The 144,179-nt window shown below is 36.7% G+C and overlaps 8 protein-coding genes and 2 pseudogenes across 19 annotated transcripts in view; 7 read left to right on the top strand and 3 right to left on the bottom strand.

The window, feature by feature from the left end:
- Window positions 1–3,271, top strand: part of LOC121240408 (trans-cinnamate 4-monooxygenase) — a 4,073-nt gene extending 802 nt beyond the window's left edge. Inside the window, exons 1-3 of the mRNA XM_041137860.1 lie at window positions 1–139; window positions 840–973; window positions 2,469–3,271. The exon at window positions 1–139 is cut by the window's left edge and continues 802 nt beyond it. Coding sequence (XP_040993794.1) covers window positions 1–139; window positions 840–973; window positions 2,469–3,067 — 872 coding nt within the window. The 3' untranslated portion in view covers window positions 3,068–3,271. The remainder of the gene's footprint in view (window positions 140–839; window positions 974–2,468) is intronic.
- Window positions 3,272–13,152: 9,881 nt separating this feature from the next.
- Window positions 13,153–46,653, bottom strand: LOC121240390 (putative disease resistance protein RGA4). 6 transcript variants are annotated; one of them, XR_005935530.1, is made up of 5 exons: window positions 43,864–46,653; window positions 43,208–43,830; window positions 43,006–43,099; window positions 42,685–42,928; window positions 13,153–13,604 (listed from the first exon to the last, which is right to left on the bottom strand). XR_005935530.1 is itself a non-coding variant. In XM_041137822.1 (4 exons), the coding sequence occupies exons 2-4, from the start codon at window positions 46,217–46,219 to the stop codon at window positions 42,507–42,509; spliced, it is 3,048 nt and encodes a 1,015-aa protein (XP_040993756.1). In that variant the 5' UTR covers window positions 46,220–46,236; window positions 46,322–46,470; the 3' UTR covers window positions 42,360–42,506. The 6 variants fall into 6 exon arrangements, 3 of the variants coding, with proteins under 3 accessions (XP_040993756.1, XP_040993753.1, XP_040993755.1); XR_005935531.1 differs by lacking the exon at window positions 13,153–13,604 and adding an exon at window positions 42,360–42,566; XM_041137822.1 differs by lacking the exons at window positions 13,153–13,604; window positions 42,685–42,928; window positions 43,006–43,099 and adding an exon at window positions 42,360–42,575 and having other exon boundaries at window positions 43,864–46,236; window positions 46,322–46,470.
- Window positions 46,654–53,618: 6,965 nt separating this feature from the next.
- Window positions 53,619–62,306, top strand: LOC121240392 (B3 domain-containing transcription repressor VAL1-like). Of its 3 annotated transcripts, none has more exons than XM_041137832.1 (13): window positions 53,619–53,998; window positions 54,181–54,347; window positions 55,574–55,655; window positions 55,742–55,843; window positions 56,340–56,947; window positions 57,091–57,187; window positions 57,378–57,552; window positions 58,558–58,634; window positions 58,753–59,178; window positions 59,331–59,380; window positions 60,675–60,788; window positions 60,890–60,957; window positions 61,325–62,306. In XM_041137832.1, exons 2-13 carry the CDS (start codon window positions 54,235–54,237, stop codon window positions 62,113–62,115), a joined length of 2,703 nt encoding a protein of 900 aa, XP_040993766.1. In that variant the 5' UTR covers window positions 53,619–53,998; window positions 54,181–54,234; the 3' UTR covers window positions 62,116–62,306. The 3 variants fall into 3 exon arrangements, with proteins under 3 accessions (XP_040993766.1, XP_040993765.1, XP_040993767.1); XM_041137831.1 differs by having other exon boundaries at window positions 53,620–53,998; window positions 54,172–54,347; XM_041137833.1 differs by having other exon boundaries at window positions 53,621–53,998; window positions 54,172–54,347; window positions 61,376–62,306.
- Window positions 62,307–67,039: 4,733 nt separating this feature from the next.
- LOC121240413 lies at window positions 67,040–69,586 on the bottom strand (annotated as a pseudogene).
- Window positions 69,587–74,096: 4,510 nt separating this feature from the next.
- Window positions 74,097–77,834, top strand: LOC121240425 (transcription factor RF2b-like). The gene is given in 5 exon segments (XM_041137871.1): window positions 74,097–74,671; window positions 74,674–74,752; window positions 76,090–76,222; window positions 76,909–76,993; window positions 77,131–77,834. Coding segments are annotated over 5 exon segments (1,164 nt in total). The 5' UTR covers window positions 74,097–74,169; the 3' UTR covers window positions 77,496–77,834.
- A 2,378-nt stretch (window positions 77,835–80,212) lies between these two features.
- Window positions 80,213–89,913, bottom strand: LOC121240398. Of its 2 annotated transcripts, none has more exons than XM_041137842.1 (6): window positions 89,177–89,913; window positions 88,427–89,140; window positions 87,502–87,956; window positions 80,694–80,881; window positions 80,497–80,563; window positions 80,213–80,409 (listed from the first exon to the last, which is right to left on the bottom strand). In XM_041137842.1, exons 1-6 carry the CDS (start codon window positions 89,769–89,771, stop codon window positions 80,368–80,370), a joined length of 2,061 nt encoding a protein of 686 aa, XP_040993776.1. In that variant the 5' UTR covers window positions 89,772–89,913; the 3' UTR covers window positions 80,213–80,367. The 2 variants fall into 2 exon arrangements, with proteins under 2 accessions (XP_040993776.1, XP_040993775.1); XM_041137841.1 differs by having other exon boundaries at window positions 88,427–89,143; window positions 89,180–89,912.
- Window positions 89,914–96,027: 6,114 nt separating this feature from the next.
- LOC121240445 (expansin-A4-like) lies at window positions 96,028–97,053 on the top strand. Its single transcript, XM_041137903.1, has 3 exons — window positions 96,028–96,252; window positions 96,330–96,642; window positions 96,750–97,053. The coding sequence occupies exons 1-3, from the start codon at window positions 96,111–96,113 to the stop codon at window positions 97,051–97,053; spliced, it is 759 nt and encodes a 252-aa protein (XP_040993837.1). The 5' UTR covers window positions 96,028–96,110.
- Window positions 97,054–109,750: 12,697 nt separating this feature from the next.
- On the top strand, window positions 109,751–114,642 carry LOC121240432 (UDP-xylose transporter 3). Of its 4 annotated transcripts, none has more exons than XM_041137880.1 (9): window positions 109,751–109,906; window positions 110,049–110,089; window positions 110,223–110,391; window positions 110,786–110,970; window positions 111,466–111,533; window positions 112,927–113,059; window positions 113,355–113,516; window positions 113,630–113,902; window positions 114,195–114,642. In XM_041137880.1, the coding sequence occupies exons 3-9, from the start codon at window positions 110,271–110,273 to the stop codon at window positions 114,309–114,311; spliced, it is 1,059 nt and encodes a 352-aa protein (XP_040993814.1). In that variant the 5' UTR covers window positions 109,751–109,906; window positions 110,049–110,089; window positions 110,223–110,270; the 3' UTR covers window positions 114,312–114,642. The 4 variants fall into 4 exon arrangements, with proteins under 4 accessions (XP_040993814.1, XP_040993817.1, XP_040993815.1 ...); XM_041137883.1 differs by having other exon boundaries at window positions 110,229–110,391; XM_041137881.1 differs by having other exon boundaries at window positions 109,760–109,954.
- Window positions 114,643–120,026: 5,384 nt separating this feature from the next.
- On the top strand, window positions 120,027–132,692 carry LOC121240451 (annotated as a pseudogene).
- Window positions 132,693–138,602: 5,910 nt separating this feature from the next.
- LOC121240393 lies at window positions 138,603–143,938 on the top strand. Its single transcript, XM_041137834.1, has 9 exons — window positions 138,603–139,185; window positions 140,050–140,235; window positions 140,490–140,582; window positions 140,957–141,139; window positions 141,229–141,331; window positions 141,434–141,619; window positions 141,720–142,855; window positions 142,980–143,410; window positions 143,507–143,938. The coding sequence occupies exons 1-9, from the start codon at window positions 138,958–138,960 to the stop codon at window positions 143,583–143,585; spliced, it is 2,625 nt and encodes an 874-aa protein (XP_040993768.1). The 5' UTR covers window positions 138,603–138,957; the 3' UTR covers window positions 143,586–143,938.
- Window positions 143,939–144,179: the final 241 nt, after the last annotated feature.

The raw sequence follows: 144,179 nt of genomic DNA on the forward strand, positions 1-144,179 counted from the left end.
TGGCCCAGAGCTTTGAATACAACTATGGCGACTTCATTCCCATTTTGAGACCTTTCTTGAGAGGCTACCTCAAGATCTGCAAGGAAGTCAAGGAGAGGAGGTTGCAGCTTTTCAAGGATTATTTCATCGAGGAGAGGAAGTAAGTTCACTCATTAATTACTCTAATATTCATTTTCTTTTCATTTTTTTTTCCTTTTACGTCTGGTTAGTCTTATTTTTTCCAGGAAAATATATGGATTTCAATAAAAGAAAAATCGATTAATTTTCATAAATTACGAAGCTTTTTAATAAACTAATGAGTTAACGATTACTTGTCTAAAAAGAATTAACATAGCTTGTATCAACGAAGTTTAGTTCGATCGTTGGTTGGTTATCATGAGTAAATAAACAAGCTTTGTTCATGATTTACGGCCGGAAGCTAAAAGAGAGTGGTCTCCACGTTAAAAGATAGAACTTGTGTATTTAAAACTTATAATTAGCATTAATCATCAGTTATATATACTTGTCGTATTATCAAGTGACGTGGATTTCTTTGTAATCACCGAAGTCAATATCTGTACCACATATGATGTTCTCATTCGTGCCTATGTCGATACTATATATGTTAAGTGATCAATAAAATAAAAAATACGTCAACCTGTAGTCAAGATATTTATTTGGCTAGTTTAATAAGATTCTGAAGAATTCTTCTCATTACGACTAGCCATAGATAAAAATGATTAAATCTACGGCATGATGCGTTGATGTTTTCGATGTACCAAGTGGATTTGTAAATAGATATTTTTAAAATATAAGGATTAATATAAAGAAATTAATATGGTAATTGAACTGTGTGGCAGGAAACTGTCGAGCACAAAGGCAACGGACAACGAAGGATTGAAATGTGCAATGGACCATATTCTGGATGCTGAGAAGAAAGGGGAAATCAATGAAGACAACGTGCTTTACATTGTTGAGAACATTAACGTTGCTGGTAAGTTCTGTTCTTTTATCTGTCATTTTAACCCATATTAGAATGCCTAATTACCAATTTACCATCTCTTTCTCTATATAATTGCATGTTCTCGCAAGTCTCATATATGCTATTAATGCTGAAGCCAGCTGGAAAAATAAATTAACTTAAAAAATTTGGATTCAAGAAAGTATGAGCTCCTACTTTTGGTATTCACAGTTTTAAAATCTGCAAGTCTCGTATATTTTATTTTAAAAAGTAGTTAAATCTGAGATATAGATAAAAAAAAATTTTAATGACAAATCTGTTTTTTTTTAAAAGAAATATGCGATACTTATGAAACTTAAGACCGTCATATTTTCGTCTGCTTCCAATTTTCTCAGTATTAGAAAATGAAAAAAAAATTCACATTTTATTCTCCTTGATTACTGCTTATTTGTATTATGATTATTAAATTATTAAAATCATTCATATAATAATCAATCATAAAGAGTGACAATTTGATACTTAATTAACTATTCAAAGTAAATGGAAATACGAATTGTTAAAATAATAATAATAATAATTTGAGATATAAAGTGATGATCTTTTGAATTAAAAAGACTTGCTTTAACAGTTGAACTTTCGACTATATTTATATTATCTTAAAAAAGTGAGAGCCTCAAGTTTTTTCCTTAAAGAATTATCTATTCTGTACGATCTTTTCCAAACTGAACATGACGAGGGCTGAATTAATTGAATTGTCGTTGTCCCTTGAATCTAAAGATTTTTTTACGTTTTAGATAATTAAATACTTTAAAATGTCCTATGATAAAAAAAGAAATATATCCTATGTCAAAGTTCTGGCCGACTTTATGGACACCTCAGCCCACCAAATCACGCCTGCCACTGCTTACTATTCTCTTGTGTTTGATAATTTTCACTCCTCTCTCTTAACTCTTCAATTATAAAATAAGTTTAGGTCCAAAAATACATTATGTATCGAGGATTAGGTCCTCAATCTGTGGACTAAAGTGAATTAGGAGGTACTTTAGTAGTCAGTAGTCAGTTATCAACAAGTCTTGGGAGTAGGTATGGATTGGGACGGCCCAAGTAATTGGTTGAACCCCACCAATCATCACTCACCAGCTTGAGGTTGGTGGCACCTCATGACACCTTACCATGGAGGTTAGGTAATTTGGGTGAACAAATCTTGAGCTTGAATCCTTGATCATGAATTTCACACCCTAATTTTGAGAAAAAAAGTTATTCTAGAGGATGCTGGAGAATATTTAAGCATTAAGATAGGCGAGTGAAAATAATAAATTATATATTGATCAAATGGGAGTGTATGTTATAAGACTTCTATTGATTGACGTAGTTTATCTTGGAGATTTTTCTCTTAGATATTTTCCCTTTTTCCTACATTTTAAGTTTTGAACACTTTCATTTCCTCAGATTTTCATTTTGCATGGATTACTTGTATCAGATACACAATTTTATTAACAATGAAAAAATCTTTATTGTCGTGGAACAGCTATTGAAACAACACTATGGTCTATTGAGTGGGGGCTTGCAGAACTTGTGAACCATCCTAGAGTCCAAAAGAAGCTCCAGCAAGAGCTTGATAAGGTGCTTGGACCTGGTGTGCAAGTCACGGAGCCTGACATCCAGAATCTCCCTTACCTTCAGGCTGTGGTCAAAGAGGTTCTCAGGCTCAGGATGGCAATCCCTCTTCTTGTACCTCACATGAACCTCAATGAGGCAAAACTCGGTGGTTATGATATCCCTGCAGAAAGCAAAATCTTGGTGAATGCATGGTGGCTCGCCAACAACCCAGCCCACTGGAAAAAACCAGAAGAGTTTCGCCCAGAGAGGTTCTTGGAAGAGGAGTCCCAGGTTGAGGCCAATGGAAATGACTTCCGGTTCCTTCCCTTTGGTGTTGGAAGGAGGAGTTGCCCAGGAATTATTCTTGCATTGCCAATTCTTGGAATCACTTTGGGGCGTATGGTACAGAATTTTGAGCTCTTACCTCCTCCAGGACAGTCCAAGCTTGATACCACAGAGAAGGGTGGGCAGTTCAGTTTGCACATTTTGAAACACTCCACCGTAGTTGCAAAGCCAAGATCATCTTAACTCTAGGCCTCTCTCCTTGTGTTTTCTTGGTTTAATTTTCAATGTGATCAGATTGTTAAAGATGGCCAAGGTTCTGAATGTCGGGATTGAACTGAAAAATGTCTGAATACGCTGTGTGGTGGGGCATGGAAATGTGTAAATCTGTGAACTTTTGAAGTTGTTTTTAAGCATATATCTGCAAAATAAGTTGGTATTGTCAGATAACTGAAATGTGTCCTTAACAAAAAAACTTACATTCCCAAAAGAGGATGGGCAAGGAAATTTTATCTTGGGTGACGTAAAGAGAGCTCTAATTTGTTAGAATCTAGAAATGAATCACATTTTCCACCAATTTATTTATTCTTAAATCATCAATTTCTTATACAAGAATTATATCTTACAAACTAAACTTTTGATATAATATTAAAGAGAAATACCAGATTTACAAAAAAATATCAATTTATAAATTTACTTTTATAAAATCTCTTATATCCTCGAATACAATATCCTCAAATACAATCTCCTGATTTGATAATCCTGTTTATAGATGAAAAAGCTCTTATTAATGCTTTCCTGCAGTGAATGTTTTAGGGCTCGTTTGGTTTCTTGACTGCACTCAGCTCAACTGAGTTCAGTTCAGATTTAGATATTTTCTAATATCTAAATATCAAACTCTCAAATCATTAAACTCATCTCAATTTAAAATTTCTTTACACGTGAGACTCGCAACCTTCTTTAACTCAATATCTCTTTATACGTAGAACCCATAACTTTTTTCAACTTCTCATAAACACATCTAAAATTATCTTAACATCCAAATATATCTAAATTCATCTTAAATGAATCTTACATAACTCATTCTACCATCTCAATTCATTATTATTTATAAAAAATTCAACTAAATTAAACTCAACTCAACGTCGAACAGCACGTTTACAAATTTCAGATGCGCACGATCTCAAGTCCGTCATATCCTGTCTGGACTCTGCACCATCCAGTTGCTGGTATTGTCTTGAGGACAACCATCCATGTTGCTTTTTCTTTATAGGTATAAGGAAGTGGACCAGTTTTATCCTTCATTAAATGCCTCATCCAAGCAACTTAGAGGTGTGACTCATAACTCCCAACTTGGCAACTTGCAGGAATTGCCAACTGATTTTTTTGGCCAATAATTTCCATCAACCCACCCAAAAGACAGACAAAAAGGACTAAAAGATGAGTTTATGATATCTGTCAAACACCATTTAATTACATCACAAGAAGAGTAGTTGGTAAAAGCTGCTTTAAGAACAGAAAGCTAGCTTTCTAATTTGATTTTGAAGCAATACCAATAAAATAAAAGAAAATACTTCTTTTAAGATAAAAATTACTTTGAAAATAGTGTGCCACCAAAGGGATGTCACCCATCAACTGGCAATACAATTCTCATCATTAAAATTATTTCATAATAAGTGTAAAGTCTCGGTGATTAAAATTTGGGTACTTATATTCCAGAAAATATGACATTTCTGTCGGTTCAAATGTATTAATTTTCAGAAAAGAATATTTGTTTAGTGACATACGTACGTGTGCATCACCACCTCATCCACTCATGTTGTTACAGCTCGACTTAAAAAAATTATGAATTACGACTCGTATATATTAAACTTTAGACATAGTGCTGAATTATGACGTAATATTAGATATAATTTAAGGTGTGTAAATCTATATACTCAATTTGAAAAGTATGAAATATTCTATTAAAATATTAATCTTTTTATATAAGTCTCATATTTAACTACTTTTTAAAAAAAAATTCATGTGCCTTGCACATTTAAGATTGTAAATATAATTTCTCTAGAGTTTTGTAAAAATTATCCATTGTAATAGATGTATAAAAATCCTTGCAAATAAAGCAAATAAACTGCTAGAAGCTACATCACCATCCTACCATTATTCTGTCCTGTCGACGCGACAATGTTTAATAACTCTTAGATCAATCATATAAAAAAAAAAAAAAACTCATTAGTTCTTAAATGACACCATGTCATCAATATAGAGTAATGGTAGAAAATTGAAGAAATTAAGCCAAATTCTACCAACCCTTTGAAACAAATTAATGTTTAGAAGGAAATACTCTTAGAAGTTAAAAATTGCTTGAAGGGAAGCGAAGGGAAGCGAAGTTTTCTTCTGCTTCAGTAAAAATAATAAAGGTTGGATACAGTACCAAGACAACTTTCTTTCTCAGGAAATAATGCAGCTACTATTCTAGGAGTTTGGGGGTATCATGTCCCATGAGTAAAATGCCATTTGACAAGTGTCCCTAGAAGGTAGTCTGTCTACCTCAATATCGAGTTGAATCCTGATGCTATTCTTTTCTAGCTGTATGATATGAAAACGGATCTTGAGTTTCAATAATACCATGAATTGCAGGAAGTAAATGGAACAACCTTTCAAAGAAAATTAAATTCTGCAGAATCCTAGATTCAGTTCAGTTATTATGTCAACTCTCCAAATAGTATAACCTCCTTTAATTTAAGAACCAATAAAACAACATTAATGACAGAATACACTTGAATTCAGGATTACATACCCTTGTGGCTTTTATGTGTTGCGTTCTATTATCCTAGACACTAAATTTGAGCAGAAAGTAAAGAATCATTATTCATCTAAGACACTAAATTTGGGTAGGCAATAGTTGCTACTCCCATTAGAAGAGAATAAGCACTACAAAACGTTTTGTATCTCAATCACTTCTTTTTTGACGAAAAATCTTTGAAGCAAACCAAACAAGCTTTCTTGCTAGCTTCCTAGTTCACTTCATTTTCTGTACAACAGCCTATTGCAAGATCATTGGTGGCAGATGAATCTCACGTTGGTGGATATCAACTCCGTATATGCTCCACCGTGTGCTTTAAATGACTAAATCTTTCCTGCAAGTTTGGACATACGAGGTAGTATTAAGAGAAGTTGCATTTTCATAGAAGCAGTAATCTGCAAAGAACCATAAGTTGACAGTATAAGTAGTATACCACTCACATTCTTAATCCATGAAATTAAATGCTTCTAACTAACATAATTCTCTCCCATGTATGAGAATTAATTAGATTTGCAATATTTCAACATGAACCTATGCTTCAGTAGCAGTAAAAATTCTCAAAACTATGGGTTTTTATCCAAATATTGAGCCATACCCCCTTTTAGGAAGAGGTCACAACCCGATCATTTTCTTGATATAGCCCTCACTTGTAGCGGAGGACTACCATACGAGAAAACATCTTGTTTTCCTTTGATCTTTTTTATATTAAAAAAAAATACAAATCTGTCTCCAAACAGTGCTAGCTAAGATGTTACATGCCTATCTCTTCAGCTAAACCAAACCATGGAACAACTTCCACATTACTCTAGAAGGGGTGAAAGACGAAAAAAAAAAATGCAATGTTATACCAAGAAGTAAATGCCAATGGGAGAAGCACAAACTGCAAATCTCAGATTCTATAAATAGAATTGGATTGACTGGCAAAAATCAATTTTATTACGTGGGCTTAGAAAATCAAACTGATGTTTAAACAAAATAGCTGTCTCCACCCAATAACAGTCTCCACTTGTTCCCTTACATAAGAAAATAAGAGTATTGCTAGTACAAATCCCAAATAGACAAGTCCGCGCATGCCTTTTGTAAAAATGTGTGTCCTACTATAAAAGAAAAGTTTCTTTTACACTTTTTCATGGTAGGGTTCACTTTTTATCAAGGGACTACGCGGAACTTGTCTATTTGAGCTTGTACAAATAATTTCTCTTTAGATAAATATAAAAAAATGGACAAAATTGCCATTTAAAAGAAACTGAATATGTACCACAAGTTACTAGAAGAAAATTTTTTTAATCAATTTCTCAACTCAGAAACATGGTGTGTTATACCACTAATCAAGGTCACAAGTTACCAGGAGTGAGCCAACAGAAGCCCTGCACCTTTCCACCCAAGTTGTTGCTCCCACTTCCAACTCTGCAGGAAAGAAATGAGAACATGTGACAAAATGGAATGTATCACATGCTATTAGCAACCAAACAAGACCAAAATTGATAAAGAATAGAGCAATTACGTTCCCATTCTCAGTGGATTTAGGAACCTAGCAGGAATCAAGTGTAAGATTTGACAACGACAATCCTCGTAATAGCAATTGTGCAGAGATTAAACATCAAACACCATCTTCCAATGCAAATGCAACAATGCAATTTCATAAAAAAAAAAGTCAAAAGAAAAACTTACTATGGCATCCCTTTACTTACATTCAATTGTCTTCAAACAGTGGTGGACTGCCTTTTGGACAAATGGGCACCCTTTGTCCCAGCATCTTGTGGAAATCATTCTCGATGTCCTTTCTCATCAACGATGCCTTCATTTAACCCTCTCCTTCTGCTCCTCAACCTCAGTGAGCACAAATTGATGTTCTCACTCCTCAGCAACGAGTATTCATCTTTTCCCTTCTTCAATTTATGCTCCCCTTTGATTTTAGCTTTCTTAGCGTTCTATTCTCCTCTATATCTGACTCTATTATTGGTCACGTTCTATCCTCTACTTCTGCCCGAGCTCTTTGGTTCTTTTGGCTTTAATGTATGCCTCCCACTCCCAAGCAAAAGAGTTTCAACTGCGTTTTCAATTCACTAATCTTTCTAGAGATGACCAACCGATTTCTGAATATTTTGGGTAGGTCCGTCTTCTTGCTGACTCTCTCGCTGCCACTGGAACTCATCTTCCAGACAAAGAGATTGTTACATACTTGCTAAATGGCCTTGGACAATCTTATAAATCTTTTATCACTTCGGTAACAACCAGAGCAGAGCCTCTCCTGTCACATGAGCTGTACCAACTCTTGCTCATATATGAGGCGCGAACATCCCATCTAACTAGGGGTGCAAATGGTCCGGACCGGTTCGGTGATGGACATCATTTTTCCGGACCGGACCGGACCGGACCGAATATCTATAGGGACTGGACTGGATCGATAGGGTCCGGTCAGTCTATTCGGTCTGGCCTATTTTTATTTTTATTTTTCTAAATAATTAATAAAAAAAATTTATTTAAAATATTAAATTAAATTAAATGACTTATTAATATGGATTATGTAACAAACTCAATAAAAAATATTTTATATGATTAATGATAATAGATTAGAAGAAAATTATATTATTAATTTATATAATTACTATATAATTAACTAATTGATATTATATATTAGTTAATTCATAGAATATTAACAAGTGTTAATAACATATTTAAAACTTTATATTGTTAATAGTGATAGGTTATATGAAGATATATATAAAATATTGTTAATTTATAGAATATTAACAAGTATTAATAACATATTTAAAATTTTATATTCTTAATTGTACAATTATTATATAAATAATATATATAAAATATCTTTTATTTTTATTTTTCATTCGGTCCGGTCCGGTCTGGAAAAATCTTGGACCGGACCAAAACTTTTCGGTCCTCTAAAATATGGACCGAGACCGACCGGTCTTAGTCTCGGTCCAGTTCGGTCCGAATCGAAACGATCGGTTTGGTCGGTCTGTTTGGTCTAACCAGACCGTTTATCACCCTTACATCTAACAAGGAATACTATATCTTTTATTGAACCCACTGTCAACTTCAGTGCCTCAAGCGGGCGTGACCAACGTGGCCGAGGCTTCTCTCGCAGTGGACACCAAGGTCGAGGGAGAGGTCGATTCAATTCCAACTTTCGTGGTGGAAGAACCAACTCCTTCAATAATTCTGCAAATCCTGCACCTCAATATATTGCCCAGCGCCCTACATGTCAGGTTTGCAATAAATCTGGCCACATTGCTCTTCAATGCCGATACAGGTTTGATCACTCCTATCAACTTGATGCTCCAAGATCCTTTTCTGCTAACTACACTACCCCTGCATCATTTTTTGATTCATCCTGGTATCCCCACTCAGCAGCTACGCATAATATAACTAATGACTTGAATAACTTGAATATTTCTTCTGAACGGTATAGTGGTGGTGATACAATACGAGTTGGAGATGGTAGTGGTCTTCCCATCTAACATTTTGGTGACTCTTCTTTCAAACCCATGTCTCCTTCTTCTTTGTTTTCACTTCGTAATATGTTACATGTTCCCTCCATCACTAAGAATTTAGTCTCTGTTCTTCAATTTTGTATCGATAATTCTTGCTATTTTGAGTTTCACTCCTTTCACTTTTCTGTGAAGGACAAACACACAGGGACTCTCCTCCTCACTGGGTCAACGCATAATGGTCTCTATGTCTTTCCTTCGACTGCCTCCTCATCTCCATCCACTCATCTTGGCGAAAGAACCACTTTGGAGCAATGGCATCGCAGGCTAGGGCATCCCTCTCTAGCACTGGTTTCACGTGTTCTGCACACAAGATGCTTGCCTTTTTCTTCCAGCACTACAAATTTTAAATGCCTTGAATGTTCTCTTGCTAAAAGTCATCAGTTGCCCTTTTGTAATAGTCAGGCCAAATATTCCAAGCCCTTAGAGCTCATTTGTGCTGACTATAGGGCCTGGCCCCTTATGTTTTAAGACTTGGTTTTAAATACTATTTTTCTTTTGTTGATCATTATACATGGTATATATGGTTCTTTCCACTCAAATTAAAATCAGATGTTACACAAATTTTCAATACTTTTTTGCCTTATCTTAAATGATTATTTAACTCCAAACTTCTAATTTTACAAACAGATGGTGGAGGTGAATTTAAACCATTAACTCCAATTTGTCAAAAATTAGGCATCACTCATCGTCTCTCATGCCCTCACACACACCAACAAAATGATTTCATTGAAAGAAAACATCGGCATATAGTTGAAACTAGACTCGCTTTATTGGCCCATTCCTTTCTACTCCTCTCTTATTGGGCCGATGCTTTTGAAACTGCGGTTTACTTGATTAATCTTCTCCCCTCACCCACTTTAAAAGATAAATCACCACATTCTCTAGTTTATAATTCTGAACCAAATTATAAATTTTTGAAAGTGTTTGGTTGTGAACGTTGGCCCAATCTTAGACCCTATCTTTCAAATAAATTAAATTTTCGTTCCGTTTCATGTCTTTTTTTGGGTTACAGTGCTTCGCATAAAGGCTATAAATGTCTTGACTTAGTCACAAACCGTTTATACATCTCTCGGGATGTTAGTTTTAATGAGGCTTCATTTCCACTTTCAAAATCTCGGCCCATTCATCCATCTCCTCCAGCCCAGTCAATAACTGTGCCTTTGCCCATCTTCTCTCCGTCTATCCTTGGGCCCGATCCAAGCCCAAACCCACACAATTCTGTTTCTTCATCATCTACCTTAATTCCTTCCACATCCTTTGTTGTGCCGACACCGAATTCTTCACTCTCATGCTCTGCTCCTATCCTTCATTCTCCTCCAGTCATTTTACAACCACCTCGGTCTCCTATCATTACACGTGCCCATTCAAATTCATCTAGACCCAGGCAGTTCACGGATGGAACCATTCCCTACTCCACCCGATTTTGTCTCACCATGGCTTTGACTGTCCTAGACGAACCTTCTAGTTATTCAGCTGCTTCAAAAATTTCGGAATAGAGAGAGGCTATGGCCAAGGAATATGTTGCACTTTAACAAAACTGCACCTGGTCCCTTGTACCTCCCACACCCGTAGCTAACATTCTCGGATGCAGGTGGGTGTTTCGCACCAAAACAAACGCTGATGGCTCTTTTCAATGAAGGAAAGCCCGTCTTGTGGCTAAAGGGTATCATCAATAGCATGGCTTAGACTACAATGAGACTTTTTCCTCAGTGGTGAAGGCTTCCACAATACGGCTTATTTTATCCATTGTTGTCACACGATCATGGCCCTTGCGCCAACTTGATATTGAAAATGCATTTTTGCATGGTTCATAGGCTGATGAGGTGTTCATGCAGCAACCTCAGGGATTTGTAGATCCACTACATGCCACATATGTGTGCAAATTGCACAAGGCTTTATACAGTTTAAAACAAGCACCCCTTGCTTGGCTTTTCCAACTTAGCTCATGGTTTTACAGCTTCAAAGGCAGATCCTTCTTTGTTTATCTTGCAGCATTCTGATGTTACTCTCTGTCTTTTAGTGTACGTGGATGACTTAGTTGTCACAGGCTCAAACTCCTCAGCCATTGATCTCCTCCTTTGTGACTGAGGCTCTGCATTTCCAGTCAAAGACTTGGGCCAGCTTTCTTTTTTTCTTGGACTGGAAGTCGACTAAACAGTCGCATGCCTTTTGCTCACTCAACGAAAACACATCAAGAGCTTGCTTCATTGAAGTCAAATGATCAATGCAAAACCAGTCTCCTCTCCAATGGCAGCATCTCTCAAGTTATCAAAATTTGACTCTCCAGATTTTGATGACCCAACTTTATACAGAAGCATAGTTGGTGGTTTGCAATATCTCTCTCTCACTAGGCCAGACATCTCCTTTGCAGTGAATAAAATTTGCCAATTCATACACTCTCCAAAAATTTCTCATCGGAGTGCTGTTAAACGAGTCCTCAGGTACCTCAAAGCCACAATCAACTATGGCTTACTCTTTAAAAGGCAGTCCACTTTCACACTTCAGTCATACTCGGACTCTGATTGGGGAGGATGTCCAGTCGATCGACGATCAACTGGAGGATTTTGCATCTACATTGGAAATCATCTCATCTCTTGGAGCTCGAAGAAACAATGAACTGTTGCACGATCAACAATAGAAGCTGAGTACAAATCACTCGCATCATCAACTGCTGAGACCATATAGCTTCAAATAGTTCTTAGAACTTGGTATTTCTCTTTCTAAGGCTCCAATCTTGTGGTGTGACAACATTGGAGCCATATATCTATCTGTCAACCTGATCTATCACTCTCAAACAAAACATATAGATGTCGATTATCACTTTGTAAGGGATATAGTTGCTGCCCGTGCACTACAAGTTCAATTTTGCAGCTCCAATGAACAAATTGCAGATATCCTAACTAAGCCATTAGTTGTAGAGAAATTTACATTTTTTAGAGCGAGTCTCAACGTGGTAGATATCCCATTGAACTCGAGGGGGCGTATTGAAATAAATGATTCTATGCCACCTTTTCACAAACAGAATGAGAGCACTCAACATGACACTACAGCAAGCAATGGAGGACAACTACATAGCCATCATAATTTACAACAGCAGAGCACCACACAGCAGAGCATTGCACAACCGAATACAAGTTCTAGAAACTAACAGTAGAGGAATTTGTTACTGGTCCCCACGGTGCTTTTGTAACCAACTCAATTATTTTTTATTCTTTTACCTCATGTATAAATACCGTCTGCTATAGACAAAATTTATTAAAAAAAAATAGAGTTTCCAGTAACATATTTCTTCTTTCTAACAACATCATCCAAGACAAGTATGTATTTCTTACCATCAATTTCTTTTTGAAGAAAACTGAAAACCTTTTTCAATTATCTCGTGATTGAATGTGAGCTGAGCTAATGTTGTCTTTCCCAATCCTCCGATTCCAACAATAGGAAGAATTGAAACGTTCTCTTCATCGTTGGAGTCCATCAAAAGTTTAACAACTGCCTTTTGATCACCATCTCTACCGATAACTTCTTCGGCATGCACCAAAAAAATGAGTATCATCCCTCCAACTATTCCGTACTGGTATATCCGTATGGCGTTCCTTTAAGTGAAGTTTCTTAACGTCCACAAGCGCATCTAACTTCTCTATAATTGTCTTAATCTTAGGACCCGTTTTAAGGAGATATGCAATCTGATTCGATTTGGAAAAGAAGATGCTTACCTTTTTTGCCTTCTTATCACGAGTCATGATTTCTTGTTGTAGAACTTCAGCAGAGAAATCATCCAACAAAGTCATCCGCTTCATAAAAAACATCTGTTAGCTTTTCAAGCCACTTTGTTGACATGGAAGAAATTGTCAAAACTGTCAATATAATCTATCTTGCGTATTATATATTGGTATTCATCTTAAATGAAAAAACTATGTGCATGTGATTTATTATTATAAGCTTCCAGAGGGAGGTAAAGGAACCATGAATTTGAAGGATTACAGAAATTTGCAGACATGAAGAAATATCATTCGAGAAAACTTGTGCCCAGTGGAATTCAAATAATCAAACAATTCAAAGTGAAGATAATACTTGAAGGTATCTATGAATTCAACACACCACAAACTAAAAGAAAAATTTCGAATTGCAAATTCATGTTCTGATGAATTTGAAGTTTCTTAAACTTGGGTAGGCAAATGTTGGTACTTCCACTAGCAGAAATCAGCACTCGATACCATTTTGTATCTCCATCATTCTTTTTGTCACAAGCATTTATATGAATCTTTGAAGCAAACCAAGAAGATTTTCCTCCATTTTTTAGTCGGAAATCCTTTCTTTTCTATACAACATCCAACTGTAAAATCATTGATGCCAAACGATGTTCATGCAAAGCAGTAATACAGAAGTCCCAAGCACTTGGTTGCATCATCATGTTGTAGTCATCATCTTCATATATGCTCCACCAGGTGAACCAAATTAATCTTTCCTGCAAAAGCTTGGACATATGAGGTACTTACACTCAGAGAGAAATTGAATGTTTTATAGAATTAGTAATCTGGAGAGAATTACCACAAGCATGGTCAGACTACCTTAAAATTTGTCATGCTAACAGAAATGCAAGCACTTAAGAAATTGTTGAAGTGGCTGATTCACAATTCTAACAAAAGATATCGGTGGCATGTCCTAGGAAAGTGAGTCACCCTGCATCAGTTAGGGTAAAAGTACTCCATTAGAAATATTATGGAAGAACATCAATACCAGAAGAAGCTGGATTGTATATATTTTGAAAGTATTGAAGATAAGAAAAGTCGCCAATTAGTTTTACAAGCAAAACAACTACGATGAGATAAAATGGGCAATTAATTAGATATGCAACATTTCAATGTGAATCCATGCTTCAGAATGAACCAAAAATCTCAATAGGAGAGATGTTTAGAGGCCAGAAAGATTGTCTCTAAAGAATTCTAGAATAAGGAAGGGCATTCAATGAAAAGGTGATAGGTGGATTCTTTTGCTGAATAACAAATAGGACACTGAGATTGGTCTTCAGAAAGAGAGAGACAGTTATTCAAGAGGGCTCTTATTGGTAGAATATTATTGAAAATTTTCCAGAGTAAGAGCTTTAGTCTATCTTGTAGTTTCATGGACCACATTTTTTTCCAAGTACTCTGATCATTTTCCACCACTTCAATATTATTCTGGGAAATGATAGCCGCATATGTAGATTTAACCGAGAATTTTCCTGAAGAATGATGTACCCATTTCAGGTTGTCCCTGATATTAAAAAAATTGAACTGGGCAAGAGGGATCTTTTCAATCTCATTGGTTGTTTCTTGAGAAAAAAGTGTTTGAATAAGAATGATATTACATCTCCTTGATTCCTCAAGAATCAGCTCAGAGACACTCATAAATGGGTCTTGTGGCAAGGGGATGGCAGAATGTGTTGGAATTTGGGGAGATAGAGTAAGGATCCAGGGGTCCTTCCAGACTCGTGTATTGAATCCATTATTAATTTGCATACAGAGACTGGAGGATAGAAATTCTCTCTGATTAAGCAAGCTTTTCCAGAATTTAGAGTCAGAGGATTTAATTTGTACCGACCACCATGAGGAATGCTCCAGATATTTTGCTAGTGACGAGATCCTTCTATATGCTGGTGGAATTTGAAGCCAGGTGCCAACCCAATTTGCAGAGCAAAGCTTTATTGAAATGGGCAGTTAATCTCATACCTAATCCTCCTATGGACTTTGGTTTACAAATAGATTTCCAAGATTTTGGGATAAAATTGTGCGATTTTTTGGGTCAAAACCCCACCAGAATCTCATGAGGGATTTATCAATTCTTTTTGAGATTATCTTGGGTAAGAGAGTGTTGGACATTATGTACGTAAGGATGGAACTTGCTACCGATTTAATGAGAGTAGTTCTGCCAGCTTGTGATAGAAGTTTCATCTTCCAACCAGAAAGTTTAGTCTATACCTTATCTAGAAGATCATTATAGATATTACTAGTGGGTCTGTCAAAGCTTAAAGGTAGTCCAAGGTACTTGATTCTAGCTGATGGAGTTTTGAAGTCCAAAATTTCTTTTATGGAACTGATATCAGAGATGGAGGTATTCTTGCGAAATTGAATAGAAGATTTAGCACTGTTAATCTTCTGTCCTGACCATGAAGCATAGGTATCCAGACACTCGGATAGGGAATTTGCATTGTGAATTGATGCTTGACCAAAAAGAATCAAGTTGTCAGCAAAAAGGGGATGAGAAATTGAGGGACCATTTCTGCTAATTTTAATACCTTGAATGTGACCCAGATTCTCCTCTCTATTGATGAGCCTAGAGAGAGCTTCACTACCTATGATGAACAAAAAAAAGGGAAAATGGGTCTCCCTGTCTTAGGCCTTTAGAAGGGTTGAAAAAACCTATTGGCTCCCGTTAATAACAACAGAAAAGGAAACCTTAGAGATGCACTCACAAATCCAGCTAATCCATTTAGGATGAAATCCTAAGAAATTCATCACTTTCATAATAAAATTCCATTCCATATAATCGAAGGCTTTTTCCATGTTAATCTTGACAGCCATTAGCCCTTTCCTTCCCCTCTTCTTTTTAATATGATGAAAAACTTCCCGTGCCACGATGGTATTCTCTTGAATTATTTTTCCTAGTATGAAAGCAGATTGATTTGGAGAAATGAATTTGTGTAGAACCCTTTTGAGTCGATTTGCAAGAATTTTGGCAATCACCTTATAGCACACATTAGACAGACTGATTGGTCTAAAGTAGTGGACCGTACTGGGGGAGTCATTTTTTGGAATAAGAACTATGTTCGTGTGACTTAGTTCATTTAAGTCGTTTCCATTAGTGAAGAACTTTTGGATGGCTCTTATGAAGTCAACCTTGATGATATCCCAGTAGTATTTATAAAAGAGACCCATGAATCTATCAGGACCTGGTGCTTTAGAGGCAGGTGTTTGCTTGATAGTTAGGAGGATTTCCTCCTCATTTGGGATTTTGCAAAGATCCTCATTATCCAGATGAGAGATTTGGGCTAGGAACAAGTTTTCTAGATCCTTCAAAAAGTTAGGAGCAGTAGAGTTATAAATATTCCGGAAGTGGTCTAAAAACAAATTCTGGATTTTGGAGTTATCTTGGGTCCACTGGTTGTTTTGATACTTTATACAATGTATACTATTTCTTCTTCTCCTTATGGTTGAGTTCATATGAAAGGATCAAGTATTAAGGTCGGTAGTTGTGAGACACTGCAATCTAGATTTTTGTTTCCACAGGATCTCTTCCCTTTTCAGATTCTCATCGAGACAATGGATGATATTCTCCTCAATAGAAAGGGCATTGTCAAATGGAGCCTGATTTTGAACTGCAATAAGATGCTGGTTAAGCTCTCTAATCCTGGTTTGAATATGACCAAATTGGTTTCTATTCCAAATTTTTAGAACTTTTATTACAGCATTGAGTTTTTGGAAAAAAATAGTGAAAGGTGAGCCATTAAAAAAGATGTCCCAGGCTTTAGCAACTATTTCCACACTATTCGGATCTCTAAACCAAATCTCTTCAAATTTGAATGGTTTTTTGGAATTCTTTAAGCCAATGGTATCCAGGAGGAGAGGGCATGATCGGAGGCATGAATTGGGAGATGATGAATTTTTGCATCAGGGAAAAGGGTAGTCCACCTATGATTGGCTATGCCTCTATCAATCATTTCCCTGATGTGGGAAAAACCATGTCTTTTATTACTCCAAGTGAATTTTGGACTAGAGAATCCTAGATGAACCAGGCGTTGTTTATTCATGAAAAGTTGAAGTCCATTAGGACAGGACGACGAAGCAAAGGGTTTTCCTCCTATTTTTTTGGATTGATTGATAATAGAATTAAAGTCACCTAATCCTAGGATGGGATCCAAGAAATTTGAAGCAATAGAATTCAGCGAGTCCCAGAAAGCAAATTTTTTACTATGATTAGCGGGGCAGTAAGCAAGGATAAGTAACCAAGGTACATGCACAAGATCCGAGTACACCATAAAAGCCATAATATTAACAGAACTATAAACAGGTTCCAAGTCCATTCCCGGATGCCACTTACACAAAAGACCTCGCCATTTTTTCAGAGGGGGAACATGCAAGAAATTAGAAAAATCTAGTCTACTGACTACACCATTTGTATTTACATCAGACAAAAGTGTTTTCTCAAGGAAAATTATATCAGGTTGACAAGACCTGATTTGGGCCCTTAAAGAACGAAGTGCAGAGGATTGAGCAAGTCCTCTACAGTTCCAACATATTGCTCTCATTTCTGATTGGGTGACAGGTTAGGCTCTGTCACCTTAACCAATTCATCAAAAGAAATTGTAGAGTTTTTAAGCTGAGTGGAGTTACCATCTTTTTGATCTTCTAGTGGGCTAGACAGTTGAGATGAAGATAACTCCCAGGGCTTCCTCTTCATTGATGATTTCTTTTTCTTTCCTTTTATTATTACAGGTTTAATTTTCAGGACTCCTTCCTCCATGCCAACATGCTGAATTTCAGAGTAGTAAGTAGCTCTCTTGTTAGGGGGGACATCCACCTCCTCATGAGGCAACTCTCTCTTTCGTGTGATTTGGGTATATGGTTGGAATTTTGAAGGGAGATTTTCTATTTTTGGAGAGGCAATTAGTGTCGGGGGTAGTTCCTTAAGCTGTGTTTGCAAGGGCTAGGAAGGTTCAGATTCAGAAATTGGAACTCCATGGCCTGACTTTTGAATCCTCAACGATAGAGGTGATGAATGGGCATGTTGATGCTCAGGAATTTTAAGGAGAGTTGGCGAGTTGGACTTGGCTTGAAGATGTGATCTTGGGCTTTGATGGGCTCATTGAATTGAGGTGGAGGGAATGGGCCAATGTTACTTGGTTTGGCAGGCCTTGGTTTGCAAATGTGATCATGTGGAATAGGGCCAACAGATTCTGTAGAGATAAACGAGGTCGGGCCCATGTAAGTATGATCTTTACCAAGTGGGCCTAAGAATATATCAGGTGGGATTTGTTCAAAATTTCCAGAAAGACTCATTTCCTTGTTTGAATTAGAGACTATTGACTGATACATTTAAGGGCATGTAATGATGGAATTAAGGGCAAAGGTTTCATTTGCATTAAAGCTTAAGGGAACATATCTTGGATTTGTCTGACCAAATGTAAACGTGGGGATTCCTGATCTACCCAAGGGGCTGGAATTGATAGATGATAAGACAATTGGGAAATGGAAGGGCTTCTGAAGAGGGATATTTTGGCCTGCAGGAGTAATTGGTGTTAGTTGAATTAAATGGGTCTACCAACCTCTTAAAGGCCCAATGTTCATCATCATCAACATTCTCCTCTGCACCTGCTGTGTGAAATTCTTCTCTTCAATGAGGATTCCTTTTCCTTTTCCTTGGACCAAAGCCATGAGGCTTGTTGCTTAGTGTTCGGCATTTTTGTAAGGAATTTTTTCCTCAACCAGTAAACCTTTTTCCTTTTGAAAAATGTGTTCCCTCCAAAGATTGCTTCACAATCAGTGGAACTGAGTTGAGATTTTTGAATTGGACAAGGGGTAATACAATTCTCTGATGGGACTGATTTTCTTGCTTCTTTACGAAGGTGGTGTTTTCCACCCTCATCCATGGCCCATATTGTGAAATATCTAGAATTATAGAGAACAAAGGACATGCTTGAGCTAAATGTCCCAAACATCCACAAGCGTAGCAGAAATCTGAAAGCCTCTCATACTTGATTTGAATTCTTTTCGGTTCTTGATTAGGCCTTGGTAGATCAAAACCTTCAGGAAGTGGTTTATCAATGTTTATTTCTACCTTCAACCGAAGATACCTTCTGAGAGCAACTCCAAAGACATAAGCTTTATCCACCTCAATGAGGATTCCTAACACTTGACCAATCCTCTCAGCATTTCTAATTGTAAGCATTTCCATGGGCAGCCCATGAATTTCCACCCATAAAACAAGGAAAATCAGTGACACTTCTTAATTGCTGAGCCCCTGTGGCCATTGTTTTAAAACAAGATGGTAACCTTTGAAGTTCTAGGGTCGGTTTGCTAAAAGCCTGTTCTTATCCTCTTGATTTGTGAAGGTAAACAAAAAGGTATTTGTGTCTATATCTCCAATGGTATATCCTTGAAGAAAACTCCAAACTACCTTGAAGATGGCGTGAAAAGTATGTTTGTTTAAGGGTTTGGAGGATACCAATTTTCCAACTACAATGAAATTGGAAAAATGGTTTATAGGGCCTATCTCAGGAATGAGTTGCAGGTCACTCCAAGAGAGGGTTGCTGCTTGTCTAATGAGGTTGTCCATATCTGTTTGTTGTGAGGGTGACATATTTAGTGCGGACAAAAAGGTAAGTAGCAAAAGGGAATTGTTTAGGGTGTTTGATGAGGGAGCGATGGTGCTGGGTTTAAGGTGTGATGATGAGGGATGGAATGAGGAGAGCGATGGTGTTGGGTGGGATGGTAAGGGAAGGAGTGAGGAGTAATGGTGATGGGTTTAAGGTGGGATGGTAAGGGATTCAGAGAGGGAGACTACAAAGATGGGAGTATACCCATGAGAGAGGTAAAGAGAACTCATCCTAGAGAGAGAGCCGATTAGCTTCGCATGTGGTCCCTTTCTGAAGTTCTTTGTTGTTCTTTCTTGGTATTTCTCCTCTCATAAATTCCTTTACATCAAGTATTCAACTCAAAAAATAGAAAACTTTACAATAAAGTTTTGAATTCCATTTCGTTCTGCTGGAACAATTGAAATTTACCGTGCCAAAATAGTAATCGGCACAGTGTAGATGGGTGTTCCGTTTCGGGTAGAACTCCGAGTGTTTTGACCCATTCCAGCTAATTCTAGTATTCCGGCCGGAATGGGCATTCCGGTCCGAAAGGCAATGAAATCCAGCACAATGCAACTCGAGACGGAGAGCTCTGAAAGGCAATGAAATGAAGGGAGTAAACAATTTTACATTTTTGGTTCAATTGTTCAATTTCGTTCTGCCGGAACAATTGAAATTTGCCGTGCCTAAATAGTAATCGGCACAGTGTAGATGGGTGTTCCGTTTCGGGTAGAACTCCGAGTGTTTCGACCCATTCCGGCCTAATTCTAGTATTCCAGCCGGAATGGGCATTCCGGTCCGAAAGGCAATGAAATCCAGCACAATGCAACTCGAGACGGAGAGCTCTGAAAGGCAATGAAATGAAGGGAGTAAACAATTTTACATTTTTGGTTAATTTTCTTTTATGGTAATGTTTATTTTAGTAACGATTTTGTTTCGAATTCTTAGGTTAGATTTTAGCTATCGTTATCTTATTTCATATTCTATTGTTTGGCCATCTCGTTTCTCGCCCAAATCTAAGGTTCTCATCCAAATCCTAGGAATACTCTTCATTGAGCCTAGATCCTCTGCATCACACATAAAACAACAGCAGTTTATAAATTTACTTTTATGTATGAACTTTGCTACTCATTATCTCTACATATCACATTTGTTTTTATTTTTAAATTTTTTTTCATTTTTTTCTTTCTAAACTAATTGATTTCTTCTACTCATTATCTATATATCATATATTTAGTAAGAGAAAAAACAATTAAGTGAAATGTGTAGTATAAAAATTATAATTAGAATATAAAATGCATAAAAACATAAAAGCCCGACTTGCTAAAAAATAAATATAAAAATAAAAGCCCGACAGTCAAACTAGTAGAAGTGCATGGGTGTACTACTACTTATTTACTATTACTACTTATTTACTAAAAATAAAAATAAAAGCCCGAACCGCCACCCTTGCTGGCTGGTGAGCCCATCTTTTCTTTTTTTTTTTCTTTTAATAAAAATAATGAGAATTTAAAGCCTTATCAAAAAGCAAGGATCATATCTGGCAGGGGTGAAAATCGACGTTGTCGACGTGGTTTTTGGGTAAAATCGATGCCGACCGACGACTGAAAAACTAGGGGAGCAACCGACCGTAACCAGTCGATGGGGAGGAGGAAACCGATGGAGGCGGTTCTCGGTCGGCGTCGGTTCCCCTAGCGACGTGATTCTACTGAGAGAGAGAGAGAGAGAGAGAGAGAGAGAGCTGCAGAGAGAGAGATGCAAATGAAATCGAGAAATGGAAGAAGGTTGGGGAAGAAGAAGACCCCATACCGAAACGACACCGTTCCACATAAGTTTAAGTGGAACGACGTCGTTTCAGATATAATTTTTTTTTTCTTACGTCTTTAATAAAACGACGCCGTTTGCTTTAATACCAAACGGCGTCGTTTTTATTATCTATTGTATACTTATAGATATGGAACGACGCCGTTCCATTTAAACTTAAGTGAAACGGCGCCGTTTTGATTAATATATATTAAAAAAAATTAAGTTTTATTATATCGGTCAGTTCAGCGGTCCGACCCAGCCTCAAACTGGGACCGAACCGCTGAACGTTGGTTCTTGTATTATTCTACCGCACGCCGGCCGGTTCTCCATCGGTTTCGGCCAGTCCCTGACACAACCGGCTAGTTTGCGTCGGCGACAGTCGGTTGTGTCGGTTTCTGTACAGCCTAATATCTGGTGCGCTCTTGACTCTCCGTTGGGCCCCAGCCTACTCTCACCCCACACACGTTCTCTTCCCATATAAATACATAATTAATGCATGCCACCGCTACGTACTGATATTTCACAGTTCCAACAACTACAGTCCAACCGATTTAAAAAAGAGTAACATTATTTGATTCTTTTATTTTACTCCTTTATTTTAATCATTCATATATTTAATTTATTTTTTTAATTTTACTTAATATTAAAAAAGTAATTATTAATATATTGATTTTTTTATAATTTTTAAAAATATTTAAAAGTATTAAAAAGTATGAATAAAAAATATAGAAAAAAATAAAAAATTAAGTTTTACCTAGATAGTACGCCCGATGGTCATTACTAGACGGCAACCTAATATCACTCTTTAAAAAAAATAGTCAGATATTTAGAATAATTTTTTAATATAATTTTTATTTTAGATTTATAAATTTTAATTATTTTATATATATATTGTGAAAGTTTAGAAAATCATAATAATTATGTAATGATTAGAAAAAAAAATTTAAAAATTGTATTTAAATAATATTTAGATGTTGAGATAAGATAAAATGATCTTACCATTCAAAAGGAGCCTAAAATATAGCCAATAAATAAAAAAAAGCACACTAGATTTTTGTCTTTTTTCCAATAAGCAAATTTATCAAAAGGTGTTTCAAAACATAATTACCCAATATTCAAGGGCAACTAAGTTTTTAGCATAATAAAAAATATCAATAATGACGGTTAATTTTTAAGTATGACCACCCGTATTGATCTCCCACTCTTAAAAAAGTAAAAGAGGAATCCTCTTTCTCATATACAAAAAGTACAATCGCGTGAAGAAGGTACCTCAAACACCATTTTTTAGAAGTTCTTTGTTTCTATTTCCTGGTATTTCTCCTCTCACAAATTCCTTTACATCAAGTATTCAACTCAAAAAATAGAAAACTTTACAAAGTTTTTAATTCCGTTCCATTATGGCCGAAACGACCGGAATTTGCCATGTCGAAATAGTAATTGGTAGTGTAGATGGGTGTTCTGTTTCGGGTAGAATTCTGAGTGTTTCGGTGTGTTTAGACCCATTCCAGCCTGATTCCAGAATCCAGAATCCAGCCAGAATGGGCGGAAATGGCACTCCTGCCAGAAAATTTAAGGCATGTCATTTTTGTAAATAGCTTCAAATGCATGACATTTTTCGTATATCCCCCTCCATTTCTACTTCTTCGGTTTCTCCATTGCCTTGTGAACTCAAATTCTCAAATCCTTAGATCTAAGTTCATTTTTTGCTCTCTGTAACTTTATCTCCACTCTCTAGAATCCACACTCCAACGATCGGCGTCGCACCTCCTCCACTCCGTCGAAGTACAATCAGCTCATGTTACATTTGGATCTGGTTTGATATTTGCATCTTTTACTCTTTCGAAAAACTCTGCTAACATATATGCAGATTTCAAAAATATAAAAGTCGTTATTTGTAAGACTTTGAAACTGTATGGTGAAAGCATGACTTTCAACTTTAGAGCTGGGTCAAGCTTTCCGACCAAAGCTAGCAAGACTCTAACTTACAGCCAAATGGTGTTGTCTTACTAGAACTTGTATTTTGTATGTAACTTGCTGTCTAAGTTAATGTTTTTCCACTCATTCCTTTATCATATAGAGCAAGTCTTCTTTGGTATGTACCTGATCTCAACCAACCTTTATATTGACAGCCACCTTAATTCTAGGAGCTCCACAAAACAAGCCAGAAAACAAGCCACTTTAATTCTATGAGTTTGTCTAATTAGCCCACTTACTTTTTGTCAATGTCTTCACACTTAGTTTTACGTCTATATATATTTGAATGTATGATACACAAATGATGTTAAAGTTTTGCATACAAATTACTTTCTCTTAGTTTTTTTAACATGGTATCAAACTAAACCGATCCCAACCCCAGCCACAAATGGCTAAACCCTTCGACCCACTTTAGTCACAAAGCTAAATCCTCCAACCCACTCGTCTCTTCCCCTATCTCCTTCACCCATTAGATTCACCTAGCCTAATTCTTGTCACTGGTCTCCTCACTGGAGACAATTTTTCAAATGGAAGAAAGCGATGACTCGAGCTTTGAATGCCAAAAACAAGTTGAGTTTTGTCGATGGTACACTCACCCCCTGATCTTGACTCACCAAACTACCTATAATGGAACCAAACCAAAGACATGGTCCTTACCTGGTAGGGGTGTACAGGAAGCGGCCGGATTGGTCGTCACTATGCAAACCGGCCGCCATATGAAGGAACGGGCCGAAACCGGTGGAGAATCGGTTGGAGTGCATTTGTAGATCCTTGAACCCGTCATTAGCAAGTTCGGTTCCACGCTGAGCCAATGGAAAACCATTGAACCGGCCGATAGGGGTTAAAGATGTTTTTTCCTTATATATGAAACGACGTCGTTTCAATCATTAAGTGAAATGACTTTGTTTGTTTACCTGCCGTTTGCTTTAAAACACTAAATGACGTTGTTTCACTTTAGGATTTAATACACTCACGTACCCCCTCCCTTTCCTTCTTCTTCACTCTTCAGTTCTCACTTCTCACTTTGCCGTTTATGGATCTCAGCTCTCTCTCTCCCCTCTCTGATGCACAGTGGTGGCCACCCACGTCCCACACTGCGGATCTCTCACGTCCCGCAGCCATCTCGCCCTTTCCTTGCTATCCATGGAAAGTTCTGGAACTCCGTGACTCATCTCGCCATGACGCCACCCATAGAAAGATCTGGAACTCTGTGACTTTAGGACTCAGGTAATGGTTTTTAACTTTTGTTAGCCTGTTTGGTAGTTAGAATGAGATCAAAATTTTGTTTGTGGATTGTGTTTGGAGAATGGTGAATTTGGTGATGGGAAATCGTTTAGTTGGAAAAATCAATCCCCTAATTGATGAACCGATACGGCGCCGACCGTTAAACTCCAGCTAGTGCTCTTTCTCCTCGTCGACCGTCTTCAGTCGAGAAAACCCTGAATTTCTAGGTGTCGGTGCAGTTTCGGTTTTAGGCCAAAATCGCATTGATAACTTCTATTTTCAGCCCTATCACCTGGATTCTCAACTCCATCAGCCCATCCATTTCCAATTCTCTCGAATATCATACCGATCCACATTCTGTTTGGGTCGATCTTTCTTCTCGATTCTACCATGGCAACAATGCCCACATATACCACCTAAAACGAACTCTTTCTTCCTTGCAACAAACCACAAGCAACATCCATGACTACTACAACCAGATCAAACAAATTTGGGATGAACTTGGACACTTAAAAAGCACCCTGATCTGAAAAACCCTCTACAATAGATTGAAGATGAACGGGTCTTCCAATTCCTTCTTGGTCTCAATGATTCATTCGGCTCCCTTCGAACCCAAATTTTGGCCATGGATCCTCTTCCATCCATCAATAAAGTTTTTTCCATTCTCTTCCAAGAAGAACAAAAACGTCTTCTTCATCTGACAAATCCTTCCTCAGACACCCTTGCACTTGGTGCCAAATTCCTTAGCTGCGAAAGAGCCATCCTCAAGTGCACGGCTTATGGCTGAGAAGGCCACCTTCGAGAGAGGTGCTGGACCCTCATCGGGTACCCACCTGGCCGTGAGCCCCGTAACAAGCCACAAGCTTCGATCCTTGCCCACCCTCCATCAGTGGCGAACCAGAATCGACTAGGTGGTGGACAAATCCACCTCAACCAGCCCCATACCGCCACTATCATCTAAACTGTACCAGAAGCTTCTCCCCATGCTCACACCTCCGTCCTCCACCACTTCCATGCCTCCTTCCACCCACTTCGTCGGTAATTCCCTAACCCATTCTCCCTCTATTTTTTCCTTCGATCGGCACAATCACTGGGTGGTGGACGGTGGTGTAAGCCACCATATGTGTTACCGGTGTGATGCCTTCACTGATCTACGACGCCTCTCTTCCCCGTGTTTGGTGTAGCTCCTGAATGGCAAAGCCATCCCCATCAAAGGCCATGGCACCTGCATCCTCTCATCCTCTCTTATTTTGTCTAATGTTTATTTTGTTCCTCAATTTTCATTTAACCTTTTATCTGTTTCCCAAATTACCCTTCATAGTGCCTGCGTCATTTTTTTCTCCTCTCACACTTGTTTATTTCAGGACCCTTGATTGATGAGGTCGATTGGAGCTGGTGATCTCTACAATGGGTTCTACGTGTACCGACCTGAACCTTCTCTTTGCTTTATCTACCTAGTCTACTATCAATAAGACCTTATAGCATCAATGTCTAGGCCATCCTTCCAGTTTCATTATTCCCAGTCTTTTTAATTCTCCATGCATTCTCTCTGATTGTGATGTTTGTGCTTGATCTAAGTACACTAGATTACCTTTTTTTTTATTAATGAAAATAATTTTTTTTCCTTTTAATCACCTTTTTTGTGATATTTCGTTTGGTTACCATACTTCTTCTCTGAGTGGGGCCATTTTTCCACCATTGTTGTTGATTTTTCATGCACTACTTGAATCTACCTAATGCGTTTTAAATCTGAAACTTTTACTCATTTAATGCATTTTTTTGCCTTTGTCGAAAATCAATTTAATACTACTATTAAAATTATTCGCAAAGATAACGGACAAGAATTCTTTCTCACCAATTTCAAACTTATCTTCAAAATCATGGCATTATCCATGAACGTACCTGTGTTGAAACTCTACAACAAAATAGAGTTGCAGTGCGTAAACATAGGTACCTTCTAAATGTTGCTTGTAGTCTTTATTTCCAAGTACATCTACCTTTAAAATTTTGGGACGATTGTGCCATCATCGCTGCACATCTCATTAATCGTACTCCAAGTCACATACTCTAGAATAAGTCATCTTTAGAAATTCTTTTTAATAAAACACCTAGCTATGATCATCTTCGCGTCTTCGGGTGTCTTTGTTATACACAAACCCTTAGTGCTCATCGTGACAAATTTTGCCCCAATGCTACTAAATGCATTTTTCTTGGCTATCCCAACACTCATAAAACTTACAAACTCTACAATCTTGACACTCATTCCATTTCTTATTCTTGTGATATCACTTTCTATGAACACCACTTTTCTTTCCAACATATTCCTGCTCTCTCTCCTTCTCATCCTGTCATTCCACTGCCTGCTTCTGAAACTCCTATACCATCTCCTCCATCTCTAGAAACTTCTTCTCCAAACTCATCCGAGCCCTTTCTCTCCTCACCTCCATTCCTTCCATCCAAGCCTCTTCTCTCTTCACCTCCCATTTCTCGTCCTCGCAGCACCATCACTTGACCCGCCTATCTTCATGACTACGTTTCTCCTACACTCCACACAGAGCCCACGACACCTTCACCTACTACACAGGCCTCGGTGTTAGGGACTCCAGTCTTGTCCCTAACAGTAAGGACCAAGAGCTTGCCTTGGTGAAGATGATGACCGAGTGATATTACCAACTTGCTTGACCTTCAATAAAGGAATGGTGTTTGAGTAATGGAATGATGAAGATGATACACTTGGGTAGGCTAAGTGTTTAGGCTAAGGCAAATCAATGTGGGCAGCTAGACTTGTTCTTGAATGAGGTGCCAAAATGATGGAGGCTAGGGTTGAATGGATGAGATGAGGTTAGGATTAAGGGTTGGAGGCAACTAGGGTTGTCGTGGACTACGGTAGGATTAGGGTAGGCGTGGCCTTGGAAGATTGGCTTAGAATTATGGGTGTTTGATGTAAAGGGGATGGCTTAAGGGTTGCCCTTGTTGTTAGGATCACTTGGATGATAATTAGGGTATGTATGGTGAAGTGTAGCTAGGGTTTTGTGAGGTGGCTAGGGTAGATTTTGAGATTTGGAAGAGTTGGCTTAGGGTTGGAGTTTAGGATGAAATTAGGTTTGGGAATGAGATGGAAGAGAGAGGCTAGGGTTTGGTGGCTAAGGTGGGCGGATTGGAATTGACTTGGTCTTAAGAAGATTGGCTAGATTTGGTTGGTTTAGGAGTGGATATGAGAAGTTTGTAAGATGAAAGGAATCTTTGAGAGAAGAGGGGAATTTGAATTTGAATCAAGATGACAAGTCAATAGTTGACTTAGAGAGATTGTAAGAAGAGTGATTTAAGGAATTGAAGAGGATTTTCAATTTCTTAAATTAAGGGTTTTGAATTGGGATTTGAATTTGAATTTGAATTTGTATCTGAATTTTGAATTTGAATTTGGTAAGAGGATGGAGAGATTTTAAGGATGTGATTGGGATGAGTCAACTTTCCTAAAATTAAGGAAGTTGCCAAAGAGGGACTCTTGATGGATGGCTAGGTCAATGGATGATAGAGGCAAGACTCCTTAAAGGAAAGAATCGCCTTATGGAGTCTTGAGGTGGACGGCTAGGGCTTATGTGGTTGATGGGCTAATTATGGTAATGTGAACTATTATGGAAAGTAGGACAACACTAGGGTTGGTCGAGTATAGTAAGTGGGGAATATGGCTAGGGTTTGATGAGAGATGGTGGCCAGGTATTTCGGCTAGGGCAATTGGGATGGTGGGAAGGCTTTATGTAAAGTGTGTCAATTTATGGAAATGATGACAAACAAGATGGTGGTCAAGTATGTGGTATGGAATGGATCAAATGAGCAATGGAATGGATGAACACCAAGAACAAATGAAGAACACGATGAACAAGTGATAAATAATCAAGAACAAAGTGAACAAAAGATAGCCAATTCAATTATGATTTACGAATTGTACATAGGTGAATTAAACTTCTTTATTGATGAATTTGGAAATAACAAAGAGAGCAACAACTTTGATTCACGAATTGCACCAAGTTGCAAGAACAAGATATATTGAACCACACATATTCACGAATTGTAAGGTATGATCCTCTCTTAAGGGATTCACGTATTGCACCTCAAAGAGCTCAAGTGCCTTGGCACCAAATAGTGATCTCAAGAATAAAATAGTCTACCCAATAGGAAATTTGCCAAAAGATGTAAATGCAAAGTCTAAGGGTCCTATTTATAAGAATTACAACTTGGAAACCCCCAATAGGTTCTTTGGAAAATAAACAATTAAATAAAAATAAATAATAAAAAATAATATAGTTGGCATGGACCAAATTGACCCATGGCATGCATGAGCCCATGGGTGGGCTAGGCTGGCCCATGGGCATGGCTGACATGGTTGGTATGGTTGTAGGTATGTGGCTGACAGGGCCCGGGCATGGTCTGGGCACTGGCATGGCTGGCATGGCCCAGGCAAGGGCTTGGGCGCTGAGGCTGATGTTGAGGCTGCTGCCTGGGCGCGCTGGGCGTGCGCGCGGGCACTGGGGGGCTTGCGCGCGGGACTGCTGCACGCTGAGCGCGCACGCTGGACATGCGTGCTGTGCTGCTGCGCGCTGGTCAGGCTGGGAGTGCTGCACGAGCTGGCCTGGTCACCAGCCTCACTGGGTATCCTGGGCATGTCTTGGCAGGTCCCGTGGCGTGCTCATGGGGCTGCTGTGGGGCTGTCCAGCCTTGTCATGACATGGCTAGTGGCTTGGCCATGGGCCACAAAACGTAGGGTCCTACCATTCAAGTACTGCTCACCCTCTGCCTGTTTTTCTTTCATATTTTCATTTCTCTTCATCTCATTTCACTTTTTTAACTGCTCTAACCACTTGTGTTGATCCTTCATGTTATTCTGATGCTATCTGCCACTCTCATTGGCATGAAGCCATGTCTGTTGAAATTTAGGCTTTGGAGGATAACTCCACTTGGACTTTTGAGATGCTACCCCCAATAAAAAACCTATTGGTTGTAAATGAGTTTTCAAAACTAAACTCAAGGCTGATGGCTCCATTGAAAGGTACGAAGCTCGGTTGGTTGCCAAGGGTTACACTTAGGTTGAAGGCCTTGACTATCATGAGACATTTGCTCCAGTTGCCAAAATGACCATTGTTCGTTACTTACTGGCTGTCGCTGCCGCCAAACATTGGGTCATTCATGAACTAGACGTCAACAATGTCTTCTTACATGGCAACATTGATGAAGAAGTCTACATGACACCACCTCCTGGATATTGCAGAAAGGGGAGACCCATTTCTATCGGCTAAGAAAATCTCTTTGTCCTCAAACAAGCCTCCCACAACTGATTTTTTAAAGTGGCATCTGTGCTTCTAGATACAGGTTTCCATTAGTCTCCGGCCGATCATTCTTTATTTACTTTTGTCACCTCCACCAATATTACCCTTGTCCTTGTTTACGATGATGATATATTAGTTGCTGGTAACGATATCTCTCAGATCGAGTTTTTCAAAGGACTCCTCTCCACCCATTTCAAAACCAAAGATCTTTGTTCTTTGAAATATTTTTAAACTTGAAGTTGTTCGCTCTCACAATGAAATCTTCCTCAGTCAGCTCAAATATGCCATTGATATTCTTTCTGATAGTGGACAACTCGGTGGCCGCACTGCATCTTTTCCTATGGAACAGCACTTGAAACTCAGCACTGAAGATGGCGATCTATTCCTTGATTCCTGCACTTACAGATGCTTAGTTGGCCGACTCATCTATTTGACCATCACCTGACCTGTATCGTCTATGCAGTCAACATTCTCAGTGAGTTCATGCATGCTCCTCAGGTTCCTCACATGACTGTCGCTACTCATGTTCTTCGCTACTTCACAGGCAACCCAGGCCAAGGCATCTTCTTCTCTTCCTCTAGCAGTATGAATGTCATAGCATACACTGATTCTGATTGGGCCAGGTGTCCCACCACCCGCCACTCCACCACCGGATGCTTCATTCAGTTAGGGGCCAATCCAATCTCATGGCGTACAAAGAAACAGATTACAGTAGCAAGGTCTTCTGTTGAAGTACAATATCGAGCCATGACCGCCACCACCTGTGAACTCACCTGGTTGAAACAATTTCTCATTGATCTTGGCATTCCTCACCCCGAGTCCTTCACCTTACATTGTGACAACCAATCCGCTCTCTACATTGCGCACAATCCCATGTTCCATGAACGTACCAAACAGATCGAGGTTGACTGTCACATTGTTCGTTATAAAATTTGCTCCAACCTTTTTACAACCGTTCACACTTCCTCCACTGAACAAGTTGCAGATATCTTCACAAATCTTAGGACGAGAACTTTTTCATCATTTTGCACAAAAGTTGGGCATTATGGATCTACATGTGCCAACTTGAGGGGGAGTATTAACAGCCACCTTAATTTTTGGAGCTCCACAGAACAAGCCACAAAACAAGCCACCTTAATTCTAGGAGTTTGTCTAAATTAGTCCACTTACTTTTTGTCCATGTCTTCATACTTAGTTGTACGTCTATATATATTTGAATGTATGATACACAAATGATGTTAAGGTCTTGCATACAAATTACTCTCTCTTAGTTTTTTTAACACTTTATATTATATATTACATTTTATATATATTTTTTATAAGTATATATTTTATATATGAATGTATTGAAGTAATCTTGGCTCTGCTTCCTCGAAGGTAAAGAAAGATCTAAAGGGGCCAAATGTTATTATAGTTTGGTGCTTGGGTGAATTTCTAAGCTCACTTTTTGCTCTCGCATTTTTTACAATGAAATATTAACACTTTTGCATTTATACCCATAATTGATAGATAGATTATACATCGCGATATCAAGTCATAAATGTGACAAAAGTGAATTGGTAGATACTTAGTTTTTAAGACTCGTATGGAGAAGTATTGACTTTCTCATGCATGTATGTGTTTTAAGATTTGTCTTGATTTTATTTTGTAATGTAGTTTTTTTATATATGAAAATGCAATGGTTCTACCCCAACACAACACCTAGAGGGGGTGAATATGTGTAATTCAATTTTGAATATCTATTAAAAAATATTGTTAAACAAACAATCAATGAAACAAATCACACAAATAATCAACACATCAATTTGGTCACGAAGTGGAAACTTATTTCAAGAACGTCTTCAAAATCTAAAACCACTTCGGGTATAAGTCACCACCTCAAATCCACTATAGAAACTTTAATTTGTTACAACCATTTTAGAAGCACTCACAAAATTTTTGTAGTGGCTAAAACTGGCTTGTAACGCCACGAGTGACCCACTTGATTTCTGCACGCATGTAGTACCGAAACTTCGACTTTTCTATAGCTTCCCACAAGAACCTCTTGATCTTTATATCAACGGCAGTTCTGAAAACCTTCCGGTGAATGAACACTTCCACATCAGAGGACTCAATTGTGTTTAATCTTTAAGTGTGATATAACGAAGACGTATTTTCCAAGAGAGAATCAACTTTGAATGTGGAAGAGAGTTTCTCTCAAGTGCTATTGGAAGAGGCTCAATTTTAGCTCAGTTTCTCCACACATTAGGACAGAGCATAAGTTTCCTTTCATACCATCAAAGGAATACGACGCTGAAAACCCTAGTTTAAGTGAAAATTTTGAACATTTGCTAGAGCTATGTGTCTAGCGCACGATATACTTCAGAAGCCACTCGAGCTCCATGTCGAGTTAAGGTTGAGCAAACTCTCGCTCTGGGTTACTGCTCGTGCTCCATGTCAAGCAATGGGTGAGCAAACTCTCTGTATGAATTCCGTTCGAGCTCCATGTCGAGCATGTTGAGTGAACCCTTTGTATGAGTTCTGCTTGAGCGCGAAGTCAAGCACCTATCAAGCGAACTCTCTGTATGAGTTCTGCTCGAGCCATTTTGAGCTGACTTCAACCCTTTTTCACTTTAACACATTTCAACACTTGTTACAACATAATTTTACAAAAGTTTTCATAAGAATATGCCAACACACTCATTTTTACATTAACAATATGTATAATTATTTATATATATAATTTATCCATATAAGGACTATTCTGAAATGGTATATCGAAACGTACCAGTATGAAAATATTCCGTTTCAGTACCTCAACTGGAACGAAATTCAAAACTTTCATTTCAGCGCTTGAAAATTGTACAAATTATGTCAAAAATCAACCAATTCAGTTAGAAATTTAAGCAAACCCAAATCAAAAGTAAAGCTCAATTCATCCAAATCGTTCAAAGAACATATTGCATAAACTATCTGTAAAGGAAATAAAAGTAAGTATAAATTTAGGTTTAACTTTATGATTCTTTAGGAATAAGCTTGGGCTTTTTCAATTGGAGGCGTTTTGGAATTGTGGGAACGATATAATTCAATATTATATATATATATATATGAATGCCTGGATAGAGTAGAATATCCAGATTTTTCAATCCCGATTGTAATGCAATCTCCTTGCTGATAAGTCACAGATGCCCTTGGAATGGAGTAATTGGGGATGAAAACCCTAATCCAGAAATTTTGGGTTGCTTGAAATTTGTCCAGTATTGAGGGCCTGATCTTGGATCATTGACACCCATCACCATGGCCTTGGATCATGACCTTTGAGCTGTACATTGTGGGTCAGATTAGTTGAGAAAGTGAGTTACCGAATGTGGGGAGAAGCAGATTGTAATTGGTCATCAAGAGAGTGAGAGTGAGATGAAGATAATTTTAGGCTAGAGCTAGCAGATCACCATTTACAAGTATTTGGGAAAATATTTCTGAAGGAGCAGCTTGCCTTCAATGTGATTTGCATCTTGATCTTAATATTCTCAATATTGCATTTCCTACAAAGAGTGCGGTTGCATAATATAAGTTGTCACCAGACAATTTCCTCACAAGTGAATACATATCTTATCATAAAAGGTTATTATTTGCAAACTTTTTTTAATGATGTGACTCATGACAAATAAAATGGCCAAAATAAAACATTTTCAGCTAACTTTTTCTTGGTGATGTGAAATTGGTAGTGAAAAATAATTATTTGCCACCAAATAAAATTCGCCATAAAAAATTTTGTACCAAAAGCCTCACCGGATCAAAAGTTCTTATTCTTATTTTGTACCATGAGATTACTTCACTTAGACTTCTGTCAACCCCATTCTAGTCACATGTTCTCTGAATTTTTTTAGAGACAATCATTTAGTCATTGGATCTACTACCATCGAGGTCGAGGAAATAAAATTAACATCGACCTCACCTCTCTCCACTATATCTAAAATATAGTGATAATGCATATCAATGTGTTTTTTCTTGAAACTCTGTGTTCCACTTTTTATAAATGAGAAGATAGACTGATTATCACAAAATACATTGATTAGTTCTATAGATGTATCCAAATTTAAGCTTTCAATAAAGCGTTTCATTCACACCGCATCATTCACTGCAGTACTACAAGCAATATATTCTTCTTTCATCTTAGACTTAGCAACACAATCATGTTTCTTACTTAACCAAGAAACTATCGTTCCACCAAATAGAAATATATATCTACTTATAGATTTTCTATCATCTAAATCACATCCAAATCAATATCACTATATCCGATTAATTCTATATCATTGATCCCAAAGTACAATTTTATATTTTTGGTACAATGTAAATATCTTAATATATGTTTCATTGCTTGTCAATCTTCCTTACCTGGATTGGATTGATATCTGCTTACCAATCCTACTGAATGACAAATGTCTGGTCTCTTACAAGTCATTGCATACATAAGACTTTCCACTGCTTGAGCATAAAGAACTTTAAGCATTTTGTTTATTTCCTCCTCATCTTTTGGCACATAGTTTTATTTAAAGTATGACCTTTGTAAATAGGTGTACCTTAGGATTTATAATTTTTTATACCAAATCTTTTAAGTACTTTTTCAAGATATTTTTTTTGATCTAAATCTAATATCTTTGAATTTCTATTTCTATAAATTCTTATACCAAGAACATAGATGGATCCACCTATATCTTTCATTTCAAATTTAGATTTCAAGAATTATTTTGTTTCATTCATCATATCTAGACAATTACTTACAAGTAATATATTATAACATATAATGATAATAATGTTAATTTATTATCATGTTTCCATATATATACACAGTGATCTAGTGGACTCATTTCATATCGCATTTCCAAAATGGCTTGGTGAACTTCAATTACCACTATCTTGAAGATTGCTTAAGTCCATATATTGACTTCTTCAACCAGTAGACTTTTTCTTCATGTCTTTTAATTTGGAATCCTTCTGGTTGAATAATAAAGATATCATTTTTAATTCAACATTAAGAAAATCTGTCTTTATATCTAACATATGTAATGTCAAATTCATCCTGGCAACAATAGACATGATAATTCTTACGTATGTGAACTTCGCCACAAGCGAATACGTATCCATAAAGTCTACATCTAATTGTTGAGTATATCCATTGGCCACTAACTTTACTTTATACATTTCCCAACTACTATCAATTTTAAATTTTCTTTTGAGAACTCATTTGCAACCAATAGGTTTTCTATCTTTTAAAAGATCTGTTAACTCCCAAACATTATTTTTATTTATCGATTCTATTTCATCTTTCATGGCCTTAAGGCATTTATCTGTATCGATACTATTGACTGCCTCAGAAAAATTTTCTGGATCATTTTCTAAATTTTCCAAATTGATATGTAGAGCATAACGATCTTAAAATAATATTGATGATCGTTTGGTTCTTTTACTCCCACTATCTACAACATGAATACCTGAAGATTGATTTTCATTTGAGCTTTTTTTATTTTTATTATTTTGTATCTGAATAATATCATAATTTTCATTGTCAGACCTTGTGTAGATCTGTTGACTCTTTAAATCATTTAATAAATCTATCTGATCAACTAGAGTAATAAGGTTTGTATTTTTTAAGAAAATGACATCTCTATTTTCTACCAATCATTTATTATAATGATAAAATCTGTAACCACTTCCTTTTTCTACACATCCAATAAACCTGCATTCCCAGGTTTTAGTTTTCAATTTATTCCTTAGTGGCCTTGGGATAAGCACTTGTGCCCTACAACTCCACACTTTGAGTTTAGTTAAATCTGATTTATGTTCCGTACATGTCTCGTATGGTGTAAGAGGTTTTGCTTTGGTTTCAACTCTATTTAATATATATGCCAATCGATAATGCTTCACCCAAAAAATGTATTGGTAGGTCAGCATATACCACCATCGATCTCGTCACATCCAATAGAGTTATATTTCTTCTTTTTGCAATGTCATTTTATTGAGGCTTATATGCCATAATATAAATGTCTTATACTATTCAATTTGTAGAAATCATCTAAAACTTCAAATTCACTTCTTCTATCATTATTCAAATCTTTAATGGGCATACCCAACTGGGTTTCTACTTCTACTTTATGTTTTTTAAAATTCTCAATTGCTTCATATTTATGTTTGAATAAGTAGATATGTCCATATCTTGAATAGTCATAAGTGAAAGTAAGAAAGTACTTCATTCCTTTATGGATTTTAGTTTTAAGAGGTCTACAAGCATTAGAATGTATAATTTCAAATAAATATGTGGATTTCTAACTTTTGAAAAAAAATTTACTACTCATTTTTCCTTTAATACATGGTTCACATATATCAATATTATTTGAGTTTATTTATAGTATTAATCTACTTTTATACATTCTGATCATCTTATTTTTATTCATATGATCTAATTTTAAATGTCATAAATATGTACATTTAGTAGACACATTCAAATAATCATAAACAGATACTTTATTAATATCAACATTCAATACATACATATCGTGATATTTCACGCCTTTCATTGATACAATATCTTTACTTATTACAGCAGTTTCAGACTTAAACTCAACTGTGTTGCCTTTCTGATCTTGTACAGGCACTGATACTTAATTCCCTACGAATACTAGGTACATATAATACATCCCTAAGTAAAATAATGGAACCATTTACTTTAAATGTACATGTACCTTGCCCCAAGACGTCGTAGTATGTTTTGTCGCCCATATACATTTTGTACTCTCCTGTTTGTTTCTTTTCAAATTTGACAAACAGATCTTTGTTCCTGCATATATGTCTTGTTTTTATAGAGTCAACCCACCATGAATTTGACGCTGGTTCCATGAGCATTACTTCTGAGACGGTCATCACAATTTTCTTTTTTTTCTTGTGCTTTTTTCATATTAGGACATTGTGATTTGTAATATCTATTTTCCCACACTTAAAAACAGTTTCTAGAAAATAGTTTACTTTGTCTTTTTTTTTCAACCATTTCTTTTTCTTAAACTGTTTTGGTTTCATCTTATTCCATGTAGAATGATTGCCCTGAGCCATCAATAAATTGGATGATTGACGATCTCTATCCCTCCTCTTCATCATTTCTCCTTAAGTACTAAAAGTATTGAAAGTGAAGTCAATGTTATTTCATTTCAACCATGTGTTAAAGAAGTAACAATATGATTACAAGATAAAGGAAGACTATTCACTATGATTGTAACTTACATTTTATCAGTGAGAGAATGGCCAGCATCATATAATTCTTTTGCAATCAACTCCATTTGAAGCACGTGATCTCCAATGTCATTATTCTCTTTCATACAAGTTCGGATATACTATCCAATAATAATTATATATACGTATCCGACCGTAGATTATAATTTGCCTAAACTGCATCAATAATTTCTTTAGCAGTTTCCTAGTCTTCAAATTGAGAAATGATGTGATCATTCATACAATGCAAAATTAAAGATTTTGCTCATGCATTATGTTATTCCCATTTATCCTTGTTTGGTTTGCTGCTTCCACTTCCATTTAGCCCATTTTTTACACTTTTTGATGGTTTTAGTATTGTTAATGTGTATAAGGTCTTTTCATGGGTTAGGAAAAAAGTTATATGCATTTTCCAACTCCGAAAATTTATTCCATTCAGTTTTTTTATTCTCAAGGGATCAATACTTTTCTTCAGTGTCATAAATAATAAATCTTAAAAAAAAAATTAATAACCAAAAGAGTGTAGAAATAATAAATGTGTTCTATTGTAAATAAATTAAATACAATAGTTCAATTTTGAGAAATTAAAGTTATTACAAACTCAATTTTAATAATAATCATTGGATTTAATCCAAGGTGGCAACCTCAAAATTCTCCTATTATATTTTAAATAATGAGAATAATAGAGGTGACGCCTAGATCGAGTATTCCCACAAACTGTCCTTGATGTTTCTCACTTTTCAAAGAATTTCTAGCAATAGTCTCGGCCAACATGTGCTTTATAATTATTTGGCACAAAATTTGTAGCACGACAATTTTTGAATGAACCAAATCGAGCTTGAAATGACCAAGAACGGCTCAAATACCAAATCTAGCCCGTACCGGTTTAGAAAACCAAGTCAACTTTAACAGATTCAAACCGAGTCCAGAAGAATAAAACCGGTCGTTAGTGGCTCGGTCAACGGCTTGTTTCTTCTCTCCCTTCGTGGCTTGGCTTAGGACACGGCTTGTTGCTTGGCATGTGGCTACAAATGATGGGTCAGCTCGCGGGCTGGTCAATTGGGCTTGGGCTTGGGTCTAGGTCCAATTCTCTATGATCCCATGGGCTTCTACAAAATGGGCTGGAGGCCTGGCCCAAATTCTAGCCATTTGGAGTAAGTCCGTTCCAAATGAAACAATGTCGTTCGGTTTGGCTGAAACAAAATCGTGTTGCATCTTACGAATGGCTTCCAATGTTCTCAGAATGGCGTCGTTTGGTTCCGAGTATACTCGAAACAACGTTGTTCATTGTAAGTTTTGAATCCTCAGACACGGCCAAAACGACGTTAGTGTCGTTTTGGTTGTTTTGTTCCTCACTTGGTTGAACGCCAATTTCGTTTAGCCAAGAATAATTTGAATTCTCTTGACCGTTAGTCGTAACGAGACCATTTTGACCAGAGACGTTGTCTTCTTCTTTCTCGTGCACAGATGTTGCAGAATCAAAAAATGTTTTGTCCTGGCTTTCATCTGATGAACTGGTCGCCGGCGACCAAGGTTCTGACGTGTCCTCAACACTCTCAAATCCCGACAATTGTAATATGTAAGTGTAGTTGCCAAATTAAGCACTTGCCTATTGATCATCTTCTCAATGAGTGAAATTAAACCATTTCTCATAATCAGGCTCTTGATATCATTGTAGAAAAATGAAGAACAAAAATGGACTAAAATCGAATGAAAATTCAAAAATATGGTGACAATCTTGTGAGGGTATTTGTCCCACAAGTTGGTGATGGACAAAGAGGAATTGAGTGCCTTCATTGTGCACCAAAGGCCCCTATATATAGGCCGTGAGGCACTGGTTGAAGGGGCATAACCATTGGTAAGACAATGGTTGGTAAATGGCACAACTATTAACAAGTGAAACAACCTTTTAACTAAATCAAAAGGTTGTCTCTTGAAACTTCTTTAATCATCCCTCATGGAAACCATCACTATGGAAAGGGTGTCATTTCAAGGGATATATTGTTAGGTGATCACATCTTTTAGAATTACAAGCCTACAAGCAATGTTAGTCAGCTAAACATTAGGCAAATTACAAAAAAAGTCAATGTATTGCAAAAATAGAATAAAGACATGGTATTACATTATGATATGCCGTGTTGCTATCATCTACATGTCTCGAATTGATAGGCAATAGTTGAATATAATTATCTAACTTATATTCTAAAACTCCCTCTAGACTTTCCTTATAAGTGGATTCAACACATAAAATATTTAATTAAATGAGATCAAATATAAAGTCAAATTTAAGGTCTCTATTTTGACATTGTGGTAATTTAATTTAATATCAAAATATAAGTTTTAAGTTCGAATCCTAGGTGGTAGGTCACTTTGACCTAACCCACCCACCCAAACTACTCGGCCCATTAGATAATAGGAGAGCAACCTATTCAGTACCATGAATTGGGCGAACAAGCTAATATATTTTAGAAAAACTCTGTATGCAACTGGCCAGGGGAACCGTGGGGATACCGTGTCCCACATGGCAAATCGAAACGGCATTTTTTCTATCTTTTCTAAAATTCCCTCCATTTTTCCTCCGTCTTCTTTTTTCCACTGAAATCCCCATTTGCCCTTCGTCTTCCAAATCTCCCACGAAATCCCTCTTTCCCCTTCATCTTCCAGAGCTCTCATGAAATCCCCCTTTCCTGCTTCGTCTTCGTCTTTGTCTTCCACCTTCCCACTCAACGGTTACCCTTTCCTCATTTGTCTTCCACCTTCCCCACTTGAATCTTCTACACGAAACTGACAATGAAACCCTTCGATAGTACTGTGTAGGTGATTGTGACAATGATGATTATACCTAAGTCGATAAGATGAAGATCAAGATCCAAGGTTCCTCTTAGCGCAATTAGTGAGTTGACTCAACCTTCATAATAAAACTAACAAGCTGATCTTTTGCTGCTGACATGATCGCTCCGATCCAAGCTCCTCTCAACTTTGCTTTAATGAAATATCTTGCTATTTTTTTTTTTTCAGACTTTGCTTTTGAAACCCCGTCCATTGTGACCATAAAATTCATTAAAAAATAGGAGTAATCAATAGAAACCTAGGTAACCAGCAATGACCCAGATAAGACGACTAAAAAGGAGGGAGACAAATGGAAAATGATTTTTGTTTATGCTAGATCAGAGAAGTGATAGAAGACCCAATGTTTCCCAGATCATTCCAACCATCAATATTGGTTGCATTCCAGTAAAGGGAAGGATCCGACATGCTGATTTGCTCCATTTGGTTCTAGCAAGAACCATTCCAATTTAGCCTGCGTTGGCCGTTTTATACTTTCACTTCTTTCATGGCAATCTGATGAGCTTCGCTATTACCCACTATTTGCAAACCTTCAAATGATGCTGAGCTTTGGAAATGATTGGGTGCGAGGATGTCTTTGATATGATCATTAACGAAATTTTGTTGCTGAAAGCTAGGGGCAAGTAGGGAAGCGATGGTTGGAGTAGTGGTAGTAGTAGAAGCTGAGGAGCCGAAGATGGAATAACTTGAGAGGAGCCAGTTTGATGTAACCACATCTTGGATTTTCCAAGCACAATTAAACCCATTTCGGTAATCATGATTCTCACCAGCAATAGCATTAGACATAATTCCAGAGACAACCACACGAGATGCAGCGTCGCAGACCCAACAATGCCCAGTTCTGGTTTCATTTGAAATGAGAAATCTGAAATTTTCTCTTCGTTTCATTTCGTCTATTTTTTTTTTTAAAATTTATCAACGTCAGTCGATTCCTTACAGTTACCCTCAACGGTTACCTGTAATAGTATTATATATTTTAAGCAAGAGAGGTCGGAGACCAGATGTTTTATTGAATTAAATATTATATAATTTACTTCTCTTGATCGATTTGAATTTTTGGCATCACTTGATTAATGATTTAGCACGTCTTGGGTACCAATTGGTAAGTGACAGGCGTTGCGCATGTAATGATTGCAGTTCTTTCTAGGGACTATGCTTGTAGGGAACTTTTTAATGCATTTTGAAATACATTCATGCGATTTTATTACGTGACTTAACAAGTTGATGCAAGTGAAATTAATAAAAGAAGAGGTTGAAGACAAACACTTCACATTCAGCTTAAAAATACATTCAACCGTCAAAAGTGAAAGTTTCATGTCCTCATCAAGGAAGTAATTAATCATGTCTACCAAACAAGCATACAATTCACAGTTCTGACAATCACCTTAGGGACTAAGATGTTCTCTTTGAACATCAAGCAATACATATAAATCCGTCTGATAAACAGTATAGAGTCCACTTTGCTCGATGCATGCCATTTTCTTTGTTAGGTGAGAACTCTTCTGATATTAGAAAAGGAGTTTGATCTTGAGCACATGATCCTTCACCCTCATCCTACTCTACCTTAGTGACACAGAGAGAGAGAAAGAGAAAAAAAAGGTTATATTATTCCTATGAGATATTATAGATCATCAAGTAGAGTATGATCAGCAAGCTGCATTCCTACAAATGGCAATTGGGAAGCAAGAAATAAATCCAAATCAGTTTAAGATGATATGTACCTTCAGAATTTAAACATTATATATGAACCAAGCTTTATAAATTTAAGGACTGGGTGTGCACTTGGGTCTGGGTCCGGGTATCCAACTACCTGCTTGGATTAATTCGAGCCGGTGTCCGGATAAATCTAAGTTTTTGAAGTCTGAAAATTCAAATATTCAGCCCATATCTTGATTTGCAATTTTTAAAAAAGTTTATATTTTAATTAAAAACAGGAAAATATATTCCTATATGTGATAATACTACTACTCCATCATCAGAGATGAATTCCATGAAAAAAATAGGGGGGTGAGGGGTTAAGAAGATTTGTTCTGGGCCGGGAATAACAAGGGAGAGGAAAGCACAACAATGCTGGTACTGTACGCCTATCAGTGACTCAAATGATTGTGTTTCATAGGAGAAGTACGAGATACAAGATACTGTTTCATATGCAAACTATCAAACGGAGAAACCAGCATTCTAGAGGGAGGTAATTAAAGGAACTATGAATTTGAAGGATTACAGAAATTTGCAGACATGAAGAAATATATATCATTCAAGAAAACTTGTGCCCTGCGGAATTTGAATACAGCATTTGCATAAACAAATATATATGGATAGATTCCCGTTCATGATTTACATCAAACAATTCAAAGTGAAGATAATTCTTGAAGGTATCTATGAATACAATACGCCAGAAAATCATGTTCTGATGAATTTGAAGTTTCTTAAACTTGGATAGGTAAATGTTATTACTCCCATCAGCAGAAATCAGCACTCGATTTATATGAATCTTCAAAGCAAGCCAAGAAGATTTTCCTCCATTTTTTAGTCGGAAATCCTTTCTTTTCTGTACAACATCCAACTTCAAAATCACTGATGGCAAACGATGTTCATGGAAAGCAGTAGTAATACAGAAGTCTCAAGCACTTGGTTGCATCATCATGTTGTATGCTCCCCATGTGAACCAAATAAATCTTTCCTGCAAAAGCTTGGACATATGAGGTACTTACACTTGGAGAGAAATTGTATGTTTTATAGAATTAGTAATCTGGAAAGAACCACAAGCATGGAAAGAACCACAAGCATAATCCAACTACCTTAAAATTTGTCATGCTAACAGAAATGCAAGCACTTATGAAATTGTTGAAGTGGCCGATTCACAGTTCTAACAAAAGATGTTGGTGGCATATCCTCCTCTGACTTCTCAACCTTATTGACCTCACATGAGGTTCTAGTAGTCCTCAAATTCCACAACCTTTGTTGCCTCTGCCCAGAGTCCATTCCTCCGGCCTCTTATCCTAAATTTCCTCATTTTCTTCTTTCACCTTCTTATTGTTTTTCCTGATATGTGAATTATGATGATCTAAGTAATGAAACTTCTATGAATAGGAAGAAGACAGGATTAAGAAGATAATTACCGCTAAATTGTTGACTTCTTGCAAATTAAAACTGCTAAGACATATAATTATAATAAACATTAAACTTTTTTCCAACGTTCTCCATCACTTCCTCCTGCAATGAAAATTTAGTAACGAAGAAAATATTGTGAGATAACTAGGAAAAAAAGAAGAAGAGAGAAGATAAGGTGAAGAATATGGATACGTTCAAAGACTTAAATACCTTGGGCATGGAGGACCGATCCAAGTACAATTCAGGAATGTGAGCAATCTTTGGCCAATCCTCTCCTGTGTGTGCCTCGCATCTTGGCAACAATAAGGGACAGTGCTGTCTAATTGCCAACATTTTCAAAGTCTTCAACAGACGCATTCCCTCGGGAAGCAAAGTTAAATTAGGGCAATTCGAAATTTCAAATTCTTGCAGTGATGTCCAGTTCCGGATCCATTCTGGTATGGCTGTCAACAAGGAACAGCCCGAAATCTGTAACATTTTCAGAGTGGTAACATGTTCAAGACCTGATGGCAGAGACTCCAATTTGGGAAGTCCAATGAAATCCAGAGAGTGGAGGCTCTCAAGGCCTTTCCATCCCATCTCAACCTCATCATTGCCACCTATATAGAGATTATGGCAATGCTTAAGCCTCAGTTCTTGAAGTGCAGTGAGATATTGAATACCTTGAGACAAAGACTTTAATCTATGGCAGTTGACTATATGCAAAGACTTGAGAGAATTCAGGTTTTGCAGTCCCTTCTCTGGGAGAATATGTAGATCTTCTATCCTATGTAGTCGTAGATGCTTCAATTTTGAGAGAGGTGCAAATGAAGAAGAGACAGATGTAGAGGAGCCTATTGCTGGTAATGTTGAGCAAATCGGTGCACCCATATTCATCATCATTGTCATTTGCATTGGCTTCCATCTGACATTTGACAGGACCAACTCTTCTTCAAGACATGGAAACGTCGGCATGGAATCCAGCTCGGTGCAACCCGAGATGGATAGTTCTGAAAGACAAGGAAATGAAGGGAGTAAACGAGGCTCTTCCCTCCTCCACCCCTTGAGATTAGGGCAATAATAGAGTTGAAGTTCCTCTAAGGATGGGAAGAATGTCCCAGTATACTCATCATCACTATCTGACATGTACTCAATACCCTCCAAGTATTTAAGAAACAGACGCTTAAGAGAGGGCAGTTCACTCAATGGTGGCAAACATTTCAGTTTTTCACACTTGGATAATTGAAATTCAACAAGATTTGTGAGCGACGAAAGCCAACTCGGAAACTCCGCACCTTTGTAACCGCTTAATTGAAGCCTTTTAAGATTGCGGTGAGGTTCTAAGGCTTTCAATTTTTTTCCAGCGAGGGTATCATCCCTCAACCCAAATGAATCCTCCCAATATAATTTTAGAGAACGAATCTTTTCTTTCTCATTCAGATTTGCAGCCCTGTAATCTTTAACATCATGTTTCCCACATCCCAAATTTCTAATCTGTAAATCACCTCTTAGGCAATTTAGTCCATTTAATTCATTTAGTCCACCGCTATGCATGTTGAGAGAATCCAGGGGGGATACCAGGAAGTCTGATAATGACCGAAGTTTAGTCAATTGGCCTAATCCACGTGGCATATAAGTCAGTTTCCAACATCCATTGATGTCAAGATGCCTGAGGTTGACTAATCTTGAAAAGTCTCTCGGCCATTCTTCAAACCAACTACAATTGCACAGTTTTAACGTCTGCAAATTCTGCAAGCTGGTTATAGAATCTGGTAACTTCTTCATCATGTACATTCCAGAAAGATCAAGATATCTTAAACCATTCAACTTACAAATCGAGCTTGACGGTAAACCATCTAGGTTTCTACTACCCAATTGCAATGCGCGCAACGTTTTGAAGCTTGAAAAAATTGCATCACATTCTGTCATGCCCTTAGGTTCACTGTCACTTGGTGAAAGAAATGTTCGCAGTCTACATTTTGCTTTAGAAATTAAACGTGCGAGATATAAGTAATATTCTATATCGTAACCAACCCATAGATGACGAGTGCTCTTGTTAACGTCCTCTTCATATGTAAAAGAGTTTAATGTGGTTACTGACGGTCCTGCAATCAACATAGCAAGATCATGCATGAGGTCATTCATTTTGCAGCTAGTGACTTCACCCGACCAATCTGTTGTGACTTTTTCAAAGAAAAATCTCGAAATTAAATCCATAAAGTATTCATGACCAGCATCTTCAAGGCATTCATCTTCTTCATTTGACGACTTTATAAATCCTTGTGCTATCCAAAGATTAATCAATGTTGATTTATCAATCTCGTAATTCTTTGGAAATAAACAACTATAAGCAAAACATTGTTTCAAATGCTGCGGAAGTTGATCGTAAATCAGCAACTTAAGAGTTGCTAAGATGTCAGCTTCTTCATTTAGATGTATTCTTGAAAGTTCATTATTCATAAAAGACAACCACTCTGTTTCTGAATTTTTGAAATACAATAACCTTCCAATTGTTATTATGATGAGAGGGACTCCTTCACATTTTCTCACAATCTCCTTTCCCACATTCACAATTCCGTCCTCATCGTCTGGCTCTTGGCCATTTTTAAACGCCACCCGTTTAAATAAATACCATGAGTCATCTTCATCTAAACCTCTCAAGTAATAGGGTTTAACTGTGCACATAGTATCGGCAACCTCTTCACTACGTGTAGTTACTAAAATTTTGCTGCCTCTTGCACCATATTGCTCTATCAGACCTCGTTTCAAGCGTAACCATTTTTCACGATCATTGATGCGCACATTATCCAAGACAAGTAGGTACTTCTTACCATAAATTTCTTTTTCAAAAATCATAAAAGGATTCATAAAAGGATTTAATGTTACTTTCTCATTTCTGGCAGATTCTAGGATTTTTCTAACGATTGTTTTTTCCATACCAACGTCATCACGAGAGACACATGACATGACATTCACCCACATTTTTAGCTGAAAATATTCTTGGATTCTCTCGTGATTGAATGCGAACTGAGCTAGTGTTGTCTTTCCCATTCCTCCGGTTCCAACAATCGGAAGTATTGAAACGTTCTCCTTAACATTGGAGTCCATTAAAAAGTCAACAACTGCCTTTTTCTCCGTATCTCTACCAATAAGTACTTCTGGACAAAAAGCATTATGATCCCTCTCCCTATTCTCTTCTACTGGTATCTTTCCATGGCGTTCCTCAAAATGAAACTTCCTCATGTCGTTTGCAATGTGATCTAAATTGTTTAGAATAGTCTTAATCTTAGGACCCATTCTACGGTTAAATGCAAGTTGATTCGATTTGGAAAAGAAGATGCACACCTGTTTTGCCTTCTTTTTTCGGGTCACGAGTTCTTTCCGAAGAGCTTTGGTGGATAAATCATCCAGCAACTCCTCCACTTCATATAAGATATCTGTTAGCTTCTCGAGCCAGGCTTTGATTTCATCGTTCGCGGCTTGTTGCTCCTCGGCATCCAGAAGCACAGGTTGTAATTCTAAAACAATGTCCTTCAGCTTTTCAAAATCTTTGACACACGACGATAATAATCCGAGCTTTTTCACCGTCTGCGCGTCCAAATGCTCAATGATTCCAGGAACAATAATGGAGGGAAAACCTTCTGCCATTTCTTAGAAGATAAGCGAATAGGCAAATTAATGTGAATAGAATCGACGAGTCGTGGCCTATATATATATGGACAATGCGGTGACCCAATCCCGTGCCCATAAGCGTATCGGTAAGGGTATTTTTTTTTCAAGTATTTTATTATGTGATTTTGTATTTTTTCAAGTATCACATAATAAAATAATTTGGAGGGTCCTTTTTACTTTAAAGCCTACTTTTTTTTTTTTTTCCTTAGAGGACTATGGGGATTGGGCCATTGGCTACTTCAAAAGTTTTATGAGTAGTGCCAGGCTGCCCAGTATTTAAATATATTTAAATATTTTTATAGTTTTTTAATATATTTAAATATTTTTTTAAAAAAAATATACTAATACATTAAGAGTACTTTCTTAATCATTAAATATAAAAAAATAAAATACATGAAAGCCAAGTGAGGAAGCAAATTTAGGGGACATATTAACATTTCTCAAGTTTTATTACACCTCTTCTAAAAATAGAAAACTTTTATCTAGAGAAATGATTTTTGCCGTTTTTAAATGTGCAAGTCTTATTTACTCATTTTAAAAAAATAATAAATTTAGCATATTCTTGAAATAATAATTTTTTTAATAAAGAATATCATTTTTTTTAAAGAGAGTATGTGGAGCTTGCATACCTTAAGACGACGGATAGACTTGAATGCTGAACTGAATTGAGTTGAGTTGAGATGAGATAATAAAATATTGTTAGAATATTATTTTTTAATATTATTATATTTTGTGTTAGAATTTGAAAAAATTATAACGATGAGTTCAGATTAGTTGTGAGAAGTTGATGATCCAAGCGTATAATACTCTTTTATTTATAAGTCAGTATACATAACATGTAGTAAAAGTATTTATATGATATTATTTAAATTGAAAAAAAAAATTAATTTGAATTTTACAAATCAAATCTTTTCATTCAAGTAATTTGTATGGTATACTCTACACACCGATTTAAGAATAGAATAACTCCTTAAAAAAATGTTACATTTGAATCATTTGGGTGCTTCTTTGCCAAAAAGACATGAGAACCCTAGATTGAGAGTCTGAGACTGTGTTTTGATGTCGAGATGATTTCAGATGATCTGAGTTGATATGTGAATAGTAGTGTTTTGTGATTTCTATTAAAATGTATTTGAATGTATGAAATATATTAAAATATGTGTTTAAATGTATGAAATATGTTAAGATGAATTTAATCTTTTATGAAAAGTTAAAAAAATAAATTTCATAAATAATTAATTTGAAATGAGTTAAGATAGATGTGAGTGACACAAGAGACTTTTAGTACTCGTGGCTTCTTAATTACCAGACTCAATGCTCCAGGTTTCGTATCTTTTTTTTTTTTTTTTTTTTTGGTCGTAGAATTGAACTTGAAGTTATTCTAAAGGTAAGAGAGCATGTTACAAACAGGGGCAGAAATAGAATCTGCACTTTATACACCCTTCAGTTTCCATAGCTTTTCTTTATTCCTTGTGATTTTGGTGGTACCTAATTGAACTTTGAAGTTATTCTAAAGATAGATTATTTAGTCATAAATAAATAAATACTATAAAAATAAACTCATAAATTAACATAATTTGATGTGATATATAAGATTGTAAAACTATTTTTATTATAAAATAGATCTAACATATCATATGAAATCATATCAATTTGTGAGTTTACTTTTTTTATAATATATTTGTGGCCGTAACATTTCTCTATTCCAAAAGGTTTACCACCAATATGATCATGTTGAAACTCTGAATTGATTTAGAGATTTCAAAGTTGAAACCCTAAATTAGTTTAGGGGTTTCAATTCTAATTTAATTTAACAATCTGTTTTGAGGGTTTCAATGTTAAAATTCTCAAAATTAATTTAAGGGTTTCAATATTAAAATCCCAATATTGAAGGGTTATTTTTTATTGAGATGTATTTGAATGTATGAAGTAGATTAAAATATGTATTCGAATATATGAAATATGTTGAGATGGATTTAACTTTTTATAAAAAAATTAAAAGAATAATAAATTCCATTAATAATTAATTTGATATGGATTTGACAGCCAAACATAACGAGACTTTGAGTACTTAGCAGCCAAAGCTGGCTTGGCTTCTTAATTACCCGATTCAATGCTCCAGGTTTTGTATCTTTTTTTTTTTTTTTTGTTCTCTCTTGCTTTTTTGGTCATAGACTACGGTGATTTAACCTAATATCAAGATTGTCGAAACCCTTTAGACCAAATGCCATAAAACTTGATCTTCAGATAAGAGAATCAGGTTTAAACTCCTCTTACTTAAAAAATAAATAAAACCCTAATATCATGATTCTAATTTCTAAATTTGAAACTCCAAGAGGTTGGCTCAAGTGGTAGAGGCATTGGTTATGGAATATTACTCCCTTCAAGATCTATGGTTCAACATTTCATAGATGTAAACAATTATTCAGGACCACACTCTTAATAAAAAGTTAACAATTTAACCAATTTCGTATAGAAAAATTTTTAAAGATGCGATACACAAGATTGAAATTTATTTTACAGGAATGTGTCTGAAAGACCCTACCTTAAAGAGGTTTCTAACCAAAAAAAAAAAAAATCTAAGTTTGATTTCTAATTCTAGTACTAGGTACGGAGCAGGTCGGTCCCTCTGACCTACCCCACCCATGACCTACCCAAACTACTCGGCCCATTGGATATAGGAGAACAACCTGTCCAGTACCACGAATTAAACCAATAAGCTAATTTATTAAAATTGTTCAAGAAAAAAAATTCCTATATTTGATGGGGCCTGCTAGAGTCACCGAGCACCGACAAGGTAAATTTTCTTTTTATTTATTTATTTATATATATATTTTAAATCTCTTAAAAAAATGAAACAAATGTATATAAAAAAAAAAATTGTAAATTCTGTATGGCAAAAAGAGATTGTAAAGTTTTTTTTTAAGAAAAAAAAAAAACTAAACCGGATTTCAGATTTAAACTCATAACCTGGATACTGTATCTTACCCGTATCCGAGTATAACTGAGGCAGATAAATCCGGTTAAAACTCGGTTTGATAACTGCCCGGGTGAACTCGGTTACCTGAGTTTCGGGCTGGACGGAAAATAATTCCGACTTTGAGCATAGAGATGGTATAATGGAGAACATGGTCGTGTAGAAACCAAGTTACGTACGGAGCATCTTGGTACATGCGCAAATAGACACAAACGTGAATTTAACTCAGTTAATTATTCATTGAATCTAATGATTACTGAGTAGAGGGAAAAGGGGGAGATAACTACAGATTATCATTTGAAACAAAGATGACTTGTGTTAACATTGGCAATTGACATAGCCATAGGTGGCTGGTATTTCTTTACGCGTGGGTTTATCCATTAACGTCAACCAGCCTTGATCACCATGCTAATATAAACAACAAATGTAAGGCAATAAGAAAGAGAAATTAACACTCTTTGCTCAAATCACAACTAACCTTTTTAGTTCAAAGGAAAAAATTAATGTATCGTTTGGATTCGAAGGTGAGTTGAGATGAGTTGAGATGAGTTGTGAATAGTAGTGAGATAAGTTATAAATAGTAGTGAGATTTGTGAGTTAAAGTTGATGAATAATAATGAATAGTAATGAGATGAGTTGAGATAAGTTGAAATGAGTTGAGATGACTTGCGAATACAAATTGATCCATAATTCTCTGATGACAGCTTTCATCGCTAGGATTTTTCGTTCTATATAAAGAATTGCGTAAACCCACAAATTAATTTGATTTTATATGATACGTTATATCTACTTCACAATAAAAATAACTATACAATCTGACGTACCACATCAAATTACGTTAGTATATAAATTTAGTTAAAATATTTTTCTTCTCTAAAACCGTGATTATAGACAACCACAACTTAATTCTGCATTGTCGACATGTCCAGCACATCAAGATAGAAGCAAAGATCCCTTAGTAATCCAAGGTTTCTCTTCTTGCTCGATGTTAGGATATAATATGAATGATTTTCCGGCACATCAAAAGAACAACAGCCATCCAATGCTTGAAACATCCCAGTCTCAAACAATACCCAGCAAATAAAAGAGGATCATTTGATTGATCAACAATATGCTAACCAAGAATGAATGGTGGAGTTGTAATGGGTTTAATAGTTTTGGATGATAGCGTGCTAAGAGATCGGCCTGTGTGGCTTGGTTAGTTGGGCTGGCCTTTTATTTATTCATAGGCCCATCAATTCAGTCCAGCTGTTGGAATCAGTTAAGCCCATTAAAGTGTATAAATAGTACCGAAGCCCTGCAAGAAATGGATTCTGAAGATTGTTATGACAGAAATTATGCATATATATCATGATATGAGAAAACGAGAACCGAACTAATGCACACTTAAAAATCCCGATTTTGTAATAGGAATTAAATGCTATAATTTGCTAATTTCACTTTTATATTTTTCTAGGATATATAGAAGAGAATTAAAATCTAGGGAAAGTAGGTCTGGTATATATACATGTAACACTACTCATCGCATAAAAAAATATTAAATATATTTAAGAAAAATTTATTTCTCTATATGCTAATTATGAATATATTAAAAATTACGAAATTAAAAATTTAAAAATTAAAAATTAAAATAAACTAATAAAATTATTAGTACATGTAATATTACTTTATGGCATACGTAGCATTAATTACGTACTCCGTAGATTTTGGGTTTAAATCTTTATATAACAGATTGAAAAATACAAAACAAAACAAAACACAGCCATATGCGGCTGAAGCTGTGGGCGGTAGGTAGATTTGCATGGAAAGGAGATTATATATGGTTTTGTTCGGAACAAGATTCCCTTCAATTCATGCATGAACTTGAAGAACTCAGGAGAGAGAGATAGAATATTTTATTATTATTTATATAAATATTGCAAAAACAATTAAATTAATAATAAATATTATAAAACTTATTTTATTTAGTATTTCTTTTGGATTTGGGGCCCTCAAGTTCTTGCATGCCACCTTTGAGGATATATATTTTTTTATTTTCAAGAGCACGTCGTCTTCTTTTGCGAATTCAAATACGATGCGTGATGGGAGAGAGTCCTATATACACGTGATCAAGCTAATGAACTTTTCTATTTTTATTTTTATTTTTTATAATGGATCCTACTGAACAACGTGGTTGATCTAAATGGGAGAATAAACTATTAAGCTGAAAAATTGGGGCCAATTTAAAAAATAAAAATTTTATGTACAATCACTTTTGAGTATTCTTTACGCACTTCACTAATATAATTGATTTCGTCACTTATTTTTAATATAAAATGACTTTTTAACCAATCACATCAGTAAAGTGTATAAAAAATATGTAAAAATAATTATATATAACAGAATTCCTTCCGATATGTCATTTTAAAAGCAAATATTTTTTGAAATAGTATTATAAAAATAAATAAATAAATGAACCATTAGGACTAATTAGGAGGGAGGGATGAATAAAATATATTTAGTATAATTAAGACCCCAAACTACGTACGAGTTTCCCTAGCTATTTTACAAAAGTCAACATTATATGCCAAACAATGATAATGAATACTACAAAAGTCAAGGCTCTATATGATGTCTCCCAATCTAAAAGTTAAAAGTAATTAAGAGTTTTATCTCTAGGATACAAATGATTGAAAACAAGTATATATATATATATATATATATATATATATATATCCTAAATGTAAGGAAAATCGACAAAGTAATCTTGAATAAATAGTAATAATAATAACACGATCGATTATTAAAATCTTTAGATCGATCGAGCATAGGAAGGTAGTGAATGATTCAGTCCGATATTGGCGGAAAAATAGTTATTACAACTTATAGTTATTTTAAATGACTAGCTTACTGTAATATCGATAAACTCTTTTAAAGTTAAGACTTAAATATAATTTGAAATTTTATCAATGTTACAATTTGTTTGAAAGTCAATTGATTACCATAATTACAAGACTTAAGTCTCAAATGGCCGTTAGATCGAATTTACATCGATCTAAAATAATAAAATATGAGTTGTGCCAACTATAATGGAATGACTTGATTGTATTGTTAGAGATTGTAATACCTCATATTGATACACGATGAAAGTGATTCGTGAAGGAGATGTTGCATTACTAGAAAAGATAAAAAAATACTAGAGTTAGTATTGAATATAAAGAACTATATTTGTAAAAATAATTAGTTTATAAACCCATGAATGATATAACCCTTTTATTGAGTCATTCATTATATATATATATATTATGAATTATTAAATACTGCCTCCCCAAAGTCACATTTAATTTCTTGCTTGGTGTTAGCTAGAAAAGCCAAGAAACGTATGTATTGGGAATGATTTACAACCAATTTTATGAAAAAAGTAAATTAAGAATGTTTTTATGATTAGGTCTTGTTCATAAGATAATGAATATGTTAGGGATATTAAAGGACCCACCTTGCTATTTAATTCATTGCTTGCTGTATATAATATACAGATCTTCATCCCATTTTAAAGGAAGACCTCTAAACTTCTTATGACAATTAACTTAAAAGACCATTTTCAACATTAATTATTTCTATTTTAAGATTTGAAGTAGAAGAATGTTAAATACATAAAAAATATATATTCTATGACATTTATATTCAAAATATAATATTTTTATCATCGTCAAATTATCTTTTATTATTTTTTATCATTTAATTCATCGATAAAAATAAATAAAGATATGATATGTAAAAAATTTGTAAAATAAATGATATTGTTTATCTTTAATTTTATCGAATCACATTTGTGATTAAAAATAAAAAGATTAGAAGGAGAATTAACATAATTAGTATTATGTTGCAAATTAAGAGACGTGTCCCAAAGTCAATCTTGAAACAACCTTTTAACGAATTCAGAGAGGGTCTTTTAAATCCTCATCGTATCACTGTCCGAAAGAAAGAAAAAGAAAGTGCGAGAAAATAGGGAACTGGCAGTAAAAAGTGTAGAGAGAGAGAGAGGGGACGACTTGTTATGCGGCGTGTCTTCAAGTGTCGTGCATGCATTTTTATGCAATCTGTTGCTTTGCATGCATTCTCTCTCCTCTGTCTGAACTCTATCAAATACACGTTTTCTTTGGGGTTAAAAGCCCCACCACCGCCGTAACGCTCTGCGGGAAGCATCGTCATCGATCTCCACCTAGTTGACCCTGTAGTTCTTCATCTTCACTTTTAGCAGAGCTATATTTATTGCTACTGGTTGAAAAATTATAGTCTTATGAGGATGAACAAGAAATGGGTTTGTTTCTGTGTTCGTTGTTATTGTGAATGCGAACACTTCTAGATTTGGGGTCTTCGAGGATTGGGACGAGGTTGGTGTTGGTGTTTTTTTATTATTTTTGTTTGTGGTTTTTAGTGTTTCTTTAATCACTATCGAATCTCAGAACCGTTGCGCGTAGATGTATGTGAGGGAGAGAGTTGTGTACATGTGCTTGCTGTGGCTAATGATCATTTATTTCACTAAATTTTTAATTTTTTTGTGAAGTGCTGTTAGGGTTTTGATTTGGATTTGCGTCTTGCTCTGCTCGAAGATTTCGATTTTGGGTTAATGGGGCCAAAGATTTGCATGAATGCTTCATGCGGAGCAACCTCCACGCTTGAATGGAAGACAGGCTGGCCTCTGCGATCCGGTGGATTCGCCGATCTCTGTCACAACTGCGGGTAATTTTCGTTTTCTCCGTCTTCTTCTGCTCTTGTAATTCAATGTAATTTCTTATGGGGATGATTTGATTTTCCAAAGGCAAGTTTTGGGTTTATCCAGGTGTTGAATTGGTGTGTTATTGGGTTTTTTTTCATATAGACGGTCTCGGTGCGTTGCTTTTGAAGTTTTTCTATTTCTGGCAGAAAAGTTAAAATGCTCGAGTTTTTTTGAATTTTCTGTATGAAGAAAATCGTGCCGTTGTAGTTAACCAACCTATTATTAGATAATCCAACTGATCCTTGCTACGATAAGTAAACTAGCTACGGCTTGCTCAAAATTTTAATTTTATCCCCGCAATTTATGTAAATTAATAAATGGGAAGGATGGAAAATAAAGAAAATCTGCAATTGCGGCTTATAGAATGTAACCACAGCTCATTATTTAACTGTAATTAATCACTGGCTATTCCCATGACTTGCCGAATTCATGTGTTCAAGACTTCAGTACTAGCTCTATACTGGACTTAGTGATTTAGATTAGCTAGGTCTTAAGGGCCAAAAACTCCTGTGGGCTAGTCTAATGAAAATCTGTCAAGGATACTATTTTATCAGGATGATTATATTATTAGACACGATCTGCTCTTGGTAAATATATATGGGTTTGACAAATCGTATATTAAGAATAATTGAGATTTATTCCATTTTTATTAGTTCCATAGTTATCAAGTGACTTGAATCTTGCGATTTTTCTCACGTTAATATCATTTTGCTCCTTTTTGTAATTTTGTTGGATTTGGTGAGTATGGAGGCACATTTAGATTTTTAATATGCTTGCTCAGGAAAAGAAATCAACATGTGTTTGTTCATGCACATTGTCTAGTAACTGATTATTTGCTTGTGCATGGGGAGAATCATGAAATTATTTTTCATGTTATCCTATTTGATGTTTGTAATGCATTAGCTACCTTGCTTCCACTTGTGTAAGTTTAATCTATTGATTCGTCTGCCTTTGTTCATGCTATATACTCAGTGTAAATACCCTTTTTCAACATTCTACTACTAATTTTCAATATAACAAAAGTTAAATGGTCTCTACAAACAAATATAAATTATTATATTTCTGTTAGTTTGTCATAAAAATTTTAGTAGAACATGGCATGACATTCTATTTATTTATCTGTTTCCCTCATTTTGGTTTCAATATTTCGTACTTCACTCATTCTTGATGTGCTGCTCTCTCCACTTAGATCTGCCTATGAGGATCTGGTTTTCTGTGATATGTTCCACTCAGAGGAAACTGGTTGGAGGGAATGCAGTTTATGCAACAAGGTAAGTTTAAAGTGGTCTCTTTCCTTTTTAGGTTAAATATTCTTTTGTGTGGAGCTTTTTAAATGTAATTCAATTTGTCATGGCAGCGTGTACACTGTGGTTGCATAATATCTAAGCCTTCGTATGAGTGCCTGGACTTTGGGGGCGTTGGGTGTATTAGCTGTGCAAAGGGCCCTGGACTTTATCCGGTAAGTCTACCAATATATCATATTATATCATTGTCTCAAGGTGTTACATTCACTGCATTACTTCATTCAACTATGTTTATATGGGTTAAAGCATTTACTTCTATACCAATCGTGGATGGTCATGCCCTGGGCATGTGTATGTGTCTATATGCATATAGTTGCAGGTATGATGATTGTTGTAACTCTAGTGCTGGTGATTACTGCTTTCTTTGTAGATCTCATTTAAACAAACACAGTTCAAATATCTGAGTGGACAGCCATGTAGGTTAAAATGGTAATGGGAAGGGCCTTTTGAACTTATTTCTAAATTGATGTTAAGCTAATTTTCCTGACTTGCTTATATGCTGCTGATAATGTCACTTGTTGAGGATGCTTGTCATTTGGCTCATTTTGGATGAATAGTGTCATGAGCAATACTTTTAGAATGCCAATAGAATGGGTGGTTATATGGCTGTCAGATTATATCCTTTACAGACTTTATTGTCTTGTTATGCAGATCTGGAGGGGTGAATTTCCTAATGGATTTGGTTCATTGACTGTAAAAAATGCTGGTGATTCACTCTCCCCTCCTGTTGAGAAAAGATTGGTCACTGGCGATGAGGGAAAACTTATGCAATTGTGCAGAATAGTTGAAGAAGCTAATGAACCAAACCTCTTGCCTAAATCTCAGAGAGGTGAAGCAAATGGATCTCAAGTTGGCACGGGCTTTTCAAGTGTGATTCAACCATCTGTTGGATTAGTAACATTTGCCAAACCAGACAATAGTAGACAAATATTAGAGGGTAAAGATGTGCAAGAATCACTAGCTCAGCCTCCTTTGAATATGAGCTTGGGAACTCCAAATTTTGTGCTTCCCTTTTCTAGTGGGGTTGTAGATGGGAGGGAGCAGAGCAAAACATCTTCTCCCTGCCAACAAGGGCAAAGATCTCGCCCTATACTGCCAAAACCAATGAAAACGGGCCTCACTGCAAGTTCAGAGACAAATAAAAGTGTGGTTCAGATGCGAATTGCTAGGCCTCCTACTGAAGGACGGGGGAAAAATCAGTTACTTCCCCGATACTGGCCAAGGATTACTGACCAAGAGCTGGAGCAATTATCCGGAGAGTATCCATGATTTTGACATCCTTTTTCTCCTCCATGATTAAGTTTGACTTTGTTGAAGTACTATCTGCTGCTGTCGCCATATGTATTTTAGTGTTCATCTGTTGATTTAAGTTGGTGTTTCCCTTAACTTTGTTATTTCAAAGTTTGAATTCTACTATTGTGCCATTGTTTGAGAAAGTGCTTAGTGCCAGTGATGCTGGTCGGATTGGTCGTTTGGTTCTCCCAAAGGCATGTGCTGAAGTAAGTTTAGAAGTTCATTTCTTTAGGTTCTTGTTCTTGCTTCTCTCTCTCTCTCTCTCTCACACACACACACACACACTCTCTTTAGGGTGAGGGAGGGAGAGGGGTTTTACAAAAAAAAAATTTCTATTCCCTTTACTTTTTTATTTCTTTTTTCCTGGCTGTGGGCATAAACTGAAAGTCAATGCAGGCTTATTTTCCTCCCATTTCTCAATCAGAAGGCCTGCCTTTAAGGATTCAAGATGTGAAGGGGAATGACTGGACATTTCAGTTCAGATTTTGGCCCAATAACAACAGCAGGATGTATGTTTTAGAGGGTGTTACCCCTTGCATACAGTCTATGCAATTACAAGCGGGTGACACTGGTAAGCTTCATTATATTCTGGCATAGAGGGCTATATTTAGTCCATGGGGTTTGTTTACATATCCTGTGATTATTGTATTTTTTTTTTTAAGTTTTATTCTTATTTATTATACTTGAATCTACAGACTGATTTTTGAAAAACTTATAGATCACTTTGGAACTTTGTTTGGCATGATAAGGAAAGTTTTTGAGCAACACCAATCTAAAGTAGTATTTTCAATCATTCTCGTTGAATTAACTTTTTATGCTTTCGATCTGCCTGCAATCCCATCAATTAACTTTCTTGATACAATGTCCATTGGGATATTGCTTGTTATGCCATTTTCCTTTTGAGATTTCTATGGTTGGTGCCGGGTGTATGTCACTGTTTCCAGTGAGTTCCAACATACATTAAACAAGTGCTTTTGCATAGAGGCTTGAATGAAAACACCCATGGAACAGATGAGCCATAGTGATACATAAGAGCCATGGCCTAGCTTAACCTAGATTTGTCCTCGGTAAATACTGGTTTGTGGAGTGATGTATTGTATAGATTTTTTCTTAGTTGTATACTTTTAATTTCCTTTTTAATGGAACTCGACTGCATCTATGGCTTGCTTTAATTGGTACATGGTGCTTTGCAATAGGATTTGGCTTATAAAATACACAATTTTCTAGGCACAAGTATGTCTTGACAAGCAGGCTTACATTTCCGTCTCGATGATCAAGAGATCTTGGTGCAATGATGGAAGTTCTTGTTCTAGTTTTATAACATTTCTACCACCTTTTTATAAACTGGAAATTAAAATGTACTCCTCCCTTCCACAATAGATGACATGCTTTCCTTTTTTAAATATGAACTCACATTTGTCTTAATTTAAACCCATCTTTCCTGGCCTATCTTGAGGAGTTTTGAGTTATGTGTTCATTTTATTAAAATATGTGCCATTTGCAAATTTTAATCTATTGTAGGATGGGAGCATTAGGTTATGTTTTATTCCATTATTTTTCAATGTCTCTGGTACAGTAACATTTAGTCGGATAGATCCTGGAGGCAAACTTGTCATGGGGTTTCGAAAGGCATCAAACACTGAAGATACACAGGTCTAGCTTCATAGCAATATTTAACTTCATCTCTTGCATCCTCTTACTTTCAGATCACATTTAATTATTATGCGTCTTGGAAACTGATATTATTTATACATAATTGTTAAATTGATAGGATGCTCAGACATCTGCCCTTCTCAGTGACACACTTTCTAGGGAAACATCCTTTTCTGGTGTTATTGAGAACCTGCCTTCAGGAAGTGTTTTCTCTGGGCTTTTCCAAACAATGAAAGGAAGCAAGGAGCATCATCAAAATGCTTCCTGTGAAAATTTGAATTTAGTGGATGAGGATATCGCATTGCATAATAGTGATAACTATAGGGGCAGGATGAATGAAGATTCACCACGGCAGCCAAGGCAAATTCCAGAGAAAAAGAGGATGCGGAATATTGGATCTAAAAGTAAGAGGCTACTAATGTATAGTGAAGAGGCTCTGGAGCTGAGATTTACATGGGAAGAAGCCCAAGACTTGCTTCGTCCACCCCCAAGTTTGAAGCCTAGCATTGTTACTATTGAGGGCCATGATTTCGAAGAATATGACGTAAGTGTATCATGATCAGTCCTGTAGTTTGTATATTATTATGAAGTAAGATAAGTAATAAATAGTTCATAGGTTTTAAGTATTGAATCTCAGGTACCAGCATATTTTCGTGGTAATTGATGTGATCATTGAATCATTGTAATGTATTTCAGGAACCACCGGTTTTTGGAAAGAGGACTGTTTACACTATCCTGCCATCCAGGTAAGGATGCATGTTAAATGTGGTATTAGGTAATAATATTATATAGGTAATGAAAAGGAAATAATAAAGCTTTGAAGGGATGATAGCATTTTTTTTTTCAGTCTTATATTTTTCCTCTTACTAGCCAGTAGAGCTTTAGTCAGTTTGTTAGAAATATTATTTGAACCTGTTTTTGTTCCCCCCTGCATCTCACATTGTATGTCAACTGTTCCATGTTGGAATGTCCCAAAATATTGTTTACTTTAGGAAGTCAATGGACATTATTTGATTACTTTTTTAAATATGCCAATTTGCTTTATTTAAAGAATCAGTACAATCTGCCACCAAGGGTGGTGGCTCAATGGTCCTTGGATTACTCCCATGTGGTTTTTTGGCATGTACTGTGTCCGGAGTTCAAATCTTCAAATCTGAATATGGATTTACCTTAGGCTATTAGCATCAGTCGCTTAAGGGTTTATTGAATTCCCTAGTTGGCTGGGGTCTAGGCTACAGCTTAAACTTGACTTGAGGGAGTGCCTTCGGCATCCTGCTGCCTAGGTCCCTCCTGTCCAGTTCCTATCAGGTAGGGTGCTACTATGGTCACACCCTGGTAAGGAGGCCGCCTCCGGTTACCCCTCCTACTCTTTATGCTTATTAACAAAAAGAGTCAATGCCACCTTCTATTTGCTTATTCAGGTTTAAATCAAGAAGGAAAGTTTCATGGCCCCTTAAAGGGTTGGATAGCGAAGGTCTTCTATGCACTAGATATTTTCTATGCCGGTGACCATGCCCTTGTCCAGGGACATATTTACAACAGGGAGTGAGGAGCCCATCCCTCCCTTCTCTGACCCCCATCTCATCCCTTCAATGTTTGCATTAGGCATTTGGAAAAAAATAATTTCCGACATGGCCTCCCAAGCTTTTGAAAAAATATTCATTTACCTTAGTCTTTTAGCGTGGCCTTCTCTGTTAACAGTAAATAATAATCGAATTGATGGTAGAATGTAGGCATGGTCATGTACACAGGGTGTATACAAGAACAACTCCTACAGTTGTTAGACTAGAGGACACTTGTATGCATACTTATATAGTGTTTGATGTTTTTCAATTTCTTATTCTCCATTTCTAGATGATCTGGGCTCATGAGCACTTGAAGAATGATATGGATCCTATAGTGGACAAGATACTCTAGACACAAATGACCCAACCCCTAATTCATTTCTGATCACTGTGTGCATGTTGAAGAGTGTGTTCATTTAGTCTAGTATTGAATAATTTTATCTTGCACTGAAATATACTTGATACTTTCATCCAGGGGACGGGAACAGTGGGCTCAGTGTGATGATTGCTCCAAATGGCGAAGGTTACCTGTGGATGTTCTTCTACCTCCAAAGTGGGTGTGTTCAGAAAATGTTTGGGATTCAAGCAGGTTTAACATTATCCCGCAATTCCGCTTTCCCCTTTTGAATACCTTGGATGAAAGTTGGTTCCCGTATAATTATACCCTTAAGGTTTGCAATGTGCTCACAGGTGCTCCTGCTCTGATCCAGAGGAGATCAGTCTAAAGCAATTGGAGAATTTTCTGAAAGCAAGCAAAGGTATGACCTTGGCCTCTATGTATCTTCTTCATAATATAATTTCTGTGGTCCATTATGTTTTGGCAAGAAGTTTGAAAAAAATGGTGAATTCTTGTACAGTGACTGGATGTTTTCATCAAATGTATTGGCTGTATATGGATGCATGAAAAGGACCAGAGCTTTGTTGATATGTTATTTAGTTATTGCTTGCACCTGATTATCTGTTTGTGCTCATATTGCCATGACGGACGATATTCCTGTATCCCAATGCTCTGGAAATATAAGCTTGTTGCAAGGGATGAAATCAGTCCTATGATGAATCCACGAATTGGTCAATTTGCCACTTGAAATACTATCATTCAAAGTTTACATTCTTTACTCTCAATAGGTTCCAAAATACTTCCTGATTTCTTTCAACCGTCTGTAAAATCTTCTTCAGATTTCAAGAAGCGGAGAAGTGCAGAAAGCCATAAGTCAGTCCAGGAATGTGAGCCTTCTGGCTTGGATGCTTTGGCCAGTGCTGCAGTTCTGGGAGAGAACGTGGGTGATACAGGTGAACCGTCAGTTGGAGCCACTACCAAGCATCCCCGACACCGCCCTGGCTGCACTTGTATTGTTTGCATCCAGCCCCCAAGTGGGAAGGGCAAGCACAAGTCCACATGCACTTGTAATGTTTGCATGACCGTAAAGCGCAGGTTTAAAACCCTAATGCTGCGCAAGAAGAAAAGTCAATCAGAGGGAGCAGAGACTGCCCAGAAGGATGATGACTACAATAGAGATGAATCAGAAATGAATGGTCCATCAAGAGATGGACATTTGCCTATGATTTATCTGGGGAATGAAGCAAGCCACAGCGGAAATCAAGCTGAGGAGGCTGAGAGCAGTAATGGGAAATTAGACCTCAATTGCCATCCCAACCGTGATGACATGCAACTGGATCTGGAAGTACCAGGAATGAGTCTGCTGAGCCTTGTTCAAGCAGCTAGCCTTCCATTAGAGGATTTTATGAAGCAACGAAGAGTCCCAAGCTTGACATGTGAGCAACAGGGTAGTCCGGGTATATACACACTAGTTACCGAAGAAAACGAGAGACCTCTGTTGAATGAAGGGGGCCTTGCATCTGACGTTTGGGAGCGTGAAAGTAGTAGAGATCATGGTGGTTATCACGAGTCCCATTAAGCTAGACTGAAACGATCTTCTCCATGCATGGAGAAAAGCTTTCTTTTATTTTTTTATTTGTTTATTGGCAAGGCTTATCATGAGTCCAAGTTAGACTGAAACCATGCATCTTCCATCATGAAGAAGATCAAGAGCTTCTGTTTTTTGTTTGCTCTTTGAAAGAATAGGTTTGTTAGCTTTATATTTTCAAACGAAGCAGTGTTCCTTGCCTCTCTCATGCGTTCCCATGTTTGTACGTTACACTCCCTACTCCCTAGCTAGCTTACTTGTTTTAGCAAACGTTTTTAAAACAAAACAAATTAGCTAGCCTCGTTAGTCAGGCATTTTATACGTACGTACAGATCGAGGCAATTAAGGGGTTGATGCCACGTGTCAAGATGCATGCCCGGCTTTACACAATTGTTAGTACGCGTTAATACGAGAGAGAGAGAGAGAGAGAGAGAGAGAGAGCTTTGTTTTACTAGCCATACATACAACTCATGCCACCAAGCAAGACATGATGCACGCTTTCATGACCACCAGTCTCGGAAAGTGATCCATTGATTATTATAGTATTATTTAAAATGTCCGGCTCAATATGCTTTTTTCTTCCTGGCCAATGGCCCAATGGAATTATCCTCCTTTAGAATATCTATGGCCATGGGCATGCGGCTAGGGCTAATTTCTGTCGTAAACAAGTCTTATAAAAATAAATTTATAAATTAATATATTTTGATATGGTATGTTAGAATATAAAATTATTTTATTATAAAATAAATTTAATATATTAATATATAAAATTATATCAATTTGTAAATTTATTTTTATAAAATTTTTGATGATTCTAAACTTTTAAACTTCATTTAATTAGTTAATTTTATTTTATTAGCCATAAGAATATCCCGATCAGGCAGACACCCACAAATTATCTGTTCCAGTACCTCATGCATGCACGTGCACCTTTGTACATGTCCAATGAATCTGTTTCCAGTACCATATTCTTTTTTTGTTCGATTAAGGTATGTGCCTAGCTAGCTACTTCAAGTTCCTATTCGGTACTCATGAATGAGGTAGAACATGGAAAGTCACGTGGGGGCCATGTCTCAAATTAATCAGGGGTACTACTGCCATGCAAATATGATTTTTTCGAAAGGTGTTCGTTTTGATCTTTGATTTCACAGAGAAATGCTCAGCGAGCCCTCGTGAACAAGCCATCAGCTTCGGATATTTCAGAACATGTGTTGGCTTCCCGAAATACAGATCCATTTTAATTAATTTAGATATGACTTCAAAAAAAAATAAATAATTAATTTAGATATTTTCGGGAATTTTTCTGATGATACTCTGTGCAGTACTACTGTTTCTTTTTTTCCACGCGTCCAAATTCCATGCATGTACTGATCTGCAGACTGCAGATCCATATATACGAGTATATAACTTACAGATTGATGAATATGTTGTGAATTGAGAGAGATTTAAAGAGAGATTAAATTTTATAGTGAAGAAATTCGAAATAGTTTATTTGATGAAATAATATAAAAGTTAAACTAATACCTTTAAGTAGAGATTTGAATCGATTTATATCTTTATCTGTAAGAAAATAAATGAAACTTAAAATTTACAACGATTTATAATATTGAAACATTGTTTTTAAAAGAATTATCGCTCAATAGCATAACACTTCAAGTTTAATAGATAAAATGTTTACTTTTATGAGTAGAATGTCATATTATAATCATATGACTTTACTTAAAATATAAAATAATATAAATGTTAAATTAGTACTTTTGGTGAAGTATTGAATCGGTTTATATTTTTATATATAAGAAATGAAATGAAATTTAAAAGTTACAATAGTTCATAATGAAATATTAATTTTAATTAAAAGATTTATCGTTTTATAAACATAATATTTTAAATTTAATAAATAAAATATTTATTTTTATAGATAGAATGTCATATCAAAATTATATGAGTCCGCATTTATATATAATAAAAGATGTTGGTAATTCGAATATTGTACCCATGATTAGTAATATCGATCGTTTTTCTAACGTTGAGTGGTGAGACGAATTAGATTGTCGGAATCAGGTTGTCACGATTTAATGCTGTCTCTTAATTGGTTATTCTCGAAAATCGAAATGTTCTGACGCGTTCTTTGTTGTCATGTATATGGTAGAAAAGAATCTTGTACAATGTCCAAGACCGGCTTCATGCATGGCTTGGCCTTATCATCACCGGCCGTCTCCATTCCCAGTCCAACTTGATAAAACCCCCTGCTGCCTTCTTTCAACAATTCACCAAAACTCTCTCTCTCTCTCTCTCGGTGATCAGGATCAGTACATTAACCTAGAAATGGGGGATTCTGCAACATTGGAAAAGGCGAGAACAGAGCTTGAGGAACTGTATCTGGGAATCCCAGATGATTCTGTCAACCTTTCTTTTCACGACCTTGCAGATGTGACCCGAAACACGAAACCTTCCGAAAAGAGGAAACCCACCACATTAATGGAACCCATTCACGAAGCCAAACCCACAAAAGGAGCCACCCTTTGAACAAATTACCCAGTCTTGATTTCACCAAAGGCCTGCAAGCATGCAGGCAACATAATTTTGAACATGTCAAGAGAGACAGCAGTACTACCGGTGACATGTACGGACGGCATGCTTTTCACAACTACCTTGGCGAAGAAAGCCATGCAACGCCGGGCCATCGTCATCATGCGAGCACAAATGGTCACTCGGGATTCGGGCACGTCGCAGATGTGGATGGACGTAGCATGAATGCCCACGATGACGTGAGTAGTCTTGGCATGACTTCCATGTACCAGGAGAGAGGTCGAGGACGAAGGCGCCTTGGCATTCCTCACTCCAATATCTGCACTAACTGCAGTACCTATATTTATATATTCCTGCATCGATGCCTGGTACGTATCAGAGATAAAAGCTTAATTCGGACTATTTACACTCCAAATCTGTCCGTCCAATTGTCCAAGTCCAACGTTTTGAGACTTCAAAATGTTTTCCCCCATAATCTTCAAAATTCAGATGCTCTATTTTTTTTTTTTTTTTTTCTGGCGAAGGTTTACATGATTTTAATTTCAGTACCTCTGCGTATTAACTTATTTACATGTTAGTCTTTGCATTAGCATTCTGAGAAAGGAATGTAAAAATCATCGATGATAATGAGAACATTTGAATATGCAGGTTTGTGGAAGAGTGTATTGCAGGCAATGTGTGGGCATGGGCATGGGAGAGATGACTGAAGGAAGAAAGTGCATCGAGTGTTTAGGGAGAAGATTCAGCCAAAGGTAACATATATATATATATATATATATATATGTAACATATATATGATTGTTACTAAGATTGTGATTTATATATGATTTGTACAAGTTTTAAAAAAGTGAATCCCGGAAAATTATATATATATATATATATAAATAATTCTTTTTAGTGGAATTTAATATTTTTACAAAGATCTGCGCAAGATTTGTACACTTTAGACTTATACGTAACATTAATCTATATATAATGACCAACAGATTCTTTACATCATTCCCAAGATCACCAAACAAAATTTATGAAATAATTAGATGGTTTTCAAGATTGATCACAAGAGTTCATTAGAGTTAAGGCTGATGGTATCCTAAACAATCTTGTAGGCCGGCAATCAATTATGAAACCCAGCAATATTGTGGGTGTTGGGCCGACTTTGCCGTCCTTGCTCCTTTAGCAGTTGGCAACTAGCATATTGACAAAAAACCAAAGACAAAGGACCCCAACACATCTATATTTGTTTCGACACCATAGTTGTTATTATAAAATTATATTTGCAAGCTAGTACAGAGGACACATATTCTACACAACTGTTCCACAAAACTAATATGGGCCTGTGGGTAATTGCCTGGGTCAGCTTTTGAATGTGGTTTGGGCTTGGTATTGTTGTAGGTATATAGAAAGAGCAGGAAATACAGGGTGTTGTTTTGGGTACCCAAGTTTGGTAAAGCAGGCTGAGCTCAAGTGGGCTGAGAAAGGGCCGAGAAGAAGTGGGGAAAGAGCGTACGGACATGGTCAAGGTCGGAGTGTCATGATGCCGTCCAGACCAATGACTCCAAGGGCCCATGCTGACAGTAGCCCACCTTCCTTCGTTATGAGCACATCCTTTTCCCCTTATACTCCTACTCATTACCATCTCCCTCTCTAATTCATCCTTTGTGATGGGAATTTTTCATCATTGGATTATTGTTTTTGGTCTAATTGCTTCTCATTTCAGAACATTTGTTTTGTTTGATTTAATTATCAGCTGGAAAAAAAATTATATTTATTTATTTATTAGTTAATTAAATGGTGTTTGTTTCTCATTTTCTTGATTTCTTACACTAGAGAGAAGAAAAGAGAAGATATAATTCTTCACGGATAAAAGTATAATTTGCATCATTGAAAATTGGGATTTTTATATTTTGGATCCTAAATTATAAAAAATATATAGCACATTGCGTTCTTTAAATACTAAAAGTCAAAAGCCTGTGACCTGATTGACATAAACTCTTAGCCTCCAAAGTAGAGGTATTGGGTTCGAAAACCCCCCTCCCCAAATGTATAAAAAAAAAAAATACTAAAAAACCATGATTTAAAGATCATGTGCTTCTTTGTGGGTAAAATGCAACAATCAAAGTCCAATATTTCTTGGCAGCATGTGCTTGTTTATCTTCATATAATAATATTTCTAAGAAATTAAACATTAAGAAAAGGTGTATTATAAACAGCAAAAAAGTTCCAATTATTAAATTTTTTTATCGCTATAAATTATAATATATATATATATATATATCTTGTATTCCTTGTTTTTGTAATAAACCAACTTGGATGTACAAGCTTGATCATATATAATAAAGCAAGGTCCTTAATTGGTCGACAAACATCATGCATGGCTTGCACAAGCAATTCACACAAAGAACGCCAACACTGTTATTATAGCGTGTATACCCATGATCACCACATGTAAAAGAAAGGCCCCCCACCACCTCGAGATCTTTTGTTTTACCCATGAGGAGATCTTCAAGTACACAAGTAAGCTGTAATGCATGATCAGGCAAGACATGAAAAGACTTGAGCTAATTAGAAACTTCATGTAGTACTCTTGGTTTGATCTTAATCGGAAGACCCATGGATGGATATGGCATTGGTTCACGGGTGATCACTTCCTCTGGGTTTACTTGTGACCATTCGTACGTTGTCACCAGATTATGAACGATAGTCAGTGTCTCGACCCTCGCAAACTCGTTTCCTAGTCCTCCTCCAAAAGCAACATAAGCACAAGGAGGTATTGGCTTAGCTGGGTTCTCAAACCTAGATGGATCGAACTCTGTTGGATTGTCAAATATGTCTTTGTTCATATGAGTTCCAGAAGCCACCCACAACACCTAGAGAAAGCATACTTCATGTTAGCTCTTTACCATGATATTAAAAAGTAGCAAATAACAAGAAAAGACAGATCGAGGTCAGTATTCTTAAAAGCAGTGTTAATTACTTTCCATCTTAAATGTTTTCATATGTCAACTGCTTAAATGAAAATCACTTAACATGCCTCAAATAACAAGATAACATATATGATTAGAAATAATAAGATTGAAGAAGAAAATATTTCCCGTCACATTATACCTGCCATCCTTTGGGGATCGATGTCGTAGCCACCAAAGCTAGTATCTTTCAGTGCTCTCCTAAAGTTACCAAACACAGGAGGGATCATCGTCATCAATTCTTGTGCAACTCGCCAGGTGTATTTCATCTCTCGTGTCTCTGCCCATGTTAGGTGTTTTTGTTCTTTTCCTTCCCTCTTCTTTACAATGTCCATTTGTTCTAAAAATTAAGCAGAAAAACTGTCACAGAGAAATCATTCAAACCACAAAACGACTAATATTTATAAGTGATCTATACCTTCTAAAACTTTCTTGTAGATCTCTGGATCTCTAGCCAGATTCCATATCATCAAGCTTAGAAGAATTGCAGAGGTATCATGGCTGGCAATCATTAGGGTAACAAAATTGTCTATAATCATATCATCTGCAATAGGTTGTTTATTTTCATCTCTCAGTTCTAACATGCAAGACAATACGTCGCTTGAAGGGCTCCGAATCCCTTTAGAGAGCTACTCCTTTCTCCTTTCCATTATTGGCAAAATCTTATTCACAATTCTTGATCGAGCTCTCCGACCTCTCCAATGAACAGTGCCAGGGAAATTCACGGGAAGTGACCAAATTGCTTTGAATGCCAAAGAGAAATCATCAAACAGTTCTTCCCTTGTGTAATCATCCTTGATGCCAAAAAGGATGTTGCTTGCTATGCTGAATGTAAGTTCCTTCATGAACACCACAGCCTGAATTGTGTCTCTCCCTTTGGTTTCTGTTAGTAATAAGGTCTTGACCAACTCATCCATCTCTTTGATGTACTTTTGAAGGCTTTCTGGCTTTAGAAATGTCATCATAGCTCCCTTTACTAGTCTGTACCTGTATGATAAATGAGAACGGATGATCAAATGGAACTAAAAAATAATGCATCTTTTTTAAGATATTATGCAGAAGCTGATCCTAATAAATTAGTCAAAACGTCAAAATAGCTAGATATTAATTCTACAAGAAAAAAGATGAACATTTATGACGGATTATTTGCGACGATAATTATTATTTACAACAAAAAGTAGATTCATTTTGACAGAAAATAATTATTTTCGTTGAAAATAACTGATCATAAATAAGCAGTTTTTTTATAGTATATAGTGAGTCGGAATACGATTTCCTCAAGTTGTTGTCCTTACCTGAAAGTCTCGAGTGAAAAAAATAAACACATTAAGTAGGTCCTACAATATTTATTCCGCATTTAATTCACACAAACAACAATATAATATAGTTAGGGAAATACTTTAGCCACAAAAGGATTATACGAAAGCAATCTCACAAATTGATGTGACTTGATGTGGTTCATCATATTGTAAAGTTACTTTTATTATAAAGTAGATCTAACAGATCAAATAGAGTCACCTCAATTTGTGGGATTATTTTATGTAATTCTTTTATTATATCATGTATATAGAGACACACATTCCTAAAGGGGTCTTAGTGTACCTGTAACCCGTGAGTTCAAATATATTTTGCTTCCCACCGATGGTTTGTAGTGTGAGAGGTTGCTTGGCAGCAAGAACATCATCATCAGCACCAAGTACAAACTCGTTACCAGCTTGGCCAATAATAACCACAGTCCGGGAACCTAGGATGGAGGTTTTGAACACTGACCCATGTTTGGATATCCTTTCTTCTAACCATTCGGGGCCTCGATCTTCTCTTTGAGCTCGAAGAAAGCTCAATGTCTCTCCAATCAGAGGATACCCTAGGGATCCTCCAGGAAGAGTACTTCTAGTTCGAGGCCTAGAGAGATATTTTGAAAGGAGAAAGGCTGAGATCAGAGTGAATGCTACTAAGAATAGGAAAGACATGATGCTGACACTAACCTTCGGTTTTGTGTTTTGAACCGAGACAACTAGGAGACTATATATATATATATATATATATATATATACACACACACACACACACACACACAAAGCACATTTGTTTGGTATTTTTGAGCCTTTGACGAAAAAGACAAAAGCTAGAGATCAAGCGAAAGAAAGATTAGGACACAAGTGAATCAAATATTCCGCCATGGCCGGCGAATAAAAAGAGAAATGATTAGGAAGAACTTCGTTAAGAAACAAGGGTGAAGAAATCGATAGCCATTGAAACATATTCAATATATAATAATATACAGCTTTGAACCAAGAGAAAACGCCTAAAGCTCATAATTTTGATCTCATGTATCACTGAATCAACATCCATCTTAAATGAATCTTCCAAGAAAACAAGTAGAAAGCTTTGTTTTATTCATTTAAATTTTCATGAATCTTTCAAGTTTATATCATTGTCTTATCGATAAGTCGTTATCATGGAAAGTTACACAATATATATATATATATATATATATATATATATATATATATTTACGTTCAACTCAGGCATATGAAGTATCGCAAGTGAGTTTAAAAAAAAAAAAAGGTTCCATTTTGAATTTGATCATGTACGTCCAAAGTAGTGAAGGGTTCTTCTTGATGTTATTTCCGTCCAAATTAACTTGAGCACTTGGATTTATTAATTAATGTAAATTCAGTAAAAAACTCTCCCCGAGTTCTTTATCCACGTCTAGTTTTTGGTAAATATTTATGGAGGTGACTATTCACAAAAGAATTTCATAAAAATAAATTTATAAATTAATGTATCTTAATATAATACACAAGATAATAAAATTTTGCTATTAATATTTCTATATATGTATATATAACTTTATTTATTGAGTTACTTGATTTATTTCTAGGCAATTATAAACTTAATTATTTAAATTTAAAAATAACTTTGAAGATAACTTTAAGAAATTTTATATGATTTTAAAGATTTAAATTACGTGGCTCCTCTATACCTAATATATAATTATACTTAATAATAATAAAAATAAAGGTCTATATCCTCGAAAACTTATAAACATAAATGATATTTGAAGTCATAAAGTGCGCAAATGCTGCACTTTTTTTTTTTAAATGAGTAAATAATATGGAACCTGTTAATGTCGTGTTTCGAACACTTGGACTAAGCTCCAGCAACCTGGGTCAGGATCTTTCTACCTGCAAACATTGAGACAAAGGTGAGATCGAGAGTGTCCGAAGAGCCTCCGATGCCAAAGTCAATACTTCTTCTTCTTGGAGAATAATAGGAGAATTAGAGAATTCAGAGAGATTTACTCATACCTGAATCATGACTTTTACACGAGATTCGGGAGGACATTCCGTGCTCTGTTTAAGGTATCTACGCCATGCCCATAGTTGCCCAAGTCATGGCCTTTAATGCAGCATGACATCTAAGGTGGCTCCCCGGGAGGCGTCTCGATCGTAGTTGGTCAGAGTAGTCACTTATCGCTTCTAGAATAGGGGGTTTTCTATGCTCTCCGTTCACTTGTCGATGTAGATCCTTTAATGCTAGGTATCACATAAGAGTGTCAAGGTTAGTGCGTCCCGTCTGTCCCCAGACTTGTTTCCTGCGTGACGCATCCCCTTACTGCTAATACAGTTTTTGAGCTGGCTCATTTGGTGATTTTCGGGTAATCGGAGGGAGGATCTAGATCGAGATAGACTTCAATGTCTTGCCTAGGCCCAACACAGTGGGCCAAGAAAGAGGGGAATATCTAATCCAGGACTCAGGAGAAAAAAATTAATTTATTAATAATAAATCTCATTATTTTTTAAAATAAATATGCAACAACATAATTCATAATTATATTTACTATTATTATCCACAAAATAAATAATTTCTTTAGCATGTCACCCGATATCCGTGGCCCATATATCCAAAACGTAGTCCGGTCAGAGTTTGTTAGGTGGTTATCAGCTCACTGAAGAGGGTCACGATCCTTAATTATTTCTGTTACTTAGATGGTGGGAGCTGAGACGAAGAATAAATAAGACAAATCCAATAATCCAGAACGGTTGGAATGAGACACATCACATTCAATGATGTCCTTTCCCTTCAACCTAACCAACCAACTGGTTCAATCCCTCACATAATTCCTTACAGTTTTTTAATTTAGATATTTTTTTTAATTTTTTTTTTTTTTAAATTTGAAGAGAGATAAATATAATATGTAGATCATACTATATTAAATGAACGCTACTCGTGAGTTATAAATTTCAATACTTAATGCAGTGGAGTATACATGCATAAAATTATATTTGAGTTAAAAATTTGTAAGAATCTGAATCTCAACTCGTAACTTTCCTACTCTCAAGTGATGTATATGTTGCATAATTAGTTTGAGAGCACAAAAGAAGTTTATAAAAATAAATTTATAAATTGACGTCATTTAATATGATATGATAGATTGTAAGATTTTTTTTTATTATAAAATATATATAACGTATCATATGAAATCATATCAATTTATAAGTTTAGTTTATTTTTGTGAAATGTGTTCGTAGATGTATCCATCACTTCTCTTAAGATTGGTTTGGATTCAGAGATAAGATGAGATAATTTTAGATGAAAAATAAAAGTTTAAAAAAAAAATATTGTTAGAATATTATTTTTTAATATTATTATTATTTTAAAATTTAAAAAAATTAAATTATTTATTATATTTTATACGAAAATTTGAAAAGGAATCCATACGGAGCCTTAGTTTGACTACATGTGACCGGTAGATATTATGTTTAGGAAAACCCTGAAAATGTTATCCCTGGCTAAGGAATTAGTTTAAGAAAAATGTTACATATGGTCATATGTATCTACTTAGGAGTCGAGGTAATCCAAAAAACGATAGTTGGATTTTCTTAACAACTTCTTTCTTGTCACATTCCTCATCGCATTAATGATTTTAATTTTTACTCCACAAATCATTGTATAATTTAATTTATAAGATTTAAATTTTAAAAATTTATTTTTTAAATTAAATTATATATGTCGTCGTAGTAAAAAGACATTCTAATAGAATTATCGTATTTGAAAAACCTTAATTGCGCACAAAAAGTAGCATTATTTAGTGACAGAGTAAAATGCAACATAATCATTTCGAGAATTGGAAAGTTCACTACAGAGTTTGACAACCTTAATCATTTAATTCAAATTTCTTAAACTGCTGAATTAAAATAAATTAAACTTTTTATGAATAATAATGAATTAAAATAATAAAGTGAACTTTATAAAATTCACCTAAAATAAATTTAAGTATATTTATGAGAATTTAAAAAAAATTATGAATCTTGCATATAAAAATGTGTTGAGTTAAAAATAATTATAAATTTTACGTGTAAATAAGTCTTAAATTAAGTGATATTAATGATTTGAAAATTATGTATTAAAATATTAAACTAGATTTAAATTTAAATTCAATTCAAATAAGCTAAGCTGTTACAAACTAGACTAACACACATGATTAAACTGTTGGCCCCCTACAACGGGATTGGTTTCCTAAAAGGTGCATCCATCTCTTTAGAGACAATGAAACCTGGTGCTAGAAGTTCCAGATCAGCTTGCAATTAATGACCCAAAATAGGAAAAAGAAAAACAGAAGAAAATTGGAAATCAGCTTTCCATAATGTCATCACACGTTACATAAAAGAAAAAAGGAAGGAGGATATCTAAAATATTCTAATCAATATTATATAAAATAAAAAATGAAATAAATACTAGTAATTATAACAGCCAACTTTAACAATTCACAAGATAGATTAAGCTGGAACTTTCCTTTTAGGGGCAACCTAATCACTTCTAGACATAGATGAATAATACAGAATTACAAGGAATCATAAAAATAAAAGAGAGATATAAAATTGGGTGTTTACATTTAGTAAAATAATATCCTCTCTCTCATATGTCTATCATTCATTTTATAGATATTTATTTTTTATTCAGCAAAAATATAAATAAATATTTATTTGTTACCGTGTGAAATAGAGAATTGGACACCTTAGATTTTATCAAATAATTTAGTCAAATAAAATAAAACTATCCCTAGGCTTTTAATTTACTTACTCAATTTATTCAGTATTATCATCGATAACTTTCGTCAACTATATTAACGCCGTATTTACCACTTTCGGAAGGAGTTTTCTTCTCTCGCCCTGCCCCGCCATTTTTGGCGGGAGATCTTTTATCTCCATGCACGTTCGTCATCATTTTTCTTTTTGTGTATGGAGTTTTTTTATATATTTTTTTTTATTTATATATTATTATTTTTATAATGAGTCAGTGAATTTAGAAGAAGTCTAACAAAATGTAAAATTCAATGATAATTTTGCTATGTAGTCCTAAAAATAAAAATAGGAAATAATGATTAAGAAATTGTGGACAAAAGGGAAAAATAAAAAACAAAAGAAGAAAATAATGGCTCTGAAGAGTCCGATCTGTTGAGGTCCTTCCATATTTCTTTAATATTATATTCTCTTCATTTTCTTGCAACGACAGAAGAGAAGAGAAGAGAGAACCGAAAGAAAAGGTGATGTCTTCGACACCCTCAAATGGTTTAGACGAAGGCATCACACCAATGTCAATGTCCGTACAAACGCAAGATCCACCCTCAAAACCTATTCCCAGTTCCAATCCCATTCCTACCCACAACAATGCCGCTCCTCCTCCTCCTACTCCTCCTCCCCAGACAGCGTCGGAGACGTTTGGGAACATGACGGCTGGGACCCACCACAGGAGGGCACATTCGGAGGTCAGCTTCAGGCTGCCCGAAGATATGGCGGATCTCTCGCCTTCCGATCCGCTCAACGGCGGCGGAGGAGGCGGAGGTGGAGGTGGGTCGTCCACGGCCAGCCTTGAGGAGATGGGATCGGAGGACGACCTTTTCTCCACCTACATTGACGTCGACAAGCTTGGTACGGATCAGAGTGGCGGTGAGGGCAATGGAGGAGAGAGGAGTGGGAATCGGACGAGGCATAGGCATAGCAGCTCCGTCGATGGGTCCTCCACTACGACTTCGTCCGCCGGTGTTTTTGGGAGATTATGGAGGCCAAGAAGGCCATGCCTCCTGATAAGCTTGCGGAGCTCTGGAGCCTCGATCCTAAGCGTGCCAAAAGGCCTCTCTCTCTCTCTCTCTCTCACGCACAGAAACACACACACATACACAGTTAAAGTTTTCAGTTTTCATAGAAAGTAGGAAAGAAAATATGGGAGTAGGGAGTGGTTTCTCGTTTATTGGTCATTATTTCGATCTTGAATTTTTCTAATCGCTGAAGATTCTTGGAATTTTAAACCATTTTAGTGAGCTAGCCTATTTGGTTGGTACAACTACTTGATTTAGTAGCCATATAGGTTACATCCCACTCCTGTCCTGAATTATGCATTTTGGGCATGGCTATGGCTCAGTTTGATCATTTATGAGCATTCTTTTTTCAAAAAAAAAAAAAAAGGAATTTAGTTATCTACATGCGTCATTGAGCGAAAGAAATTGCTAAATGGGTAGGTTTTAGCATGATCTCCAAGTTTCTGCAGAATGATTGCCTTTGTTAAGTCATCTCTCTTTCTAAGCTACAGTAAATGTCTTTAATTGGGATACAAGAAGTATCAAATTCGTTGCTTTCTCTTCATCCTTATATATAGTTAATGGCAATCGATACACACACACAGACACAAATGAATATGTATATGTTTACGTATACATGTATAGTCTTCCAACATTTTCTGATTTGTGTCACTTTAACTTGACAATGTAAGATCGCATTGATAACCATCTATTTATGCACCAAGAAGGCTGAGAAGGGAGCCTCGTTGCTTATAACTCGTGACTTTGAAGAAACTCAAAACATAATTTGGATATAATTTGAACTTTAAGTTCGTGGATTTTTTCCCGTGATAATTTAAAAGATAATGCTTCTCCTGCTGCTTGGTCAAAGTATTCTTCTGTCTATAAAAGTCCATTTCTTTAGCAAATCTCTCCGTGCTCTATGATATGTTAATTAATAATCATTAAGTTAGCCCAACAGAAAATAATAATAATCATTAAGTTACTTAAAATTTTTTTGATAGGTTATTTAAAGTCATCAAGTTACTTTAAATATAGTGTCTTTCCAAAGATTTGCCCAATTATTTAAATCCAGTTCAGCTTGTATATCACTATATATGGCAGATGGTGATCGATTTAATATATGTTTCAATTAGGAAATGCAAACTTATAGAAATTAACAATTAATCATTAGGAAATTAACTTGCATAGTATCGATTGTTGCTGTATTGTCAGTTACACGTGCACAAAACAACACATGTCTAAGAAAAAGCGCACGCACACGCACACGCACAGACAAACCAATACTAGGTAACATATGTCGCTGTACCTGTCCACTCATTTTCGGTTTTCTGTATTCTTGCCATATTGGCCCTTGGGAGCTTGAGCTGACGTTGTATTCGACGTATGCAGGATATTGGCAAATCGCCAGTCTGCTGCCCGCTCAAAAGAGAGAAAGGCCCGTTATATACTAGAACTTGAGCGCAAGGTTCAGACCCTTCAGACAGAGGCCACCACTCTTTCTGCCCAACTCACACTATTCCAGGTTAGCCTTGGCAGCTCGTGGATCTATATTCTTTTTAAAGTTTTCATTTTTTAATCCTTACCTTTTAACATGCCAAAGAGCTATTTTGGCTGTCATGTGTAGTACAATGGAAATGGATAAGTCTAATTATGTTTCATTGGATGACATGCATATTTTGTTTGTTAAAAAGAAGAAAGCAAAAAAAAGATGTGCCAAATAGAAATTTCTTTCCTTTTTTATCAGTAAAAAAGATTTTTATTGATGAAATGATACTCATAGCCCTTGTATGCGAGAACCAAAGAGAGATTTCTTATTGTGCTTTTGCATGATGATCAATCTATTTCATGTTTGCTTGCTATCTACAAATGTCTGCACTTGAAACATATTTTAAAATAAGACATGCAGATGCTTCCCGAAGCTGGCATTACCCATAAATGATAAAAGGATTATTTGTGATGTATTCTTATTGTATTTGCTTCCTCCCTTGAAAAGGTTCTTCACTTATGCAGAATATTGCAATTCTGTAGCCAAAAAGAAGACGGTAACAATTTCCTTGAATCTTATGCTATTTTTCCACTGCCAATCTTAAATCTTTATTTGTTGCTTTCAGAGTTCTTTGGCTACTTCGCACAAAGCGCACACACATGCATACATGCTGCTGTTTAGGCAAGGATTATGACCTCTTTGCTTCTTTTCTTCTTATATAGAGGGACACAACTGGTTTGAGTACCGAAAACACAGAGCTTAAGCTTCGCTTACAAGCTATGGAGCAACAGGCTCAGTTGCGTGACGGTCAGTGTGATATTTGAAAATAAAAATTGTTTTATATAACTCTCTCAGCGATTTCTTGTATTCAATGCTTTGATTCCAATGCTACTTTTTTCCTGGGCTAAACGTTTTGTATGAAATTTGTCCATGATTTTGTACAGCTCTGAATGAAGCACTTAAGAAGGAAGTTGAGAGGCTCAAGGTTGTCACTGGGGAATTAATGAGCCCTTCAGAGTCATTTAACTTGGGAATGCACCAAATGCCATACACCCCATCAACATTTTTCCCAATTCCACAACAACCAGGAGCTGCTGGCCACCAGAACATGCAATTTCCATTCAATCACCCCCAATCTAGCATGTCAACTCACCAACTGCATCAATCAAATTCTCATCCACTCTCAGAAATGATGCAGAATGACCCCCTTGGCCGATTGCAGGGGCTTGACATTAGTGGCAAAGGACCATCTCTTGTGAAGTCTGAAGGCCCCTCGCTTTCTGCGAGTGGAAGTAACTCCACATTTTGATACAAACTGGCTGCTATGCTGCTGACCTGCTGACCTGTTTATGGCCCGCCTTTCTCTTAGATTGTTTATAGACTTCACATCTAGTTATCTAGAGCTAGAGAAGGTACTCTACTATTCTATTATTTATTCCATTGGTGTTATGGATTGGTTCTTTGTTGTTTATTCTTAGGGTTGTGCCCCAAAAAGGGTTATCTCCCTCAGGTTAGTTGCTATGTTCATGACATTCATTCAGAATGGGATCGAAAGGTCAATCCCATTGGATGCTGGGATGCTGCCATGATGTCATCCTTTTCCTTTATATCTGGTTTAAAGTTGATACCATGCTAACTTTGTCACCAATGCTTCTTCCTCTCTCTCTTGCATTGACTGAAACAAGATGCTCTTGTTCATTTAACCTGGTGGGGTATCGTCCCCTGCGATCATCAGACTAAGTTGGTATGGCTTCTCGATTATCCATTAAGTGCATGGCACATGAGATCCGATGACCTCATAGTCATGTGGCAATAAACAAAATATTGTTATTGAACCTGTGGCCTAAACTCTCACCCCTAATTTATGGGAGTAAACCCATTTGTTCAAATTTTTAAAGATTAGAATTTACAAATTATAAAATACTATTGTTGAACCTATCATCCTTGACCCATAACACTCAAAAGACCCTTGGTTCATTTTCTTCCTTTCTTTTTTCACTTGTATTTTTCTGTGTAAAACTCAATAAACACGTGATTTTGAGACATTTCTATCGAGTAAAAAACAAAATATTAGAGATTTTTTGGAGCTTATTTCTTTTTTCTTGATTTTCCATCAAACAAAGCAGCCTGAGGAACCTCCCGAGATTAGATATTGAAGGGCAAAGATGGTCAAGCTCAAGCTCCTTAGCCAATCAGTTCTTCATTTGAAAATGATTCCCCTCTTCCTCTGTGTCTTATATGCACACTTCTTGAGTGAAGATTTGCATGGCAATGAGACAATCATGTTGGGATGCGCGTGGTTATTATAATACAAAAACTTGTCTTAATTGCTTGTATATAGAATTTCAATAGATTAAACCGCAATCGTATACAACATGACTTGATATCCCTTATAATGGACACAGTCACACAACAAAAGCATTGTGCTCAAAACACACGGATGCTAGCTTCCTTGGAGCTTTATTTTCGTCCTTATTTTGCAAGAAAATGCACTAAGCTAACTGCACCCGATAGACCTAGTCCACCCTGTAAAACAAATATCAAATTCCATAAAATTAGTATGCTATTCGAATGGTAATGCTAGATCAAGAAAGAAAAAGGCAGAGATGATATATTTACTTGGAACAGTCAGTAGTTGGTGTGATTTTGTAGGGATAAGTAGTGCCACATGCCTCGGGCAGTGTGGCAACTAAGTCGTAGTTGATCAATAGGATATGTGAAAGACCATCCATGATGCAACTGCATGTGGCCCTGTCTTCTTCAACGGTGTTGGAACCCGCATCAACTGCCTTGATGTCCTCGCAACAGGCCTCCGCCACCGTCCCTCCCAAAATCGCATAGCTGATACATGGAGTCAGCAACTCTGTCACCTCCTCACATGTTAGCTTTGCATCGACACGAACAGCAGCCACGAGCATCGCGCAGAGAAACACTACTGTATGCTGCCAACCTTGCCCTGGTTCGGAGGGCCTTTCTTTGGTTTATTTTCGAGTCTTGGGACACAAAGTATGGCTATAAGGTTTATATAGAGTGACAAAAATGGCGGCTGTTACAGTTTCTGCTAATGGTTGGTGCGAGGAAACTGAGACTGGGTCGAAGATTTTTCAGTGATACTGATATTGGTGAGAAAATCCAAATTGCCACGGACTTTCACGTGGAAAAAAGGGGTCATGTTGGTTTATTCCCTTTGTTCTTTTCGTTCCAGGCCAGAGAGCTGGGTCTACCATCAGTCATTTCAGTTGTCTAGCACACAAAAAGAGTTTAAATTTGGGCTCACCAAGTCGAAAATAATTTGCAATTGGCCCACTAACAGCCAACCAAACATACCAATTTTGATAAATTTGCTTTGTTTAGCTTTAGCCCGTCATTCTCTGGAGAAAATACTTTGTTCCTTGAAGTTTCTCAAACCTGGGACTCACGATTTTTAAAGAAAATGTTATATGATGTAAATAAAGATAATATGATATTGCATATCAAGTTATCAACCATTGAATTTATTATTTAAAAAAAAAACTAATCTAATGATTATAGACATTGCCACATCAGCACACTGTTGATAAGAGTGATATATGACAAAACATTTATTTCATCATATGTTATATTGCATATCAGCCTGTTCGTGAATATTCAAAATGTGGCACCGGTGGTGGTAACAAGGCAAGACGCAATTGAAGGGATACCAAGCAAATAGGTGGGAAGCCAGCCTCAAATGATTTGTGAGGGTTGTTAATAGAGTATCCAACTAACCGATGCTGGGAATATTCACATTTGAAACAGTGTGCAACAAGCAAACACAACCTAAAGGTTCAGTGGTGGAGCACAACATTGACAAAAATACATTATTTCTAAAAGAGTACTAAAACCCAAAAATCCTTTGACAAATTATCTAATCTTGGATTTTAGGTCATTCCATCAATTTGAATACACCATTACATCAAATTACATACATTTCATTCATATGAACAAGATATACATATCATATACACAATCCAAGCACTAAATACTTCTAAAAGTACGAGCATAGCAGGGCCAGAGAATATATACCTATCTCAAGCAAATTGGAAATAAGTAGCATGATGAAGTGGGTATCCCTGATGTTGTATAACCTGTGTTGGAGTCTACTGCTAAGTTATATACCAACTTTGAGCAAAATACAAAAAAGTTGCAGACTACTTCACATGTCAGGACCGAGTCATGTTCCTCCACTTGTCCTTTAGATCAACCTGAACAGAGTAACTTCCAATTATATACCTGGTACACAAATCTCACAAGGACAACTAAGGCAATGCAACTGACTAACAATAATTTACCTCTGTCCTCTCTTCAAAAATTTCTCGGTAGCAATTCAAGATGAGCTTCCAGTTTCCTTTACCGTACCTTTATAAGGAAGCAAGAAAAATGAGAACTTGAATATCTACATGCTTCTTGAAACTTAATCAATTAGAAGTCCAATAAAATTCTAAATAAATTCTAGTATCGCATTCCGATGATCAGAACAAACACATACTTCTGCACACCAGTTCTTAAAGTGTCTTCCTCCAACAAGCTCCATCTCTTTATTTTTCTCCTTTTAGGAAAGTTTTCATTCTCAAACTTCTGTAAAGGCAAAACATTCTTTCTCCTTGGGCTTGGTAAGTGAAGTCTACCTGTATGATTGGTCATTCCTTCGGGTGAGTCCTCTATTGAATCCTCCCACTGCAAAGAAAGATAATGATCTTAATAAGCAAAGAGATATATATATTTTTTTTATAAGTAATCGATAATATTATAAATAGAGATAGGCAAAAACCCAAGTACACAAGATGGATAGAGGAGATAAAACCTATCTAGGTCAACGAAAGGGAAGCTAAGAAGTCATGTACATTCAGGCCATTAAAATCTATAGCAATGGCCCATAACATTAAAGTACGGAAAAGTAAAGCTCTAAGTTCCCCCAGCGACCGCTCCTTGTTTTCAAAAGTCCGATCATTGCGCTCTTGCCAAATACACCACATGATACAGATCAAGATCATTTTCCACACCTCCTTAATTTGTTGAACGCCTCTCGGGAGTGTCCAACTGGCCAACAGATCAACCACAGTTTCTGGCATCACGAAGGGTAACTCTACTCGATTGAAAACTTCCACCCACAAGGCTCTCGTTATCTCGCAATGTAACAATAGATGATCCACTGTCTCACCTGATCTCTTACACAAGCAACACCAGTCTAGTATAACTAACCATCGCTTCCTCAGGTTGTCAATGGTCAAGAATCTTCCCCCATGCTGCTGTCCATGTAAAGAAAACCGCTTTCGGAGGCGCCTTATTTCTCCAAAGTCTCTTCCATGGGAACTGAATGGTTGTGGTGTGGGAAAGGGACTTATAGAAGGATCTAACAGAGAAGATGCCCTTACCCGTCGGGTTCCACCATAAGATGCCAGCTTGCTGTCTATTCGGCTTCACAGAATATATGAGGCTGAAAAAGGCTTCAAAAATGTCTACTTCCCAATCTTGTGCCGCTTTACTAAATGTCACGTTCCACTGCACATAATCCCCTGATATAATCATGAGGTCCTCAATGGATGCTTCCTGGTTGCAAGCCACACGGAAAACAGCTGGAAATGCCTCCTTTAGGGCCTCACTCCCACACCAAATGTCCTCCCAAAACTTAATACGGGATCCCCTCCCCAACACCATTTTAGAATGAGTAATAAAGTCCCCCCACCCGCGCCTAATGTGTTTCCATATCCCCACTCCACTTGCCCCAATTACCTCTTTTGTGCACTAGCCCCCCATAAGCTTCCATGTTTATAATCAATCACCAGTTTCCATAGAGCTCCGGTTTCCAAATTATACCGCCATAACCACTTCCCAAGCAAAGCCCGATTTAATGTTCTCAAATTCTTTATGCCCAACCCACCTGACGAGATTGGTCTACACACCTTGTCCCAGCTAACTAAATGAAATTTGAATTCATCCCCTATCCCACTCCATAGGAAATCACGATACAGTTTCTCAATCCAAGCCGCTACACTGACAGGCAATTGAAACAAAGATAGAAAGTACGTAGGTAAGTTAGAAAGGGTACTCTTAATGAGAGTAACCCGGCCACCTTTCGACAAATACAATCTCTTCCATCCTGCCAATTTTTTTCCTATCTTTTCAATAACAGAATCCCAAATGGATGAGGCCCTAGCAACAGCCCCCAAAGGTAATCCCAAATAGGTAATGGGAAGAGAAGCTATCTTACACCCAAGAATGCTAGCTAACTGCCTAGTATTGCTCACATTCCCCACTGGTACTAATTCTGACTTGTCAAAATTAATTTTCAGGCCTCACGCTGCTTCAAAGCATAATAACAGAGCCTTCAATGTCCTCAACTGGTTGTGATCAGCCTCACAAAATAAAAGGGTGTCATCTGCAAATAGTAAGTGAGACAAAATAATAGTACCCCTATTGGGGTCACCAATCGGAAAACCAGCCACCAACCCATGCGTGACCACCGCCGATATCATCCTACTCAATGCCTCCATAACGATAACAAAAAGGAGTGGGGACAGAGGATCTCCTTGTCTGAGACCTCGAGAGCTACTAAAGAAGCCAGTCGGACAGCCATTTATCAAGACTGAAAATCTGGCCGTAGAGATACACCACCTGATCCAAGTACACCATCTCACCCTAAAGCCACATCTACCCAGCACATACAAGAGGAAATCCCAGTTTACATGGTCATATGCCTTCTCCATATCTAATTTGCACAGAATCCCTGTAGATCCAGCCTTCAATCTGCTATCTAGTCCTTCATTAGCAATAAGAACTGAATCCAAGATTTGTCGCCCCTTAACAAAAGCATTTTGTGTTTTCGTGATAATCTTCCCCAGAACCACCCTAATCTGTTAGCCAGAACCTTTGAAATAATTTTATACACTCCATTCACCAGGCTGATGGGTCGAAAATCCTTAATCTCCACCGCCCCCATCTTCTTAGGGATCAACGCAATAAAAGTGGCATTTATGCTTTTCTCAAACTTCCCAACCAATGAAACTTCCTGAAACACATTCATTAAATCTACTTTCACCACTTCCCAACAAGAGTGGAAAAAGCCCATCGAGAAACCATCTGGACCGGGAGCTTTATCTTTGACCATACGTCTCACTACCTCATACACTTCCCCTTCTTCAAAGGGCCTCTTTAACCACGCCGCTTCTTGAGGCTCAGTCGTATCAAAACCAAGGCCATCCATCTTTGGCCTCCATCCCTCTCTTTCTGTAAGTAGTTGTTCATAGAAATCCACCACATGTTCACTAATCACAGGGGCCTCCTTACACACCATACCATTTATATTCAACATTTCAATGGTATTATTTCTTCTATGGGAGTTGGCAACTCTATGGAAGAACTTTGTACTCCGATCCCCTTCTTTCAGCCACAATGCTCTCGACTTCTGGCGCCAAGAAATCTCTTCTAATGATAGTACTCTCTCTAATTCTGAAACCAACTCAGTCTTCCTCAATATTTCCTGCGGTACGAGAGCTCTAACTTCAAGTATACACTCGAGCTGTTGTAATTCATCCATCATGCGTTTCTTACGCTCCCCTAAATCTCCAAAGGAGTGTATGTTCCAAAGCTTAAGGTCATTTTTCAAAGCTTTCAGTTTACTGGCTAAAATGAAAGAGGGGTTACCATAAAACTGATAAGAAGACCACCATTGCCTCACCTTATCCACAAAACCTTCACTTTTCAGCCACATGTTTTCAAACTTAAAATAACGGCGCCCACTTCGAATGCCCCCACAATCCAATAAGATAGGAAAATGATCAGAGCAAAGACGAGGCATTCTCTTTTGGCACACCTCCGGATAGTGCACCTCCCATTCCGATGAGATGAGAAATCTGTCTAGCCGGGACCATGTCTGATTATTCGACCAAGTAAAAGCACCTCCCAATAGAGGGATATCCAACAAGTTTAACTCAAAAATACAATCAAAGAACTCTATCATTGCAGGTCGCATCCTACTCTCACCCGACCGTTCACTTGTTGATCTAACGACATTAAAATCCCCTCCTATACACCACGGAAGTTCCCACCAACTGTGTAGCCCAGCAAGTTCCTCCCATAAAAATCTTCTGTCATTGTCCACATTTGGACCATAAACCCCGGCAAAGGCCCACACAAAATTATCAACCACACTCTTAAAAGAGCATGCCACAGTATATTCCCCCACAAACTCCTCCATTTTGTCAACAACTCTTTTATCCCACATTACTAAAATACCTCCTGAAGCCCCGTTTGAAGCAAGATACACCCAATCTGCATAAATACAGCTCCAAACACTTCGAACTAGTCTTCTAGAAATAGTTTTCAATTTAGTTTCTTGTAAACATACTATGTCCGCCCTCCATTCTTGCAGCAGATTTTTTATTTGAAGCCTCTTATTTGCCTCATTTAGCCCTCGGACGTTCCAAGATATGATTTTTGGCTTCATAAAGGAGAAGCAAGCCCCTTCCCTTTTGATCTTTCTCGGCTTGAACTTCCTTCATAATTTAATGACCAAGTAAGACGCTTGAGCTCCCGCTGTTTTTTCGACCCTGATTTCTTAGCTTGTGAGTGGCCCGCTTCAATGGCAGTAAGTAGCGCAAAAAACTGCTCTTCATAACCCACACAGTCCATACCTATCAAGTGTTGCAATTCTTTTCTCTCTCTAAAACTTTTCTCTCCGTACAACTTCCCTACGTAAACTTTCTGCTTCATCTCAATGGAGTTGGTGGGTGTTTGATCGTAGTTTTTCGTTCAAAGGGAAGGATTATGGATCATCGGAGAGTAATAAACATAGAACTAAAGTCTTTTGAGGTGTTAAGGGATGGGTGTAGGATTCTCATTACCGAAAAGGGGTGGAAGCTGGTGAAGAAAATGAGTCTGGAGCTGGTTACAGTGCACTGGTTCACTAAAGCTTTGGAAGATTGTTTAATGGCGGGAAGAAAGGAGTTTTACACAGGGCATAGGGAAGGTGACAGGGGCTTCATAGCACAGAGGTGTTCTAATCTCCAAGGATTTTTCATGGCTTTGGTGGAGTATGGGAGAGGCGGCCGTCGAAACTGCATCTTTATTCCGGAAGATAAGGATGGTAGGGGCTGGAGGAAGATGGTGGAGGTCTTGAAGGAGGCTGGGCGTGGTGGTTACAAAGAGTTGTCTACGACGGGAAGGATGGCAGCTCAGCCTTCGTACTTGGAGGCTTTCAAAAACCCGAGGGTTTTGAACCCATCACGTCAACCTGCTGGGGTGGGTGGTGCAGTGCCGTTGCAAAAGTTTGTATGCGACGTTGTTCCTGTAGGGGAGCAGAGCAGTGAGGGTGGTGGCAGAGATTGTGTCGGGCTAAATAAGGAAGAAATTCTACGGGCTGTGATGGATATGCAGAGACAAGTGGATGTTTTACAGCTTAATATTAATGTTCTAAAACGGTGCATTCAAGAGGATAAAGAGGAGGGGGGGCACGGGTCTGGGTGAGGGGGGCATGGGTCAAGGGGATGATGGGTTTAAAAATAAATTGAAAAAGGCCTCTGGGCTAACGGGCCAAGGGCTGTCGGGGCCCAGTCACACTAAGCAGGCAGATGAGAAAGTATCAGAAGGGCTGGGCCGAGCTGTTGGGCCTCGGGGTCGAACGCAGCCCACGGGCCCTTACGCATGGAGGAGACACACCCCGTATGTCTCGGTGATGCCGTCGGATCCACCCTTGCCAGCAACGAACCAGATGGCCCCGGCGAACACGGTGAACATGGCGACACCATCGGCGGTGGTGACACCATCGGCAGATGGTGCCGGCGAACACGGCGACACTATTGTTGTGTTACAGCCTACGGTGAAACTGGGTCTCTCTCAACCCACGGTGAGAGACGACGGCGTACACGGCGATACCATTGTTTCGCCAGCGTCCCCTCTGCATCAGGCAGAGGTTCCGAACCTGGAGTCCCCTCTTTGTCCTGCGACGGGGGGGTTACCAGGTATCACGCGGGGCGTAAACCAGCCACCGAGCGTAGCTGTTGAAGATCTACACAGCCAGACAGTGCCGAGGAACCTAGGGGGAGGCTCCTCCTCCTTGCCGGAGCTTCAGATCCATTCCGAGGATCACATAGAGCTTATAATGCATGATGACAGTACTGAAGCTAGAGTTCTCGGGGCAGAGGGGATAGGCTTGGAGATGGTGAATGTTGGGCTCCTTGGGAGCTTAGTCCCTGAGACTCAATTTCCATCTAGTGATGCTGTGGTTGAATGGGAGGGTAGAAATTTATTTGGGGAGGAAGAAAAGAGGGAGATACATTCTATACAGTGGGCTTATAGTGTTGGGGAGCCTATCCCATTGAAATGTTTACTTCCAAATGAATCAACTACACCGGGATATATACGTCAACAACAAAATTTAGACTAAAAGAACAGTAATAAATTAAAAGAATTATTAAACACTCTCACACACTAGAATATCAATTCACCTTCTTGGCATGATTTTGACGAGAACGCTTTCCACTACTCAACTTAGATTCAAAAAAGTATAAAAGAAAAAAATAATAATCAAAATAATGATGATGATGATGATAGCAGATGTGGAGTATTCAATCCCCTCTTTCATACATATAGAAAAGTTTTGCATATGACGACACTTTCTAAATAAAAAAGTGAAGGCTACTTCCTAAACTATATCACCTACAAAGGCTAGAAGAGTACAACAGCCAGGCCTCCAAATATAGATTGGCTGCTGACTTACCTTCTTTTTTTTGTAAATAAAAGTGTTGGCTGCTGAATTACTCTCCTAAGGTATAGAATATTGAGATCTTCAAGGTACAAACCCTCCTAGTGCTGTATCCATAAGTAAATATGTTGACAACTAATGTCAGTAAAACAGTGCCGAAGGATTCAGGAGGATTCAGATACCTCATATGGTAATGGGCTAAAAACTCGTTCAGTGATATAGTATAGCATGAGTTTTGTGTTTGATTGGTAAGATATGGTATAGCATGAGATGTCTAACAAGCAAACAAATGCCAAGTCATACACCCAAACATATGCAGACGTATGTTACCAAGACCCGAGGACTTGATGCTTTCCAATTGAAACCGAAAAAACAACTTTAAAAGATGATAATAGGCTTATTATGCTCAATACATAATTAATAGGTGTGAAGGAAAATGCAAACTAATGTGAGACATAATGAGACAAAATATGTTATATACACATAAACATAAACTCTTTGCAGGTAAGATGGTATTATGATCCCATTTACCACACTGTCCACACAATTTGAAAACAACCAGTAGATTGGAGCAGCAAGACACGAGCATGCATACCTCACAGGTATGAGCAGTGCTATTCCGTTCCATTAAGCTTGGTTGAGGAGCATTGCCCTGATGACTGCAGGACTGGTTTTCACAAGTACAGTCATTAATTTCTGCAGGTTCAATGCTCTTTTTAAAAGATGGATTGGGTGGATCTCCGCCTCTCTCACTCTGATTTTCTACAGAAGGTTCATGCTCATTATCTTTTGTCACCTTGTCAGAAATTACAGTTTCAGCGAACCGCAATGCATCAGGAAGAGGGTCCTTCACCACTGCTTGCAATTCTAAAGAACTGGATTTAAGTGCTTCTCGTACTTTATTAACTTCAGGGGTAGTCAAGGAATCATATTTGCTATATGATAAGTTAGTGTCCACTTCCTCAGTATCTGTAATCTTAACTCCTCCTTTTGAGCGTTTATGCCACACAGCAGGCTTGCGCCTAGGCAGCACATACCCCCGCTGTATCCCTAAGCCAAATGATTGGGGGAGAATGCAAAAATCAAAAGTGAGAAAATAATTATTAGCTATTATAAATGTAAAGCTCAAAAATATTATAACCAAGCCCGGGAAATAACTAAGCTGATTGCGGGACAAGCAAGTAGTAGGATGACGATAGATACATTTAGACAATCCTCAATTACAGAAAAGTTGATAACTTTGACAAGTTTGTGAGTGAAAAAGAATTTAACGCACACGAGAGCGCAGAGGTATCTCCCTTTGAACAAAACAATTTTTCATTTACTCCACCAAACTCCTGAATATCCAGTGACAAAGAAAGAAATGAAAAGACTGAATTTATGCTTGCTCATCGACCAAACGGTCAGTAATGTTGTTTTCAAAGCGTAATAATAGGTGATGGCGACTCACATAGCGAAGCCCGTAGACAATGAACATCCATTCGCGCATTCAAAAAAAAAAGAAGTTCGATTGAATTTACCATTCTCTCTCCCATCAGTGGCTCTATCCCTGATAATGGAGCCCCAACTTCCACTCGGCAAAGCTACCGATCTTTTTTCCTCTCCATCGCACGACTCAGGCCTATCATTTTCGCGCAACTCCTGACCCGGATTTGAAAATCTCGCCACCAACTCTTCAAACTGGTTGACCGTCTTTGGCGCCAATTCATCCCCATTTAGTGTATTCATCGCCACCCGATTAGCCGCCTTCACACCTAATTCGCCCACATCCTGGTCCACACTGGGTGTATTCACCACCAGCTCTCCCTCCACCCGATTTTCCGTATGCACAGCCAAGTCATTGGCATTGGGTATATTCCCCGCCACTTCTTCACCCTGGTTCACGGTATTTGCAGTCAATTCACACACATCCGGACTAGCATTAGGCATATTACCTGGCGCCAGCTCTCCTCCAACACCGTTTACCAGCTTCGCGGCTAAATCACCCACATTTGGCGTACCAGCAGCCACCTTTGCAACCTGGTTCACCGGCTTTGCAGCCAAACCCGCATTAGGCGTACCCACCGCCACCTCTTCAACCTGATCCACCATCCTTGTAGCCAATTCATCCAAATTAGTCGTCCTTAGCCCCACTTCCTCAACCCGGTTCATCTTCTTCCCAGTTAATTCAATCGCATGCTGACCAGCATTAGATGCATTCTTTGCCGCCGGCTCTCCTTCAGTCCGGTCCACCGTCTTCATAGCCACCCCACCCGCATTACCACTAGAACTCTGAACAGCCGAGGGCTCGGTCAGCACCGCAGCCAACATGAGAAACGGAGGATCCAGAAGCACCCATGCCTGCTCCAAGTAAACCCTAACCGCTTCCAAAGCCCGGTTCCTCGTATTCACCTTCAACAGCCTCCTCGCTAAATTGGCGTCCCCAATTGCCGCCTCCAATTCGTCCCCCAACCGCCTCAACTCACCTGTAACCAACTCACTCTTCCCCAACCTCTCCAAATCACCGACTCTGTCCCTAAAAACCCTCTTCACCGCCTCGAAGTACTTCCCGAGACCATGGGGGCTCCCCTCCAGGTGTTTCACCGCGCACTCCACCGCGACGGCGCAATATGCCGTTTTCAGCAAGTCCGAGATCTCGATCCCGTCGTCCCGGTCGTACTGCTCCATCATTTCCAGCTTATCGAGGGTCGTCTCGGTCAACGAAGCGTCCGATATATCGGCCTGGATCGTGCGTAGGAGCACCGTCTTCTTGAAGCGCGAGTCGGTCGAGACCGGCAGGACTTGGAGGAGCTTCTTGATCGCATGGTCTTGCACCGTGTTTCGCAGCAAGAATTCCGCAATCCACCGGCAAATATCCGCGTCCATTAACGCAAACGCGATGGAATCGAAACCATAAGACCCAAAAATAAAAAGAAAAATTTGGGGATTTTGAGCGTTTTTAGGATGAAAACGACGGGTTAGAGTTAGAGACTTGAAGAGCAAGGGAGCACCCGTTTTCTAATTTACATTTTTCAATTTTTGTTCTTAATTATTGATTTTTTTTAAAAAAAATCGAAAAAAAAATCATTCTTGTTCCTAAGAAAATTAAAATTTGAAAACGAAATCGTCATCGATGGCTCACGAATATAAGAATATGGTTTGTATAAACTGTATCATAGAAATTTAACATGTTAATCCTTACCAGTATAATAATCATCGATTAGTTATAATCTCTAAAACTCTAAAAAACTTTTTTTGAGGAGTACTATAATTATAAAAGAATTATATAAAAATAATTTTATAAATTAATACCTTTTTATGTGATATATTAAATTTATTTTATAATAAAAATAATTTTAAATCACGTCAGGTTACGAGATTTCATACTTTTCAAACAGGATATAAAGCTTTAGAGTGGTTATGCCCAGCACTGGGTCGGGCTATTGGATGTCAAATTCTAAGATAGAGGAACTGTGTGCTGCAAACATTTTCACAATGCCTGCCTTTCATGTTATTCAGCAGAAAATATATGCTCTCACAAAGAAGGCCGGTTCTTTTGACCTGGTATATATCTTCTTTTGACCGGTTCTCTTTTCAGTCTTCCAATCTCCAGGTACCCTAAGCTGCTCTCACCTCTGGATTTGATAATCAGATGGAGTAAAACGAAGAAACAAAATTTAAATAGAGAACATATTAAGCCTCAAGTTAGCATTCAAAAGTTAGTGGCGATGACTCTTCTTTGGGCATCTGATATCGTATCCTGCAGCTAGACCTGTTATTAGAGCCATTGCAGGGAGTAGTGCATTGTTTGTGTTGTGAAAATGATGACAGAAAAGGTAAAAGTAAATATGAAATCAACAAATAATCAATCACATGACACAAAATTAACGTAGTTCAATAACGTGTCTGCATCCATAAAGTTGCATATGATTTAATTATCTTGAAGAATGATAAAATACACTTTGAGGTGAAATACATTGTTCAATACTGTTCATTCATTACATATATAAAGGGTTGTAAGGCAGAAACCTTATTTTCACAATTTATACGTTATTCAAAACCTACACTCTATGGCCCAAGCCTCAGTAAAACTTCACCTAAAACTGTAACTAATCCTTGTCGGATATGTTCATCAAATCGGGCTGCCACAAAAATAAACCAGGCTCTACAAATCCAACAGTTTGTCGTTCTATGTTAATAGGAGTTGGTTCAATAAGTGCTTCAGATACTGTTTGATTGTCCCATTTTACAGTACACCTGATTAATTGCTCTAAGCTACTGAGTTCAAAACTTGGGTTTAGTATGTCCTGAGAGTTTTCAACCATAAGTGGTCACGCAATACTGCAGAATGTGGAGCCGTATTTAAGAATTGAGCATCACCTTCAAGGAACCTCGAGTGGGGGCCTGTCTGGTTTAGATTTGTGGCCACCTTCTTACTAAATTTTAATAAGGAAACGGGAACCCCAACATCTGGTTGGAAGTTGCATTCTCATGCCAGCAGGACTAATGTACAATACCTTTGTGAAGGGCACATTCCTTGACCCCTAAATCAACAACAAAAACTAGACAAAGCTCTTGCAATCTTCTGAATATAGATTTCGGTTAGACAATGATATGTCTTATCCTCTTGATTACAGGTCCATTTCCTACCCTACATTTCTTCAAAATAAACCATAAAAAAAATAAGAAATTTCTGTTTCTTGTGGCTCACATTGTTCCTACTTCTGATTGCTTCTGCTATGGGGTATGACCAGGCAAATTTAAAGGCACCTATTCCTCCTTTTCCTTTGGTCGAGGGGTAGGGGTTGCTGCACTGTTTCTACCTCAATCATGGTCAATAAATTGCAGTATTGAATACAGCAGGTATAGCTATTGTATTAAAAAATATGAATGGCTTTTAAGACACTGCTCAACTAACTATTTGCCTAGTTTAGATACACTTGTTGCAGTGCAATGACAGATTTTTACCATCCAAGAAAAAGAAAGAAAGCATGTGCTAAATTTACATATCAACTTAGAAAAAAAACAAAGGAAATTTTGAAAGTTTCATGGGTAAATTTCTGGTTTTGTTTTGGAAAAAAAAAAAAAGGATGGTGAATGGTGATGAGCACATGATGATAAACTGGTATTTTTTAGAATTTCTTTCCATGTCTTTATATTTTTCTTTTGAACCACAGACATCCATAATCTAAAATGTTAAAGAAAGAGAGAGATGTTGCATAAGATTTAAGAAATGAGACAATACAAAATTTGTAGTGTTCGACTTTAGACAGACCATTGAGAACATGATCCTCAAGACAATCTTGAAATGATTATTGCAATCTACATTGCAGTTCCTTCACCCCCTCAAAAATCCAAAAAGCTTCTAAAAAAGCCTCAAAACACAACACAGTACCGCTTCAAGATCAGACAAAGAATCATGCTGCAGCCAAAGAGCAATATTCTGTTAATGCCAATAACATTTGGGTAGGAGCAAAAGGAAGATGCTTTCTCAAGTTCTGAAGTATAATTTCTATGTGAGAATGTTGGGTCTTTTTATTTGTCTTGTTTTGATCATTTTTTGTTTCATTTTGTTATCTTTTATCAGAATTACACACATTAAAAAAACATGGTAGATGAATGCCTCCAAAATTGATTACAAATGGTAGATGAATATTAGGAGCCGCAAAGCCAGACCTTGCATGTGCCTTCAACATGGTAGGACCAACATGATGATGTAGCCACCACCCCCAACTGAAGATTATTAACTTAAGGTTATTTTGTTGCCTGCCCCAGAAGAAGTTGGCAAACTTTTACATTTTTAATACGTTGGAAAAACCATATTCTATATCAGTTTGTAAACAATTGCAGCTCAAATGATAAACATTTGTATTAGCGACTTGATCAACCGATTCGACAATGATCTTTTATAGTTTTTTTTATAAATTTTCAATGAGACTTTGGCTGATAGGCCCAAACCAGAGCGATCATAAAAAAATTTTGACCTGTTTTAGCTATTGATCTGACTCGACACACTAATTAAAGTTTATTATATATTGTATTAAATTCTTACACAGCTGCCTGTATCGTTAATTATCATCTGAATAAAATCCTTTACAGCTCCGTAGATGTAGACATGCTGATGGACCATGTAAACCTTATATCGTGTGCAATTGATTCTACATTTTGTTTTACTTTCTCTTATCGTTTCTAACAATATCCTACACATGCTGAAAACAATAGAATCCAACTCTGGCTACTTCATCTGGAAATTAATTAGGGAAGAGAGGATACAATCAAGTCTTTTATGATACTACTCGACATCACTCGTGAGGCTGTTTTTGTAGCGATATTGTGGACACACTTCTGCATACCAGAACTGAACATAGGCCATGATATAACGGAGGAGATTTTGGAAATCTCTTCTGATCTACTAAATTTAGCAAATCACTGATAATATGAGATGGGAATGCCAAAATTTCAGAAGAAATAGGTCATGGTCGCAGTTGGATTCAACTGCCATTATGTCATCCATGAATAAGTCGGTGAAAAGTGATGAAAGTTGGTTTTTATAATCTGGGAATATTTTTGTCGATATGAATCATGAAAGTTGATGATGCTACTACACCTATACATTATGCTCTAAAACCAGCTAAAGAGGATGCTTCACTGTTTTTCTTTTTAGTAATTAATCATGTCTGAACGGCCCTCGTATCGATTGATGAAACGTGGAATGCTGCTTGTTCTTTAGTTATAAACAAAATATTGGCATACATCTTCATCATATCACTATCCACAACCTCTGGCTTTGTCTCTAATTGCTCATAATCAAAAGTCAAGAAATGAGAAATATTTTCATCACAGAGATATTTTATAAAAATAAATTTACAAACTGACGTAATTTGATGTGATATGTTAGATTATGTAAAGTTATTTTAAAGTAAATATAACGTCATATCGTATGAAGTCATGTCAATTTATAAATTTACATTTATAGAATCTCTTTATAAGCAAGTAGGACATTCATAAACGTTAATCAACCTTGCTTTCATTGAAAAAATGTTCAACCAGCCTATATCTACAACTTCATATAAGACATTCATAAAAGTTCATCACTTTTATTAGGAAATATAGTTTAAGTTTAATACATCTGAAAGAGAGTAGTAACTGCAAATGAGACCTTCGAGAGTTGTTATATATAGATGATTTGGTGAGTACCTAAATACTTTAATGAAGTGCCATTATTTTGAGGGGCCTATGATTTCAGAAAAAAGAATGATATGGCACCATAGCCACAACCACTAAGTTAACTCTATGCCTTTACTTGCCCTGTCCGGTTAAACATATTCAAGTCGGCATCCGATCATTTATAAAAAGTCGACAATCCATGTGACCGAACATCCAACAAAAGTTGGACATTTTCTCACACTTGGTGTCTGCCACACCCACGTCAGACTCGAAAATCTATATTTCGGTGGAAAATGAATTTAAAAACAATCAATATAACATATAAAATGCATGTCCATACGTACATAAGGGTCAAATAATGTGGGAGGAGGTAATTAAGGCAGATAGAGTCGTCTTCATTTTGTTATTCTCAGTTGAATAATACTCTATATGTTGAAAGTTTTGAAAGAGAAATATTTTAGTCACAAAAAGATTTTACAAAAATAAATTCATAAACTGATATAGTTTAATGTAAGATATCATAGTGTAAACTTTCTTTTATTATAAAGTAAATCTAATGTATCATATGAAGTCATTTCAATTTATGAGTTTTCTTTTGTAAAATTTTTTTGAGACTATTGTACTTCTCCCTTTAAAAAAAGTGAGATTCATCATAAAAATATAGATTTTTTGGAGCAAGTCTCACTTTTTTTCAAGTGGTCTGCATAAATTATTTTCCTTCTAAGTCATATATGATACATCTTATGTAATTATACATTTTAAATCTTAACATCTCCCCTTACATTTTTGTTGTGATTGACATAAACATGCACGTCTAAACTTGAAAGCCACAGGTGACTTTTGTGGGTGGGTCGCCCTTTCCCACAACGCACAGTTATGTCTTTGACTACAACTAGCTACTCATTCCACAGGCTTAAAAAAGCATAGGGAACCAAAAGTGCTTCTAAACTAAATGCTTATCTATTTTGGTGAACTGGAAAGCATGATATCTCCCAATCCAGCTTAAAGAGCAATAATTTGAGCACCACGGCGGGTATTAAAAACTCAAGAAGAAGAAGAAGAAGTGCACGATCTCGATTAGCATGATTAAGATCTTCTATAGTTATCCGAACTCCAAGACCTAAACTGAAAGAGAGAGACACACCAAAGATTCCCGACAACATTTATAGTGAACTATAGGCAACTATAATATGATATCGTATAAGAGTTCACTTTATATGTTATTTTTCTTTCGCTTTAGGCTTTGTTATGTTTGTACGTTGAGTTGAGATGGTGGAGTGAGTTCTATAAGACCAACCGAATATGAGTTTAAATATGTTTGGATGTTAAGATGAGTTTAGATGTATTTATGAGAAGTTGAAAAAGGTTGTGGATCCTGCGTATAAAGAGATGTTGAGTTGAAAAAGGTTGTAGATTCCATGTGTAAAGAGGTTTTGAGTTAATATGAGTTTAGTGATTTGAGAGTTGAGTGCTTGGATGTTAAAAGAGGTCTAAATCTGAATTGAGTTCGGTCAAGGAATCAAACGCGGCTTTAGAGTTCATATGGGATCAAATCTCAATTAGGAACCCCATGTTTTCGGTACCCAAGATTTCCTCCCATGTGCAAAGATACCTTCAAATGAAAGTGCAAATTCAATGCTCCATGTACCCATATTAAGTGACCAAGTTTTTACTCATGGATAAGAAACATTGAGGTAGAAAATTGAGATGAACTTTCCCAAACCAGAGACAACAAAGAAATCGTACACTTATGTATTAGTAATTTATGCAAAGAAGTAAAAAACAGTTGAGAAATACATGTGCAGAGTCAGAAAGGTCTGGTCCACGGGGCTTGGCGGTTGGTAGCCCCCAACAAGAACCAACCAGTGCATGTGCGCTTCATTTTCTCGAATTGTTTTGTGGCTTTGGCCGGCTGTCAATCCCCACCTAGGCTTACTGTCTGTAACTCTGTTTCATTATAAATAGCAAACCCCCTCGTGCACCATAACACCACAAGTAAACTAAACCTGCCGTGTCCAAGCTTCTCTGCTTTCCAAACATTAAAGAAAAAGCCTTGTAATGGCAGCAGCTCAGGCAATCTCCTCTGCTCTTCTTCTTTTCATTCTTCAGCTACACTTGTATGGAACTACCGCTGATTATGGAGGATGGGAGAGTGCTCACGCCACTTTCTACGGCGGTGGTGATGCTTCAGGCACAATGGGTATGTCCCCAACCTTAGCAAATTCGGTCACACTTTTATCTTTTTGGAGAATTGCGTTTGATGTTTGCGTTTTGCAGGAGGTGCATGTGGGTATGGGAACTTGTACAGTCAGGGGTATGGAACCAACACTGCAGCTCTAAGCACAGCTTTGTTTAACAATGGCTTGACCTGCGGTGCTTGCTATGAAATGCGATGCAACAATGACCCCAGATGGTGCCTGCCTGGCACCATCACCGTCACCGCCACAAACTTCTGCCCACCGAATTTCGCTTTGTCCAACGACAATGGTGGATGGTGCAATCCTCCACTCCAACATTTCGATATGGCAGAGCCTGCTTTCTTGCAAATCGCACAGTACCGCGCCGGAATAGTGCCGGTAGCCTTTAGAAGGTTGGAGAATTATAACTAAACTCAAAACTTTTTTAATCAGAAGCCACAACCCAACATGTCTCTCTGCTGCTTATTTTGCTAATGTCTTCCCACTTGTGTTATGACAGAGTGCCCTGTGTGAAGAAAGGAGGCATAAGATTCACCATTAATGGCCACTCTTACTTCAACCTGGTCCTCATCACCAACGTAGGCGGTGCAGGGGATGTCCATGCCGTCTCGATCAAGGGCTCTAAAACAGGGTGGCGACCAATGTCGAGGAACTGGGGCCAAAACTGGCAGAGCAACTCATATCTCAATGGCCAAAGCTTGTCCTTCCAAGTCACCACCAGCGACGGCAGGACTGTGACAAGCTACAACGTGGTGCCTGCTGGTTGGCAGTTTGGTCAGACCTTCGGAGGGGGTCAATTTTAAACCCTTTTTTTTTTTTCTTTTCCTATTATTTGGGGAGGTAGATTAGTGAGAATTTGTATATGTTTTAGTTGCCTATGCGTTTGAATTCCTTTTTTTTCACATTTTGTAAGAGCCAAGAGTGTGTAGTGGAAGTCCGGGAAAGTGGCTCTCTGATTGCTGAGGTTGCTAAACAAATAGCACCCGCCGGACCTTTCACATATAAGTTTGTTTTTGGAAATTTATCTGTATCATTCAGGGGATATCCCATTTCCTCCATTTTGTAGCACTTTGTGCTATATGATATCAAATAGTAATACATGAACACTGCAGATGATCATGATCTGTCCATTCTGTACCCTTTTTTCTCAAGAAAAGGTAGAATTTTCAGATCCTTCAAACCCTTCTTAAGCAGTTTTGGTATCTCAAAGTATGATTATAATGATTACATCAACTCATGAAGATAAGAAGTTTCAATCTCCGATCTCCTTCCCTTGGTTTGTGCTCTTTTTAAAAGCAGTTTTGGTATCCAAAAGTATGGAAAAAGAATTAAATTGGCTGAGGGATTGGTCTTGACCCTTGGCTACACGGACCTTAGGCCTACTACTAAAGGAGACATTCGGAGCTGGCAACATAAATGCTGTTTGCTTTGATGCTGCTATCCTTATAGCTGATATTGCTATTAAAGTCTTCTAGCACTCTCAGTCACATTTATCCCAACGAGTTCCCTTAGCATTGAAGTATTTGTCGAGGGATAATGATACATTTATACTTTCTATACTAATGCTTTACTATTTAGCTATTTTTTTCCTTTTGCCTTTTAAAAACCTCATAACATAACCTTTTTACATAATTTAGTAGAAAATAAATCCAATCAACTAACGTAATCATATAATTTAATTAAAAATAAATTCAATTTTCTAAAAGTATCTTCTATTTTAATATAAAATTATAAAAAAATTATAAGTTTGATACCAAGTTAAGCTTCAATCATTACCCGCCCACGAGAGGTGTGGTTTCTTTCTGATAGTGTTTTTGAAACTCAGAGCAAAAGAAAAAAAAAATAACTAGGTATTAGAACAGTAATAAATGAAGTGTATCATTACCCATTTATTGAGAGGCCAAATCATAAATGAGTATCATTGAGATAGTGAGCTGTTTTGATAGCAGAGACAAGGTTAGTGGGATGTTTTTGCCTTTGGGAGTGCACAAGAAAATTAAGAAATAAACAAACTAGGGCAAGAGTGAAATATGCAATATAGGACGTGTAAACTAGCATTGGATTATGTATCTTTATATGCATTTACATATTTACATAATATAATCTTAAATTAGGCTGCATTAGATTATGTATATTTAAAAATTTGTATAGTTATAAACAATATTTCTATAAATTTGAAGATGCACTGTTCGCTCTCCAAATCTTATTTTATTATTTTTTTCTCTCTCCTCCACCCTCTCTCTCCACCAAAGGATAGAATTTTAAGAAAAAAATTAGGAAAAAAATAAATAATAATATTTTTTTATTATTTGACTCAAAGATGTATAATCTAATGTGAGGGTTTTTCTTGATATGTAAAATCAATCTCTAAAAAAATGTGATTTTGCAGATGCATATAGAGAAACCAATGTTTGATTCAACCTGTGGAGGTACATATGTGACAAAATAGTTTAAGAAACTTTAAAAACTTTGAAATTATAAAAGTAATTTTAAAGTAAGATAGGGGCTGCGTTTAGATGTTGAATTAAGTTAAGTTGAGTTGAGTTCAAATGATAAAATATTATTAGAATATTATTTTTTAATATTATTATTATTTTGAGATTTGAAAAATTAATTATTTATTATATTTTGTGTTGAAATTTGAAAAAATTGTAATGATGAGTTGAGTTGAGTTTAGCTTCCAAATGAAGCCTATTTTCATAGAGAGCCAAGATGAGAAATCAAAGGAGAGAGAGAATGAAAAATAAAGCCAAAGATAGCTCAGAAAATTGTAATTTAAGAAAAACAAAAATGAAAAAATGGTCCCAATCTGGGTGACACTCTCTTTTTTATTTTAAGTAATGTTACTCATCATTTATTTTTTTATCATCATTTCATGATGTTGCATTAGATGATTAGGGACTATTGATTCTTTTTTACTTGTGAACCTATCATTTAATACTATATCATAAAGTAATGAGACGATGATAAAAAAATAATGAATAGATTTTTTTTCTTTTATTTTTATTATTTTTTAACTCGTAGGTTTCTTTTTTACAATATTTTTGGTATCTAATTTTTTTTTTCTCTATCTTTTTCTTGTCTTTTGGTTTTTGGCTTATATGAATCTTTGACTAATTCTCAGTTTTTAATTTAAAATCCATCTAGTTGTATTATTTTTTTTAGAAATGTGTCAAAATATCTGTTAATCTATTAATAAAATATGGGAAGGAAATATATAATGGATAAAATTATGAAAAAGTAGTGCTGGATACAGTTTTAAGATATGTAAATCTCGTACACTTTCTTTAAAAAAAAATAGAGTCTATTATTAAAAAATAATTTTATATATTATTTTCAAAATGAATACGTATATTAAGACTGTAAATATAATTTTTCTTCTACGAAGTAAGAGTCAGTCAAATTGAGATGGTGGGCATTTACCAGTATTCAGTGAAGTGCGCATTAATGGACCGATCGCTCTTATATTTTCTCGACATGTGATAATATTGTCTGGTCAAGTTGGTTGGTGTACTTTCACTATGATATCAAATTGTCAATCAAAGTGGGAAAACAACTTACCATCGACACATACACATATATACATATACACACTAGGAAGGTAACGTGCAAAACACGTTTGTCTTGTTGGGTGAATTTAATTTTTTTTTTTAATAAAAAGATGCATTACCATTTATATAAACTAAGGGTAAAAAATGTAACTATGCGAAGAAGCAAAACATATATCAGCCAACCACTCCAGGATAACAATGAAAAAAAACACTGATCGATTGACACAAATTAAACAGATAGAGATACAAGAAAAGAAAAGAGCGGTGCTACTCTGCTGTCTGAGTAGTATCGTTCGGTGTTACCGTTAGTTGTAAAATTATTATTTTTTTTATTCACATTTTTTTAATATATTTAAATATTTTTTTTTAAAAAAATTAATATATTTAAAATCACTTTCTTTATCATTCAGTAAAAAAAACATACTAAACAATCAAACCGAGTAATATAGTTTGAACGGCATAGTAGAATTTTCTAAAAGAAAAACACTTAACGGATACATAAGAAAAGGAAAATCATTGCACTATTACACCGACTAACACACTAACACCAAAAAACCATCAACCACTCGACGGTCACAGAAGGAAAAAGAAAAGAGAAAAAACAAATAGACTGACATAAATAAAACCATCACCTTGACTCCCGGACACTCAAACCATCCTCATCCCCAACTCAACCTGACTAATTGACACAGGAATCCCATCAGCTGATCCCTTTTCCCAAGAATCAAACCATCCCCTTCCCCCAAGCATCAACAATAAAAAAAAATTCAAAAAAAAAAAATTCAAAATGATCATAACATCCAATTAAAAAAATAAATAAGAAACTTCTGCTCTTTTCAGAAATCCAACCAAAAAACACCACCATTTATTTGAACCGAGGTTGAAAAATGTAAATACACTAAAATAAAGTGGATATATAAAAACTTTCAACAAAAAGAGAAGAACAAAGCAACTTTTTAAGCTGAATATGAACAAAAAAAAAAAAGGGAAAAATTAATATACAAACAGCAATAATAAAAAAAAACTTTCAAGTCTACCAAAAAAAAAAAAACACTTCCAAATCTAAGAAATAAACTCTTAGATATGTGAGGTGGAAAAAAATATGCTAAAATCGCAAAGGAAAATTCAAATCGAACAAGAGGAAGAGAAAAAAAATGTATATATAAAAAAAACCAAAAATGAGAAAATAAGAAAATTTTCAGATGTGGAGAATAGAAGTTCGGATATGTAAGGATTTAAAAAAAAAAAAACCAAATATCCAATGAAAAAAATGATAACAACAAAAAAAAAAAGGCAGAAATAACAAATCAGATCACATGTTTGAGTTCAGAGAGGAAAATGCCAAGAAATAAAGAAACGGCAACAGAGAGGGGGATAAAACAAATGGAGAATAACAGACCAATATATATCAAACGAAAGAAGAAGAAGAAATTTCCAGATCTAAAAAATATAACCTAAGAGAAATAAAACAAAAAATAAATATTATTTCCAAGTTTGAGATAAAGATAACAGCAAAAAAATAGTCCACATATAAAATGAAAAAAATATATATATAACATTTTCAAATCTGAGAAATAATATCTCACATCAAGTCTGAGAAAATGCATATTGAACCAAAAAAAAGGAAAATATATATATACAAACAAAAAGAAGTAAATATTAACATTTCTAAATCCGAAGAAGAGATCTAGAGATCTGTAAGCATTTGAAAAAAAAAAAAAAATAGCCATGCCCAACCTGTGTGAGTGAGGGAGCCCAACCCCTTGTGGTGAAACGGTGCCGTTTAGGTAAAAGCCCCTAGGGCTTCATCATTTTTTTCCCTCTCCCCTGCTGTGCCGCTCCCTGCTGGCCCATCTTCCTTTTCCTTATTTTCTTTTCTTTTCTTTCTTTTTATTTTCTCTGCCTTCTCCTTCACCGAGCACTGCAACGCCACCCTTCGCCAGCTAGCGTTCGCCTCGCATCTCCCACGGCAAACCCCTCCACCACCGGCCTACACCATTGCCCCTTGTTCCACACTCGATGACCTGCCTCTCTCCTCACCCGATCTCCTTCCTCAAGAAGTCCAACGCCGCCATGCGCCACCTTAAGGCATCACCGACCACCTCACCGGCTTCTCACACCTACGACCAAACCCCATTGTCGAAGCCCCTTGGTAGCTCCTCCCTCAGCCACACGCGAGCAACCCGAAATGGGTTTTCTCCCTCTCGTCATCGTGGTCAGCCACTAGCCCCACCGTCGAACACCACCAAGCCATCAACCTACCCCCTTGCCACCACAACTCCACCAGCACCCCCTTAAGCTCCTCCATGCCTGGCCATAGTCCTGAGTTGGTTTGGTCACCGGTGTGAGGGAACCCCGCTTACATCAAGAAGAACAAATCAACACATATCAAGCGAAAGAACAAAATAAAAATAAAAAATCTCAAATCTGAAAGATGGAGCTTCAGATTCATAGGGTTTCAAAAAAGAAACTTGTGAAAAATTAGAAAATAAAAAGAAAGATAGAGGTGATGATTTTTACAAATCTAGAGATTTGTAAGCATTCGAAAAAAAATGGCCCTATTAGAGTTGGACAATGGCGCGGAGAGGCGACGACCACGCGAGTTGGAAAGGGAATGTGGGGAGGTGTTTTGGGTTTGTGGAGAGAGAGAGAGAGAGAGAGAGAAGAAGAAGAAAAAAATGAGTGAGCTGAAGAATAAAACCATTCCAATTTCCCTTCAGATGACTAAAAGACAAATATATCCCTAAACTACATGGAAATACATCCACTAACTTAATTCATAGAAGGCTAAAATTGGCATGAAAAAAAATAAACGAAAGAATTACACAGATGGACAAAAATCTACTATTCATTACTGTAGCAGCTCGATATCCGCTTATTATAATAGAATAGATATATAAAACATAACTTTTAAAATTTATTATTTTTAAAACTTATAATTTTTCAAAATATTAAAATATTATTAAAACTAGATAAGTCCTTGAATTTGGTTATAGCGTCCAAACGATCATTGTATGCCTAAAAAAATAGAGCAACTTGAAAATTCATTTTATAAATCGATTTATATATATATATATATATAATTACTTTGCTAAAATAATTACATTTGATTGTCATTCAAAGTCTAGGAGTCGGACTCCATAATCTAGCTATACTTTGAACAAGTATATGTATGTACAAGTGTATTCTAAGTCAGAAGCAGCTAGCGCCTAAAATCGTTAAGTCTCCTCTTTGTGTCCGTTACAGAAGCAGAGGTGGAGTGAGGTATTCAGTTAGTTTTCTTTCCAAAAGAAAATAATTGTTTTCTCCGTCGAGGACGGTGATGGTGAGAGGAGGAGTTGATAGATTAAAGGTGCTATGGGAGGATTTTCGGCTGACAGAGGAGGAAAGCTTGACTATAGAGATGAATGGGGTGGAAGACACAATGAAGGATAAAGGGGACTGAAGCCTGGTAGGAAATATTTGCTTGGACAGAGTGATCGGGAAGGAGATCTTGTCTTCTATGATGGCCAAAATTTGGAAGATCAGCAGAGCGACAGTGTTCCAAGAGGTAGGTAACAACATCTTTGTTATTACTTTCTCCACCCATGCCAATTTGGAAAGAGTTTGGAAAGAATGCCCATGGTTATTCGATAACCACCTTCTTGTACTCTGAGCGTTTGATGCTTGTGCTCAACCAGGTTCTATGAAGTTTGAGGAAGAAGCTTTCTGGATCCAGTTACACAATCTGCCTATGGGGTGTATGGATGAGTGGAGGGGATCGTAGATTAGAGGTTCAGTGGGGAAAGTTTAGGCGATTGATGTGTCGGCGGATGGGGTTGGTTGGGGGAGGTTTTTTAGGGTGAAAGTAGAGATTCCTTTGCAAAAACCAATTGCTAGGGGTCGCTTGATCTCTGTCAATGGAAAAAGTATGTGGGTGAGTTCAAATACGAAAAGCTACCGAGAATGTGATTTACGTGCAGATGGATTGTTCATGGAGTAGATGGTTGTGTGGGAGAAGGGTGTTTGGAGGGTGAGGCACCTCAATTTGGGGCAGGGCTTCGAGTAAAGAAGAACCCTAAAGTGGGTGTATGGCAAAGAAACCTAGATGAGAGCCCAGCTTTCCTAAGAACCATGAATCTGTCTCAAAAAAAGAGTAAGGGGAGTAAGGGGAGAGGATGAGGAACTGATGTCGGGATGCTTGAGGGGGAAAGAAGATATAGAAGCAAAAGGGGGGAAGGTTGGGGTGTTGGAGAAGAGTTTGGAGACTGTTGGGAGTGACTTAGTTGATGAAATTTAAAGTTAGGGGACTACTGCTAATCTGGTTGTGTTAAAAGGGGCAGGTTTAGAAGGGGGTTGTTGAGGTGAATAGTGATGAAAAGGGAGATCAGACTACCAGTACTAAGGGTCGATGGAAGCGCAGAGCAAGGGCAAAGTGTTTGTCATAGGCACATGCAGAAATCTGTTCTGAAAAAAGAGTGGATAGGAAAGGGCAAAATGAGTCTGGAAAAAATGAAGTAACAAAGAAAAAAAAATAGGTTGAGGGGAAGGGTGGTTTTTATTAATTGTTTGACGGAGGCTATTCAGCAGCCTCGCCAAGGGCCATGAAAATACTTAGTTGGAACTATCGGGGGCTTGGCAACCCCCGAACAGTTCAATTCCTTTGCCAGGTGGCAAAGGAGAAGAGGCCAAATGTGGCGTTCATAATGGAATCAAGGTTGAAACAGTGTAGAGTGACCAGTATTCAGAGGAGGTTGGGATTTGAGGGTTGTGTTGTAGTGGAACCAATTGGCTTGACTAGAGGTTTGATCCTGTTGTGGAGAAAGGAGGAATCGGTTGAGTTAATCAATTATTCTCAAAGACACATAAATTTATGGGTGGATGAGGGGGGAGGAAGGAAAAGATGGGTTCTGATAGGCTTTTATAGGGACCCTATTGCACACACACAAAAAAAAAAAAATGAGAATGTTGGGATTTGCTGAACTCTCTTGAACCAAGGGAAGGGGTTGGCTGGTGTGTGGTGGGGGACTTCAATGAGATAATGTGCCAGGAATAGAAGCAAGGGAGAGACTAAAAAGTGAAGACCAAATGGATCTATTTCGACAGTCCTTGGAGAAGAGAAATCTATCTAATCTGGGATGGAAAGGTGATACATTTACTTGATGGAATGGGCATGTGGATGACACTTTTGTCAATGAGAGGTTGGATTGTGGGGTTGCTAATTACCATTAGTCGGTTATGAACTCTGATGCAAAGGTGGAGGTTTTGGCTACTGTGTGTTCTAATCATAGTCCTTATTGATCACTTCAAGCAGTGGAGATAAAAGGGGGATGGAATAGTAGGGGGTACAACTTTAACTATGAGGTGGGACTTGGAGGAGGGGTGTAATAGTGTAATTGAGCATGAGTGGCGGAGGAATAGGGGTCCTACAGGCTGTATGCAAGGGGTGCTGCACCAGTTAACAGGTTGTAGAGGGGCCCTAAAGAAGTGGAGTAGAAACTTAACAAAGGAAAGAGACAGAGATATTGAAGAGAAAACTGAGCAGTTAAGGGTGTTAAAGGAGGTTGGGGGCAAGAACAGTTGGAGGAAATTCAAAGGAAAAGAAAAGAAGAAGAAAAATTGCTAGAACAGGAAAATTTAGCATGGAAACAGAGGACAAAAAGGCATTGACTAGAAAAGGGAGATAAGAACATGAAGTTCTTCCATACTTGTGCAAATCAGAGGAAGAAGATGAACTTTATTAGTAAAATAAAAGAAGTACAAGGGGTGGTTGTGATAGAACCAAAAGTTGTTGCAGAAACTCTCAAAAATTACTATGCAAATATCTACTCTTCTTCCTACCCTACAAATGAGAAAATTGGTGATTGTCTAATCTCTGTGGAGGCCAGTGTTTTTGAGGATATAAAGCTGAGAATGGATAGGTTATTTACTGAAGAGGAAGTGGAGAGGGCCTTAAAAGAGATATCATCTTTTAAATCTCTAGGGCCTATGGCTTTGGAGCTAGGTTTTATAAAAACCATTGGGGTGTTATTGGTGCAAAAGTGAAGAAAGTTGTCCTTGAGGTGCTGAATGGTGGACACTTGGACAGGCAGCTTAACTATACATACCTGACCTTAATTCCTACGATAAAAACTCCTATCTCAGTGAAAGACTATAGGCCTATCAACCTTTGTAACGTGCTTTACAAGTTGATCTCAAAGGTGTTAGCAAACAGAATTAAGGGGGTGATGCAATGCATTATTTCTGCCAACCTGAGTGCCTTTATCCCTGGGAGGCTTATTACTAAAAACATAATGATTGCATACGAGCTCTTGCATTCCATGAAAGCAAAACATAAAAGGGAAGATGGATAGCATGACCATTAAGCTAGATATGGCCAAAGCCTATGACAAGGTGGAATGGTCTTTTTTGGAGGCCATGTTGATGATGATCGGGTTTGGGGAGAAGATAATAAGGTTGATTATGGATTGTGTGTGCTTAGTGTCATACTCAGTACTCTTAAATGGGAAGCCAGAGAATGTTATACGAGCCTCAAGATGGTTGAGGCAAGGGGACCCATTGTTCCCTTACTTGTTCATTATTTGTGCAAAAGGTTTGAGTCAGCTTCTGAGAAAGGCAGAATTGAGGGGTGATATAAGGGGTATGGCAGTGACTAAAGGGGGTACAAGGATTAACCATCTTATGTTTGTTGATGATTGTATAATTTTAGTAGAGCAAATGTTGAGGAAAGGAAAAAAATTCAGGCCATCTTGAACTGTTATGAAGAAGCCTCGGGGCAGACCTTGAATAAGCAAAAGACCTCCATCATGTTTAGTTCCAATACCAGTGCATTGGCAAGATAGGGGATCAAAAGAGATGTTGGTGCTGTTTTGTGTGACAACTGTGAGAGATACTTAGGTCTTCCTGTAGTGGTGGGGAGGGCAAAATACAATACTTTTTGAAGTATTAAAGATAGGGTGTGACAAAAAATTTAGAACTGGAAGACTAATTTCTTGTCTACAGCAGGAAAGGAAGTGATGGTGAAGGCTTGTATTGCAGGCCATTCCTACCTACTTTATGAGCGACTTCAAGTTGCCTAAGAAACTGTGCAGTGATTTAGAGGCTATGATTTCCAAATTCTGGTGGAAAAACAATAGGACAGATTCGGGTATTCATTGGAAGAAATGAGAGATATTGGGTGTTTCTAAAGCTGAGGGAGGCCTTAGCTTTAGAAGTATGGAGTGTTTTAATAGAGTCATGTTGGCTAAACGAAGGTGGAGGTTGGTGCAGAGGCAAGACTCATTGGTGGCCATAATTTTTAATGAAAAATATTTGAAAGGAAAGTTTTATACTGAGGCTGAGTTAGGGAGATCACCATCCTGATTTGGAGAAGTTTATGAAAGGTGAGAGATGTTGTTGAGAGGGTTGAGGTGGAAGGTGGGTAATGGAAGGAGCATTCTGATATGGGGCTAGAAATGGCTTCCTTCTCCTACTTCTTATTATGTCTAATCTCCTGTCCAAGTTCTGGTAGCTAATGCAAAGGTGGCCGAATTAATTGATGAAGAGAGGAGGGAATGAAAGGTGGATCTGATTGCCAGGGTCTTTAACAGGGATGAAGCTAACATGATTTGTGCTATTCCTATCTTGGGGCAGCTGATAGGATGTTTTTGGGCTTCTCAAAGAAGGGTAAGTTCATCGTGAGGAATGTTTACCATGCTGATTTGCAATTGAAGATTGAGAGGAGATGGAGTACTTCTAAGGGGAGAAAGGATGCTGATCAGTGGAAGAATGTGTGGTCATCAGAGGTGCCTGGGGGTTATAAGCTTTTTGTTTGGAATGCTTTAAATAATGTCATTCCCATGAGAACTAATTTGTTCAAACGAAAGGTGACTGAGGATTCTTTGTGCCCTTTGTGTAAAAGAGAAGATGAGGATGTTAAGCGTGCCTTGTGGTGTTGTCCTGCGGTTGTTGATGTGTGGGTTGAAACTGAGAGTCCTGTGAGGAAGTGGATGAACCAGGTCCATGATTTCACCAGCTTGTGGATGGATTTGAATAACAGGCTATCTAATAGGTGTTTGAAAAGAGTTGTTGCTATTATGAGGGGTATTTGGAAGAGGAGGAATACTTTTGTTTTTGAAGATAAGTTTGCTAGTCCTGGTCATGTGGTGAGATCTGCTGTGACAGGTTTAGAAGAGTACTAGGAGGAAAATGTCAAAATGGAGGGAAGACAGTCTAGTAGTGAGGTGAGTAAGGAAGGTAGAAGATGGCATAGACTTATGGAGGATAAATGCAAGCTTAATTTTGATGTTGCCGTTGACTTGAAGAATAGGAGGATAGGCATAGACATCATAGTCAAGGACTATAATGGAGATGTTCTGGTTGTTGTTTGCTCCAGGAAAGACCATGTGGCATCCCCTTTTATTGTTGAGTGTCTTGCTCTGAAGAGGTCTATTGAGCTCTGCTTGGAGTTGGGGTCTAATTTGTCATGATGGAAGGGGATGCCAAAGGGGTGATAGAGGCAATGCTATCCGAGGAGATGGATGAATTTGGGAATGGACAGCTGATCGAGGATACAAAGAGGCTGCTTTCACAAGGTCTACATTGGACCTTGAGTTTAATTTATACATAGGGAAGGAAATATAGTTGCACATAGTCTTGCAAAAATGTCTTGACATACAGCAGGTGAATTCTGTTGGATAGAGGAAGGTCCACAGGAAATTATACAACAAATTGTATATGATAAAAGTTGTAAATATTCGATTTTATAAATGAGATGAGCTATTCTTGATTAAAAAAAAAAAAAAAAAAACTACACTTTGAACAATCTACAAAAATCAATATATTAGGATAAGAAAAAAAATCTTAACATTAAATTAGTCTTAATATTCAGGTATAATAGTCTCAATTAAATCTCACAATTTTTAAGACACTATTTTTTAGAAGTGCCACAACTATAAAATATCTCATAAAAATAAATCTATACATGATTGTATGTGATACGTTGGATCTATTCTATAATAAAAATAACTTTACAATCTATTCTATAATATGATTTATTATATCACATTAAATCATATTAGTTTGTGAGTTTAATTTTATAAAATCTCTATTTGGTTAAAGCATTTATATCATTTTTTTTTTGTTCGGTAATAATTAAAGACGAAAATCCATGTGAAAATAGATAGCCAAATTCACAACCTTGGTGTAAATGGTAAAAGGTATATAGGAAAAAATTCAAACTTCAAATCTACCATTGCATGACATATCAACAGTCTAGTTTAGTTTAGGTAAAATGTCACTTGGCTTCTACGTTGATTAGTTGGTACAATTTGCGACAGTGCATAATCAAAAACCAGTTGACACAAAAAAAACACCATTTGACCTTCGGCTACTTTTTTAGCTATATGCACTCACGCGTCATTCACATCACAAACTCCAATATCCCACCACTCATTTTCATCATTTTCTATATAAACCAAAAAAATAATAAAAATTATCCCACCGATATCTCCGTGCAAGTAATCTGTTGACTTATAATTCAATTGGTATGTCATCCAATTATAATATTAAATAAAAATAAAAGGATGAAATCGTGTTGATATTGACGATTTAGGATTGATTTGGTTTCACAAATCAAATTATCTCATTATATATAATTATTTTAATTTTTTTAATTTTTTCATATCAAATAAATATAATAATTAATTAATTTTTTAATATTTTAAAATAAAAATAATATTAAAAATAATATTCTAACAATATTTTATTTAATTTTTAATTTTTATTTCATCTCATCTATATAACTAAACAAGTAATACATATAGTTAGAATGCGTATTACATTAAAAAAATAATACAACTAATCACATTAATAAAATATATAAAAAATATATAAAAGTGATTATAAGTAGAGTTTTTGTTTTATATTATATAAAACAATCTTATAAGAATTTGGGAAATCTAAAACGACGACGGATTCCTTTCATAATATAACCTCTCTGTCTCTCTGTCTCTGCCATTTTCATTTCATTTTCCACAAGACCAAACGCTGGCTGACGATCGATGCCAGAGCTCTCCTATAAATCCCACCTGAATTAATTATTCCCAGTAGCTTTCCGCAGAATCTCTCTTCCCAGATTCTCCAAACGGTGACTGTCTCCCTCCGTCTTTCACACTGCTGCAGATCTAGGGTCTTGGTCTGTCAATTTCTGCAAATCTGTGTCCGAATTCCGGGCTTCATTTATTTTCTGTTTCTAATTTATTGAACTTTTCTGTGTTTGGAATTTACAGCTGCAGCTCCCTTTTTGCGCGATAAAGTATGTCCGGCTGAGGTACGAAGTCATACATTTCTCTAGGAACATGTATACGTATACGTGGACGAGTAACCTGTGTGGTATTGATGAGTGTGTCTAACGTGTAATGTTATATTATTGACTGTGAAGAGCGGGGTTGATATTTTGGTAGATCCAGAAAAACTGGGGCGGGGCTTGGAGAGAGCGGTGAGCTTTGAAGATGAGTGAAAGCCAGAGGTTCCAGCTGGGGACCGTTGGGGCTTTGAGTTTGTCGGTGGTGTCGTCGGTCTCGATCGTGATTTGCAACAAGGCGCTCATTAGCACGCTTGGTTTTACATTTGGTGAGTAGTAATCCATGTGTATTCATCCTAAAGAAAGCAGTGCTGAGATGATGGCTTTTGTGATGCAATTAACATGACATTGAGCGTCGGTTCTTAGATCTGTAATTTTTCAGCCAAAAAAAATAAAAACTATTGGACTGCCTAGGTGTGGTAACTGGAAATAACGCTCTCATTTGTTTAAAAACTAATACTTTGTGGTTTAATGGTTGTTGCGGACCAAAACTACCACGTGGGCTCATTAATTTTTTTTCAGGGAACATTGTTAATAAGTAGTTATTCATTTCTCATTAATGGAGTCTGCATTAAATTGTTAGCGTCGTCCTCGTTATCTTCTTAGCTTCTGGATCTTTGTTATCTAGTGGAGAATACTTACTTACAATATGGGGTACTGCAGCCACAACCTTGACAAGTTGGCATCTTCTTGTCACTTTTTGCTCTCTTCATGTGGCGTTATGGATGAAATTGTTTGAACACAAGCCTTTTGATCCAAGAGCTGTAATGGGTTTTGGCATACTAAATGGAATCTCCATTGGACTATTAAATCTTAGCTTGGGCTTCAATTCTGTTGGGTTTTACCAGGTAACCTACACTTCTGGTCCATAATCCACGACTGTATATCATACATAAATATTTATTTTATCAACTTGAAGATTACATGATTTGGTTTCTCATTCTATTTCTATTCTATTTCTGAAGTATAACATCTCTGCGTTTGTACCTGTAAAAAGATATATATGTGATTGCATGGGATTAGTTTCATGAGCTCTGTGAAATTGAAAAAGAGTTCATTATCTGAAATGTGCATATGTGCTATGTGATTTGTGGAGTCTAAATAACATGGGGTCACTTTTTCTTGTGATAAAAACTCTTGCCCGATCTCGAAGTTTGATCTGTACATATTCATAAATTGTTGGTTTTAACTTGTGTCTTGGTATAGCGTCAATGGTAATATGATGATTTATGGGAGTGATCTGTTTATGACTTGTCGTTGTTCTCCCTTTTCTTATCTAAAATCTTGGCAGTATTGATCTGATATGCTGGTTTCTGAGCATTTCTCTCTTGGTTTTTTGTCAGATGACAAAACTGGCGATTATTCCCTGCACTGTTCTCTTGGAGACTCTCTTCTTTATGAAGAAATTCAGGTAAATTTTATTTAGTCTATTGGTTTGTATGTAGGCTATAAGATAAGATACAGCTGTTGTGCTACTTGATTGGTAAGAAAAACCTAAAGTAAAAACTGGAAGAATCTTGTTTGTATGATAACCCTCTCTTCTACTATTGGTGGACTGTTGAACAGAAAGACCGGCAGGAGAAACCTCTCTAGCGGCTCTTTTCATGCACTTAGCTTCTGCTAGCGGCGTGCAGCAAGGCCATGACCCAAACACTTTTTTCAATTCGGAGAGAGATGGACAGTCTATAGACCTCGCTATATTTAATGTTGAGGTGCTTTATTGCCTTTGTTTGTCTCCAGCACTGCAATTGTAGCAGAAGTTCCAGACCTACCCTCTTACTTCTTCCCGTTCTTTCTAAAATTCTGGAAGCATATAGAGTTTTAAGTTTCTTGTGCAGACTAATATTAAGGTTTTGTTACTACACTTAGACACATAAGCCTGTGAATATGATTGCATGTGCTTCATTTTAACCAACTACCTCGTTACCATTCTCAATGGAAACAAACTCCGGAAAAAATATGCCTTGGGGTCCCCTTTAGTTGTTGTCTGGAGCCAAGAGCGAGCTTTGACTTTGCAAAGCACTTTTATGGGGTACATTGAATATGCTGAGAGGAAACAGGGAATAGGGTTTGGCACAGATGAAAAGTCAACTTTTATAGTTTATTTCACAAAAGAAAAAAGAATATTGTTATATTTTGTGGTAATTCGCTCAATTGCAATCATAACTGCTTTCATCATTGGTTGGGCGCTGGCAAAGGCAGTCTGGATTAGAGAAATTGGTATCGGTGATGACCCTCAGCCTCTTGAAAATGACCTAAGGTGACTGAAACATTTTCCATCATTGGCAATGCTTAGCTTGGGGGAGTTGGCCTTTATGGCACAAGTTGCTAAGAGGCTTGCAGTAGACCAACTGGCTTGAAGGCTTTTGAAGTCAAGAGACCTTAGTATTTGAATGGTTATTTGTCTAGAACTTTCACAAGCCTGGAAAACATTATCTGTACAACTTCTAGAAGGCAGATGTTTCATGGTTTCTTGGTCATGATTGTTTCTTTTTTATCAGTAAGTTTCTTGGTCATGATTTTAATCTATAATGCCTATTCAGTACTAGTCTAAACTACTCTAATTTCTTTGTTTTCTTTCCCCTTTTTTTACATGGTTGAAATCAATAGAGTAGGTAGTTTGTGCATGATGTCTGACCTATGCATGCCGGCACTTATGATCGTGTTCTTCTATGATACTTTATCCATTGGGGAGAGAGTTTCTGCTTTCATAATTCATGGTGGGCGGCCTGTTCTGCCATGGATGCTCTCTATATCTGTTTAAATACCATGTACTGATACTTTTTTCTTTACCCTCTAAACAGTAGGAGTATCCAATTTTCACTCACCATCCTGCTTTTTGGTGTCGGAATTGCTACGGTGACTGATCTTCAGCTCAATACCCTGGGTTCTTTCTTGTCCCTGCTTGCTGTTATCACAACCTGTGTTGCTCAGATTGTATCCTAAGCTGAAATAACGTTTACTGTGTTGAATGTTTCTTATACATTAATTTATCTGACAGAAATAAGAAAGGATAAAGAGGGGAAAAAAAAAAGACGAAGATATATTTCATGTTTGGCCAAAGCAAACAACCTGTCTTTTTAATTTTAACGTTTTCTCTTATTTGACAAGTAATAGGCATATATGCCAATAGGCTTTGGACTAAGTGGCACTTCTCACCGACCTTAATGCCCAATCTTTTTCGTGGTTAGTTAAGTGTTTTGTTGTTAAGAACTTGACCAGTTATTGTCAGATGACCAATGCTATTCAGAAGAAGTTCAAAGTTTCTTCTACCCAACTTCTCTATCAGTCTTGTCCCTATCAGGCAATAACTTTGTTCATTGTAGGCCCGTTTCTGGATGGACTTTTGACTAATCGGAATGTTTTTGCTTTCAAATATACCCCTCAAGTGCTGGTAAGAGTTGCGCCAATCCTCAGAGAGAGAGGAAAAAAAGATTCTGCCTATCTGTTTTCTAATCTGTTTTGCTTCTTAATTTAACTATTATACGTGCTTTGTCTTTATTGCAGTTCTTCATCGTTCTATCCTGCCTGATTGCTGTCTCTGTAAACTTCAGTACCTTTCTGGTTATTGGAAAGACATCTCCAGTCACCTATCAAGTCCTTGGACATCTGAAAACATGCCTAGTTTTGGCGTTTGGCTATGTTTTACTTCATGACCCATTTAGCTGGCGAAATATTTTAGGAATCCTGGTTGCTGTAGTTGGGATGGTACTCTATTCTTACTGTTGCTCTCTTGAGAGCCAGCAGAAGGCTAATGAAGCATCTGCACCTTTGTCCCAGGTAGTTCAACTTCTTTCGTTGCCCAATCTTTATATACTAATGGTTTTCACATCAATTTAGACCATCACTTATCAAAAAAAATTTAGATTATCATTTGGTGAAACAATTAGAAAAAAACCTGATATCTCACCTCCCCAAGGTCTTTGTATCTACTTTCTCTCTCAGTAAACTCCAAATCTTATCGATTATTTTACTTTTCTCATACATATCTTGATTCTCTTTATTTTTAATATCCCGCAGTTTTATTGGCATGTGTAATGTATATGCTAAACATCTTTGTTTCTTGTTGTAGGCAAAGGAAAGTGAATCTGATCCCCTTTTAAGTGTAGAAAATGGAGCTACGATCTTAGGTGATGGCGTTGATCCGAAGGCTCCCACATGGAATTCAAACAAGGATCTGCATGCATAAAGCCTTTGTAATCGTTAATATTATTTTGCGTCGAAATCGGTAGAAAAACCAGTCCAGTGATGAAGATGTTACTGGTAAGGTCACCCAGAGTAAGTTATGTCAGATTACAACTATTCTGTAATGACTTGTTACAATTAAGAGGAAAGGGGAAGAGAGAGGGGAGAGAGATAGTGTCCGAGTCTCCCGATTATAGCGGTTTTGGGCAGTATTTTTGAACCAATCAGGTGCATATCGGAGTTTAATGTCTTGTATACTATTATTTCGAAACACTGAACAATTTTCGTAGATGTTTTCTGTTTATTTGTATGGTATATTCATTATTTTTTGAAAATCTCTGTACTTAGTGAGAACCTTTTGCTGCTGAAGATGTTCAATGAACCTATTTCCTGCACCTTTCTGCACTTTCGCAATCCAAGCGAAGTGAAGATTTGCTGATGACAACTGACACGTCTCCTTTGTATGCAATATGCAATGGCGCGCGCGCGCATATATATATATATATATATATGTAAGGGTGTAACCGGTCTGGTTTGATCTGGTTTTGGATAAAATCTAGAATCGAATTGGTATGTACCGGTTTTGTATTTTTTAAAACCGATTACGCACCGGTTACCCTCCTAAACCGGTACTTTCGGTTTTACTGGTTTTCGGTTCGGTCCGGTTTTCTGATTTTTTTTAAAATGTAAGTTTCACAATTTGTCATTAAAAATTTATTTATAAAAAAAAAAACTGATTTAAAAATATCTATTTTATACTTTTATTAATATATTAGACTATTAGTATAGTTAGAAGTTATATATTAGTATTAGTTATAAATTATATATTTATTATTAGTATTAGTTATAAAGTTTTAGTGATTTAGTATTAACATTTTATGTAATAATTTATAAATTATAATAAGAAATTATTTCATATATGAATATATAATTATATATTATATATAAAAATTTATAATTATACATAATATATAAAACTTATATATTAATATAAATATAATATTTTGTATAAAACTTATATATACAATAATATAAATATTATTTTTTATATATATTTTTTATCAACCAGTCCGGTCTGAAAAATTCTAAAATCGAAACCGGACCGGAACCGGCCGGTTTTCACATTCTAAGAACCGGTCCGGTCCGGACTCGTTTTCCAGTTTTTCGGTTTGAATTTACACCCATACATATATATACACACACACGGCAACGGGAACGGCCCCGGGTGCTGTCGGTGCACCTGATATAATGATTTAAATAAATAAAAAAATGTGAAAAAGTCGGTAACTTATTTGTCTGGAAAAAGAAAATACAAGGTTAAGGAAAGACAAAATCAAATTAAAAAAAAAATCTAAACTTCAGCAAAGTATGAGTATTAGTCTGCATTGATATTGGATTATCTATTTACTTTCTATATAATAATAAAATATTATTAATTTTTTATTTAAAAAAATTGAAACAAAAAGAAAGGAAAATGAGTACACTGTCAAAACAAAAATAACATGAAAAATAGACGTCAATTCATGTGCGTTACGCGGCTATTAAGGACTTTTGGTAAAACATGATCATTCATTAAATTCTACAAGGGAGCTACACGTCAAATGGTCAAGAGTCTTAAGGACCTTTTGATAAAACATTATTATTCTTTAAATTTTACAATGGAGTTACACGTTAAACGATTAAGAATTTTAAGGATTTTTTGGTAAAATATGACTTAATGGACTTAACGAAAAAAAAAAAGAAAAGTTAACGAAAAAATAACAAAAGTTATTATTTACAGTTAGATAATCACTTATTATAATGGGTTTTGTTAGATACAAGCGAGTTCGTGCACCATATTGTGTACCGATAATTTTTTTTATTTAAAAAAAAATAGAAAAAATTTTTTTGAGAGAAAAAAAAAATCTCCTATATCATAAAAATTATTTTCATCTTTAATTCACATCGTTTTGTTAAATATATGTATTAAATATTAATATTGGTGCACGAATTGATGCACAAATTTGTTTATAATAAGATTTTTTTTATTATAATAGAGTGGATATATATATATATATATATCTATCTACTTATATATAAAGTGCAAATGCTTGAGGAACAGTGTTTTCGTCTAATATTTTCTCTTCCCATTTTACCCCTGCTTCTATCCCAAATTTGCGTTCTGCCCAGGTGTACTCCCGAGTCCCGACAGCCCCTCTCCCACCCGAAATAGCTTCCCTCTCTCACGGATTCACCCTCCTCAACCCCGCGCCGCCGTGCGGCACCAGCGTCGTCGCCGACCACCACGGCAGCTCCCCCTCACGCCGGCGAGCACCATCCCACCGAACCCAGCCCCTCTCCCACGCGAGGCCCTTTCTCCTCTCGGGTTCCTCACTTTGCATGGCCGTGGAGCGGCCGTCGTCAGCCTCCAGCTCCACCGAGCACCGCCACGGGTCTCCCCTGACCTCCCCCATCCTCCTCCCTTTGACCCGGAGCCCGTAGCTCCTCCGTAGGCCACGCACGAAACCCACGGGTTTCTTCCCCTAGCGCCGCCGTCAGCCGTTCCCAAGGCCACCGTACCACCACCAGAAGCTCCTCCTTCCACCGCCTCCCCCAGCCATCCCCATGCCCAGCCGAGCCACACAGCTCCTCCACGCTCTCTCACTCTCTCACGGGTGTCCACCTCCCAGCCAGATCCAAAGCGTTTTTTTTTTTTTTTTAATTTGATCTATTAGTTCGTGAAAAATGCTAAACTCACCGAATGCGGGCTTCGAATTTCTGTTCCAATTTATTTAGTTTTTAGTTAGTAATTAAAGAAATATTTTTAATAATGTCGTGAATTTTTTTATTTTTAAAAAAATATTTAAGAATATTAAAAAAAAAAATTTAAAAAAGATTAAAAAATTGTTTTCTACCTTTCTCGGTTGGTTCTCGAGTAACATCTCTTGAAATGTACCACTACTCTTATTTTATTGGATTCATTTTTTAGGTTATCTCATTTTATCGAACGGTAAGTCCAATACCTAGAGTTATTGGAATCATTTTTGTTTTTTATTTTTTATTTTTAAAAAAAAAAAGAAATATCTTTTATATTCTTCAAAAAAGATTAAAAAAAAGAAATGATAGCTTCAAATTTTATATTCTTCACTTTGATTTTAATTCAACCTAAACATGCATACCCACATTAATTATTTCCTGCACTTAATTCATTTCAATGCATATTAGAAACCATTGTGATTTTGTTTTTTTGTTTTTTCTTCAAAAAAATAAAAGAAAAGAAAAGAAAAAAAGAATATAAATATCTTTTAATTGTATTTAATGATTCATAATTTCATACAATAGAAGTGAAAAATCCTACCAGTTAACTTAAATAACATCTTAAGAAGCTGAGGGAAAGTATTTCCAAATGATTTATAAATATATTTTTTTTATTTTTAAATAATAAATTTAACTTATTATATAAATTTATAAATTTATTTTTAAAAAAATTTCTACATGGTTGTCTTACTTCTTAGAAGCTATCATTTCTACGGCATAATCCTATCTACTTTAAGCAATTATGTATTGCAAAAATAAAAAAATCATACCAAATAATACAATAAATACTCTAAAATAAATTTGACATATTAAAATATCTGATTAAAGTCTATAGAAATAATGAAATGTTATTTCTAATTTTTCAGCACGTAAACATTGAAGAGAGAGAGAGGGACAAAAAAATTAATAATAATTCATTTCTTTATTGAATTATCTGATTTTCGAGTGATAGTGATAATTTTTTTTTAGCAGTGAGCACGATAGTGATAATTGATAAATTTATTTGTATAAGTAAATAAAAAATAAAATACGTAGGATTTAGGAGGGATTTGAGCTTTGATATAAAAGAGATAACTCACAGGACGACCCACATTTGAGATTTACGATACACAGTGAGCCACCAATGCATGCAGTCAATCTCAAGGGACGTCGGAGGCCTCCCACAGCCCAGATCGGCAACATCTCATCACCTTGAAGTTCCACTACATGTCCCGTGCAAATTGTAATAAAGTAACTGGATATGACTACAACGAAAAATTTGTGTGCTATAATTGCAAAAATATGAGCATCTCATAGCCACGGTAAATCATTTTATCTCATCATTTTAAATGATCATTCTTTACATGATAAATATAACATAGTAATTGTTAATATTATGCAATTACTAATATTCTCATTAATTTTAACTGACGAGTCTATCTAGAAGTAGAGGAAGATACTGGATGTATATCGATTGTTATCTTTGGACTGATAGTAAAAGAAATATTAAATTGTACAACTATTAATCTTTTCGAACAAACAGGAGAGATAGAATGTTTAATGCATTATGTCTTCATATTTTTTCATTATTACAGGAACACCTACCATATTTAGCAAATATTACAAGTACAGTTTCAGAAAATGAAGAGATTATGTACTTGCACACAGAAATGAATCAACATGGACAACTGTGCTAGAATAAACTCAACGTATTCTTTGCCTATCCTATAAATCAAACTACGTAAAAAACACTCAAAATCTCTTCTTTTTAAACTTCTCACTGTTGTAATTATATATGTAAATAATTAAGGCACTAAATTGTATGTAAAGTCTATACTTCTTTATTCACTTTATATGTTTTGTTCAATTTTTGTTAAATTTTTTTTTTTCACATTCTCATTTACTATCTTGTTTATTTTTTTTAATTTTTTCTTTATATTTATCAAGTGGGCATACGCGCAGCGCCCGTTTCCCTTGCTAATATATATATAATATATATAGGAAGATCATCCGAATTTTAAGCTCGTATGTGAAAATTTTACATAACAAAACTGGACTTGGAATGTAATTTATTGAGTAAATGCAATTATTTCGTCATATTATTTCAAAAATATATTCCAAAATATGAATGTTAGGCCAATAAAAAATATCATTCTACAAATGAAAAAGAAATATTTGATTTACAGATAAATCTTATATATGAGTATTTACATTGATGTATTTTTTTTTTTTTTACTTGTAGGCAAATCTCATTGATGAAATAGAAGCTAATATAAAGTCTGATAATAATTACACAAATAGATAATTATACAAATAAATAGGGAGAGTCCCTTCCACAATGAAAATTCAGGTGACATTGTGAGATTTAAATGAGGGTTATGCTTCCAAATTTGAATTTAAAAGCTGCCCATTCTGCCAAGTTATATGATTTTATATGATCTACTGAATTGTAAATATCTTTTTATTATAAAATAATTTTAATGTATTATATAAAATTACGTCTGTATAAAAATTAAATTTATATATAAACTTTAGGTTTTTATATATAAAACCTAAGAAATGTTAGATACAAACTTCAAATGTAAGTCTTGTACAAGCATTTTGTAAAAATGTGGATCCCATTAAAAAAAATTTAGTTTTTCAGACTTTTCTATGAGATCTACCTTTTTTTTTTTTAACTTGTATATTTAAGACTTGCATATATCATTTTTCTTAAAATTGGTATGTTTGGGCGATCTTAATCTCTCAGATGATTTGTAAATAATAATAAAATATTAAATATTAATAAATAATAATATATAATAAATAATAATAATAAAAATATTAAATAATAGTAAATAGCAATTAACCGCTATAACTTGGAGTTGTGCCACGTTGCCTCTGTTAGATTCTGACTCACACACTGTCACTCGATCGCGACTCCTACAGAGAGAGAAGCTTGTGGATGGCTCTACGAAGACTGAGCAGAAAATCCATAGGACTGGGGTTTGGCATAGCCATGGCCTTGTTCGCGAGTTTTCGACGTTCTCACTGCCGGACCTTCCCTACGACTATTGGGCTTTGGAACCTGTAATCATGACGAAGATTATGAAGCTGCACCACCAGCAACACCATCAGTCCTATGTCACCAACTACAACAACGCCCTCGTCCACCTCGAACACGCCCTCACCATGGCTAATTCTCCCACCATCGTCCGGCTTCAGAGCGCCATCAAATTCAACGGCGGAGGTTTCATCTCTCTCTCTCTCTCCGCATGCATGTAGTGGAATTCACTCATGAGACCTCTAATTCATTTGACTTAAGGACTCAAACAAATTGATCTTCTACTCTTTGTAGTTGACGATCTGTTCCAGCGCCGTTTGGTACTCTCTTCAGGGGTTTTCTGATCCCTGCCTCAGCTGAGAGTATAAAAAATGCTTAAGTATTGAGATAAAAGTTAAGGTTGCTTTTAGACATTGAACTGAGTTCAGCTGAGTTGAGTTCTTTACGAATAGCAGTGGGTTGAGTAGTATATGGAGTTATGTGGGGCCGATCTAAACTAAGTTTAAAGTATTGTTGGATATTAAGATGAATTTAGTACTTTTTATGAAAAATTAAAAAAGGTTGTGAGTCTCACGTATAAAAATATTTTAAGTTGAAAAATGTTATGGGTTTCACATGTAAGAAGGTTTTGAGTTGGGATGAGTTTAGTAATTTGAGAGTTTAGTGTTTAGATGTTAGACTCAGCTTAAAATTAGACTGAATTCAGCTAAGTTTGGGAACCAAAGGTAGCCAAGTCAACAAATTTCGGGCAAGTCTGGGCGCTCAATTGGGATGAGATTTCTCATCCCAATGCTTTAAACTGAGATCAGACATACTTTCCAAACAATCACTTCAAGATTTCTCAGAAATCTCCCCCATTTTGGAAAACATCTCAAAACTGTTCATAGACAAGACCTTTACGCAGAACATGCAGCGTCTGTCCCCCTCCCACATTACTCCCCCCAACATTCGTACAGTGCCATTACCCTTCCTCCATAGCACAGTTCGTCGTCCCCCAAACAAACCCATCCGGATCCATTACCAAAGGCTCAAGGTAGCACACATCCTCCACAGAAAACCCAAAATCATCCGCCATTTGAGAAGCAGCACACTTGAAACACACAGGTCGTTAAACAAAGAACCCCCATTTATCGATCGATGCCTTTTCAAGCCTGATCAAAGCGAGGCCTGACCGATGCAGATTTGACGTTTCTCACGGCATCCGGTGAGAGTACTCACCATTAAGCTCATCTTCATCGTTTGAGGTAAGCAACTTCACAAAACCCTACTTTCCCTCTGCCCCATGCCACCGTGCGAATCTCTGAACACTTTCATGTCAATCAAGCAGGGTATTGTTCACCCTGAAGAAGCCGAATCTCGAACCTACCTATTCTGTGTAGTGAAATTAGATTGACCTGACCTCGCCTGCGCAAAATCAGACCTCACGTGGGCAGCAATTGTGACGCCCCGACTCCCACGTACAAAAAAATAAGGGAATCGTGACGTCAGGATGGTGACAACACGGTCACGCATCCCAACGAAATGTGCTCAAGTGTGTGTGCAACATGCAAAGGTGCACAATAAAAGTCGCAGCGGATAATATAAATAAGTCAACTAAGTACCAGAAATTTAAATACAAATATTCAACACAATTTATCTTTAAAAATATACAGTCATCCCAAATATAATACAAAAGGTAAATACATAAATTGATAAAAACATAACTCACTAAACAGGAGCAATCCCAGATCACTCCTCCAAGGGAGCCAAGCTAAGGCTCGTCATCATCATCTGCATCAAAATCTGCGATACCATAAAATGGTACCACAGGTAAGTATAAACCAAACAACTCTCTGGATAAAAATACATTAATGCAACCAACAATACGACAAAATACATTTAGCCATAAAATACCATTTTTTTTTCCAGAAAAATGATTATTTCCAACACACGTCGAAAATTCCATTTTGGCCCAAAATATCCGTAAAACATTTTCCCATAAAAATGATTCACACAAACAATCCATTTATCGGACACTGTAGGCGGGAATCGCAGGCGTGACTCTACCACCGTCCCTGCTTACCACCATCCCTACCGCGTGCACCGTAGGCGGGAATCACAGGCGGGACACAACCACCATCCCTGCTTACCACCATCCCTATCGCGTGCACCGTAGGCGGGAATCACAGGCGGGACTCTACCACCATCCCTGCTTACCACCATCCCTACAGTTCCTTTACACACAATAAATACTTAACAGAGCACTGTAGGCGGGAATCACAGGCGGGACACGACCACCATCCCTGCTTACCACCATCCCTACAGTCTCTTTTCCTTTTACTCACATGAAAATCCAATTCCAATAAACACATGAACATGTATGCAATCATGCGAAAATCCAGTTTTCTTTACAAACATGATCATGCATGCAATATGCGATGTACATGAACAAGCCATAACCAACAACCAACAACCACAATTCACAATGCAAACAAACACACAACTCCGTCCACAATCCATCCGACCCCCGAAATTCCTCGGACTCAGTCCGGCAAAACAAACCAATTCTCAGATAATATGTGTTAGTGCAAAAATATATTTAAATCACGAAAGTTCTTTAAGGAAAATACTTACAGTGCAATATAACAATTTCCGAAGGATCACGAAATTGCAAGTGGTGATTTCTGAGCAACTCCACAGTGTAAAATACACTGTAGCCGTGGGTCACAGATACCCACTTTTCAACGAGGACAAACGAAGACCCAAAAATGGTAGGGTAGGGCCTAGAGAGGTTGGTGAAGCCAATGGTGGCGGTGGTTTGCCGTGGGTGGCGGCGGAATGGGCGGTAGAAGACCAAAATGCCCAAATCGAAAATGTAGATGGTGGAGCTTCACCGGTGACGGATCGGAGGTGGGGTTGGGTCCAATGGGTTGCCAAGAGGTCGGGGATGAAGTGGTAGGAAGATGGTGGCCAATGGTGGTGCGACGGCGGCGCAACGGCGGAAAGAGTGCCGCGGCTTCGAAGGGCTACTGGTGGTTAACGGCGGCACGGATGGAGGTGAGGTTGGTGGGGTGAGGTCGCCGGCGGCTGGGGAAGCTAGCGGGCTGGGCGGTGAGGGCCACCGCCGGCTCACGGCGGCGCTGGCGTGAAGGTGGCCCGCGGCTTCGTGGGGTGCGTGTGGGCTACCGGCGGCGAGGTAGGGGCTGAGATTTGGGAGGTGAGGTCGCCGGAGGGAGGGGGAGCTGGTCGGCCGGGCGGTGTCGCGCACGGCGGCGCGACGGCGGCGGGCTGGGGGAGAGGAAGAACGGACGGAGAGAGAGGGAGGGAGAGGGAGTTGCGCGCACGGGGGAGGGGAGAAATAAGGAAGAAGAAAAAAAAGAAAAGAAAGAAAAGAAAAGAAAAGGAGAGGAAGAAAAATAGAGGGAAAAGAAATGAGGTACAATCCTCATAACTTGGGTCACAAAAATTATCCAACGGAGATGATTTTAAAACCACAAGTTAAATAAAATAATTTAAACGTAATGGTAAAGTCAAATTGAAATAATTAAATCCTACAGTAATTAATTTAAATATTAAAAGCAATTTAAATGCATAACAATAAATAAATATTTGGAAAGCACATAAAAAATAATTTTCACCAAATTAAAATCATAGAAATAAACTTACTAAAAATACAACCAATTTTAAAATAAGAGGATAAATTTTTGAACAATAAAAAATAATCCTTCAGTAAAAATACACTGAAATACGGGGTGTTACAGCAATAGTTGCGTAGAAAATCCGTTTGGACGTCTCTTACAGAATAGACAACAATGGTGTATAAAAGAGCAGTGGTTGATAGAGAGGAAGACACCCATATGAAGTGAATCAACCCTTGCACCATCATCCACAAATCTGCCTGTCGTTGCCTCCACAATTGCACCACCACGGGTCCAAAGACTCGGTCGTACTAGGTGAGTATCGAGAAGCCCCATTTTTTTTGTTTATTGTTTGTTTAAGGGCTACTTCTTGATTCCTCGGTCTTTCTTGTAGCGTTACTACTTGAGGCGTGCTTCCACTTCATCCTCTCGACATGTATCTTCTCTTCTGCTATATACACAATAACTTATAGCATAAATTTTGGCTGAGACATCTTTAACATCGCTAGCTACATTTCTGTGCGTTTAAGTTTAGGAAATCAGTTTCTTAGAGGTAAACTTTTTTTAAAAAAAAATATTCAAAGTAATTCTATTAATTATCATCTTCAATGTTTTTACATCTGAATTGATGCATGAGCTAGACTGTTTACATTATTTCCATACATGAGCTCGACTGTTGATTGTGTTGGGGGTTTAGGAATATACCAATACTTAGCACAACATGTTCCCATGCATGAGCTAGACTTGTTACATTATTTCCATGTAAAATGTGGTGCATGTGTCGGTTCATTCTACCTTAAAGGAAAACTGTCCATAAACAAAACTGCATGCTGAATGCGGTCCAAGCCATTTCAACAATCTATATTTGGTTTCAATAATTATTGTCCTAGTTTGAACATATATTAGAAGTATATGGACAATGATACCATCGAAACCCCACGTGACCGGGATTTATGGAGTGATGGCTTTGAGGATGTCCTAGTTGACCTCTTGTACCAAGACACCCTCATGGATAGATTGAGAGGAGGGAGGATTACAACCGTTGATAATGTCAGGCTTGCTGAACGACTGTCTGGTATTGGACCAAAAAAATTCAATTGTGATCAAGTGAAAGGGAAAATTTCTTGGCTAAAGAGAAGACAACGCGAATTTACCGATCTTATGAAACAAGCCGATCTGGAGTGAGATCTGAAGAGGAAGGCACCAATTGCTAGTGAGGAACACTAGGCAAATGCTATAAGGGTATGATTTAAATTATTGCTAAACATCTATAATTACCTTTCGGACTGTGATGTTTTCTGATTGTATTTTTTGACAATCTCTCTTGTTAGGTTCGTTCATCATGGAAACATTACAAGACCCATGGATGTCTAAAGTATGAATAACTTTGTGTAATTTTTGGTTGTTCAGTAGCCACTGGGACAATGGGACGGGCGTCGACTGATCCCGCCCCAGATAGTGACGATGAGCGCTTGCTTGAGGAGGATATGGTAACTCGTGGCCAACCAGTGACTGATCAGGAACCCCCCCGCCCCATGGGGGGTTCCCTTGCATTCAGCTACACCATTCTCTGCCTCCTATGCCAGCGGATCTCGCAGACGACAGAGGAAGTCGCTGACATTCCAAAACCCAACCCTTCAACAGCAAATGAGTGAGACCCTTGATGAAATTAAACGTAGTGCCGAAGCGAGACGGCAGGCTGCTGAGGAGGTGATAGAGTCAAGCAGGTCAAGGAAGCGCAGCCCAGGTACTAGCATGGAGTCTGACGGAGCGTTTGATCTCCAGATGCATTGTTTGAGGTTGTTGGAGGAAGTAAAACCTCCCTTACCTCTTGACCAATTTAACAAGGCCTTCGACCGTTTATTGAGCACAAAAGTCCACAGATCCTTCATTTCGATCTCCGATGAGCGCAGGAGTCAGTGGGCTTGGAGTCTGAATTGATGGTGACGCCGGATGTGATTTGCCACTCCTGACTGCTAGGATGGTTTTCCTTGCTAATGACCTTTAGGTTTTAGAAATTATCTTATTAACTCTCTTATCAATTTAATCATGCATTTTTTCATTTCCTGCATTTAAGAACCTGACATTTTATAAACTACTGAGGAGGTAATTTGAGGTTGTTGAACTAATTGGATTCTAGTAATTGTACTTGTTTTGGAATGTTTTTTCGTTGAAGTTTATGGTTGAAGTGTTTGTCATTATACTGCTCAAATACTGCTCAATAACTGATGGTTATTTTATGGTTGAAGTGTTTGTCATTATACTGCTCAAATACTGTTTTGGAGTATTTTTTCGTGGTGGTGAGTCTGTTTTGGAGTTGTAGAAACCTGGTGCAAAGTCTGTTTCTATGTTATTTACTGCTACTTGTTATTGTTAGTCTATTTTGGAGTTATTTTGTGCTGGTGCTCACTCTGTTTTGGAGTTCTTTCTGGTGGTCCTCAATGTGTTTAAACTATTGTTTGGTGCTGGTGTTGAGTAGATGAGACTGCTCCTGGTTATTGTTGAGTCAGTTTTGGAGTTCTTTTGTGCTGGTGTTGAGTCTGTTTTGGCACTGTGATTGTAGTGGTGCTTCGTCAGGTTGTTTGGTGCTACTGCTGGTGCTTATTTCTAAGTACATGTTGGTGCTGGTGTTGAGTCAGTGATGGAGTTGTTTATGGTGGTCGTGAGTCTGTTTAGATGGTTTGTTTGCTGCTGGTGCTGCTGCGTTGTAATGTTTCAGATGTTGCTGTCTGTGTTGAGTTACTGTATTTGATGTTGTTTTCTGGATGTTTAAAATGTACTCGATTCTATCTTATATTACGTACAGCTATATATTGTCATGATTCTTTTCATGTTAGTTTGTTTTTAGGCAAAACCTTTTATGTTAAAGCAGACTTCACACTTTGTCCAGGATTTTGGTGTAGTCGTATCTCAATAGTGTTGGCAGTTGCCTTTCCATCTAGGGTTCCCCTCAGAGCGAAATGATAAATATGCACCAATTGCATTTTTTCCTGTTTTTCTTTTTCTAAAAAAAGATTACATCTTTTTTCCACACAGATTTTGAATAAACCAAGTTTTGTTTGCCTGTGGAATTATCTGAAGTGTTTTCCTTTTTGTACTGAAGCATGTGTTGAGTTGTTTTGAATGCTGTTGAGTTGTTTGCCAACAATAACATGCTGCTGCTACGTTTAACATTAGATGTTGTTGCTGTTAAGTTGTTTGCCGACAATTATTTTATGTAATTGTTTGCCGACAATTACATTATTTTATGGCTGCGTTTAACTGCTGCTGCGGTGTAAACTGTTTGTATTGAAATGTTATGTTTCCGAAGAAATGTTATGTTTGGAACACACATGATTTTTCCCACTCAAACATTAAACTCCAGATGCAACGACTTTGTGTATTGTTTGGATCAACTCGTGGGTTATACCGTACAAACTAATTGGTCTAATTATAATTGGAATGCAGTGGCAATATTTTTTAAAACTAATATTATTTTTTTTTTCCATAATTTGTCTAAACTTGATTCTTTGCATATAACAAGACAAAAGCTCCCCAGTAGTCTCCTGACATACTTTCTTCAATGCTCTATTATTTATTTGAAGATCTATGCTGAAATAGATCTTTGATGATATACTCATGGTCTTAAGGAGATCGACCTATTGAAAAATGTTTTATTGAAAAGTAGTTTTGTTTGCAGGATAGTATTAATGGGGAAAGGAATTTAGAGAGCAACCGACCTTTATTGGCAATTAAATTTTTTTTTTCTTCCAACTTCTAGTAAGATAATTTAGAAGCATAATTTATAAAATGCATTAATTGCTCTTGTATTTTCATATTTTGTAAACTCTCATGGTCCATATTCAGAATGGACCATGAGAGTAGCTCTGCAGAAACCCCATTGATTGGGACTAATTGCGAGATGGATGATTCTTGCTCAAGTATGACTCATAACAGCAAGGCGGACGAGTTTATGTCCACATATCCTTCTAGTGGAGATGAAGCGGCAATGCAGGAGTTTAACCTAATTTATATGATGCACTCAACATCTGAATCATGGGCACGTCGGGTTCCAATGCCCCACCACAATATAGGTCTACGGGGGGATCAGTATATTCAAGCGGTGTTGAATGGAAACCTGGTGAGTTGCAAAGAGATGTTTCGAATGGAAGTGCCTGCATTCCGGTATGTATGCGACCTGCTACGGGGGTCATTAATTATGGACCCGACAGAGAGGGTGTCAGTAGAGGAATCAGTAGGCATGTTTTGCCTTCTCGTTGGCCATGCATAAGGTCAACGCATCGTAGGCGATCGATTTCAACATTCTAGCAAAACTATTAACCGACACATAAAGACAGTAATGCGGTCACTACATGAGCTAGGTCGGACTGTGATTAGGCCGACACACAATCATGGGGTCCATCCTTACATTGCGGGTAACCGTCGCAATTATCAATGGTTTGAGGTAATTAATTGACTGAATTTTTTTAATGCACAAATGCTTATTTGATGGTGATTCACCATATTCAATACTAAGATTTGTTTTCTGATAGATGTAATTGTAGAAATGTCCTGGTGCATTGGACGGCACAATGATTTCAGCTGCTGCACCAGCTCGTCTTTCAAACGCATATAGAAATCGTTATAATCAGATTGCACATAATGTTTTATGCTTATGTGACTTCGATATGAAGTTCACGTTTGTGTATACTAGATGGGAGGGCACAACCCATGATGCACGAGTTTTTCTGGATGCCTTAAGTCGAGTGTGGAATGGATTTCCATAGCCAGAACCAGGTACGTGATATGTAAATTGGCATTGGAAGCTAGTGGCAGAAAAATTATTGAACAATTTTCTGCCATACATTCCAGGGATATTTCTAAGACAAGCTGTAACTCAGTATACTTCCATGTTATGCAGGATATTATTATCTTGTTGATTCCGCATTTCCTTGTATTGAGAAGTTTATGCCGCCATATCCACGAAAGAGGTATCATCGAGCGCAGATTCTCAATGTTATCGATACAAGGAACTTTTAACTTTTGTCATTCATCATTGCACAATGTTATCGAGCACACATTCGCATTGTTGAAAAACCAGTTTCAGATTTTGGAAGCGATGCCTCGATATCGCCCAAACAAGCAAGGGACGATCGTGACCGCATGTTGTACGTTGCACAACCTGATTAAAACGGTCACGCCGAATGATGAGTTCATTCAACATGCATTGGGCCTTCAGTTCAATGGACAAAATATGCCTAGGGGAGAGGACGTGGGCTCGACAGAAGAAGTGGTAGACATGTCCCATGAGTCAGCCAGAGCTATGGATGCACAGAGAGATGGGATTGCAATTCCTATGTGGGAGAATCAGAATGAGGGATGAATGTGTATTGCATATTTTCTAATTCTTGGTAATTGCATATTCAATTTTAAGTGGTTTGTCTTGATTCCACGGCTATGATCGGATTATTTTAAAAAAACTTTAACAATCACGTTCGTCACTTAAGAACCAAATGTAAAAGGGTGCACATGACAAACAAAATATAGAGCATGGGCGGAATTTTTAAAGAAGCATGGAGTTTCCAACAAGTACACTATCAATAGACAACAAAAGAAGTAATTATAAAATTAAATAGAAGCAGTCCGACCCAACGAAGAGTTCACTACCATAGTGGACAACTTTTGACATTAATGTAGCATTAAATGGTTTACATTATCATTAACTTGGAAAAATTTAAAACAAACTAATAAGGCAATAAATAAAACCCAAGACTCAATCAACGGGAAGTTATACTTGTTCTTCTTAGCTTGGAATCTTTGATGTTCTATTCTTGCACGTTCATTTGCGATCCTTTCATTCCTTTGTTCTGCTAACTCTAATGTGCGCTTACAACAATCTGGTTGATTCCATGTAAGATCAAGTCATTCGAAAAATCTACACTGCTTTTGAGCCTTATAATGTTGACAGTTAAAAACCTCTGGCCAAAACTGTTGGGCTTCGCGGACGTCCGCAGTTTGGAGGGAGTGCCACAATAACAAAGTGGTCTTCATCCCTGGATCATTCCATCTTCTGGCCTCATAGAGTCAGTAGTAGATATGCTCACTCGGCTGCTACTATCCATACTTCTTGCAAACAAAGTACAAAGAAGCAGTAAAAAAACACCCCTTACTTTCCACAACAATTTCAACTAACATTGGCAGCACTAGTAACAGACGACATGAGTTCTTTGCAAACAGCTTTGTTGCATTTTCTTATCACAACAAGTACTTCAAGAATCTATCCAACATAAGCTTCCTTCCAGGGATGGAAATGAAAAATTTGTGTCCAAACTGTCCAAACTATCTGGTGGAACAATATTTCCCCTTATGTATGCGACTACTCAAAACAAAATGCATTGAGAATTGAATTGCCAGTAAAGTCATCCGCATCATATATGTATGAAGCCACAGGTTTGGAACAAGTGCTCATTTTCATGGTTATTGGGACAGTTTTTATTACGACACAAGCATCTTCACAATCGACGGAAGATAATTTTTCTGACCAAAATAGAAGCAGCACATGCTAAAGAAAATAAGGGTGGTGCTTCAAAAATCAACACAAAATAATTCTTACCAGCATTGTTATGTGTACATCGAACCGGGGAGGTCATGAAATGGAGATGGAAATCCCCAGAAAATTAGTGGACATAGAGGAGAAAAATCATAAAAACATCAACAACAAACAAGATCCATAAAATTCAAGAAAATGATATTTACCAACCCGGGAACCGCATGAACACATAGATCCGACACCAGAATCCAGAAATCTTTTACGAAATACGTTATTTTTATCGAAGCAATGAATCTTCAAATCGACAGGGTATTGTTCATCAACCAAGCCATTTCAAATGAAATCCATTGTTTGAAGGGAAAAACATTAATATCAGAGGACATAAATGTTTCAAATCGTTGATCAATAGTTGACCTGTTGACCAGAAAATGTTTGTTCGAAGATGGGGAACCCTCCCATGAAGTGATCCAAAGCAGAAATTGAAACCCTAAACTCGCAGAGATAGAACTTACCCACGGTTGAGATGCGCAGGAGCAGTGGTCGTCTGGAAACTCCGCTTCGAAGATTCCTCGGTCCTTCGTGTCGGTCTGGAGGATGAAGCTGCTACTGAGGTTCCTCGATCCGTCGTGTCAGTGCTGCATGATGAAGCTGCTGCTGGATGGGAGGTGTGTTTTACGTCTGGGGTGAAAATGGAACAATACGAAGATGAAAGACCAAGGCAATGAAGAAGACACAGGCCTCGGGAGGATGAAACGGTGGGACCCATGACTATTATCCCATGATAGTTTCAGAATTCTCATCTCATTTTACATCCAAACATATCTAAATGGGACCCACAAATTTTTTCTAAAACCATTTCAAAAATTTCAACTTATTTCATCTTAATACTATTCACCAAAATCTCAAAATTCTCATCCCATCTCACCCCTAAACCTTCAAAGCATTTAACTCTTGTCAATTCTTTGTGGAAAAGGTCATATAAACCACTCAATTTTCTGGAAGAATCTTTCACCCATAAAAGTAAGTCTACTTATCATTATTGTTTTTCTGTTTGTTTTGTTTCTTGTGCGAGCTATTGGTTATTCGGTTTGATGTTGTGGGTCACTGATCACATTTATGAAACGGTTATGACAGGAACTAGGAGGTGAGCCTCCAAAGCCTTCCTTAGGCTCGGCCATTGACACACAGTATGGTTCTCTTGACGCATTGATTCAGAAAGTCAATGCAAAAGGTGCTGCTTTGCAAGGCTCTGGATGGGTTGTAAGTTTTCGAAACTTTTTTGAGCTATTTTCTAAGTTACATCAAATTTTGAATGTATTTGATGGATCTCAGAACTCAATTAATGGGAACTATTTAATTAATTGAATTTTGGACAGTGGCTTGCTCTGGATAAAGAGCGGAAGCAGCTCTCAGTTGAAACCACTGCAGACGAGGTATGGTCATTAGAGCTTTGCTGTTTAAGTCATTAATTGGTTAAAGAATATAGATGTTATGTGCCTGAGTAGTTTGATGCTACTTACATTTGAGATTTTAAGAAAAATTTTGCTATTGTGCGTGTGTTTATGTGAAAATGGTAATTCAATGGGGAATACTGAAACATTTTAGGTGATAGACAATCTGGATGAAAATATGAGAAACATTTGTTAGTAAGCATAGTGTATTCTCAGCTTTTCAATGATTTCAAGGTGCACTAGATATTCTTTTTTTTTTCTTGTGATTTCATGAGTGACTGAACTTATGTTGGTTGAAATAAAAATTTACATGATCCACTTGTAACTAAAGGATCAGCTTTGGTTCCGCTGATTGGAATAGATGTTTGGGAGCATGCATACTACCTGCATGTGAATTTACTGCTTTTGCTATTATTTCAAAGATGTTGATAGTCTGAATTTGGTTGTTTCACATTGCATAACTTCAACGTATCGGATTAGAGTAGAATCTTATGAAACTTTCTTATATGAACCAACTCGCATTGACAAATGTGATTGTGGATGACAAAATTTAAAATGAAGAGTAGCAATGTTTTATTGCTTATGGTTTCAAATGCCATTTTCTTTCTTCCCGCTTTGCAGCAATGATGATAAATGCTTCTGCTCACCTCTCAGTAAAAGGATTGCTTCTTTGAGTATATTGAGCATCTATCTCAGCCTGTTTCGAGGGTAGAACATAGAATGATCTGCAGCTCTCTTGCATGATTTTGTCATTTGGTTGTAACTTGAAAACAGAAATAATCATCCTCATTGTTACTTAGAACTGATTTTTTTTTCCTCATGCAGTACCGTGATGTGAAATCCAATTATCTGAAGAACATATGGAAGGTTATTAACTAGAAATATGTGAGTGAAATTTATGAGAAAGAGTGTCCTTGAGACAACAATAAGCTCTTAGTACTGTGGTTAGGCTTTTTACTGAATGCCAGGTCTTGCCAGGTATATAGGTATATTAATACAAGCATATTTGTACAGTTGGTGATGAAGTTTTGTCTTTTGGTTATCTTTCCTTGTATCAAACATTATGCATGTAATAAGATAAGGTTTCATGTACAGGTTTAGATAGCCCTCCTTATTAATGATTATTTGATCTTACTGCATATAAAAATGTCAAACTTCAATTTCTTTTAGGCATTTCACCTTTTGAATCCTGATATGGCAAGCTTGATTTGGAAGGTAGAGAATTTTGTGCTCTGTTTTGCCACTATTCTTATCACTTTTTCTAAAAATTCCTCCAAACTCTCTCAAATTATGAAGTGCAACAATATGGTGTGAATATGCTAAAAAGTTTGGTATTTTTAAGCAAATTTTAAGTCTAATAATTTGGCAGAAGTTAGTGGCCATATTACTAAGAATACTTGTTAGAGGTTTGGAAAATAAATTGTAGGAACATTATATTTGCAAATTGGTGTTGAGGATATATTCTCAACTCTGTTGAGGAATATTTGATTCAGAGAATTCTTATTTTACAAGTAGGATTCTAACTCTAAGTTGTATATTTTCTAGTAAAAAAAGAGTTCTTTTATATACAATCACTTTTGCGTACTTTTTGCACACTACACTGATGTGATTAGTCAAAATAATTATTTTATATTAAAAAAAATTGATGTAGCCAATTACATTAGTGGAGTGTGCAACAAGTACGCAAAAGTGACAGTATATAAATTTTTTAGTAAAAAAATGTATTTACAAGTATACTTGTTGATATGTTATAGAATAAATGATAGTTGCAGTCATGAGTACGCAAGCATCGTGCAATCACTTTAAAAAAAGTGAATAAGTACGAGACCCACATGAAAAAATAATAATTTTTTTAATAGTGAACTCTATTATTTTTTAAAACAACTGTACATCGTTTATACATTTCACGACTGCATGTAGTGTACACTCGATACACTAATTTATAAGTAGCAGTTTTTGTTTTTTTTTCAACTCAAAATGAAAAAATGGCTTGACATGTTAATCACTTAAAAAAGATGTCATTTGTTTTTGAATTTGTCATTAAATTCATGACTTTTTAATCTCTTGTAATTAAAACATTAAAGAATTTTTTTCATGACTTTTTTCTCTTAACTTTATCTGGAGTCTAGAAAGCGTTACACGTGGAAAGAAAAATAACAGAAAACATACACTAAACGACAATCATAACAAGTAATGTTAAAGTAAACGACAACATTTTAGGGTAGAATGCAGCTCCTTTATTACATAAAACGGTGCATAGCTTTTACTTGAAACGGAGCACCTCAATCCTCCATGAAACGGTGCGTTGCGACTTAGCAACTGAGCCTTGTCTTCGACAGTTCACTCAGTCTGAGTTCCATCCCTTCCCCGAGCCTGTTACCATGGAACCCTAACATCTTCAATCTCCATGGTAATTAGATGTCAAAAGCCTCATGCTTTATGCTTCACCACTGCATTCATCTCTACGCGTCGTCGTTTAATTGCGTGTTTGCGGCAGACTTTCAAGCTCAGGAATGGTGGACGCAACAAGCACGGCCGTGGCCACATCAAGTTCATCCGCTGCTCCAACTGCAAAAACGCTGCCCTAAAAGTATGCTTAACTTCTGTTTGGCTGCTCAGGAAGTATTTGGATTTTAAACTCGTTTGGTTAATAAATTATCTCATATTATGTAATTATTATTTTTTTTAAATTTGTATATAAAATATAAATAATTTAATTTTTTTAAATTTAAATAAAGATTATATTAAAAGATTATATTTTAATAATATTTTATTTTACTTTCAATTATTATCTCACTAAATTTATTTTACGTGCAAATGTGTGGGGTTTATTGATTAGGAAAATTTTATACATTATATTATTATTCTATTTTTATTTTACTAAGTAAGACGTGATATATTTATCACTATTAAATAATTATTTATTATATATTTTTTTATGATCTAATAATGATGAATGTATTACATATTACTTAATGTGATTAAAATAGAACAAGAATGTATTAGATTAATATTTTGATTGGTGAAAAGGACAAATCTATAACGAGGTTTCTAGCGAGGAACATTGTTGAGCAAGCTGAATGCTGTTAGAGCACTCTCATTGGATTAGTAAAAGTTAAATGATATTTTTGATGAATGTAAGAAAAATTTTACTTTTGACTATTCTATTTACATAAATTTCTACATTAGAATAATATAATAATAAAATAATATAAGATGAATTTAGTTTTGGTTATTCACATCAAATCTCCACATTAGATTATACATTTATTCATTATATAGTAATGAATAACTAATAATTTCAAAAATATTTAATTTTTTTAATTATTAATTTATTTTATTTTATCATACTTTACTATTCTACCTATTATATATTAATTAATAATCATATTCTTATTAAATTAATATATCACTAACTTAAATTAATATATCAATTGTGATAAAATATGTGATAAAAAGAAAAAGAGAGAGAAATAATGAATAAAATATGTATTTAATGTATGTACAGTAACCTTTAAATTTGAAAATTTTTTTAAAAGTCACTGTAGCTATTCTAATTTAATTAATCTATTGTAAGTATATTTTATTATTTAATAATTAAATATTTAATAAATTTAACTTTTAATTAATTCAATGAGAATGCTCTTGGAGATATCCAAGAAACTTGCGTTTCGGGAAAGAAATGCTTTTCACTTTTATATTTTGTTAAATTTTGCTTATGTTTATTCTTTGTTGTTATTGAGTCCGGCTAGTTTGGGTATTGAGTATTATCTTATTATTATTTTTTATTATAATTTAATATTTTATAATTATTTTTTTATTATTATTTATAGAATACTTGAAAATATTTAAATATTCAAACATAATCACTTTTTTATTTTTACAACTCTTCTTAACTCATTTAATTTAATTTAATAATTATATATTTTTTTAAAATTTTTATAGAAACTAAAATAAATAATTTAATTTTTTTAAATATTAAAATAAAAATAATGTTAAAAAATATATATTCTTTAATAATATTTTATTTAATATTTAATTTTTATTTTAATTCATTTTATCCCATATCCTCTTTAAAATCAAACGTGACCTCTTTCAAAAAAAAAAAAAAAAAAATCAAACGTGACCGTCTTGACTCTGCTCACTGATGGCCATAAACTTAGGATAATGTTGACTTTTGGGTACTTTCTTCCAAGAGTGGGTGTAGACCCACCGCTGGGCTCCCGCTAGGCCAATTTAAAGGTTTTTTTTATTGGTTTTTTTATCACATTATTTTTTTAATATTTATAAATATTTTTTTTTAAAAAAAATTATAATATTATTAGATAATATTTTTTTAATCCTTAAGTAAAAAAAAAGAAAAGGTAAAAAAAAAAAAAAAAAAGGGGGCGGAAGCTGTGTTTCGTGCGCAATCCATTCTAGAGTGTGCGTTTGGACTGCCAAGATGGTTTCGCCGTACAATGGTTTCATCTCATCTGTATTTTATCTGTGTATCCAAATTGGATTTTATTGATATATTCTTGTTTATTTTCGTGAGCTTATAGTCCCGTTTGTACAGTGAGATAAGATGAGATGAGATAAAATGTGATAGTTTAGATGAAAGTTAAAAATTGAATAAAATATTGTTATAATATTAATTTCTAATATTATTATTATTTTGAGATTTAAAAAAATTGAATTGTTTATTATATTTTGTGTGTAAATTTAAAAAAATTATAATAATAAGATGAGATAAAATCGTTTTTATATCTAAATGTGGTCTAAATAATGCAGTAAACCTCCACAATGGCTTGATTGTGGCCTGTCTTTGTGCCTTTCTCTTGGTGCTTGCCTATTTCTAACTGTATTGCTTTGGTGTTGTTTCAGGAGGATTTGCAAAATTGCAAAGGCCTGGTGCACCTGGTCAAGGACGGCGCACCAGTTTCTGTTCATTCCAGTTGCAAAATGAGCTAAATACTCTGGCGGAGTGCATGTGCATGGCTGTTTTTTTAGTTTTACTATCACAACCTAACAGACAGGTTAGATAAATTGTATTAGTAATCTTCAAGCTTTCCCGTTAACAGCAAGATAATGGTGCTCTCTCTACTCCACCGACAGAAATAGGATAGATAGCATACGGTCCGAACAGATGGATGGCATTTGAGTCTATGAAGCCAAGAAAACAATGGCGGCAGCTACCTTGGGCATATTGTTTGCTTGTTACACCGACTCCTTTAGTTAGATAGAGGGGGTGAGATAATAGTTAAAAATTGAATAGAATATTATTAGAATATAATTTTTATTTTAAAATTTAAAAAAATTGAATTATTTATTATATTTTATGTGAAAATTTAGATGTAATGATTATATAAGATGATGAGATCAGATTTTCATCAATCAAACCAAACCAAACCTAAAGTTTATTTGAAGATGGCTGCTAAGATATGCATACATTTCAAGTTAAAACCAATTCTAAGGTGCAAATTGATAGTGCAACAGTTGAAAGACAGGTTAACTTGAGAAACTTTGATACGTCTCCTACGTCTGCTCTGATACTAATCCCCACATTGGCAAAATACTATTGGAATTATTGGATTGGTTGTCTTTTTCTCAGAAAGTCATGTAAATGTTCGAGGAATCTGACTTTTGTGAATCCATATCCATAGAGAATATAAAAGATAGGGTAATGACTTTTGTGAAGTGTTTGCTTTAAGTAATGGGAAGTGGGAAAATTACCAGAGGAAACAATGGCAAAGTCCTACGCAAATCTCGTCTTTGATTATTTTAGGCGCTCAGTTGCAACTGAAGTGATCCACACGACGTCAAGTTGTATTCTGAAGACAAGTCATAAACCTTGGGCCAACGCAGTCAGTTTTTTCTGTAGAAATGAGGAACCACGCAAAGGTCGAGTGATAATATGTGATATGATATGTGAATTTAATACAAACGTGATATAAAATTAGCAAGTTCGAGTTTGATGTTAAAATGAGTTGAGTTGATAAAATATTATTTATTATTATTATTATTGTTTTAAAATTTGAAAAAGTTGAATTGTTTATTATATTTTGTGTTAGAATTTAAAAAAGTTATAATGATGAGTTGAGATGAGTTGAGAGGAGTTATGGATCCAAACGAAGCCTAACGAGTTCGAATCAAAACGGATTGACCTGTTAAGATACAATTTATAAACGGGTTAATAACGAATCAACTTACTTAATACGAAATCAATCTGTTTTGACCCGTTTAGAATTTATTTCAAAATTAAAATTTTAATATTGTTAAGTTATAATATTGGTATTTCTTAGTATGCTTAAGTTTTTATTGTTGGGATTATAATTTTATACCTATGCTCATATTTTTTATTGTATGGTTTGTAATATTGGTTTTATTATATTTAAAATTTGACAAATATTAATATATATTTTTAAGATATTGTGGTTATTAATAAATATAGATTTTAAATTTAATGTAAAATTATGTTAATCATGTCAAATGAGTTATGCATTTTAATTCAACCCATTTACATGAAACAAACATGTTTAAATAAATCGTGTCGTGTTAATATATTTTTTTATCAATTATTAAACGGGTCAAAACGCGAGGTGACACGACACGACCTGTTATCTAAATGGATTGTGTTAAGGTTTGAAAGTTTGACACGTTTAACTTAACAAATTGTGTTCGGATTGATCTATATAATTAAATGTTCATTACTTGACATGACACAAATATGATCCAAAAATACGATTTGACACTCCCTACGCAAGAGAGAGTGTATTTATTTCTTCGATTTTAATTTGTATTAAAGATAAGTACTTCTAAAATGACAGTGTCTCTTCATTTTGTTCTTGTTTTTGTTTTTTTTGTTTTTTCCATTTTCCTTTTGTGTTTCCCATGCTACTCGTCCCATTTTTCGCTTGCATTGCGTCGCGTCGCGTTTCATTTTGGGCAGACGTGCGGGAAATATAAAAGACAAATAGGGAGGGGTTTGGGAGCCTGGGAGGTTTTCCATTCTGCAAAAAGGTTTTCTTTTGGGAATTTGGTTTCACTCCTTTTTCATATCGTGGAATTTGATTAACAATGATCCCAACTACACTTTTTCCTTTTTAACCAACCCCATGCGCTAACGGCGTGAAATCTCTCTCTCTCTCTCTCTCTGTTTCTTTCTTCTTTTTTGTTTCTTTCTGGGTTTCTCTGAATTCTTGATTGGCGGGGTTGCATTGTACTTTGTAATAGCAGCGTACAACTTTTTCTTCATGAGTGAAGTTCAAGTCTTAGTGGAAGATCGCCTCTCCACCGCTTCACCGCCGTTGCCGGCGTCGAACCCTGATCCGGGGTCCATTGCTGCGGAGTCTTTGGACGCTGCGGAGCGAGTCAGCCGCGAGATAGTATCCAGTATTCACCCCACTTTGGCCGCCGACCACAAGAGGAAGGGGGTCATTGAATATGTCCAAGGGCTCGTCAGGTCTTGCATTGGATGTGAGGTGCACCATCTACGTACACATAAATATTGCTGGGTTTTTGTTCCTCTATCAATTATTTTATCTGGGTTTCTCATGGTTTGCGAGTCATGCATGGTGGCGAAACTGTTAGTTTTTGGATCGCATGCAGTCGGTGCTTTATAATGTGGGTTTTGCTTGTAGTTTATTGAGTATGTACTGGTTTGCAACGGAACGCCCTTGAGAAGCTTGCTGATTTTGGCTGCTTTAATATTTTGCATCGTTGTTAGTGATCCGGTGGACAATAATGCAATTGTGCCTGTGGCATGCGCTCGTCTTGAAGCTATAATCTCGATTGCGGTGATGTTGAGTTGTGGTTACAGGTTCTTGGTATTTGTATTTGGACTTGAGGTATATAGAGTTGAGGGTGTCATTTTTCTATGATTACATGTTAGGTATGAGTGATATGCAGTAAACCCTGAGAGTTCGAATGAACTTTTGGAATGATAGGAACAAGAATGGAGTCAGTAGATGTGACAGTAATCAAGGCTATAATTAAGTCTGGGGTTACAATGATCGTGGAGTTGGCCACTTGAGTTCTGTTGGAATGTCAGATGGCTTATATATAAATGAGGGTTTTAGATCATATTTGAGATAGTTGAATTTATATACCTTTAGTAATTTAGAGAACCTGCACCATTGGAATGAACTGTGTTATCTTGAGAATGTTGACAGATCCTCCCCATTGATGCAAGATTAGGATTCTTTAAATAAAAATCTTGTTACTGATAAAAAAAAATGACAATTTTTTTTTTTTTTTTAACAATTGATGCAACATTAATAATTTTTGCTCTATTTCATTGAAGCATTACAGGTTGAGTGTGTTGAACTTGAGTGCTTATTTTACAGGTCTTCCCATATGGATCAGTTCCACTAAAAACTTATCTTCCTGATGGAGATATTGATTTGACAGCCATTAGCTGTCCAAACATTGAGGATTCCTTGGTATCTGATGTTTATACCGTTCTGAAGGGAGAAGAACATAATGAAGCTGCCTCTTATGAAGTGAAGGATGTTCATTCAATTCATGCTGAGGTTCTATTCGCCTTATCCACTAATGCATGTTTAATGTAAAAATTTTTTGGCTGATTGGTCCTTGTGTCATTATGCTTGTGGTTGAGATTTTCATGCCTTGTAATTTCGAATTATTTATTGAAGTTCTCCTTTGTTAGGACTAGAAGTTGATGTTATTTGCATGGATGATATCTTATGTAACTATATATATATATATATAGTGCTATTTTTATGATAAACAAATTATTAATTGCTCCCTCCTATAATGGTTGCAGGTTAAGCTTGTGAAATGCATTGTACAGAATATTGTGGTTGATATATCTTTCAATCAGTTAGGAGGACTATGTACACTTTGTTTTCTTGAACAGGTATGAACAAAGCAAGCCTTATATAAGATCTTAAATGGGACTCCATGCTCTGTCATGATATCTTGTGCTGCAGGGTAACTGATCATATTTCATAACAAGTACTTTTTTTACCAGTAGCCATAGCCTTTGAGATGAATTTACTCGGTTTGTAATGTATATCAATGCCTCTAAATACCATGGATAACTTCAGTTGCATTTTTTTGGCATGCCTGCATGGGTTCAAAAAAAGGCATGCATACTGATGATGATTCCATTACATTCTAATGGATGATTTTTCTTTTTGTGATTTTACGTCTTCAGACAATATGGAATATGGAGTAGACCAAGTGCTGCCTTTCGGAAGTTTCACATTTCTAATGCTGCTTGTTATGCAGGTCGATCGCCTTGTTGGTAAAGATCATCTCTTTAAACGCAGTGTTATTCTGATAAAAGCTTGGTGCTATTATGAAAGTCGTCTTCTCGGTGCCCATCATAATTTGATTTCAACATATGCTTTGGAGACATTGATCGTCTATGTTTTCCATCTATTTCATTCTTCACTAAATGGACCTTTAGCAGTGAGTACCCCTACAAATTAAAATTGAATTTCTTGCTCAATGCATATATTAGATCAAGTACTTATTTGTGTTTACTCTTTTTGCAATAGGTTCTCTATAGATTTTTAGATTACTTCGGCAAATTTGACTGGGAAAATTATTGCATCAGTTTGAGTGGACCGGTTTGTAAATCTTCTCTACCTGATATTATAGGTGAGCAGTCTGGCTTTGTCTTTGCCATGTTGCCTTCATTGTTGTTTTATTGATCTCTCTCTCTCTCTCTCTCTCTCTCTCCCCCCCCCCCCCCCCCCCCAGTTGAGGCACCAAAAGATGGGGGAGATGATCTATTTTTTAGTGAAGAGTTCCTTAGAAACTGTGTCGAGAGGTTCTCAGTGCCAACGAGGGGGCTTGAAACTAATTCAAAGGCATTTCCCCAGAAGCATCTTAACATAATTGATCCACTCAAAGAAAACAACAACCTTGGGCGTAGTGTCAATAGAGGTATGAATGGAGCACATCTGTTTACATGTTGGCATTGCTGTTGTTATCTTTCTCTTTGTGAACGCTTTGTTCCAGCACACACTCATGGATTTTATGCCAGGTAATTTCTATCGAATACGTAGTGCTCTTAAATATGGGGCACGCAAGCTTGGACACATTCTCTTGTTGCCGAGAGAAAGAATAGCAAATGAGCTCCACATGTTCTTTTCAAACACATTGGATAGGCATGGAAGAACTTGGAATGAAATGCACAGTCCTTCCCTGGCATCTGGTGCTATAGGTTCTGACCTTCCATTCTTTTCATTACGCCCTGTATTGTGTTCTGAAAAAAAGCTGGTTTTAGGATCTACTTTTGCTTTCAACAATGACAAGATATCAGGTGCTGAAGTTGAGTCTGGAATTAGACATGGGCCGGAAAGAAACTTACTGGGAGTGGTTTCCTCTGAGCTGGTGCCAGAGTTGGACCGCCCTGTGAACAGAAACGCCAATTTAGGGTCTCGTTATGCTGGAAATGATAAGGAGCTTGCGAACTCTGGAACTCTGGGTTTGGGAATTTCAAATGCCTCATCAGATTATTTGCCGCTGAAAAGCAGCAAGTCAGTTACATTGGTCTGGGGGAACTCTGACCGTGCAACACATTTTAATAATTTGGCCATGTTTAGAAAGAATGGGAAGATAAAAAATTGGAATCCTTGTTGGAAGATGCCTGCAAACTCTGTCATAGGTGATGAGATGGGCTCTGCTTTACAGCTTGAAGTCAAAGAGGACCATTCAGCAGGTAGCAATTTATTCTGCTCATGTATAAATCAAGAGGGTGTGGGATCCCCATGTTCGGTCATTTCCAGGTTGGTCTCTAATGTGTCCCCCTGTAATAGAAGTAGATGTATTGCTGGAGTTCTTGGAAGCTCAGAAGCTTTGAAATGCTTTCTGGACCTTAATGGTGATTACGATAGTCACCTTAGGAGCCTGCAATATGGTCAGCTTTGCCATGGGTATGCTGTGTCTCCACCTCTACTGCCCAGTCCTTCAACATCGACTCGGTGTATTAATATTTCATGGGAAACAGTTCGCGAATCACCACGGATCAAGGGGAATTTTCACGCTCAAAAGAAGAAAAATGGTGTTGCTGTAGGACTGGGAGTTTACCCTACGAGTCATCCAACTTTTTCATGTGCTACTTATGGTCTAGAAGAAAAGAAAAAACGCCAGGGAACTGGCACATACTTCCCGAATGCGGTATTTCCATTTCAAAATTGTATATCTGGGATTTGTTTTCTGTTGAATTGTTTACTTGGCTATTTGCTGGTCCAGCTTTTCCTTCATGTGCTTTGTAATCTCATATTTATCTTGTGTTTTGCAGAATTATCATTATAGGGGCAGGCAAGTGCCCCAAAATGGAAGGAATTACACAGTGGAGGCTCATGGTCAGTTGCAAAGATGCACTCATAACAATGGATTGGCTCCAGCTCCACAAGAGCTGAACATGTCTGTTGAAGGCAGCCATGAGCTTTCACATGATGAGTTCCCCGTTCTGGGCCACAGGAACCCTGGATCATTAGATTCCCACCAATCTCACCTTTCCAAGCGGGTGTCCTCCAATGCCAATGGCTTATCTTGCCAATCCGATAAACTTGAATCTGGGTCTCTTTGCCCTCGGTCTTTGGGAGCACCTTTGCCAGAAAGGAGCAGTCAGCAGGAGTCATGCATTTCACACTCGCAGGGCTCTGCTTCAAGTCCCATGGTTCCAGCCATCCAGAGTCCTAAACTACTATCGGAAACTAATGAAGAAAGGTAATATAACTCTTTTGAACTTTCAAGTTACACAGTTAATAGATTCTATTTCCTTTAAGGAGCTGTCCAAAGTTCGCTCTGTGAATGTGTTTCCAGGGCAGAAGTGCAGTTATATCATCTGAAAGACGAAGATGATTTCCCCCCACTCTCCCACTGTGCCCCTTTGGAAGGATAGTCAGTAGTGATGGAAGCACAGTCAGCACGTAGATGAATTGAGATAGGACAGTCAAAGACATAGAAGACAGCGAGAATAACCATAGATGCTTACCTCCCCTTGTTGGTATGATATGCAAAAATTCACTCTCTACATTCTTCTGGCACCTGCATCCAGGTTTGTTTGCCTTGATTGATTAGGTGTATGTACCAGGTGATGCTTGCCTGAGTTTTGTTTCCTTTTTAAATGATTGTAGTTAGTTACCTTATCTACCATTACAGGGAAAAAAAAAGCTTAGATATTTGTTACGGAAAGTATATACATGATGAATTTTTTGAATTTTGGATGTATGAATTTGAGTGGATTTCTTCTTCGATATGCGTGTATGTAAAATACCCATGACTTGTACAAAATCTTTTATGAAGCCTTTGCTACTGGGCTCTCATGGACACCGGCAAAAGTAGACACTTTGAACTGCACAATCGATTGGAAAATGGGAACACAGTATTACCCGAATATTTATATTTTGACCGCATGCTGCTATATCCGATATATTAAAATTTACAGCAGTAATATATTAAAATAGAGAAATGATATTTGCAGTCTTAAGGTGTG

Source organism: Juglans microcarpa x Juglans regia, chromosome 7S (genome assembly GCF_004785595.1).
Source record: "Juglans microcarpa x Juglans regia isolate MS1-56 chromosome 7S, Jm3101_v1.0, whole genome shotgun sequence".
In the NCBI taxonomy this organism is placed as follows: domain Eukaryota; kingdom Viridiplantae; phylum Streptophyta; class Magnoliopsida; order Fagales; family Juglandaceae; genus Juglans; species Juglans microcarpa x Juglans regia.

Bases quoted from the DNA above. Each gene is read 5' to 3' on its own strand.
- LOC121240390 (XM_041137819.1), bottom strand. From the start codon at position 46,624: ATGGCAGAAGGTTTTCCCTCCATTATTGTTCCTGGAATCATTGAGCAT. The intron at 43,831-43,863 runs GTGCACCGATTT...TACCAGCAATAG, and splicing joins GACAATGATGATGAATATGG to GCTCCTCTACATCTGTCTCT. The intron at 42,576-43,207 runs GTATTTAAGTCT...CATATGTCCAAG, and splicing joins ATCGGTCCTCCATGCCCAAG to CTTTTGCAGGAAAGATTTAT.
- LOC121240392 (XM_041137832.1), top strand. From the start codon at position 54,235: ATGGGGCCAAAGATTTGCATGAATGCTTCATGCGGAGCAACCTCCACG. The intron at 55,844-56,339 runs GTAAGTCTACCA...CTTGTTATGCAG, and splicing joins AGGGCCCTGGACTTTATCCG to ATCTGGAGGGGTGAATTTCC. The intron at 60,789-60,889 runs GTTTAACATTAT...ATGTGCTCACAG, and splicing joins AATGTTTGGGATTCAAGCAG to GTGCTCCTGCTCTGATCCAG.
- LOC121240398 (XM_041137842.1), bottom strand. From the start codon at position 89,771: ATGGACGCGGATATTTGCCGGTGGATTGCGGAATTCTTGCTGCGAAAC. The intron at 89,141-89,176 runs GTTCTAGTGGTA...TGGCTATGAAGA, and splicing joins CGAGCCCTCGGCTGTTCAGA to CGGTGGACCGGACTGAAGGA. The intron at 87,957-88,426 runs GTAAATTCAATC...CATTTGGCTTAG, and splicing joins CACTGATGGGAGAGAGAATG to GGATACAGCGGGGGTATGTG.
- LOC121240445 (XM_041137903.1), top strand. From the start codon at position 96,111: ATGGCAGCAGCTCAGGCAATCTCCTCTGCTCTTCTTCTTTTCATTCTT. The intron at 96,253-96,329 runs GTATGTCCCCAA...TGCGTTTTGCAG, and splicing joins TGATGCTTCAGGCACAATGG to GAGGTGCATGTGGGTATGGG. The intron at 96,643-96,749 runs GTTGGAGAATTA...GTGTTATGACAG, and splicing joins GTGCCGGTAGCCTTTAGAAG to AGTGCCCTGTGTGAAGAAAG.
- LOC121240432 (XM_041137880.1), top strand. From the start codon at position 110,271: ATGAGTGAAAGCCAGAGGTTCCAGCTGGGGACCGTTGGGGCTTTGAGT. The intron at 110,392-110,785 runs GTGAGTAGTAAT...GGGGTACTGCAG, and splicing joins CACGCTTGGTTTTACATTTG to CCACAACCTTGACAAGTTGG. The intron at 113,517-113,629 runs GTAAGAGTTGCG...TCTTTATTGCAG, and splicing joins AATATACCCCTCAAGTGCTG to TTCTTCATCGTTCTATCCTG.
- LOC121240393 (XM_041137834.1), top strand. From the start codon at position 138,958: ATGAGTGAAGTTCAAGTCTTAGTGGAAGATCGCCTCTCCACCGCTTCA. The intron at 141,620-141,719 runs GTATGAATGGAG...ATTTTATGCCAG, and splicing joins TGGGCGTAGTGTCAATAGAG to GTAATTTCTATCGAATACGT. The intron at 143,411-143,506 runs GTAATATAACTC...ATGTGTTTCCAG, and splicing joins TCGGAAACTAATGAAGAAAG to GGCAGAAGTGCAGTTATATC.